The sequence below is a fragment of the Excalfactoria chinensis genome, chromosome Z, assembly GCF_039878825.1.
Source record: "Excalfactoria chinensis isolate bCotChi1 chromosome Z, bCotChi1.hap2, whole genome shotgun sequence".
In the NCBI taxonomy this organism is placed as follows: Eukaryota; Metazoa; Chordata; class Aves; order Galliformes; family Phasianidae; genus Excalfactoria; species Excalfactoria chinensis.
The window spans coordinates 27717344-27861522 of record NC_092857.1 but is presented as its reverse complement, the minus strand read 5'-3'; positions in this window follow the sequence as shown (position 1 = coordinate 27861522).

Sequence of the window (144179 nt, the reverse complement as noted above, 5' to 3'; positions counted from 1 at the left end):
ATTTACACTTTAAATAAGATGATTAATGTTTCTGTACTGTAAACCTCTCATAGCAGATCAATACCGTTTGCACTGTTCACTTCAGCAAGCAGTAGAAGCCTTTCACTTCAACAGTTTCCAGCCACTTAACATTGTTAAAAAGACAGTTAAAACATCAATTGGAGGCATTTTCTTCTCAACTAAAATGGATCAATTAGTTTTCATGACACTTACTGTGGAGATGCAGGATTAAGTAAGTGGTAATAAAAAAGAAAGAAGGGAAAGAAGTCGGTGAATCTCATTTTAAGTTAATGAAATAAGTTGCATATTTCTGCTCAGCAAGAGTAAATCTTCTTGAAGGAATTGACTTTGTTATAATGCTATGTTAATAACTTGTTCTTTACACATGTTGTATGGATTGGTTTATAAATTGATTCTGCTGTACATATGCAAAAGCAATACCTTTGAGAATCTAGTCTGAGATATTTGTCATGTTGAATCAGTTAAACAACAGTGTAAATTTGTGATCAATGTGTCTTCATTAGGAATAGGTATTCATTATTAGTAAACACTAAAAGGGCTGTTCCTGGTAATTAAACAGAAATGAATTGCTCTTTTTATATTTTGGAATAAAAATTAATGATTACTTAGTATGGCTAATGAATGCCATTTCATGATCCCAGATTAACAAAGAATCATTAGCAGAAAAACAAAAATGATATGTTAGCAGGATTTTAGCACTTACAGTGAAAAAGGAAAGAAGAAAGAAAATTCATAGGAAAAACAAAAAAAAAAAAAAAAGAGGCAGAAAGTTGCATTAAGTGTTTTGTATATTCACTTTCCTTCCTCTGACTTTTTTTTTTTTATCTGTCATCTTTAAAAAAAAAAAAAAAATACACCATTGTTTTCTTTAATGATTCAGGTGTAATTTAAGAAGAAAAAAATATATTGCTTCTTGTTCTTTAATTTATTATTGTTTTTCTTCTTATTATTATTATATTTATGTTTATGATTATGATTATTATGTTTGTTATTATGTTTATTATTATTATTTTTGTGTGAAAATCAGCAATGAAAGATGTATGGTTCATGGCAACAGAATACAAACCTGAAATCAGAAAAGAAATAAAGAGGAGAGTTGTTCAGAGGGAGTTTACAGAATCATGGGATGGCTTAGGTTGTAAGGGAAATTAAAAATCTTCTGATTGCAAACCTACTTTCATGGTCAGGAACACTTTTCACTAGGCCATTCCCATCCAAACTGGCCTTGAATATTTCCAGGGACAAGGCATCTGCAGCTTCTCTGAGTGACTTTTTTCTGTTCCTCACCATCCTATTATCTAATCTAAGTCTACCCTCCTTTAGCTTGAAACCATTATCCCATATATCAGTAGAGTTTCTAATAAATAGTCCTTCTACAGCTCTCTTGCAGGACCATTTAAGTACTAGAAGGGTGCTATAAGGTCTTCCCAGAGCCTTCTCTTCTCCAGGCTAAAAAACCCCAACTCTTTCTGCCTTCACAGAGGAAGTGCTCCTCATGGACTCCTTCACATCATTCTAATGGGTCCATATCCTTCTTATTTGTGCATCCCAGAGCTGAACATATAATACTTCTGGCTGGATCTCAAAAGTGCAGATAGGGAGAATCACCTCCTTCAACCTGCATCTCCCTTCAGCCATGCACCTGACAAAGTATTGTTGATCTTGCACTCCTACAGGGTTTCAGGCTATACTTGCTGTTGAGCAGAGTAGACAGACTACTAACACATGACATAGAGTGTGCTGGATTTACTCTGTGCCCTTTCACATGAAATACCAGGAAATGTAGATATCCAGAAAATGAATTATATTTTTTATTTCTTATGTTCTTTGTACTTTTTGGAAGATTTTCATGAAGAGTGATTGATGCTACCATTGACTACAACCACAAGGTTTCTTTCACCTATCTCTGTGCTGGAAAGCATTCAGATATCAAAATTACTGGTTGCATAGAAACATTTCTAAGTAAGTTCTCAAAGTACTCTCTCTTAATTCTTGGTGGTATAAGATGGAAACAGGCCTGCTATGAGGAAAACTGCATAAATTATTTTTATCTAATTTTAGTTTAAATAAGATGGAAATTTTATGGATTTGGGTCAATAGAGATCTTAAAAATGTTCACTGCTTCATTCTAATGAGTTTAAAGGAGAACTGCTGTATTTTTCCTTCAGGGTGGTTTTTGTTTTGTTTCATTGTTGTTGTTTTGTTTGTTTGTTTGTTTGTTTCTGTTTGGTACTGTTAGTATGTAAGTATGGTAAATTGCTGAGGAATGTTAAAAAAAAAGTCCTTAAAAATAACCCAAGTGCAGGATATGCCCCTGAAATTTTGTTCTGGACTGAAGTCTTCACCAAGGGTTAATATCCAAGAATTAAAAAAATGCTCTTCTGAAAGTAGTCTTCACATTTTAACAAACATGTACAATGTGTCCAAGATTTCTGCCAACAAACATGCCAAGTTTTTCTGAAGTTAGAGAGAGGTATGTCTCTGGAGAAGTGGAAGTTTTAATCTTGTCAGGCATTAGGGATAATTTTGCTTTCACCTTCCACACTGTGAGTTCCTGTTATAAAAGTCTGAAGAAAAGATACCAACACCCACTAAAAAGACCAAGATCATGTGTGTACTTCTCTGTGAAATTATTAGGGTTGATTTTCCTACCATATGCTTTTACTATTTGTTCACAAACAGAGTTAAACCTGCCTCCTGAATGATCCAGATCAATTACTGTGACCTTCTGTTAATTGGAAAATGAGAGCAGAGACTTCTGAGGAACGTCATCAGTATGTCTCACCCAAGTGCAGCAGTGGAGACTGAAGAGAAAGAGTGTTTACTTTGTCAAGTGATTTTCTTTCTTCAGAAGGATATAACACTAGTCTGAAAAGTGCCTTCATAATCAGGTGGTGATAGAGTCAAAAAGAGGCAGAATTCTATCCTTTCACACCCCTAAGTAATGCTCAGAGTAACAATTTAGATTGTGGTCTGCACTGCAATAGATACCTTAATGAACCTAATGGTTTGAATGTCCATTTTTCATTCCGGTTTACTGAAGAAATAGTTTTATGGGGCCAAGCTGTGACTTTGCCCTGTTCTGCTTCTGGTTTCTAAAGTGACACTGGAATCTGCTCATTGAACTCTTTTAAACATTGAGCCAAATAGAGATCTCAAAAGTCTTATGGACTGCAGTTTTCATAAGCATATAAAGTGACATGAGAGAGATCCCTTTAATGTCTCTAGAAAAGTTGTGGCATAAATCCTAAATTTCTTAGACACTAGGAAAATTACACAAGAGAATTTATGAACACTTTATATCCATGGGGAGTTTTCAAACTTTTAGACAGAAGAGAATCTGCATATGAGAAGCTATACACAAGCCAGTAGAAAATGAGATTTCAAGTTCTGCTTCTCAGAGAGGCTTTTACAGTCTCAGTTGTAGAACTGAGTGCACAGGCTGGCCATAGTTCAAAAGCATGAGTATTTAAATATTTTCTTGGCAGAGACAGGCAACTAAAATTTGAGTGAAAATATTCTTTATAGGTTTCATCTCCTAACTTTTCTTCTGAAGTTACAAGAAGCATGTCTTGTACTTCAGCTACAGTATGAATGTTTTCTTTTTTAAATCAGAAATAGATAGCCTACTGACATTTTCTGAAATTCAAATAATTTCAATAAAAACTCCCCAAAGAGAAAAATCACAAAAAATTTGCCTCTAAAACTCTTTACCTGGAATCAGTGCAGAGCAGCTGAATGTATCTGATGTTGCATCAAAAGAATAAAACTAATGAACAAATAAATAAATAAATAAATATCTACAAATACCATGTAAAGTAACATTAATCCAAACCTCAGAACTCTTGCATTATTATTGATTGGCAAGATTTATATTAACATGTAAGAGAGAAAAAACCTTTAAGAAAATATGTTATTAGCCATGTTCATACCATGCTTTTCATATTATTTTTTTGCATGAAGAATTTTCTTTATGTATGAAGTATCTACTTTCATATTCTTAAACTGGCCAGTACCTGCACTTTAAAAATATAATTTGGGCAAAAGGACATTTTTGCAGTTTTATTTCATATTCGGATTACTAAAAAGTGCCAGCTTACTGATCCCCAGAATGGCCTTTTATAATGCAGTCACATGTTTGTATGGAATTTCCTATGTTCAAGTTTTAGGCCATTGATCCTGGGGTGCTCCTGTAGGGGATCCTGCATAACTGCTCATGGAGGTGCACTTTACGCAGAGCCTATGAGCTGCAGGGGGAGAGCATGGGCCCCTCCTGGGCTGCAGAGAGTTTCTCTTCAGTGCCTGGAGCACCTCTTGTGCTCCTGCAGCAGTGACCTTGGGAGCTGCAGGGATGTTTCTGTTTCTCACTCCTCTCTCCCATCTGTTGTGCAGCATTTTTTTCCCTTTCTTAAATTTGCTCTCACAGAGGTACAACCAGAACCATTCACTGGCTCAGGTTTGTCATTTAGATCTGTCTGGAGTTGGCTCTGATTTGACATGTGAAAGCTTCTGGACTCCTCTTGTAGAAGTTGCCTCTGCAGCCTCTTTTTTACCTAAAGCTTGCCAGATAAATGCAGTGTAATGGCTCAGTGAGCAGATGACAATAGTGACAGGAAATTCTGAGTTCCCACTTCAAAAGAAAATTATTTAATGGCATCCTGTTCAAAAGAGACTGATTCATATTTTATGGTCTGATAGAAATAGCCACTTGTGCTGAGAAATAACATATACTTTAACAGGAGATTCAGAGGGTGTATATTTTTTATTAAGTATAAGCATTTACCAAACATCTGTGAGAAGATCCCACGATTAAATGTTTTCCAAAAACTTCACTCTCCTACAATGCCTTCTGTAGCGCAAAACATGTTAGTGCCCAGAACATTGCAGGGTCAGGGCTTTGCATGCCTGAATTTCACTGGGTATGAAATTGTAATAATAACACATAATTACCCATCTTGTAATGGCATTGTGAAGATCAGTTGGTTAATGTTTGCACAACACTTCTAATGTGTACTGCATTATAACTGTTATTGTACCAGCATCTTCTGTGGAGTTTCTTGTATCTTAATTTTATATAATACAGAGAGAATCTTTTTACATATCAGTCCACGTGGATATATGTGTATTCTGTGAAAGAAAGTGCAGTACAAAAAGCAGATCAAATATTTTCAAAATGGTCATGTCAGTGCTGTCACTGGCATACTCAGCCATACTAAATGGAGCTTCAAAGAATGATGGTAGCCCTGGAGATTTTGCAGCTAATCACAGATGATTAATGGGAGTTGAGGAAGTTGCTTTGAAAAAAGCTACTACCTCTCTTTTTTGATTGCTAATTATTCATGAAAGACTATGAACAAGAGTACACTGTAGCAGGACAACACATTTTTAAGCATTAAAATAAAAGAAAATTGATCACCTAGTTAGTATGCAAGCAGCAAAGTACAGCAGGGTCAGCTGTGCTAATTCAAGAGTCAGTTGGGAGCTTAGCAAAGCCTCTTAGTGCCAAGTGGCTTATTAAAGAGTTTCAGTTAAAGATGAACTGAACATAACCATGTATGTCTGAAATGGGATGGTTATTCACTGCAGTTGTTATGAAACTGAAAACAGTGCTGTTTTTTTCCAGCAACAACACCACCAAATTTTACTTATTTTTTAGGACATGGATGGATGCTTTCCAGCTTTGTGAAGAAGTTGTATTTCCTGATTGGCTTGTAGTTTAACTACTGTAGTGTAAAGAAGAAGCTTTTTCATGATTTGCCCTTTCCTATTTCACATTCTTTTAAGAACAGTCTATTTGATAAGGCAGAAAATCATCATAATCATAATAAAGATTAGGCAAGTATTTAACCAAGGGATGAAGTATGACTAATAAAATCTTCCCCAAACTTACCTCTTCAGAGTCTAATTTCTCAAGGCCTTCTATTCAAGTTTTCAAAGCTGATTACTTCATCTGGATTCCTTTTTTTTCTCAGTACATTAGATACACCAAGCCACCTTTTTTTTTTTTTTTTTTTTGGTTTTATCTGAAAGATTTAACTTATTACATATGTATTCCCTGGGCAGCCAAAGAAGAAGCAAAGAGATGAAGTGGCTTCCTCAGGGAGCTTATAGTCCTGTATTTATCACAATTCAAGCAAGGGTCATATCTGTAATTCGCAGAATCATAGAATCATAGAATGGCTTGGGTTGAAAATGACCTCAAAGATCACCTAGTTTCAACATCCCCACCATATGCAGGGTCACCAACTACCAGACCAGGCTGCTCAGAGCCACATCCAGCCTGGGCTTGAATGCCTTCAGGGAAGGGGCATCCACAACCTATCTGGTCAACCTGTTCCAATGTGCCACCACCCTCTGAGTGAAAAACTTTCTCCTAATCTCTAACCTAAACCACCCTGTCTTATTTTAAGACCATTTCCCCTTGTCCAATCACTATCCATCCTTGTAAACAGCTGTTTCCCCTCCTGTTTAAACATTCCCTTAAAGTACTGGAAGACAGCAGTGAGGTCTCCCAAAGCCTTCTCTTCTCTAAGCTAAACAAGCCTGGTGCCCTCAACTTTTCCTCCTAGGAGAGATACTCCAGCCCTCTGATCATCTTAGTGGCCCTCATCTGGACCTGTTCCAAGAGTTCCACATCCTTCCTGTATTGGGAGCCCCAAACATGGACACAGGACTCCAGATGGGGCCTCACAAGTGCCAAGTAGAGGAGAATGATCACCTCCCTCTCCCTGCTGGCCACCCCTTTTTTAATGCAGCCCAGAACACAGATGGCCTTCTGGGCTGCAAGCATGCACTGCTGGCTCATATCCAGCTTCTCGTCCACCAGGACCCCAGGTCCCTCTCCACAGGGCTGGTCTCAAGGACATCTTCCCCCAGTTTGTATAAATACCTGGGTTTGCTTCCACTTCCTGTACATTTCCCTCTTTTCCCTCAGTTTAATCTGCAGATCCTTGCACACCAACGACAGTCACCTGCATTCCCTGTTCAGCTTCTTTTGCCAGGGGATGGAGAGCCATTACACTCTCAAAAGGGAGTCCTGAAAGATTAGACAAAAGAAGTAAGAAAAATGTTGCACTGAAAAGGATGTATTCACATTTCTTCTACTTGGATAGGAAAAAAAGTTGATTTTATTGATATATACAGTAAATATCAACCATACTTTCTGTATCCTGTATACAATTCATGGCAAAATTATTTTATTCAATTGTTTAAAGAATGCCTACCTATTTTTCTAGAAAGCACCGGGTATTTATGAATATTCCTGGCATTTTTATTCAAGAACTGAAAAATGAGGAGTGATCTGACTTTACAGAGTTTTAGTTTAGTAGGAAGTGTTTTGTGAGGTATCTTTTTTTTTCATGTTCTTCTAGAGGTATGGAAATGGGAATGAGTTGACCAAAGAAGTTAAAATACATTTCCACTTTTCAAATGTCTCTCTGATGGAGAAGGTGGTGGAGCTGAGAAGAAATCCTTTAAGTGATTTTGATTTAGTCACTGCAAAAGCAGAATCTTAGTGGCATGCTTCTCCAGCAAAATAAAGAGCATTCAGCTTATTTTAACTCCCAGAGAAGACAGATGAAATCTCAAAAACAGCTGTTTTTAGACCTCACACAGCAGTACTATGTCCCATCTATCACATCACCACAAAGTATGGAGTCCAGATGAGACAAATGGGGTTACGCTTTGAAAACACTTATGAGATCACTGTCTGCCCATTTTCAGTCTCTCACTTTGTGAATGGAGATCACCAAGCCTGTAAACTAACACAAAATGGATTAGAGGAAAAAAATTCCGTAGTCCTTTGCTCCCAACTGCAGGTGAAGCACTCTGCCTCTTAGCTGAGCAAAAGGGCGTCAAAATTAGAGTTAACTGTGACAAAGATTTAGAGGGAAATAAAAGATGACTTAAGCAATTGAGCCCAGTAGAAATATGAACAGAGCCAATGCACATGTGTAAATAGTTCCACCTCTACAAGTGTTAATGTGAATGTAATGCAATGCAATTCTGTTAGGCCCTCTGGGAACTACAAGAAGATGCATGCAATGAAATTTAGCTATGGAATAGAACACTGCAGCTCATCTGACAATTTAGAGACATCAGAGCTTCTTCTGCATTAAGAAAATATCAAGACACTTCTAATGTAAAAACATAGCCGTAGTTCTGAATGATGTAAATCAGAAGCAATTGTTATTGTGCTGCTGTAAAACCACATCACTGGGAATTCAAGGAAACAAAAATCTGTGTTTTAATTTTTCCATTTGCAGTCTCCCTTTCTGCTGTAAGTGGTGAAATCTAATGATGTAAGAGCAATGGTCTAGATCATAAACAAACATCTCCCCCACCTGTGTCAGTCCCACTGTCACTGAATACTTAGGTGAAACTCATTAACTTGATTTGCCGCTATTTATGAGCAGACAACGACAAGAAGAGTGAGCATAATTGATGTCCATTCCTTTCATCATGTATTTAACATAGGTAAATTTGACAAAAATAAACAAACAAAAAGTCAACCTTAGCAACAACAGAATTCTTATTTTTCACTCTAAACTGATACATAAGGAACTCTAAATATTCATCTCACTAAATTGCTCACCTTGTACCAAAAAAACAGAGAGAGTCTGTTAAAGCCAATAAAACTGAAGAGCTGTTATGTGTTCTTAAAGCACAACAAATGTTGCCATTGTATTTATTTGGTTAAAGAATTTTTTTTTCTTGAAATATTTCAGAGCTTCAAGGAAGATCCACAGATGAGATATCTTTGTGCATTTAGGAGAGAACAAATGGAAAAATGAGTTGGATATGTTAGGATACAGCTATGGTTTTTGTTGTGTTTTGTTTAACTTTGTTCTTTATTTAGCTATCAAAACTACATAATTATGAAACTAAATGGGAAACACATATAAATTGAAGAAATTAAGTCAAATCCCAGCTTGAGGAAAATTACAAGAGTGCAATAGAAAGATGTGTAAGGAAATACAGATATCCAGTATCTCTGTACATTAATATATTTTAATGCCTTGGATTTCAAACAAATTCTGTTTTTGTTTTCATTTATTTCACTGTTATCTTCATATCATTAGTTTTCACTTGTGGTTACAAGGTTGAAAACTTCTCATACAAATAAAGGTATTAAACTTCCTTCATAGAGTCTTTTCTTCTGTACTTATTTGAATGAGTTGGCTTATGGGAGATGACTAGTCAGAAGTGACAAATATTATTATTCTTCCAATATACACTAGATCATAAAATCAGTGGTGAAAAGAACGCAAGTATTTTGTTTAGACTTAAAGAAATATGTTTTAATGGCAAAAAGCACATCTACCTTTATGTGCATTAAATATACTAATTAACCCTATTTTAAGATTACAGAGGGATCATAAAGGTGAAATCAACATGGACAAAAAAGATTCAGCACATCAAGATGGTCATTTCCATTATATTACTACGCTTCCTGTACTTCTTGATCCTTTGCTTGAGCATTGTAACTGACATAAATATGTGGAACCATAGAGAATTAGATACCCAGACAGTTTAAGTAATATATACCTTTTAAAATTTTTAAGTAGATGCCTCTCTGAGGGCTTTGCACAGCATGACAAGATAATGTAGACAGCGTGCTGGCTCTACATGACTCAGTGTAACTCATGATTACAAGGTGGTATCTGTTTTTTACCATTCATACCTGACCATATAGTAGTATAGTTTTGCTACTTAGTTAATATTAATATTAAAAGACTTGTAATTAAAATTATTATTTTCTTGTTATTCGCAGAAAAATTTCACTATTGCCCAACACTTTGCACCACACAGCACAAAATATATTTTGTAGTCCTCTCGATCTTACTCTTTCTTGAAGCCAAATAAACTACTTAATCTGCAGTGGAATATTGAAGCAGCTTCTCTTACCAGCCCACATCTCCATATATCTGCGGTTGTCTATTGTTTGTAGACATAGTAACTCTCTTCCAATCTATGAATTATAAATATACTTATCACACAACAGCTAAAGTATTCCCCTGCTCTTCCTCTTCTGCTCAAGAAACCAAAGTAACTTCTCAACCCTTCTTAAAAACAAAAAAACTCAAAAGAACCTCTTTCAAGGTTGAAACAAAATATTGGAGTCAAATGGGCAGCTGCATAGTGAATGAGTGTTGATTCTTTTTAACTTGTTTCCATCATGCCATGGTACTAAAACATTAACAAACAATTTAACTGCAGTCCGTGTGTAAATTATCATGGTGGTGATTCACTTAATACCACTTACTGGACATGGTCATGCTTCAGTGACTGCACAAAGGTGCACAAAACTTCAACAATGACAGCTGAAGTGTTTGCTTTCTTTTTATAAGCTAAGAGGATTATTTTTATTGCAAGAATTATCTTTGGTCAAATTAGAGTAAATTAGCCATGTGGAAGCATGGAATTAATTCACATTCATGCTAAATGTTCATGAATTCCAAACAGTTTGTAAAAACAATGTAAGGAAATGAAAACTATACAGCAGTTCTGAAAAACAAGTCATTATTATTTCAGACATTTTAATATAGACCCCAAAATTGATCTTTCTGCTGCCTTTGGACTGGACACTGAAAGCAACACTTGGATGAACAGTTACATGGATTAAAAATAAGACTGAGGACTTACACACAAACAAATAACAGTAGGTTTTGTAGAGCTGTACTGCATTCCTCCCACTTTTCATTTGAAAGTGAAGTTTACATTTATATTCATGCTTGCAAAACTCCAATTTGATCCTGACCAACTGGCTACATTTTTCATTTCCTGTTTCCCTGTGTCTGACTGTCAGATGGATGTGCTTGCTGAAGAAAAATAAGCCCTATATGTTCCAGCAACACTGAAGTATGTGATTTCAAACAGAAGTTATCTAGTCACTCGTGCTGTCTGCCAATGGAATAGCATTATGGTTGCTGATGTTCTTACATTTCTATGACAAGATGTGTGCTACTTTTTGAGTACCATTAATAAAGCATGTGAATTACATACAGTTCAGTCTCAGTACTGAATAAAGAGAAGGGAAGAGAAGGGAAGAGAAGGGAAGAGAAGGGAAGAGAAGAGAGGAGAGGAGAGGAGAGGAGAGGAGAGGAGAGGAGAGGAGAGGAGAGGAGAGGAGAGGAGAGGAGAGGAGAGGAGAGGAGAGGAGAGGAGAGGAGAGGAGAGGAGAGGAGAGGAGAGGAGAGGAGAGGAGAGGAGAGGAGAGGAGAGGAGAGGAGAGGAGAGGAGAGGAGAGGAGAGGAGAGGAGAGGAGAGGAGAGGAGAGGAGAGGAGAGGAGAGGAGAGGAGAGGAGAGGAGAGGAGAGGAGAGGAGAGGAGGGGAGAGGGAAAGGGAAAAAGGAAAGGGAAAGGGAAAGGGAAAGGGAAAGGGAAAGGGAAAGGGAAAGGGAAAGGGAAAAGGGAGGAGAAGGGAGAGGAAGAGGGAGATGGAAAGGGAGAGGGAGAGAGAGAGGGAGAGGGAGAGGGAGAGGGAGAGGGAGAGGGAGAGGGAGAGGGAGAGGGAGAGGGAGAGGGAGAGGGAGAGGGAGAGGGAGAGGGAGAGGGAGAGGGAGAGGGAGAGGGAAGATGTAAGTTGTGAAGTACTGCAACCAGAGCATTCTGCCAGGCTTCCCCTTTTATTTTCTTTTTCATGCCTCTGGACCCAAGATTTCTGAGTGAAACACAAAATACAGGCTACAGAAGCAGTGCAGCTGCTTCCCTTTTTGTTCTATTTAAGCTAGATCTCTTGAGATCTTTCTTGCTTTTAGTTTGTTAATAAAAGATGCTTTAATCACAGCCTCAGGAGCAAATCTCGTACCATGCAATTCATATGAATAATCTGTGTTGTGTTGGAACATGATGAATGTAGTAGCATGTTCCTCATGAGAATGGCTTTCATAATTTGACCTTAAGTATGTCTTTGATAAGGATGCTATACAATACAGAAAACAGATGCATAAAATAGATAATAGAAAAATTGCTAACTAATTTTATTTCACACCTCAGATTTAAATCAGTACTAAGTTCATGCAGTGATTTTTTACTCTTGAGCTGGAAAGATGCAATGTTAACAATACGCTAACAATGAGATAGTTAAAACTAATTGGAATTTCTTTAGCTAATATTAAATATAACAGTACAAGGGGAAATGGTTTTAAAATGGAAGAGAGTATATTTAGAGTAGATATTAGGAAGAAATTGCTTACTGTGACAGTGGTGAGACACTTAAACAGGCTACCCAGTGAGACTGTGGCCAGGCTGGATGGGACTTAAAACAGCCTGCTCTAGTGGGAGGTGTCCTTGCCTATAGCAGGGGATTGGAACTACCTGATCTTTAAGATCCTTACCAACCCAAACCATTATATGATTTCATGACATATGATTGAGAAGATCCATTGGTTCTGTGGATTAACCTGTGCCAAACCTCTGTTTGGACATAATACATCTTCACAGACATAAATACCCCATTTAAGATAATGACTGTAGATACAAGAACTGAACCTTTACATTTAAGCTGAATGAGTAAGATGTTTAGAGATATTTATGTTTGAGAGTGCTACAGAAAAGAACAATAATAGGTTGTTACTTGCTATTCAGTGCCCCAGAGAGTGATTTTACTAGTAAGAGTCTGCTTCTTTAATGTTGTTCACCACATAAGTTCATAGGGTAAGAATAACAAAGTCACAATGCAGAACAAATAAAAGAAGAGTTACATGCAGTCTCCCTTGCAAAACTAAAACGAACCAGCTCTATAACAGTACAATTGTACTATGGAACGTCACTCATGCACTGGAATCTGCTTCAAGCTTCCAGGCTTCTGATCTTCACATTCTCCCACAGATATTTATAGAATCATAGAATCATAGTATGGCATGGGTTGGAAAGGACCATAGACATCACCTAGTGTCAGGCCACCAACATGAATGGTGATACTTTCCTCTAGATCAATTTGACCAAAATCTCAGCCAACCTGGCCTGGAACACTTCTGGAGGTGGAGTAGCCATGCCTTAGTCTGTTACTACATCCCCTGATAAACAGCCCCTCCTCGGGTTTCTTGTAGGCTCATTTTAGGTACTGAAGGGCCATTACAAAATTGTCTTCTCCCATACATAGAACTTCTTTCATGTGTTCATTCTATGGGTATACTCCTAAGGCAACTATCCACTCTATACTGATCTTCATTTTGCCGTTTAAAACAGACATTTTCCTTCAGTTTCCACTCAGAACAAAAACTATTCCTTCTCTTTGTCTCCCTAATTTATATTTTTCTGTTCTTAACAGCTTCTGTAGTCTAAATATGTCTTTCTCAAGTTGAACAAAACCACATCCTACATAAGTTATCAGTAACAGCAAGCATGATTTCATTAATACCTTCCTATCTGTACAGGAAATCTCTCTTCTACCATATATTAGCATCATCTACACTGATTGCCTAAGGATCAGCTTTTTCATTTTGATTGCTTTCCTGTCCTCTGTTTCCAGCTAATGAATCTGTTTCCTTCCTTTGGAGCAGAAGCAAACTAAAGGCTAAATATGTGGTTTTGTTCATTGCACCACTGCATTTAGTCCCACTTCTGTCACTTATTTCTCAGGAGTATTTGGTTCCTTCCATTAAATATTCTGCCATTTCTCTATTTCTTTTTCTCTATTTCATTTCTCTATTGAAATGCCTGCTCATTTTGTGCCATCAGAAAACTCTAATAGCATACTCTCACTCTTTGATTATCCTGCTGAAATATTCGTCACTTTATTTATGAAGTGGAAGAAGAATCTAGGAATTACAGTATATTTAAGGAGAAGTTTTGGGGATGTGATGAGTTCTTATGGAACTCTCATCTGCAGAGTTGAAGCTTCACTGTAGCCAAACATTCCCCTTTTCATTTACAGAATGCTTGCCTAAGGACTGTATCAAAACGTGAGGAGTATTTTTATTTATTTCTCCACTTTGTTTATTGACCTTTTCAATGGCAGTTACTGCTAGTACTGGTAAAAATCAATACCCTCAAAATTTCAGCTTTTTATTTAATATTAACAGTGTTACATGCAGAGAACAGCAAAAAGAGATGGGTACCATATTTTTACACCATCAGTTGATGTACACTCAGTTATACTTTCTTAGGATTTGATTTTTCAGGTCTTGCTCATATTAACCTTTATTCCTATGGTCTGTTGATTCATTCTGTTGAGCTTTTACATACATGAGTAATTCTGTGGCAAAATGACTACACAGGCAAGCTCATGACATGATAAATAAAGTGTAGAAATTAAAGAACAAACAAACAAAATTAATCCTGAATTTGTTCTAGTGTTGGTACTTGATTATAATGGTTAAGAAGCATTTATGTGGGACAGAAGAGCTTCTGCCCTTGTATGATTTTCATTTTTTAAAACAGATATTATTTTTCCTTTAATATGTTGTGGACAAGTGAAAATATATTAACAGGCTTCATAAGACATCTATAATTTTCATAACATTAATTCAAATAATATTTAGATAATGTGTACTATTTAGAGCTTGGTGCAAAATCTGGGCAGTCTACCTTTTGTTTCTAATTGATCTCAGATAAGATCTTGATGAATGAATGATCTTATTAAATATTCAGTCACATTTATACCTTGTAAAGAACCATTTATTTCATAGTTTTTCAATGTGTCAGCAGTGATTAGGACACAAAAGTGCATCTGATAGTTAGCTTTCTTTTCTCTCTTTGGCTTCTCTTCAGAATTGTGTAGTTTTCTGTCATTATTTTCTATTATACTGAGAGTGATTAAATGAGCCAAAGAGATGTCACTATCATTTCTTCATGTGCTCTAATGCTGTGCCATAAGCAACAGGACTGGAGGAAAAGCATTTGTAAGTGGCTGTTCAAAAGAAAAGGTAAAGCTGAATGAATGTGCGAAGAGCCTTAAAAAAGAAAATCCCTGAAGTCCATTTCATTTAGATGGAAAAATTATGGGAATTTACATGCTATGGAGAAAGAAGAGGATTTCAATAAGATATGGAATAAAATTCCACCAAGTCAACTGAAAAAGCACTATGTCCATGGATCTAACCATGGCAGTACAAGAAGTCACTGCATGCTTCAGTTTTTCAAAAAATCCACTCTATGTTCATGCTGTAAATTTTTCTATCAATTTATTACAAATTCAAATACCTGAATTGTGCATTTCATTGAGTGGTTATCTTCAGGAATGCCCACTCACAGCTTGTGTAAATAAGGAACAAAGCAACGAGTATTTTCCCAGTGATGAAAAATTGACTGACTGCAAATGAAAACAAGACATATTGAATTTTCAGATTGTTTTATGAGTATTAACTCAATGGTCTTGCTGTCAATAACATCTGAAAGATAAGTCTGTTTTCATTCCTAGTCTTCATTCACTAAATAATGAGTCCTGCCTCTGGAAACCAAAACTCTAAATGATCACTTTAACTCTCTGAAGTGTATTTATGGACTTATCCATATTTCCTTGATAATTCAGTGCTAAACTTACTATAATGATAAATAACTGCATACCAAAATTCTGGGCTAGTTGGGAAATGTTCATGCTATACTGAGTTCATGAGAATCTCAAGTATTTCTGCAGGAATGGGTAAAGGATTTTAGAAACAGAAAGCTGCTTTTCTCCTTGCTAAGGCATGTTAGTTAGCAGTAAAAATCTTGAAGCTTCTTATCTGCTGCTTCTGCCTGAGGTTTCTTTGTCAGCAAGTCTTGTTTCTTCAGGCAGAGGTGTGGGAGAATTTCTCACTATGGGAGAGAAGTTTTCCTTTTGCATTTCGGAAATGTAAGGAAACAGTTGCAATCTTGGGAGTACTCTGTAATTGATAACCTTTTGAGTCAGGTACTGTTGGATTGCTAAACTCCACCCAAAAGACCTTTATATTTACTTTAAAACAGTAGTGATCAAGTTACCATATTGGAAATGCAGTTATTTGTTATCTAATGACACAGACTGTGGTATCAAGTCCAGCCTTAGCGAGACTGCAGATGACATTAAACTGAGTGGCATAGCTGACATGGTAGAAGGAAGGAATGCCATTCAGAATGATCTGGACAGGCTTAAAAAACAGGTCAATATTAACCTCATGAAGGTCAATATGTCCAAATGCAAGGTGCTTACATGGGTCATGTCAGTCCCAAACATCCATAGCAGAACAGGAAATTAATACATATTAATACATTAAGAGCAATTGACTGTGGGGTGACCTGGTGACCTCATTGCAGCCTTTCAGTACCTGAAGAGTACCTATAATCAGGAGGGGAGTAAACTCATTGAAAGGGCTGATAATAGTAGGACAAGGGGAAATGGTTTTAAGTTGAAAGAGGGAAGATTTAGGTTGGATGCTAGGGGGAAGTTCTTCACTAGGAGAGTGGTGAGGTCCTGGAACAGGCTTCCCAGGGAGGTTGTGGATGCCCTGTCCCTGGAGGTGTTCAAGGCCAGGTTGGATGGGGCCCTGGGCAACCTGGTCTAGTAAACGTGGAAGTTTGGTGGCCCTGCCAGGCAAGGGGGTTGGAGCTTCATGATCCTTGAAATCCCTTCCAACCCAGGCCATTCTATGATTCTGTGATTCTGTGAGCAGACTTGTGGAGAATTACCTGGGTGTAGCAGTGGATGAAATGCTGGGCATGTGATAGGGATACACTCCTGCAAGTGGTATCCTGAGCTATATAAAAAAATATGACCAGAAGGTCAAAGGACATTATTATCCCCTTATATTCTGCCCTCATGAACTACTATCTGGAGTATTATGTACAGATTTGGCACCCCAGCATAAGACACATGTGGGCCTGCTACTGTGGTTTGAGAGGAGGGCTACAGAAATAATCAGTGGGCCTTGCCTACAAAGAGAGGCTGAGAGTTGTGGTTTTCAGCTTGGAAAAGAGGAGGCTTCAGTAAGATCTTACTGGAGCCTTTCAAAGCTTAATGGAGGCTTATAAGAAAGATGGAGATTTTTTTACTAGGGTGTGAAGGGACAAGGCAAGATGTAACAATTTTAATTGAAATTGGATAGATTTAGATTTGATTTTAAGAGAAAACTGTTTACTCAGAGAATGGTGAGACACTGCAACAAGTTGCCCAGGAAAGTTGTGGGCACCCCTATTCTGGAAGTGCGCAAATTTGGGCAGAGAGATATTATGAGACATGTCCCTGCCATTCATGGTGGGGTTGTTCTAAATGATCTTTAAAAGTGTCATCCAACATAAATAACTTTTTGATTATATGATTCTGAGCTTCTTGCGTAACTCACCATGGCCTGACACACACCCACTTTGTCAGTGTAATACTTCTTAGATCCGTACCAAACAAGGTAAGAAGTGGTACCATGTTACTTGCAAGCATTGCTTACAGCAATCCATGTTTCTGAAAACCCTGTTAGAACACTTAGTAATCCTAATGAGATCAAAGTAGAATTTCTGAATAAAAGTTGCACATACATCTGCTCTGTTCTAGTCTTTGGGTACTCTGGAAAATGTATTTTGTTATGTTTTTCTTTTCTTAGAATGCATTTCTAAACATCTCGTGCTCAAATGTGTTGATTTTGTATGTGTTATTTTATAAATACATGTACTCTACTCAATTAATAAATTGCTTATTTTATGATACCTGCTTCTTAAGGTTTTTCAGGATCTAAATAAAATAGAAGATGAATAACGTAAACATAAACTTATACATTTTGCTTGGAACTGGAAAGTGTTTTAATGATCACTGAAGATTTTCTGTGTTTTGTAGGACAATTAATAGTGATATAGATGTATAAACAATGTGTCTTAGGACCAATAGTCTACCCTGCTGAAGAAGAAGGATTATTAGAAAGTAAAATAGAATGAGGATGGTGCTCTCTTCTTCAGGCTTTAAAATTCCAGAAAGAGCTGTGAAGTTTTTTACCTATCAAACTGTCAATTCAAGAATCCACTTCCTATTACAATTGCTACTCATGACTGTCCATTACAGAACCAGTACGGCTATTTATGGTGTATTGAATTACTCACTCTTTTTCATCCCACAGAGTGATTTTCGTTCATATTTTAAGTTTTACCTTTTTTCCAGGTTCAGTATTAGTATGCTAGGCAGGCTACCAGAGATAAGCTGGAGGCCATTTTTCATTTCCTCCGTTAGGTCAAGCATGTTGGAGTGAAAGTCATTTTAGCCTCAGTGTGTGGGATCATAAAATTTGGTTCTGTACTGGTCTCAATGCACATTTGAAAGAGCAGGAACAGTGTTATTTTGTGTGCTCTTGTGACAAGAAATATGACATTGCTATGATTTACCTCTTTCATCAAATGATGAAATAAGAATCTCTTAAGAAGAAATTCCAGTATGTTTAGAAAAAAAAAAAAAAAAAAAAAGAAAGAAAAGAAAAGAAAGGGGAGAAATTATTTTTATTACTTACTGTCAACAAAGAATTGAAACTTTCTGCCCCTTTGACTCTTCCTTTGTTTTCCACTTTTAGCTTTTTTCAGAATTTGATATTGAGCTAAATAAAACATTACTGGAGACTTACTTTGCATTCATGTATAAGTCTGCAAAATTTCTTGTTCCTCTATAATACAGTGAGAGAAGCACTTATACTAGTGCCTGTCAGTAAATATTTGTTGATTCTGCTAAGAATATGCTATTCCTCTACTTCCAAATTTTCGACATCCTGTCATTTATTCTTTCTCAGCATTCACTTGTTTGAATTCTTTATAGAATGAAACTGAATGTTGTTCATCAAAGGATTTGAAATTAGGAAAGCATTTTTGCCTCAGCTATGTAAAAGAATTTTATTTCCATTAATCCTTTCTACTATAGAACATAGTAATAAATATTATGAATGACTAAAGTTAATGTTAATTCTGTGTCGTGTCACAGGTACTGCAAGGTAGAAGATTCTTAAAAAGACATGATGCTTCAGTGAAACCAAAGAAGACTAATTTCTATGACATTTTTAAATATGTAGGACATTTTTGACCAACGTTGCACATTGAAGTTGACAATAAGTTGACAAAAACAATCAGAAGGACTAAGCAAGACCAAGAGGAGAAAGATAACTGAATTTATAAGAGAACAACAACAGCTACAACAACAACAAAATAAGAAAAAACAGGTCTTAGTACAGTGAGAACAAAATCATTTCAAATAATAATATTTCCTGTATTCTCTTTTGTTCTTTATAGTGTGCAACAAAAATTTTGAAACTCAACGTTCCTATGCCACTAGAAAAACACAAGTGAAATGAAATGAGAGAATGATATTAAATCACAAAAATTTGTTTTAGTTTCCCAGAATGATTTTAATATTTTTACACGTATAAGTGAACACAAAATAGTACATTTACATTTTGCTTTAAAATTTGGACTTAACATTTTCCTGAAAAATATATATATATTTTTATTTTTAATATTTTTATATTCAGCAGAAAGTAATTCTCTTCAAGTTTTTTCAGCAGGCACTGATGATTTTATAAAACACACCATTTTTTGCGTAGCAGAGCCCTCCATGTAGGTTTGGTGTGATATTCAAGGGGCAGTACAAGCATAAATTGATAATATTCTCTGCAGTACCTTTAGGAAATGACATTTTTAGTCCATTCTGTATCAAACACTCCCTAGTAATTTCTAAAACTGATAATGTAAAAACCTTAACAGGAAGAACTTCTGCAGAAAAAGATAATCTTTAATTTACTGAGATATTTTACACAGGACAAGAACTAGAATCTCTCAGATTGGTTAGTCGTAGGATGGGTGGTTGCAGGAAAATCCACAGTAAGGTTGTTTACAATAACATCTTCAGATGGGTAGGAAGAGATTCTCTGCCTACTTTTTGCTCAGACAATTACTGCTCAACTCAACTCTCATATTATGTGGACACATCAGTACATGTACAGTCTGTTTCTATCCATTACTTAAAATTATTTGCAAAGCATCTGTCATCTCAAGCATCTGTAGGAACAGTTTCCAGTACTTATTTAAAATGTTCTACATAACTTCTGCAGCAACACCTGTTTTCTGAGATGACCACATTCCTCTGTAGTAGTTACCAGCAAAATTCAAGCCCACAAGATGTGCTGATCATCTGGACTAGTGACAGCAATGAGTCCTTAAGTAAATGCCTGGGACAATCCAAAATGTTATTCCTGGGTTTATCTCACTCAGAAATTAAAATACGTTGACATAAAGTTTAGGAATTTAGTCATTCATAGGGTATCAAGCTGGTCCATTGATGTAAATCTGTCCTTTGCCTTTCTTATGCAAACTCTAACAGGGTAGCTGGTGATTAAGTGCACCAGATATGCACACAGACAGTGTCTGGATACCCAACAGCAGGACAGACTTGCATTGTTGATCTTACAGAACAACAATGTCGTAAAATCCACAGCACTTGCACTAGGCTCCAACAGAACTAGACAACACAATTTACATTGCAAGAAAGAGGTTAGACGCAGGTCAGAAATGTTACTGTGTCCTTACTGAGGGAAACTGTTCACTCACTTTATGGAGAATTTAGCAAGGCAAGATTCACCAGTCTTTGTGTTTCTCTGAGTTCAGACAGGATTTCCGATTGCAGTAGGAGATGTAGGAGAGAAGCAAGCAGTTATGTGGTGCCTGAACTCCTTCAAAGCCAAGTTAAACATTATTTTCAGAATAGCAGCTAAGTTTGATACCTTTGATTTTTGACTTGTGAATATACAGGGGGTGCAAGGGAGGGGTAAAAGAGAAAAAACATGGTGACTATTTCTCTTGAAACATTTTGTCTACGTTGTTCAGAAGGAATAAAAAATCCTTGAGGAAGAAACACAAATGTATAATTATTTTCTCTCTTTGCAAGGTCTGAAAGAAAGAATGATGTTTTGGAGGAACACAAATAAAGTATCACTTGGCATTGATTAATAGTCACAAAACATAGAAGAGAATGGGACAGTGGTTAACCTAATTATGTATGAAAACGTGCATTTAAACACTGTCATAAACTAGATTTTTATTTTAGTAAGAGATTTACTTTTTAATAATCAGTATTGATTGTTCTAGCAATGTACATAACATTTTAGTATTCTTTTTCCAGTGAAAAATGAAGTCCTTTGATTTTCCCCTCTATTCATCCACCCACAATTTAATTTTGTTTTTTAATGGATACTGCTACTTCCAAGTTTGAGGCAAGTGCCAATTGACCTGTCATTCCTCTCTGAGTTGACTAATGGAGATAGGGACATAGTACACAATAAATGCGTATAAACATGAAGAATAGTAGGAAAATTATTACAGAAAGTCAGTTGAAAAATACATGGAGAAGCTTACATGTACAGCCAAATACCAAGAAGAAATATTTCCTGCTCTATTTCAGAGAGGGAACTGACAGTCTTTGTTTAGTAGAGTATCAACAATGTCACTATCTGGAGTGAAAACAAAATCAGCACCTATGTGTATAAGCTTAAACTATGACAGGCTCTCTGGTGAGGGTGCAAGTTTGACATATCTGAAAGTAAAAAGCTGAGTTTAGGGACTTCATGACCTGCCTTTAGTACAATCCAAAAGATATCTGAGCAGTGAAAATATCAGCTGCAATCTGTCCTTCACAGGCATCTGCAGTAGTTCTGAGAATCATGTTGTGAGGGATATGAAATGAAAAAGTACACTGCACCAGACAGACTGCTTTACTGGAGTCATCCTATTTTACTATGGATAGGTAAAGAACAGCATTTTGTCTATTTTACCTGCATTCTGACAGCAATGAAGCCTTCTGACTTGTGTGCATGAGCAAAATTACACACTACACTGGGAAAGCTCTGCATAGCTACTTACAGGAACACAATGTTTTTGAACAGGAATACAATGTTTTTACCAGTCTGAATGCTCAAGAGTGACCTGTGCAGTTCACAAAAACAATTAAATCAATAACACTTCTTGTCCCTTTTGTTCCCCAGAGAAGTGTGGAAGCTAGGTCTGGTGAAGAGCCACCCTCTGCATCTGTGAGTGAGAGAGAGGAGACTCTGTTGCCATGGTGTGCAAGTGCTTTTTCATAAATGTTTCAGTAAGGTCATGCCCTGCTTGATTAATTCCAAGAGTTCACATACATCTACTGCCACACAGACAGCTTACAGCAGATGTTCACAGAAACCATTTCATGCTGACTTATAACCCTTCTCTTTCTTCAGTAGCTAATATATCAGGATGGTTGTGTTCTGGACACAGGAATAACTCCTTTTTGCCCACCTCTGTGCTTCCATCCCAGTAGCCTTGGTCCACAAATAAAATGTAGTTAATTTTGCCCACTGGGATTAACTGTGCACTGTCCCTGTTACAGATATGACAGAGTTCATGGACCAACTGCATTATTTTCTATGTAACTTTATACAATTCTTGGCAGCATGTGAACAAACAGCAATTGCATTGTTTTAGTGGAATCTTGTATGTACAGTCCAAAGACAGGAAATATCACCTCAAGGGCAACAGACAGCAGGAATTTTGTTACGTCCTACATCACAATCCCCTTTCCCTCTCTCAGGAAGAAAATATCAATAATAAAGAGAAGGGAAGGACAAGAAAGAGGTGGATTTTAGGTTTTGGTAGACAGTTATCTATAATGTAATGAGAGTAAGAAAAACCTGTAAAGCAAGAAATGCTGCTGCAGCACAGATGGAAGCAGAGGTGGTCATAAGTGGCAAAATTTACTTTCTGGCATCTCATAACTTGTGGAAGTCCGCACTTCTGCTTAAACTATGCAAATGATTGTCTCTGGGAGATACTTGCATAGTTTTTGATTTTTTCTACCAAAATTCAAGGACAGATTCTTGGGACATGAACTCACCTAAATTAAACTAAATCAGTGTACACTCTGTTCTCACTGAGGTGATGAAATAGTTTTAATGTAACTATATCTAGTAATTACAGCAGGTTAGTGCACTCTTGGGAATTTGGACTTGACTTTGAATATTGTGAGATAAAGTAACATCAGATAAAAAAATAAAATGATCATTCCAGTTCATTCTTACTCAAATAATTTTTCCAAATCTGCTATTTTTAATTGCTTCTACAAAACCGGATTTCTGACAATCATGTTATTTTAATTACAGATCATATTGTCTCTCAGTTGAATTTTCTCTCTACACACATGCTGACTTTACTTCTTTTTATTTATTTATTTATTTATTATTTTTATTGTTTTTCACTTTCAAGTCAGGGCTTGATTTCCATTTGCCTTTTGCCAGGTGTAGAGAATATCTAAGGAGCCAACTTTCCACTCTTGTTTCATTCCCATGTGAGTGAAGGGGTGCTTCGGACATGTTGGAAATGAGAGGAGAAAGAGGCCTGACGGCACCTCCTCTTTCAAGAGCAAGCAGTTTTTCTGTTCTTGTTTGTGTTTGCCACCAGTCAAAAACGCAAAGGAAAAGGTAGTAGTGTTGTGCTGTCATGCAGCAGTCCACAGGACAGTGTAGGAGGTTGGAGGAAGCCTCCCAGAACCATACTGGCTTCAGTTATAGGTATTACCTACCTCAAGCTATACTCAACACAGAATATGCTACATAGGGTGAAACAGAGGACTTGGAAATGCATTCCACTGACTGCACTGGAATCTTTGTCCCTTACTCTGTGTTCATCACTAACAGCTTTATTGCCTTCAGGAATATAAATCTAGAGGAAAGTCAAGAATGACTGTTACCTGAAGGTCATAAAATCTTTAAATAACTAATTGTTCTTTAAGAATCTTTCTGAAATTCCTTGTAATTTGAAGGAAGAGAATCAGACTACTCCATCACATGCTGAGCTTGTTTTTGTCAGCGTGTGCTCCTAATCACTTACCAATTACTTATGCAAATTGGAGGAGCAGATGCCTAAGGTTGTTTTCAAGGCTGCCTTGCAGGGGCCCCATACAGCCAACAGTTGTGGATATTCATGGGATTTGATTTTTTGTTTTGATTGGATACATTAGAGCTTTATAAAAAGATTCTTCATTTAATCTAAGCTCTCCCAGACAGCAGTGTCTTAGTACTTCTGTACAGGGTTTTCTTCAGCTCCCAGAAGACAGCTGCTGATGGTTACATATTAGATAATCACTAAATGAAAGTATTCCTTTTGGAAAAGAAAGGCAGAGAAAAGTTGGGAGAATATTGGTCCTAAAGGCCTTTTAATTGCAAATGAGGCTTTGCTAATACTCTAAAAATCTCATCCAGCAGTTCTTGCGTGTTTTGGATTATTTTTAGAGCTAAGAGCATCTCTTCTCTGTACTTCCATTTTGTGATCATATTTTCTGTGTGCAATCACATCATAGCTGTTATTTATCATACAAACAGTGTGAAGTGATGTGTTTAGCTGTAGAAAAGTAAAGAGTTGATTGAAGCACAATCTTTTAAGTGTGCTACTTAACTTAGATCATTACAATTAATTAAATCACACAGAACATAAGCTACATTTTTTATGTGTTGTGACCAGCAAAAAAGTAAAGGGGCCTTTGCAGATTCTCTGAGATCCTACAGGGAAATCAGTGACATTTTAGTCTGAATTAGACATAGTTCCTGCAGAGATAAATCTAAGCAAGCCTGAAATATGCTGATTCGTTAAGGAAATAAGGCATCTTCCTTCTTTGACATCCTAGTACTATGAAGATTTTCCAAAGAAAATTCTTGAACTAATTTTTTGTTATATAAGAGATCTGTGTATTTTTATAAATAAATAAAAAAATGTAAGTTTAAATTTGTGTCAGGTTAAATTCAAGCAATAGAAAGATGATGATGATGATTATTTTTTTTATATCTGATCTTTTGAGGATTAAAAGCAATCCATGCATAATCCCTTCCCACTAGCCAGAATGCATTTTTAAAAATATTCCTTTAATTATCTTAACACCAGGACTTGCACATTGTATAACATCACATGATCCAGGATATAATAGATTATTATGTTAAAAATAAAGGAAAATCTCTCTTTGTAATTTTTTCCTTCTTTTTACTTTCATTTCTCTTCAATGTATTTGACATCTCTCCTTGCTTGATGGTAGAAAAAAAATAACATGAAGGAATGCTTTGCCTGTTCAGCTCAAGCACATCAATTATCCTAATAGCCAAATTCTCACAAGTGGAACTTGTTTTAAAACTCTTTTTGAGGTGTATAGAAACTGTCTTATGGAAACTGAAATGCTTTCAGAGCAATATAATTTATTTTGAAAAATTTATCATTTTTATTACCTTTTTGCATTACTTTAGGTGATCTGCTAGGGTTAAGCTTCCAGGTCACTTGTATTAGCTTTGTCTCTGTGTCAAGAAACCCTGACTTTCATGTTCCCAAGTTCTGGACAACTATAGCAGGTATGTGCAGAAGTACTCTATACTGCTTTCTACCATCTCTGACTGCAGTCCTGCTGTGCATTCCTGAAAATCTTAGTGTTTTTGACACTCATTTTGGGGAGTTTTGCACCAACATGCAACCGGGGAACACTAAGGACACTAGAAAAGCCCCTCTGCGCCAATGGACTGTGGTTTGTTTCCCAGGCTGTCACCATGATTGTGCAAGGAATGGATATTAGCACAGAGCAGCACTGTTTGTTGTGTTTCAGTGGTGGCAACAGCATATGAAAGATAAGCCTTGTTCTAGACATCTGTGAAGATTTTCACAGGTGGAACATGCAGTCTCTTGTTCATCAGTGGTGAAAATGCATAGCTAATGGAGGTGACTATGCTGAAAAATAGTGTTTTGTAGCTAAGAAACTGTTCATTCAAATAGAGTCATTATGCTCACTGTATCGTTGCTTTTGGAATTACCTATGTACATACATTTATACAAACAAGTATTCCAGCAAAATCCTAATATATGAATGTATAAAATGATCACTTCTTTTTGGACAAATTTCATCAGTTTGTAAATTCTTTCAGTAAAAAATACATGGAAATCTAGCCCGTTCCTACCAGTGGCTGGTGACTTATTTTTTTCACATTCCAGCTTAATGAACTCATTGTAACACTTGAAGAAATCAAGCCCAATTTATCATGGGGACCAACCCCAATGTTTTAATTACTTTCCCATCAATAAGATATCTAAAATAATGCCACCAATATCACTGTTGTGTTTTATGCATATTTTCATGTGTACTTATTAAAATCCTTGGCTTTATCAATATTTCCTTGGCAAGATAAATGGGATTTTAAAACCTCCATGGGAAAATAAAGTTTTCAAATATGTTTTAAAAAGCAGATAGCAGATGAGGAGGCTGAGGGGAGACCTTATTGCCATCTTCCAGTACCTGAAAGGTTCTTAAAGAGAGAGTGGGGCAGGTCTCTTCTCACTAGTGACAAGTGACAGGACGAGGGGAAATGTCCTCAAGTTGCGCCAGGGCCAGTTCAGGTTGGATATTAGGAAGAACTTCTTTACAGAAAGGGTGGTTAGGTACTGGAATGGGCTCCCCAGGGAGGTGGTTGAATCGCCATCCCTGGATGTGTTTAAGAGCCGTTTGGATGTGGTACTCAGGGATATGATTTAGCAGAGGTTTTTTTAGAGATGGGGTACTGGTTAGGCTGCGGTTGGACTTGATGATCTTCAAGGTCTTTTCCAAGCTGGGTAATTCTATGATTCTATGATTCTATGCTATTTCAAGACTCACTCCACCTATTATGAGGCACATCCAATTTTCTACAGGTATATGCTCTTTTTTTTTTTTTTTTTTTTTTGGACATTCCTATTTTAAGTCATCCAACTTCTGTCTTGGTAGTGCAATTAACTGCATAGTATTTGTGCCAGTGAGTTAGGCTTTCTAACAATGTGTTACACTTTTTCAGGATGGAAGAACATTGAATGTAAACAGATATAATGTTTTATAAGGATTAGACTCAGAGATAAATGTTTACATGTTCTGTTTAGAAAGAGAGAGTAAACAGTATGATATGATTAACCTATTTAAACAAATCAAAGATTGGAATGCATTCAGTGTTAATATACGGTTTACAGTTGCATTGATAGGAGTGCCCGGACATGCCTTCTATACTGTTTGATTAGTGCTGTTATAAACAGAAAATCTCAGTCCCAAAGAGCATGCAATCTAATGTGAAACAAAAGGACTGTGTTTATTGCAAACTGCAGATATGAAGGAAATGTGAATCTGAATATATCTATACAATTTGAATCAGTTTCATGCAGATCACCTAAGTAAGATTAATGACTGATCCACCAGGATGCCCAGGTCCCTCTCAGCAGAGCTCCTCTCCAGCAGGTCCTCCCCCAGCCTACACTGGTGCATGCAATTATTTCTACCTAGGTGCAAGACTCTACACTTGCTTTTGTTAAACCTCATCCGGTTTCTTACTGCCCAGCTCTCCAGCCTGTCCAGGTCTCATTGAATGGCAGCACAGCCTTCAGGCATGTCAGCCAATCCTCCCAACTTCATGTCATCAGCAAACTTGCTGAGGGTGGTCACTATCCCCTCATCAAGGTCGTTGATGAAGATGTTGAACAAGACTGGACCCAGCACAGACCCCTGGGGGACACCACTAGTTACACGTCTCCAGCCAGACACTGCACCGCCAATGACAACCCTCTGCACTCTGCCAGTCAGCCAACTCTCGATCCACTTCACCGTCTACTCATCTATCCCATACTTCCTCAGCTTTGTTATAAGGATGTCATGGGGGACAGTATCAAAAGCCTTACTGAAATCAAGTTAGACTACATCTACCGCTCTCCCCCATCCACCCATCTCGTGACATCTTCATAAAAGGCCACCAGGTTGGTCAAGCACAACCTCCCCTTGGTGAACCCATGCTGAGTACTCCTGATAACCTCCTTTTCTCCCAGTTGTCTGGAGATGGCATCCAGCACAAGCTGCTCCATCACCTTCCCTGGGACAGAGGTGAGGCTGACTGGCCTAGAATTACCTGGGTCCTCCTTGCCCTTTTTGAAGACTGGAGTGATATTGGCTGTCCTCCAGTCTTCAGGCACCTCCCCACTTCTCCAAGACCTCTGAAAAATTACAGAGAGTGGCTTAGCAATAACCTCCGCCAGCTCTCTCAGCACCCATGGGTGCACCCCATCAGGTCCCATGGATTTATGGACCTTAATGTTTCCTAGGCACTCACAGATCACCTCTTTCCTGACTGAAGTGAAATCTCCCATTCCCCAGACTCTCTCATCAACCTCCAGGGTCTGGGATTCCTGAGGGAGAGCCTTTTCACTAAAGAGAGAAGCAAAGAAGGCGTTCAGTATTTCCACCTTCTCAGCATCCCCCATTACCAGAACACCCCCCTCACTTAGTATGGGGCCCACGTTCTCCCTAGCCTTCCTTTTGCTGTTAACGTACTTAAAAAACCCTTTTTTATTATCCTTTATCTCCTTAGCTAGATTCAGCTCCAGGTGGGCTTTAGCCTTCCTGGTCGCATCTCTGCAGTCCCTGACTACATTCTTATATTGTTCCCAAGTGGCCAGACCCTTTTTCCACATATCGTGTACTTTCTTCTTTCTGTGGAGCTTGCACATGAGTTCCTTACTCATCCACGCAGGTCTCCTGGCAATAATATATATATATATATGTATGTATGTATATATATTTATATATATAAAACAGAAAGGTTATAGTTGTGAAGGGCATTGAAGGTGGGCATAAGAAATTTGCATACGATGCTATGGAAAATGAGGAGATAATGAAGACATTCAGATAGGAATAATATAGAGTGACAAGCAAAGAGGATGCTTTTAGATGATGCATTTTGAAGGGATTGAAAAGTTCCCAACTTGCATAATGACGTGTTAGAGTTGAGCACTTTGAAGGTCAAAGCAATGTTTTTATCTGTGAACCTTCTGATACCCATGAATTATCCTTAAACCAACAAATTCACCAGGGTTAAAATAAATTCCCTCAAGGTCAGCCCACTCTACAAATAGAATAACATGCATGCTTCTTTGGCTAACATGATCTCAAATTAGCACAGTATCCAATCTATAAGTGACTGCATGTTTAGTGCACTGGAGGGAAAAAGAGATTACATGAGTAAAATAAAAATAAACTGCTTTAAACAGTAAATAAATGAGTCCTTACTTTGTGTACAATATTTGTCAAAGGGCCAGGGAGATAATGACTTGGATTTTCCTGCAAGGATCATCAGTGCTTTAGGCACCTATCATGTTCAGAGCTCGTCTTGAGTTGATGGTTACATACGATGGCTGTATATATGTGCAGTGGAGCCCTATGGGAGTGGATTTAAAAAATAAAGCAGCAGCTGTGAAGAGTTAAATTGCCATGCAATAAGTATATTAGGAGAGTTTCCTTCACATTCCTTTCAGATTCCAAGGTTCCATGGAGCCAGTGTGCACCAACAGCTTGTGGAAGCTGGATGTGGTTGTATTCCTAGAGAATATGTGTTCTGATTTAGCTCTGTCTGAAAGGAAATCAGTTCATGATCATTGTGATGCTCAGTGATGTAAAGAGTGATCCAGAGATCTGAGCCAAAAGTACACACATAACCTGAACCAAAATTATGAATGCAACACACTTGGTGACAGGGCATGTAGATTCACAGATGTGGATCTGGCCCTCACACTCTGATGAAAACTACTTTCTTCCTATAGTTCACTGAGCATGCAAAATCTGCAGAGCATTGCATATCCACTATCAAACTGCCTCAGGGCATAAACAGTAAGCAGATCTTCTTGTTCCTTTGGAACACCGCATTATAAATCCTAATTTCACTATTCGTGTATAAGCTTGATGAAACAATTAAATGAAATTTATAGACATTAGCTAGAAAACACTGATTGTGCTAATTGTATAGATTCTCTAGAGGTAAGCTGAAGCATGAGAGAGAGCATTATGTTACCAGAAACCTCAGGAAAGATTAAGGGTCAAATACTCAAACAAGGAGGGATAAATTAAGGGAAAAACAAGAAGAGAATTTTGGTTTCTGACATTCATAAAACCAACATTTCACTTGCAACACTTAAAAAAATAAATAACTGAGATGTGATAAATATTTGTTTTCTCTCTTCCGGATAGTATCACTGGTTAATAAAAAGTTAATAATCTGTAAAACAAAACAAAACAAAAACAAAAACAAGCAAACAAACAAACAAATAAAGAGGGGTGGCCAGCAGGGACAAGAAGGTGATCAACCCTCTCTACTTGTGAGGTCCCATCTGGAGTACTGTGTCCAGGTATGGAGCCCCCAGTACAAGAAAGACAGAGATCTGATGTCCAGATGGTCCAGTGGAGGGCCACAGAGATTATCAGTGGGCTGGAGTACCTCTCCTATGGGGACAGGCTGCGGAAGCTGGGCTTGTTCAGCTTAGAGAAAAGACTGTGGGGTGACCTCATTGCAGCCTTTCAGTACCTGAAGGAAGCCTACAAACAGGAGGGGAATCAGCTGTTTGGAAGGGTGGATAATAGCGGGACAAGGGGAAATGATTTTAAGTTGAGGGAGGGAAGATTTAGGTTGGATGTTTGGGGGAAGTTCTTTACTGTTTGAGTGGTGAGGTGCTGGAACAGTCTGTCCAGAGAGGTTGTGGATGCCCTGTCCCTGGAGGTTCTCAGGGCCAGGTTGGATGCTGTCCTGAGCAACCTGGTCTAGTATTAACTGTGGAGGTTGGTGGTCCTGCCTGGCAGGGGGTTGGAGATGCATGATCCTTGAGGTCCCTTCCAACCTGGGCCATTCTGTGATTCATTCTCCAATAGGATAAAGCTGTAGAAGTATTTCTCAATGCTCTCTTCTCCTTTTCCATACTCGACATTCTCAGTCAATCTTTCTTTACATGAAACTGGCACATTAAGTCTCAAAATTCTGATGATGAATACAGTGTTGTTCAAATTAAAGTTCGTAGCCCATTAGTCAGATGAATGGATGTCGGGAGAATTCGTGGGCAACGTGGAATTTGCTGCCATGCAGCTTAGTTGCAGCCATAGATATCCTGGTGGTAGAATCTGCCAAATTTTGAATGTGGAATATCAGTCTGTGGGGCCAGTTTTGGGCTTTATCTGTCCTGTTTCTGCTCATCATAGAATTCAAAGTCATCTCTGGTCAAATAGCCATTTTATTTTGTCCAATTTGAAATCAATGAAAATTCTATTTCTCAGATCATGTTAATTAAACTTTATATTTGTCATATACATTTTCATTTAAAGTCTTAGGTTAGTTTAATTTAATGAAAACTCTTTGTTGTTTTCCCTTGAAAGCCTTTAGTTTTCCCTAGACACGATATCATATAATTACTTTTCTTCACAACTTGTGATCAGCACTGAAAATTCAAATGAAAAACAGGACAGGCAGAAAGAGAAAGGAAAATACACTTTATTATTTCACTTTCCTACCCATTCTGCACTCTCCACCTTCCATTTTATCTTCTCTTCACTATTCACCCGTTTCTGATTCTGTTGTTCTTTCAACAGTATTAATGGTCTTAATTTAGACTGTCTCTCCTTTACACAGAGTTGCTTTTTATCTCCTTGGTATTGCCTGATTCCACCACTGTAATAAACCTCATATAGGCTGGTGAATTTAAGCATTAGCACATCTGACTGATGTTTACTCTGAAATAAAGTTATCTCTCCTTTTTGCCATTGCCACTGTACCCTCTGCTTTTCCTCTTAAATGATTATTAGCTTGGTCTGGTTCTGCCCTTTGCACATGTAAATTGATTATTTTAAGGATATTTATAGCCTCAGAGTTTTAAGAAAGTTTCAATTTAGCTTTTATTAGGTGCTGGGCAGGGTAGTACCAGACTGTGTACACAGTTAAACAACAAGAGCTCTCCCAGGGGTGTATATTGTTGCAAGCTTTGGCATCTATATGCAAATTAGTCTTTCTGTATTTGCTATCAGTTACAACAGAAATTTTCCACCCAGGCAAGATTTTTTTTTTTCTTTTCTCTCTCTCTCTCTCTCTCTTTTTTTTTTTTTTTTTTTTTTTTTTTTCAGTAGCTATGTAAAATGCTGACAAGCCATAAAGAAAACAGTCTGCTTTCAGTGGCTTTGCAAGTTAGAAAACCTGTATTGGTTTCAGGAATTTTTTGAAGAGGTAGGCTATCTTAAAGCATAGTTATAATAATGTTGCAAAATATACTAGAATAAATAAGAGTGAAAAATGAAGTCTACTCATGAAAAGAGAAATACAGTAATATCATGAGGTGTTCACTGTTTGACGTGGAGAGAAGGACTCACAAGGAGAACAAAGAATGTTTTCATGAAACTTCTTTCAGGGCTACTAAATTCTGAAATCTGTCTTGAGAAGACTTTCTGTTGAAGTTGTGGGTTTGTGAAGCTGAACCCCATAAAAAGAAATGTGAACAAAACAACACTTACTTGGTCTGTAGCCTTTGGAGGTTGAACAGGTAAGCTGCATTGCAGACCACGATGATGGAAGATGTGCACTCCCTAGCCCTTTGCCCCAGAAAAATTGTAGCTTCTGAATTCTGGAAGGATAAACACACTTCTATTTCCATGATATACAGACAGGTGCTCTAAGATGTAATGGGCATGAATGTGGCACAGAATCAATCTAGAGCTAGCTGATTTTTATTATTATTATTATTATTATATTTATTTATTTATTTATTTATTTATTGCCTCTATCCAATTTATGCAACAGAATAGACTCATCTGGCTATAAATACATTTGTTTTTTTCCTGTGAGGCACGGATGCAGAAAAATAATTTTATTGATAAACAAATATATAACGTGAGCATTGAGTCACCAATAGCCTGAGAAGAAAGTTACTCTAGTGCTTGAACCTGTAAAGAAACAGTGTCTTTAAATAACTGATACCTTGTAACTGCACTGACATTTGTCTTTTTATCTTACACAGCCTTAGCATTTTCCCTTTACCTGAGAAGGGACATATTTCTATCTTACTTACTTGCTCCTTTCCTTCATGTCTCTGCAGTTATTGCAATGACAGCAATGTGATTTTCAGAGCATACTCTGAGTAGAGTAGTATCCTAATGTCAGCTATGAAAAAAATAAGATACAGTAGAAGAAAGCAAACAGGGAGTGCCACCTGAAAGGTCTGAAGTGGTCATCTGCAGGCTGGGCCAAGGAATGAGTGCAAATGTGACTACTTCACCAAATCAGAAGCTCTGCACATGTAAGAGTCCAGTAGTTTAATAATGATGCCCATGCTAGCCAAGAACAGTCATGGCACTGGCTACCTATACAACAGCTTGTCTGGTTGACTTTGGCCACATAATGACACTGTAGAATAGACTCATGCAGATCACAGAAACATTTCCTCACAAGGATGTGATGTTCCCTGTTGGATCAGCCAGTCAGCACACAAAAGAGTTGCATTTGGCTTATACTCTGGGCTCAGACACACATTCAAAATTAAGTACAGACCCACCATGTTGTTTAAGAGAAGGTAACATGGAACTGCTCTGGCTCTCTTATAGAACGTTTTCATCCAGATTAGAAGATAAAGGAACTACAGTATTATTGAGGAGAAAGGAATAACTAGAATTTAGATATTGAGGGAAAGATTAATCTGAAGAAGCAGACTTCTCCTGAGCATCAGGACAAGAAGAACAGTTCACAAACAACAAAAGATGACTCATGAACAAGGAAAAGAAGGTCTTCTTTACCTGTAGAGGCAACCCTATCAGCTGTTTAAGCAGAGAATCATGCTTGGTAGTTTGTGTAAAAATCTTCATACCTGACTGACACAAAGAATAATAGGGTGCAATGAGCTGGAGGCAAGGAATGGTATGAATAATCACAAACTTTTTAGAATCCATGTATTTTGTGTCAATGCATGTATTACATGCTTCTGTTTGTGGAAATTTAGTAGAGGTTTTGCAAAGACATGAGACTATAGAAGTGCCCAGGACTCCTAAGTGCTCCTAAAGTAGATCAAAATTGTGTTATAGGGCATCTGTGACCAGGCAGTGTACTCAGTAAGTCAAAGAGAGAATGTTCTGCGCAAAATACATTTTACTTTTGCTCACACATGTAGAAGAGTGAAACATGTAGCAAAAATTTTTTGCTCAAACACCTTATCCAGTGTTGACAAGGGTTCTTTGAACTAGGCTGAGCAACCAAGATGCTCCAACCTCAGCTCTGCAAAAAAATGGAATGATGGACAATGTGAAAAGAAGCTGGAAGCTGCCAGAAAATCATGGATTACACAACTTCTATGATATTTATTCCAAGAGTAGCATCTGGAAAACAAGTGCCCATACAATATGGTAGGTAGAATGAGTGAATGTAATGCCTCATTTGGAGAATGCTGTTGCTGTTATACTGTTTAAATTTAAAAGCAAACTCAGAACTTAAATCCTAATGATAGAAACAAAAAAAGCATCTCCTTGACAGAGCTGGGATACTTTTATTCTTGTCTTCAGAGAAAGCAGGCAGACTTATTTCATTGTTTTTGTTGCTGTTTGTGTGTGTGTGTGTATTTTTATTTGTTTGTGGGGTTTTTTGTTTTGTTTTGTTTTGTTTTTCTGATCTCTGGGAGTTTCCTTTGATTTTTTCCTCTTGTAATAATAGGTATCAAGCATTTGAGCAGCTGGAGACCCTCTCCCCTGCATCACTTTTATGTTGATTCTAGCTGACTAAATAAATAAATAAATAAACAGGATAAACTTTCTGTGCATATGTTCAATGCAGAACTATCTTTTCCTTCAGTCTTTCAGGTAGGTAACTGCATCATGGTGGGATGTAATCTGGCAGAAAAGCAAATGCATGCTGTCTTCTGCTGAGGCAGATTGCTCACTGAGTGCACACAAGTGAGCACTGAAAGGGAAACAGAAGACTTTACATGGTGATTTTCTCCTTTAAGACAGTTGGGACTGATTCAAATGTTCTGCTATGCTTCTGAAGATGTCAATCCACAGCATGGAGATGGGGAAGGGGCACCCCAGGAAATCAAAGCAAACTCAATTATCTATCTGCTGACAATGACAAAACCATTTCATTCCTCAGCTCTTCACAGAATGTGAGGGAAGGGGGGGAAATTAAAAGCGTGAACATTTTTAATGAGTGCAATTATTGAATCATCAGTCACACAGTCCATCTGCTTCAGAGTGTTTCAGTGACTACAGAAAGACTAAAATATTGTTTTGCCTTTTTGCATTCATACAATCATATAAATTTTCTTTAAGGAAAAGCTAATGATATTCATATGTCATACCCACCATTTCCAATAACTTGCAGTTCCCTTTCACTTAGTTCACTTTATTAATCACTAATTTTGAATCTGATACAAGGTTGGTGAAAACATCTTGGCAGATGCATGGATAACAGCTAACCCCACAACATTAAGTACAGAATCATGTAATAGTAAATTGGAGAGAGAAATTAATGCAAAATCTATCTCAAAGGCCTCACTTAGCACAAATTTTAGTGAGAAAAATAAACTTTACACTGCAATAAAAAAGCAGTGAAGGCAGATGGGATTAAAAAATCCTTTCCTCTGTTGCTATCAATTCACTTGGTACACATATCTGAGTGTGACAGCATATCAGGAAAGAGCCACAACTTACTCAATAGAGTTTTAAAATCTTTACAAATATTCATGACAGATAGAGGAGGGGAGGTTCTGATAAGTGCCTGAACATAAGGAATTGTAGCAGAACTATAAATCTGTTTTGATTGTGGTATTCATCCCAGAAAGGCAGAGAAGGTAGAAATTTGGATCTCAAACTAGTAACAGGCTTTGCTATATGTTAACTTACTATGCTGGGATTTGTGTTACAAGCATGTAGCTGATTGAAAAGAAGAATCATTTTGTACAGGGAAGCTTTTCTGGAATGACTCCCAGCTGAGAGTCACTCTAATAGAGTAATCTGCACAACTCTGACATATATTAATTGAGAAATCTTAGACTTTTCTACTGGAATCTGCATCCAAAGATTCTAAACCCAGATTCAGGATTGCAAAAAATATTCAGTGTTTTCTTAGTAGGTAGAAGAACAAAACTATATAGCATCTTACACTCTTCTTGAATCAGAAAATTCTGTTGATTTAACTTTGTTTGGTTTGTTTATTTATTTATTTTGTAAATTAGTAGTCTTAAAACAAAGTTTCATATTAGAGCATGAAATTCAAACCAACTGTTTCCAATTAAAAGCCCCAAATAAATTAGAAATGTTGAGTTATGCAACATTAATCTTGGTACTTGAGTTAAATCCAGGAGAGACGCATGAATGGTGGTGAAATCTCTTTGCCCGTTGTGTGGGATAATAAGGTGAACTATTATTTTTACTGTTACATTATTCTATCCACTTTGTGAAAAAATTGTCACATTTTCAGACTATAAATTTTGTCAACGTAACAAAGATCAAATAAACAAACAACTAGTTGTAATGTTATCATGGCAGCCAGACTGTGTCTAATCAATATGCTACTAACTTTTTCCTTTTCTCCATGTTTATTTCTAGCTAGAGCTACAGAAACAATTTTTGCTATTGGGTAAAGAAGCATTAAATAAATAATTAAGGCCTGAATTGCCAATTTGTTCTCTTTGTAGGAATTAATTAGATACTGGATTAGTTTTCTTTTTAGTTTTAAATGTGGAAATGCACTGAACCAAATCTCTGTGAAGAAATACGGCCCTATTTTCACAGATCTATGCTTTAGTAATTTAAAAGTAATCACTAATCTCTTGCGTCTCTGAGAAAGTAATCAGTGACATGTAGGAGATTATTGTTAGAATCCAGTGACTGGTGCTAGATTGATTTTTTTTCTTCCCCTTCTCACTAGTTTTGACAGCTCTGCTTAATGACTGACAGTAAATGGGTTTTGTGCTGTGTCAGGTGTTCTGGAAAGGGCTCTGGCAGGAAAGATTTGGCTTATCACATTGCAAACTAAGGTCCTGATCCAGCAGACATTCAGAGCACTAAATAACATTCCATTAGGGACTTATCCCTTTCATTTCAATGAGAGAATTTACTCGTAAGCATTTTTAGTTTCTCTTACGCAGATCCCACTCCTGTATTTTCCTGTGAGCCTCCTGGGCAGACATGTTCTCAGTAATCAGAGGGAGATGGCATTTAATGCCTCTTTGGGTATTTCTAAATCCATCATTAGAACAATAATTATTATTTGATATTTGCACACTGCCCACAGATTATCTAAGTGCCTCACAATATGAATATACGGATTTTAGCTTCAGTAAGCTTAAAGTCTAGACACAACAAAAGTAGGGGAAAAAAATTATAGACAAGATATGTGACATAGCAATACATAATATTTTGTGGCAAGACAGAAAAAAATGGCAAAGCTTGACTTAACTGTTATGCTTTTTGTAGTCCTCAGGGCAGGCTACAGGATTAGACTTATCAGGATGAATTTGAATGAAAGTGGTGCCTTGGCAAATTGGTTTGGGGACACGATTCAGGGAAATTTTTAAAAAGAAGAAAAAAAGCAAAGGGAGAATTTGATGAGGGGTTGAGTTGTCCATGTGATTAAAGAGAGGAGCATTGCAGAAGAAAAAGTAGAAAGAGGGTTAGGCATTGCAGCACCTAACGGCATAGTCAAAAATTTGAAGTTAGGTTCTGCAGAAGTCATCTCTAAGTGAGAAAAGAAAAAATGTCTTTTTTGTTTGTTTGTTTTGTTTTGTTTTTGTTGTTGTTGTTTCTTTGTTGTTGTAGTTTATTTGTTTGTTTTTCATACAAAACAGACAGTTTTTATGCAAGGAGCCTACATCTGCAAAAAACATGTGGAGAACACAAATAGATTATTTCAGTTGTCGGGGCAAACCAAGAAAATTTACCCTGTGGAGAGACAAGCACCTGCATCACAGTGCAGGGAAGAACTGCAGCAGATCATTGTTGTGATTTATCACAAGGAGAGAGGACAGGCTCAGATGTGATTCATAGACTTCAAAACTGCACAGCAGAAGGGGGTTTACAGAGGATAACATTAGAATCTGAGTTTCAGCCATTCTGATTTTGAGATTTCGGAGAGACATAAAAAAAGTAGATCAATTGACACGAGAAGAACTGAAAGGCTGAATCACATTCGTGGGGTGGAGAAACAAATATGTGAATTACGTAATGGAAGCACAGGAACCCTGAAATCTGCTGTGCACTGAACTGAGACTTAGCTTTGGCAGCAAGGGGAGGGTGCTATTGCTAGCCATGTATTATAGGTATGAGTCAGTGTATCAAACTGCATTTAGAAATAGTGGTTGAGTTTTGTGCTGAAACAGTGATAACTGCTACCTGATATGTACTACCTGATATCTCACTCTTTTGCCACTTCAGGCCAAATATTGTTTGGAGTTTACAAAAACGTACTTACTGTAGACCTGGTCCAAAGAGCTTGAAGATTGTAAGGGCAGACATAATACATAACAGGTAACAGGATGAGGGGAAATGGCCTCAAGTTGCACCAGGGTAAATTTAGGTTGGATATCAGGAAAAACTTCTTTATAGAAAGGGTTCTTTAGCTCCCTAGGAATAGGCTCCCCAGGGAGGTGGTTGAGTCACCATCCCTGAACGTGTTTAAAAACTATTTGTAATGCTCAGGGACACTAGCAGGGACTGCTAGTTAGGGTACTATGGTTAGGTTGGGGTTGGACTTGATGATCTTAAGGTCTTTTCCAACCTGAGTAGCTCTAGAATTCTATGATACTGTGTATACAAGTAAAGCAATCTATCTTCAACTTGTACAGAAGGCCAATAAATTAACAAATATATCCCGTAAAGGATATATATTAGTAATCACATGAATGACAGCCAGTCTCCTGGCTCACCACAATCACAGACATATTTCTATGGGTCGTGTGGCAAATGCAGGCTGAAATAACCTGATATTACCCTGGTCTCTTTAATTTGACTTCCAGAATTGATCACATTTGGTTCTGACAGAAGAGCATGTCCCACTGATGCTGGATTCAGTACATCTGATTGTCTTCTTGTCAAAATGAGTTTTCATTAAAAAATAAATAAAAACTCATAAAAAACCTCTTGTTATTTGAAGTTAACTGCTAGGAACAGACTGTGGTAAAATATGTTCCTGAGTACAGTGGCAATGAACTCAGAGGGCTTACTGCTACAGTAAATTTTAATGTCAGCAATATTTCCCACAGATGTTAACTTCAGAAAAACATTTTGCATAGCCATCAGTGAAACTGTTGAAAGAACACATCTAAAATGTCTTAGGATCACACACATTTTTATGTGTTTTTAATTTGTGACTGTACATTTGATACCTTTGAATTACTTTTTGTTTGTTTGTTTCTTTTTGTTTCTTTTTGTTTGAGAATAAAGTCGTATTATGTAATCCATAGGTCATGTCTACAGTACCAGTGAATCTGATGACACAGTGACATTAATAGAAGTGGTGGAGAGGAAAAAGAGAGATGGGAAGAAAAGGAGGAAAAAAAAAAAAATATTGGGTCCTTTTTACTGTAAGGGAAGGAATAGAGAACGTAACAAAGAATGTAATTTAATACCTAATCAATTTACTGATTGGATTTTCCATGAGATTAACTCTGAGTCCAAAATGAATTGCAGTGATCCTGGAAAATGCTATGATGACCAGCAAGCAGTGATATGAGGCTGTAACAGTATGAAAATAATAATGTCAGAGACTTCAAACAGCTACAGTAGTTAATTAAATGTGTTCAGATAACATTATGGTTGGACATAAACCTACAAAAGCAGGGAAATTTTGAGGTAAGCTTGCCAGAGCACTGACAGACAATTTTCCTGCGCTAAAGTGATGCTAAACATACAGACTCTTCTCTGAGGTACTCGTGGGGGCAGATTCTGCCCTCCAACAAGCACATACACTTTTGTTCAATTTCCATGGTTGGTTTTGTTTTGTTTGTTTGTTTGTTTGTTTCATGAATATCTATTAAAGACTATCAGTATACATGCCTGGGAATTTTGAGCTTTTAAAAAAACATATTGTGGCTGTGGGCCACAACTGAACCATGCTTGGCTCAGGAAGGCGGCTGGCAAAACTGGCTCTTGGGATATGTCTGCACTTTGATCTGGGGCAACAAATCACACCACTGAAACAGGGCCAAGTACATGCAGCTGTGCTCTGGCCATTCCTCTTCGAGTGATGCCTGATGGTACTGTCACAGGGAGTTCAAGACCTGGCTCAAATTCCACAGCCATCACAATGGATTTGTTATGGCTGTACATGTACATGACTTTTTAACAGACTCCAGGATTTGTTCATTCTTCTCTCCTACTTAATCCTTTTATTTGCTGCACTTCAACTAAGGAAAGCACTTCATATTATATTTGGGGAAACATAACTTACCATAATTCCAGCAGGAAATCAGATGTTATTTTTATGCAGCAGAAGGAGAAAAGTTCCCAGGGGGTGCTTTTTTAATATCATTTTCAGAAAAAGATGCTGACTCCCAGAGGCTACCATAGCATTTCCTACAGGATGTGCTTGCACTGTTAGACTAGAAGGATGTTACGCCTAGGGAGGCCTTGGGACGCCACAGAGAAAAGATTCTCCCTGTTCCACCTCTGCACTTCTGAGCCTTCATCCACCTCACAAGCATGGGAAAATGTCCTCAGATTAGCTGTAGAAGAGTTACAAAATTAAGCACTATTCCACCTAGCACTTACTGCAAATTCTGAAGGCAGTACCTCTTGCTATCCTTATTTGCTCCTAAAAAGTGAAAGCACTGCATCTATTTACAGTCTAATGAATCAGTCTAAAAATACAGAGGTGAGACTAAGTTAACCTGAGTACATTTATTTCTGCTAGTCTAACACTGGTGAATGTGGGATAAGTCTTAGTCACAGTACTGAACAGCGAGAGAACCCATCTAAACCCTGAAGCTACCTTGTGGGGAAATGTCCCTTGAGGTATCCAATGGCCAATAAAAACAAGGTTAAATAAATAGTTTTCATAAGAAATCGCAAGAGGAGACCTAATAATAATGGGCCAAAGAAGGAGGAGACAAATTATCTTGCACTTAAATCCACATCTATAGAGACAGAAGGAGGACAGGATGACCTAAAGAGCATTGAATGCTTCCCTAGTGTGGCCTGAGATATTTTATGTGACTCTCATCATGTCATTAACTACCAGTGTAAAGCATCAGATGATTCAGCACACTGTGAAAGAAAGAAGGAAAGAAAGAAGGAAAGAAAGAAAGGAAAGAAAGAAAGGAAAGAAAGGAAGGAAAGGAAGGAAAGGAAGGAAAGAAAGGAAGGAAGGAAGGAAGGAAGGAAGGAAGGAAGGAAGGAAGGAAGGAAGGAAGGAAGGAAGGAAGGAAGGAAGGAAGGAAGGAAGGAAGGAAGGAAGGAAGGAAGGAAGGAAGGAAGGAAGGAAGGAAGGAAGGAAGGAAGGAAGGAAGGAAGGAAGGAAGGAAGGAAGGAAGGAAGGAAGGAAGGAAGGAAGGAAGGAAGGAAGGAAGGAAGGAAGGAAGGAAGGAAGGAAGGAAGGAAGGAAGGAAGGAAGGAAGGAAGGAAGGAAGGAAGGAAGGAAGGAAGGAAGGAAGGAAGGAAGGAAGGAAGGAAGGAAGGAAGGAAGGAAGGAAGGAAGGAAGGAAGGAAGGAAGGAAGGAACATTTTAGAGCTGATTTTTATATAGAACATAGCAGGGACCATAAAGACATGCACAGTTGTCAAGTTTAATGTGTGCATTAGCTAGGACCCTCAAGCTCATTGCAAGTCCCTAATAATGACTTCAGTGTCACAGAAAAGATGTGCTGCTGATTTCAGAAATAAATATATCCAGTGATATAGTATTTGTCTGGTAATTGAAAAGCAGGTTGTATCAATAGATGTTAGCTACTTAAAGCCGAATTCTCCAAGGAACATATTCAGAATATGTTATACTTAGTCACATTATTTGATTAATAAGTACTAGGGAGATGCACTCAAACCTAATGCATTTAAGCAGGATGGCAAGACCAACTTCCAAACATGAGGGCTGCTCTGAAAGCAGTGCCTTCTACTTTATTTTGCTTGCCCACGACCTTAGAAGTGGAGGTTGCTGATACGGCAGCAGAGGTTGAACCTTCCCAACAATATTCCATTACACTTTGTTGCTGTATGTCAGATGCCAGCAGAGGGGCAGTCTGACAGAATGGTGTATGACATGGAGGTGTGCATGAAGCAAAGGTGTGTCAGAGTTCCTCCAGGTGAAAAAAAATTGTACCCATTGACATTCATCAATGCTTGCTGAACATTTGTGGATACTAAAGTGATGTGAGCACAGTGAGCACAGTGAGGGGTGGGTGGTATGTTTCAGCAGTGGCAATTGCTACAGTGGGCCTTCTCTGCTGGTGGTGATTTTCACAAGAGCAGCATGCAGGCTACTGTTCATTGCCGACTAAAATGCACAGCTAAAGGTGGTGACTATGTTGTAGCTGAGAATCTGCTCTATCAAATAGTGTCACTGTGCTCTTTGTGTCTCTTTTAGCATCCATAAATAAGAGGGCATTACTTTCGTCATGACCTACATGTTTTATGCAAAAATGTGAATGCAAATTACACTGCAAGAATTACCTATCTCAAATACTATACCAATCAAAAATATCAACACCTTTTTGGTACCAGAGACAAATGAAGTTTTGCTAGTGATGTAATTCTAGGTAATCAATATTCAAATTTGACTTCAATTGACAATGAGAAATTTTACACTATTCTGCATTTTTTAATTTAAGATATGAATATTTTATAAATTTGACACTGGAAATTGCTGTATTTTCTCTGATACATATACTTTTGCATCTTTGCATGATCTCTACACTTTCTGAAGTACCTATTTTCCATCCCGAACTATGTCTTCTGGAGTGTTGCAGTTTAAAATCTTTGCTACCAGGGTAAGCATAATTGCAATAAATAGTCTATTTTTAAATTCTCACAAAGCTACCATATTTTCCAGAAGAGAGATTTTTTTGTTTGTTTGTTTGTTTTTCATTAGAATATTTTAACGTGTTCTTAATCTTGGCATTATAAAGAAAATAAATAGAAAAATACACATTTTTTCCCTCAGATATATACTGAAAAGACTCCTTTCGTATGATCTGGGAAAACATATCTGCATTTAATTGGAATTTATCCATCGTAGTGTTTTAGGAGCTCTTCCTTCTTCAGACCAGTTTCATGTAAGTTTTCTGTCATCTGTCTCATTTTCTTATCCCAGTGCTAGTACTGTTAATACCCTATTATTAATAGCTGACAGCTATTTGTCCTTACAGAACCTAATCCTAAGAAGTGATAAATATTTCATCTACCAGTGAACAACCAAAACCTCCAGAAAGGTCTCACAGTCAGCCTAGCTGTGTTTTTCAGTTCAGTCGTTGAAGAGGCTGACCTATTCGACCTAGTTAGTGTAATACTCTGATTCATTCGGCTTACTTACAGTATTATAGGCATGTTGCTTGAAATCAGCCTGTCTGTGCCTTCACAGCTGTAGAGTTTGCTGTGTTTTATTGATTCTCTCTCTGGACATTCAGCACCTTGTTGGATTAAATCCTATACTGCTACAGATTATCAAAGTTCATGGGAGTATGGGGAGGTCACTGCTGACTGGAAACCAGACAATGTTGTATGAATCTACAAAAAAAAGCATGAGAGAAAACCCAAGATGCTGCAGACCTGTTAGTTTAAACTCAAGTCCTTGGAAAACCTATGGAGAAGATTAGCCTGGGGGATACTGAAAGGCTCCTAAAAAACAAAGCAACTACTAGGCACAGCCAACAACATGGATTCAGCAATGGAGTTGGACACAGTGATCTCTGGAGGTCCCTTGCAACCCTATGATTCAGTGATTCTGTGAGCAAGGGAAACTTCTGTCATGATACTGTACAATTTGACGAATCATAGCATGGTTTGGGTTGGAAGAGATGTTAGAGATCACCTTGTTCCAATCCCCCTAGACCAGGTTGACCAAAGCCCTATCCAGCCTGGCCTTGAATACTCCCAGGCCAGAGATATCCACAAGTTCTCTGGGCAACCTGTTGTAAGAGGCCATGCTTTTTACATTACTGTCTCAAAGTCTGCTGAAATGGACAAGTTCAGGGAAGCCTGGCCAAGGTTCTAGAACTCCCTTTGTCTGAGCCACACAGAAGGACAAGTCCAGGCAAGTCTGAACCACGGTTCCAGACCCCCTTTGTTTAAGGGTGACATGACAGATAAGATACAGATGAATGGCCCTTAAGTGGTCTTTTGTGTGGGCCTATCTCAAGGAAGAGGGCCATCTCCGAGGTATTCACAGGACTCTGACCCAAGCCTTCCAGAAATGTCCCGAAGGCTGGGAAGAAGTAGGATAAAAAGAGCATGGACAAACCATGGATTTTAGGTTTTCCGACATCAGATGCCTCACTTCATGAACAAGGAGGTTGTCTGACATCAGATGCCTCACTATGTGAATGCCTGCATGCTGAAGAAGTTGCATGCATGAAGAACTTCTTGGTATCTGGACTCAGATTCCTCCAATGTCGTCCTACGGCTGACAACGGATTCACCTGGGCTTGCTGCTCGAGACTCTGCCTGTGAGACCTCACTGTCCCCCAAGAACCTGCTGCCCTTTCTACCTCCTGCTCTGCACTGCACCGATCTGCTGCTTGTGGCCTGACACTCTGCTGCGGCTCTCCCCTATGCTTGTTTTCCCTGGACCGACGAAACGATGTGCAACGGGACGCTGTTGCATCCAGGAGGTGACTTTCCCTGCTTTTCCGCAATTCTTGCCTTTTTCCACTTTTCCTATCGCCCACTTTCCCTTCCCCATCACCCTAATTTCGATATTCGCCGCTCTCCCTTCCCCATCCCCTCAGCTGTCTACTATTCCTAATAAACTGGTTGGATCAACATTTGAATGTTACTCTTCTTAATCTCACGCCGAGCATAATTTAACAAAAGAACTTTGCCTCTCTCCTTAATTGGAGCGAGACACCTGTTCCAGTGTCTCACCATCCCTACATTCTTCCTTATGCTTAATCCAAATCTACCCTCTTCCTGTTTATAGCCACTACCCCTCATTCTATCTCTACATGCCCTTGAAAAACTCCCTCCACAGCTTTCCTGTAGGCCCCCTTTGGATACTGGAAGGACGCTATAACTTCCTCCCAGTGCCATCTCTTCTCCAGGCTGAACAACTCCAAATCTCTCAGCCTGTCCTCATAGGGAACTTCTCCTTGGAAAAGCTGTTGATGCCCCATGCCTGTCTGAGTTCAAGAGGTATCTGGACAGTACCTTCAACATTGTTTTAATGTTTAATTAACTCTGAAGGGGTCAAGTAGTTAGGCTTGATGACTTTGAAGGTCCATCCCAACTGATTTTTTTATATTTCTTTCCAAAATTTCTGAAGAGGATACATTTCTTTTGTAGTCTGTGCAGACAGTTCTCCATCCTGCCTTTCAGAATTTTATCTGGAGAAGAAGATGAACGTAATGATAGGCTGCACAAACAGAAGTGAAAAAAGCAAACCTTTCTAGGCTATATTCAGAGATGCAGACATTATGAATTACATGTAAGTATTATAGTCTTATACATGACCTCACTGGATGAAAGAATGGTAGAGAACCAAACAAGATGAAAGTTAGATTCAGTTATTATTGGAAGACAGAATGGAGGACAGTCCATATAAACACCACTGCTCAGTAGTAACAAAAATAATAAGGTGTATTTTAATTTTTAAATACATGCTGTATGGAAAGTGTGTTAATCATTGGTATTCATGGTGCAGTAATAGTAAGGTCTTAGCTTGTTTTAGTAACCCCAGAATAGATAAGAATCAATAAAATCAGAGTCACTGGTTTACCATGATGCAAAAACAATGAATTCTTACAATCAGCATATTCCAGGCATGTTAGCGGGTGTCTTGCTTGACACTGATGTTTCCCAGTTGCTATTGTGAATCTTACTTAGCTGACTTCATTGGTGTACAAATGAAGGTACAAGCTGATTCTGGTAAATTTGGTGGCTGACCACAGCTCAGCAGTGCACCTGCTTTTTCTACATAAATACGTATCCATGTATTATGTTTCTGTGTTATTTGCTCCAGTGGAGCCATGGGCTGTGACAAGCTCCTACACAAAGCGATAATACAGGGACACCTATCAGCGTCTCTGCCTTCGTGAGTGTGACTAGACAAAGGCAGCTCTTCTCTTTGAACTCACCAATTTTTTTTCCAGACATCAAAACGAGAAAAGTAACTCTGTGCAGGCTACCAGCCAGCTAGGGGATGTGAAAGCAGCTGTGGGAGAGCAACTTGCAGTGATATTTTTTAACCAAGCTTCCAGCCTCTATGAACTATGCCAGCAACAGCACTACATAAAGGAAAGCCAGCCACACTCCCAACTGCTGAGATGGAAGAGAAGAGGGTGGCAAGAAGTGCACCCACATTCTTGTCCCTGGGGTTATGCAACAGACCTCTTCATAGCCAGAGATGAGAGGCATGAGTTAAATCAAGAACAGTACCTTGGGCCTTGAGGAAGGCTTGTTTATCTTGTTTTGCCTTATGATCCTTTTGTGAAAGGGAGCAAAACCCATCAAACTCATCTGGGGAAGTAGACTGGACAAACTTCCCACTTGCATGCACATGCACCCTATTGGCATGATCCTCAATCCATCAAGATACAAGAATGGTTTAACTCCTGTTCTGACTTGGGAGCTTTTCCTTAATACTTTCAATATACCTTTTAAAAAGGAAAAGCACTTTGCACTGTTTTCTTCATGTCTTGCATCTACCCACTACAGGTAACTGTTCCATACATAAGGGAGGATAAAAATTGTTCCCACGGGGAAGAATAGAAAAAATCCTGAATTTTTTCCAGATTCTGAAAACCATCCTTTGCATCATAACTCTCCTACCTCTTTTTTTTTTTTTTTTTTTTAAATCCCATTTTTTTATTCTGATGTACTTGAAACAGGTATTGAAATATTACGCCATCCGACATTTGTTGTTTCTGTACCTCAGATTTCAAGAAAATTACAACGGCCCTATTCTTGAGTAATGTTCAGCATCTTATTTCACATGGACTAAAGGGAACATTCATCTTTCTTTCTGTCTTTACTTTCTTCCTGTGCTTCCTATCCTCCTGATGGTAGAACTGACTAGTAAAAAAATAACTAATCTTCAGATTTCATAGCAAATTCATCAATTTGGCTCTCACACAAAATTCAGTCACGTGATATAAGCAAACAGAGCTATGTTCTTATACATCTGTTTCTTGATTAGGAAAACTGAATTTAGATAAGTTTCTACTCCCTTGTTCTGTTCTTTTGTGTTTGATTTTGATAATAAGAGGAAACGTAATCTAACTCACCTAGAGTCTGTAGATCCAAATTCTTACATTTTCCTTGATGAAATTATAAATATGTTGATATTCTGTATTTCTCTCCTTCATTTCTTCACTTTTTTTCCAATGGAAAATTATATTTTACTACTTCTTACTACTTTTGGAATGTAATGATAGCAAGTGGTTTCAAACAGAAAAATAAGTGATATGAATTTAAAACACAATTAAGGATGTGGAACATTGCTTCAAGTGTTACTTAAGGAAACCAGATGTTTCCCATCATCTTTCATTACAACAGTACAACAGACATTCTACTAAAACAAAAATGTATAGCTTAAAAAGTATTTCTCCTGTTCAGCAGATGGACAAATGGTAGGACATATACCAGAAGGATTGCAGATGACAACAAGTTGGGAGGTGGTGTTGATCTGCCTGAAGGTAGGGAGGCCCTTCAGAGGGATCTGGATAAGCTGGATCACTGGGCTGAGGTGAATGGGATGAGGTTCCACAAAGCCAAGTGCTGGGTCCTGCACTTTGGCCACAATAACCCCATGCAGCGCTGTAGGCTTGGGGTTGAGTGGCTGGATGAACATGAAGAGGAAAGGGACCTGGGGGTGTTGGTTGATGCTCACCTGAACATGAGCTGACATTGTGCCCAGGTGGCCAAGAGGGCCAATGGCATCCTGGCCTGCATTAGAAATAGCATCACCAGCAAGAGCAGAGAGGTAATCCTCCCTCTGTACTCAGCACTGGTGAGGTTTCACCTGGAGTGTTGCATTCAGTTTTGGGCTCCTCACTACAAGAAAGACATTGAGGCCCTGAAACTGGTGAGGGGCCTGGAGCTCAAGACTTACGAGGAGCAGCCTAGGAAGCTGAGATTGTTCAGTCTGGTGGAGATGAGGCTCAGGGGAGACCTCATTGCATTCTACAACTTCCTGAAGGGAGGTTGTGATGAGAAGAGGTTTGGCCTCTTCTTCCAGGCTACAAACAGGACCCGAGGAAATGGCCGTAAGTTGACCAGAGGAGGTTTAGATTAGACATAAGGAAAAACTTTTTCTCTCAGAGAGTGGTCAGGCACTGGAATGGCTGCCCAGAGAGGTGGTGGAGTCGCTGTCCCTGGCAGCGCTCAAGAGGCACATGGATGAGGAGCTATGAGATATGGTTTAGTGGCTTGTGGTAACAATGGTAATGGGAGGATGGTTGGACTAGATGATCTTGTAGATGATTCAATGATTCTGTGATTAAGTTCACTCTTTGACTCCTAACACTAGCAAATTGCACTAGATATTAAATGTTTCTGCATAGTACATAATAGCTCACTATTGATCAATCGTTAAGGAAATAAAAATTAAATTAAAAAACAAAACACAACCAAGCAAACAACTTTTGATTTCAAAATCCAATGAAGTATTGAAAATAAATTAAGTTTAAATTAAGGTATGTTATGGTTATTAATATTATGTATACAATCAATTGATAATAAACATCTCACCACTATCAATCTTAAAATTTCTACTGTTCAGGATGATTGCTATAACCAGACACATTGGCTATTTAAAACAGTTGTTCAAATGCCTACTAATGATATCTATCTTGTTTTATGTTTAATAGCCATTGGAGTTGAATAATGTTCTCAAGTTGTATTAGGGGAGGTTCAGGCTGGATATGACTAAAAAATTCTTCCCTGAAAGAGTGGAATGGAACAGGTTGTCCAGGGGGATGCTGGAGTTACCATCTCTGGAGGTGTTCAAGAAATATGTAGATGTGGTACATAGGGACATGCTTTAGTCGGAAATATTGGTGGTAGGGGAATAGTTGAACCAGGTCATCATAGAGGTCTTTTCCAGCATTAGTAATTATATGATTCTAATGATTGTATGATTCCAATGAGACATCCAAATAAGTGTAACTACACATTTTTCACCTTTGTAATTTTAAACAATAAAATAACAAATTTTACCTTATGTCTTTATTTTTCTACATAAAAAAAAAAAGACTGCTGTAATAATCAATATTTAATTAACTTATAATTACTCACAGTATCTGTCTCTTACATGTGAGCTGTGTCAAGTTCTAGAGCCCCCAATACAAGAAGGCCACGGAGCTGCTGGAGCAGGTCCAGAGAAGAACCATGAAGATGATCAGAGGGCTGAAACACCTCCCCGTGAGGACAGACCAAGAGAGTTGGAGTTGTTCAGCTTAGAGAAGCAAAGGCCACTTAAAACAGCCTTCCAGTTCCTGAAGAGGGCCTGCAGAAAAGCTGGGAAAGGACCTTTTTAAGGGCATGTAATGACAGGATGAGGATAAATGGTTTTAAATTGGAAGAGAGTAGATTTAGACTAGCTATTTACTAATAGCAGTTCTTTACTGTGAAGGGTGATGAGACACTGGAACAGGTTGCCCAGTGAGGTTGTGGATGCCCTGCCCCTGAAAGCATTCAAGGCCAGGTTGGATAGGGCTTAGACCAACCTGGTCTAAAGGGAACTGTCCCTGCCTAAAGCACAGAGGTTGGAACTACATGATCTTAAAGGTCCTTTTCAACACAAACCATTTTATGATTCTATTATTCTATGATTCTATGAACTGAAGACAGCTTTGAAAAATTTTAAGCATTACTAATGCCTATGGTTACGACAGTTTTTAATTTACAAACAAGATTTTATCCTTAAATGCTGGGAGTTGGTTGAGAGAGAAGGGAGGACATGATAACTTCAAGGACATTATGACCTTGTGAGAAGGCTAGATGATCAAGAGGTGCAGAGGGGCGGGGACTAGGTGGGGTGGGTCCCGAGTTTTCATGGTGTCAGAGTATTGTTAAACTGTTTAATTGGGTGGAAGGCAGTCAATCATTTGTTGTGCCATGTCTGGGTTATCCAATCGTATTATGCTACAGCTGCAGTTGGGGTATAAAAGGTTGTTTGTGCAGTAATGAAGTTGTACTCAGTTGTTAACTAGTATTAAGTTGTCTCCGAGTTCCACAGTCCCACTCCCACACTTAAAGGTGTTGAAAGTAGTTGGTGCCCCTGAAAAGATTAGTCATAAGAAGAAGAAAGCATATTTTAAGGTTACAGTGGTGGTAGATGGAGGGATAGTTAAGAAGAAATTGTAAGTAGTATAATAGTGTCCCGTGAATGCTGTAACCTAACCAATAGAAAAGATTTGCAAAAGCTCATAGCTTTTCAGACTAAATGTAAGGGTTTGGTACTGCACAAAACTGGAGTCTTAACCTCCAGTTTTCATGACATTTTTTAACTGATTTGTTTGCATGTCCTTATTCCTGTAATCTTCCATATCTTCCTTCGACCCAAGGCAAACTCATATATGAGGACTGTCTTCCATATTTACATATCATTAGTAGCTAATAGTTCTTGATCTACAGAATCTGAAAACCTAGAATTTGAGGAACAATATGATAATACAACAGAAACTCCATTAAATGTCTTTGAAATAAATTTGTTTTTATTTATTTATTTTTATTGTTGTGGTTGCTGATTTGGAGTTTTATGTTTAGTATTCTTAACATGTATTTGCAGTGTTGTCCAGGACACATCAAGCTTTGAGTCTATCCATCAGTAGAAAACGGGAGCTTTTTTATCTTTTCCACAAAATCTACAGCAAACCTGAGTAAAGATTGCAGGCATACGAGTATGAAAGTTCTAATAAGGAATGTGGTGCCAAATGGCTCAAAATCTTTGATAGCAACAAAGAAAAGTTGAAAACAGATAAATGAGGACACAGTCCTACATTTAGCAAGAACATTTTTGCAGATGGAGACAAAGATGGTGATGAGTCAGAGCAAACCCTATTTCCAAACTGTTAGGGGAAATGCTCTGAGAAGACATGTGTGATGGCACCAGAAACCAGGTAATTTAATGCTGGCTTATAATGTATAGAACTTTAGGACTTAAAAAAATAAAATTAAAACTTAAAAATAAATAAATAAATAAATAAATAAATAAATAAATTGTCCCTAATACCGCAGTGTTGTTGTCTTGTAGAAAAATAAGGAAGGAGTTATTAAGTGACCTTCATGGGGAATAAAAAGGTGATAGTAATGGTTTACATGAAGTAAGGATAAGAATGATTGGTGGTTTTAAAATGGGTTCCGATAAGCAGAAGAAGCCAATGTAAAACCACAGGTGAAAATAATGTGCTTTGCTTCCCAATATTTCAGATCATCCTAGACTCAAGATTTAGAGGGAGGATTTAGGAAAACCATAAAAATAAAATTGCTGTCATTGAAAGGAGAAAATATTTATGCAATTAAGCTCCAGTAAACCAGGGGAAAATATTGTACCAGCATCTGGAAAAAAAAATAATAATAATAATAAAATAAAAATAAAATTTAAAAAAAAAAAATCTGCCTTGTAACTGGTTTTAGGAAAAACTGAATAAATAACAAGTTTAAGCTGTTACAGTCAGGTACCTAATATTAGAAAAGTGTTGCTATATTCCATATGGTGAAAACTTCTCCAACTATGTAACTGGAAAATATATAAGCACTGAGACTACATATGCCCATTTGTGGCTACTATTGAAATCAGTTGTGATAATTTTTTTGACTGATGAAGGAAGAGCCAGATGCCATTTAATCACCTAATATGGTGCACAGGAATACTTTTCTACATGTATACCTATTTTTTTACACTGGACAACATAGCTTTGGCTGTAAGAGCAGAACTTAAATAAATATTTCCTAAGATTATAACTAACCCTTGAACTGCACACAAGGAAACAACAGAGGTATCCATGTGAATACAAGCCCAAATGGCTTAATAACAGGTGATACTCTTCTAAGAGTCTCCAGGGCTCACACTGAAGAATGTAAAATAATCATAAACCATGCTTAAAATTCTTAGCATGGTTTAAGCATAAGGATTTTTTGAAACGTTCATTCAAAATCTATAAAAAATCTGTTCACAGGCCTCATAGAGAGGCAGTGATAGAGAGCTAATGGAGAATAATGAACAAGCAGAAAGACAAATAAATAAATAAATAAAATCAAAGCAACTGAGAGAGATTATGAACACGAAGTAACTGAATAATAAAGATTAAGTCATTAATTTCTAGCAGGGAAAATCCAATTAATTTCAAATATATGCCTTCATTCTAAATTTCCAAAATACTTAGAAAACAGAAACAGAACCCTGAGAATATTAAACTAAAAGAGACATGATAATTTTTCCTGACACTCTTATCCCATGCAGCAGTGGCAGAATTAGCACACCTGGCAGTTATGCATTAAAGGAAGCACATGAATGCCATTCACAATAAATGATTTACTGAAAAGCATGTTTCCTGCTGGGTCAGAAGGGTTTGTTTTGCTCTGCTGACTATAGTGTTTAAAAACTGTGACTACTGAAATATACCCATGGCCTATTCAGAATTAGCAATCAAGGAAAAAAAAAAAAAAAAAAAAAAAAGGTGTGGGGGGGAGGGGGAGGGGAGAGAATGATGAGAAGGATAAAAGGCAAAAGGGGGGGAGAGATTAGAAGGGAAAGTAAGGTGGAAAAGATGAGAGAAATAAAAGGACAAGGATTAAAATAAAAGGGAGAGAAACAGAAAGAAGGGAAGATCTGAGCTCTGGAGGCTTTATTCTTGTAGTAAGCAAAGTATGAAGGACTTCCTGAGAAGTATAGTTAAGAGTTTTAATAAAGGAAACTGGTCTATTAGCTGTTTGAAAACAAAAAATGTTAGCGACAGATGAAAGATAGATAGGCCACCTCTTTCCTTGGGTAGTGTGTTACAGAGGTCTGTGTGAACTAGAATTCAAAAATCAATTAACTGCATCTTTCATAAGATTGTCCAAGTTAATTATGTTAAAAGCACATAAAGCATGCTATAAGAAAAAAAAAAAAAAGGGGGGGGGGGGAAGAAAAAAAAAAGAGAGAGAGAAGAAAGACTCAGTCTCAAGATTATCATGCCTACTTAAAGCAGAGACCACAAAATCCCAGGGGAAATACAACCTTCAAATGAATATTTCCCCTCCCTCTTCCCCCACTCATCTGCTGCTGCACTGGAAAATTTTAATATCTCATCAAGTATATAGCAGTCATAAAGTACTGTCCCCTTTTATGTAGTTTCAGATGCAAGAAGAAACACATTCTTTATAATGACCAAAGCCTATCAAATGAAATAACACTTTGGGTTGATGAACTCTAAATTATGAGCGATTATTTCTAAATTCATTACAACTAAGTCTGGCATTTTTATTACCTTCTTAATTTCTTCCAGCCAAGCCACAGAAATTATTACTCATGATATAAACAGCACACCAATTAGGATAAAGAGCTTTCCAGGTTTGCACTCTTGCTGTTTGGCTTCCAAAGTTAGATGTCAGAGCCAGTTATGGGGATGTCATTGAAGCAAACATCAGCATCAAAAGCATAAAAATAAAATAAATTTTGTCATATGCCTTGCACTCCAGAAAGTAAATGTATTTTTCAGGCATTAAGCAATTAAAATGCACAACAAGCTGTTGATGGAGGTATTATTAGCTCCATTTTACAGATGGAGGCAGAATGTCAGGAACTGAGTCATGTCACAGAACAGACAGCCCTTTCATATATCAGCAAGGAATCAGTTTGTAATGATAGCAATCTAGAATGTTAAGATTTAACCCAGCTGGCAGTTAAGAAACACACAGGCACTCACTCATTTTCCTCCAGTGGAATGGGGTAAAAAGTTGGGAAAAAGGTAAATGTCATTGAGATATTATAATATTTCAGAAAAGAAAGATAATTGCAGTGGCTTCTTCTGCCAACTCCCTTGTATTATTGTTCTGCAAGATGCTATATGGCATGGAATATCCTTGGAGGGCTAGTTGTCCTCAGTCTGTTCCCTCATAGCCTCTTGTGCACCCCCAGCAACAAAGGGCAGTGTGAGAAGCTGAAAAAACCCTGACTCTGTGTAAGAACTCCTTAGAAACTTTTATTACATTGCTGTGTTGTCAACATTACTCTTTTCTTAAATTCAAAACATGGTGTAATACTAGTGATTAGGAAGAAAATTAACTCTATGTCATTCAGAATAATGACATACAGGTATTCGATAATGATCAGATTTGGAAAGACAGATGTGAAGTATGGTATGCTGTAGTTTGTGCAAATGTGTACAATTATGCAAAAATAAATAATGATTTAGGTGAGAAGCTGAAGGGAAGAGAGTGTTGGTGCTGTCTCACCTTGACTGAGGGCATAGTTGCAACAGCAGACTGATCTCCATGCCTCGGTGGAGTTTTTCTTGGCTCAGTAATGATGGCAGAGCACATCTGTCTTCATTTGCTGAAAGAGAAATCCTGCTCTTCTGAGCTTCTGCTCTGACATTTGGATCAGGTCCTAAGGTAGGATGAAGTCTGAGCTTCACACTTTCCACTTATCTACACAGAAATGGATGACATGAGAGTGCAGGAGTGTGATAACATTTGTAGTACTTAGAGTTAGGTTCAAAGCATCAGTCTATTGGGATCTCCTACATGACTGACTAAATATGTTTTCAGGCTTTTGGGCCTTCCACTGACAAATCAAGTATTGACCATTCTGTGAAGCAGGACATTCATCACGTATGGCAAAACCTGTGTTTCTCTGATCTCTCTCTCTCTAGAGGGATCTGCAATTCAGAAGCTACAAACTGCAGTCTGAAGCCAAGAAAAAAGGCAAGAATATGTTGAGTGCTGAAAGAGACAAGAGACCAATTTTGCTGAGAAAAGGAATACTGTAAATATAATCAGAGCAGCTAGAAAAGCTGGTAAAACACAAGTGACTAGTATACATGCACTGTCAAATACGTCCTTTTCATCCAGTATATGCAACAAAGCAAGAGCAAGTATTAGTTTCTTTATCAGAAAAGAGAATATTGGTGTTGAACTCACATCATCATTAACTGGAGACCTTTTTCTTTAAAAGCAGCACTGGTCTTTCATGGGATTTGTGGCAATACTAATACTGAATAGTGTAGGTTCAACAGCGGAAGTCTGACCAAGGTCTCCTGCTTGTCTGGCTAACAGACTTTTTCACAGGAGCATAGCATCCCACCCTTGCTATGAAGTACAGAAAGGGAAGCCTTGGATACACCAGGCATGCATTTATACACCCATTCTTGTAGGGGCAGATGGTGCATGACCAACATATCTGAGTCACTGTGACCCTTCCAAGGTTTGTTGGGGTTTTTTTTGTGTTTTGTTTTTGTTTTTGTTTTTGTTTTTGTTTTTTTTCAAGTGAAAGCATCTCTAATAGCTTTGCCTGGGCACTCTGCCTGGAAAGTTTGAGCCACAGCCTGACAGCCTCACACAATTACATACCTCATCTCATGTGCCAGGATGTGCCTGAGAGAAAATAGGTAAAAAACTTTCCCAAAGTACCCTCCAAGACCTGACTACCAGTCCCATATCACTCACCCAGAAACCCAAAATCTTGACAAGAATAAGTGAGTGGCTGCATAGCAAAAAGGTGAAATTTTGTCTAGCAGCTCTTTAGCAACTCAACATTATCCAACACCACAACAATAAGTAATGCCCAGCAGAGAGCTACTCATACATTAAAAATCTAATGCATCCCATAGAAATTGTAGATTTCTGCAGTGAAACACTCTCCTGTTTATGCTATTTCTGCTGATATTATTTTCTGAAAACATGAGCACCATGAGTCATTCTCTTTCTGTCCTCTCCTTTCCTAACCTGGGTTTCCTCACAGTTATGACTGTTCTGCATAATCACAAGGCAAAGTTTTACCTTAGGAAAGAAAAGAATGTCTCCATCAGATGACCTATACTTGGCCCTGGAAGTAGTGAGGCAGTCAGAAATATATTCTGATATCTAAACACTGATCTAAAAAAAATCAAACATCTGGCAGTTATATTCCTGTTAAACACCTATTCTCTATCATTATTTTAGCTTTAATTTTGTTTTGGTTTTTAGTGTGGTTTTGTTTTTGTCCAACATTAAGCAAAAACTTTTTGTATTCAAATTTTATACTTTTCCTGGACACTGTACTTGTGGTGGGAATTTGCTGTTATTAATATTGTATTACCAGTTTCCTTAATCAAATGTTGTTTTATTTATTCCCTGCACTGGATAAGATTAACTGTAATGAAGTATTGACCGCAAATAAGTTCCAATGGCCTTTGAGACTTTCAGGAAAAGGAAAAAAGTCATTCATAAGGCTATAAATATCTAGACATGGAGTACTAGGAAATTCTTAGAATCTATTAAATCTCTTTTACTTGAAGTGGACATTGCTTGATGTGATACACCGCTGATAGACTTGTTCCCTCTTTAATGCTAAGCAGCTGTGTAAAGCTTTGCATGATCCTGCTGCAAAAGCCACAGCCAGATCTCTATCTGACAAATGTACAATGACCCCTCCTGTAGAACCTGGCCCAGCAAAGTGCTTGTAAGCCCAGGAACAGCAGCACCATTATCAGGGAGCTTTCTACCTGTCTTTCTCTGCAGGGCAATTTTTCAATATGGTGGCATAGAAACATGCAGCAGGCAGGTAGTATATGGTCTCTTGGAGAGCCAAAGCTTTGACCTACTTACAGATCTCCAAACATTACCAGTTCTAATGGTGACAAACTGTTCATAACTTTTGGGATCATCTCAGCATAAATATTCTGTAATAAGATTTCAGAAAACAAAACAGACCAAGAACTTCCCAGGACTTTTCTGGTAATAAAAATCCACCCCATACCACCAGATAGGACTGGCTCTGAGTTCATAAAGCATAAACACTGGATTTAAATGTACTGGGAAAAATAATCAGTTCTAAAAGCACTTGGATCTAAAGTACAAAACCTGCAGAGCCATTTAAGTATAGCTTACATAACTTCCTGATGTAATCACTGTAATAATGAGTACAAAAACTGTAATTATATTCCTGGTCTTACAATGTTTCAGAAGAATTGATATCAGAATTTTATTATGATATCGTTAGATCATTAACAACTCTAATTAAATTTCAAAACTCACTGACAAACATTGAACTTTGCTTTTGTGATGAATCAAATATTTGAGCAAGTATTAAAAAGCTAAGGGAGAAACAGTCCTTTATTTTTTAACCTTTCTTCCTTTACTTAGCAATTTACAGACTCGAATCTAGAAATCTTTACTAAGGTGTTATAAGTTTGCAGCTACTCTCAGAGAAAAATATCTTCAAGACAGAAGCAGTTTGTATTTTAATATTTGGTGCAGAAACTGTTCATTTGCTACATGTGTTTCATCCATAAATATGAATTAGCAAGTTCTCAGGTTTTCAAACCAAATATAAACATGTGTACTTTGCATCCACATAGAACTGATGGTGATGGAATACACCTAAACAAATTGAATGTACGCAAGTATGTGCAATCATCTTTACATTAATGCTTTAAAAACTCTGTCCTTTTGATGCAGAAAATAAGAACCAGGCTGCTTAATGTTTGAGGAAGACTAGAAAGAGGGTTTTGTTTTTCTTGTTCTTGTTGCTTGTCCTTCACTTCACAAGCACAATATAATTTCTTCTATATTTTTAGCTTTTGTATTTCATATGCTGACTATTGTACGTGACATCAAACACGTATGTTTTCCTTGCAAGGGAAATCTCAGCTTGTGGTATGTGAAAATTTCTAAACCACTATACACAATGAATACAATTTACATGACATTCAATTTACTTTTGGGTTGAAAATAATCCAAAGTAAAAGGCAGTAGAAGAAAACAGGATTGGAGATGGGAATTCCCTAGACAAATTCTTCCTAACTTGCATGAAACTGTTATTTTATTAAATTAAAATTATTTCACCTTGGCTGCATTGCTTATAAAAGGTAAATAGCCAGCCGCGTTTCCTCCCCTCTTTGCATTCTTCAGTAAGGATTCAGCTCTAGCAGTAGTGATTAGGCAGCACCATCGCCCAGGCATTCTATGGCTGACAACAGCATGTATCAGTGCAAAAGCAGAAGTAAAAACCACATCATTTCACTGAGGAAGGAAGGCTGGTGTTGGCAGATAAGTGACAGAAAGCTTTACTTTTTGCTTAAATGCTTTGAATGAAAAGACCAAAGAAAGAGCAAGGCTGCAAATATGGAGTTTTAAGACAGTATTAGTGAAATAGAAATATGTAACTCATATGTACTAATGTATTGCTTCTCACAGTTGGTGAGAAGAGAGCCCACAAATCCTTTCTATTCAAGCTGCAATAAATAAGCCAGCGTCCAGAGACATATCTACAATGAGAGTTTATGAAACTTTTACATACTTTTTCCTGTGGTCTCCATAGGCTGGGAGAAGATCAGTGGGACTGAGCAATACATCATTTGTTACACAAGCTATGCAGGATATCTTTGCTATGGCCAGAGCTCTGAGAACTACTGCATGTAATAAGAATTGCTTGATCTTCTGCTTCACAGCTTTAAGATATTGACACACAGATAAAACATAGGTGGACAGTTTTCTCTTTGGAGGACATACTGAGGTTGCAAAATAGTTTGTTAAGAAAGGGAAAATGTCGCAAAACTGTCATAATAATTTCATATCCACCTGGTATTCACAGAATGGATGGCTATACTTTCTGCTGTTCTGCAGAACAATGAAAACAGCAAAAAGAACCTGTTCATATCTACACTGTAACAGAAAATGGGACAAATCCAGGTCTCCAATACAAAGAGTTTATTTGTCCATACTTTAGAAGCTGTTATTTGTCTTTTGCTATTTCATTTCACATCTTTGCTTTCAGTAATCAAACAATCCCCTAGAATATTTATCTGCTGCTCAGAGTCTGTTGAGTCATCATCCCAGGAGGTGTTCAAGGAATGCTTAAATGTGATATTAAGGGAATTAGAGGGAAATATCAGTAGTGGGTGGATGGCTGGAGAAGGTATCTTGGAAGTCTTTTCCAACCTTAGTGATTCTGTGAATCTTTGATCTTTTGAAGGAGGAAAAAGAAAAGAAAGAATGGAACTCAGAATGGGGGGAAAAAGCTGTAATCTTTACTGAATATATTGTTCCAAACCATGCTTGTTAATGCAATATCTTACACAAGATAGTATATAAAAGCTAAAATTAGGTACACACTATTTACATTGTACAGAAGTTCTCTGTATGCTTATGTTACTCAAAATGCTGTTTATTCATTTATTTTTTCCTAATAAATTCTTCTATTTTCTAATATTTTCTAATACATTTGGCTGTACACTGGTTTCATCCCTTCCTACACACACCCACCATTTCTCATGCCCTATCTATCTATCTATCTATGTATCTATCTATCTATGTATCTATCTATCTATCTATCTATCTATCTATCTATCTATCTATCTCTGTACATAAAACAAAATATACATCATTTACATACATAATATTAATGAAGAGTTTTGATTTTTAATTCACATGGAAAATTGAATGCTTTCCATTTGTTAGGTTTATTTGCAAGTGTGAATATTATTACAGTGCTGTCTGTAATTATAAGCAACAACAAAAAATGCTCACTTTCTCCAGTTAAAAGAAGAGAGGGAAGGAGGGAGGGAAGGAGGGAAGGAGGGAAGGAGGGAAGGAGGGAAGGAAGGAAGGAAGGAAGGAAGGAAGGAAGGAAGGAAGGAAGGAAGGAAGGAAGGAAGGAAGGAAGGAAGGAAGGAAGGAAGGAAGGAAGGAAGGAAGGAAGGAAGGAAGGAAGGAAGGAAGGAAGGAAGGAAGGAAGGAAGGAAGGAAGGAAGGAAGGAAGGAAGGAAGGAAGGAAGGAAGGAAGGAAGGAAGGAAGGAAGGAAATTCACTTTTTCCACGTGTTTTATTTGTTCCTGAGGAAAGAATAAAGGTGACCAAGTCAGGTTGAGCCTAAATAAACTTTTCATGAGTTCTGGATTGCTGTGAGTGTCTAAGAGTGGAAGGTGTGAGCATGGAGTAAAAACATAATATTTGGGCTTTTATCTTACAGACAGAATAGTTTGAAGTTTAAGTGTAAGACTTTCAAGAAATTCTGCACAGGTTTCAGACTTTGCATTAGTCATGACTGTGAATGCTACTGTAATATCTGTTAGAAGTCAGAAAGAAAGGACTCATAATCCATACACTATAGTTAACATCTACCTTAACTTAGCTTATCTTGAAGGTGCTGCAGTCTTGCTCATCTTTGTGCCTCAGATGCCTCATACACGGAAGTACATAGCAAAGGCAATTACAGTTACCAGTCTGGGTCCATACGTTGTGCGTTCCTATCAGTAAAGCTGTCTCTTTTGAAATATTCTAAGGTAACTAAGCCTAATTCAGTTAGTCAGCAAACTGCAGCATCTGTCAGTGCAGGAATATGTCACTGACCTAAAGACACATGCACCCACCACCTTCCTTTCAGTTTTGATGCCAGGTGAATATAAAAGAAACAAAAGCCTAAAGGAGGAAAAGTGGGGGAGTGGCACCATGCACATTTTGATTAATGCTGGTTTTCATTTGGTGTTCAGAGACATTTTGAAAGCACCAGATCACATTGGCCCCATCTTTATTATTTATGAGGTATCTGGTGGAAAATAGAAACATCTGCATCTGCAATGGGAAAATTACGATTTCTACCTTAAGTGAGGCAAAAATCAGGTTATGATTAAGAAACATCAAGTATGCCCTCAGAGCAGCCAAAAGCACAATTACTGTACTCTATATTAGGAAAGAATGTTGTGAACAATCGTTCACCAAGCTGGAAAACAACCTAGTGATAAGCACTGCTTTTTAAAAATTCATTGATGGAGTAAAAGCCACAGCTCTGGAAGTTACATGTCACCAGGAGAGTCATAGCGAAAAGTGAGTGAAACAGGAAATGATCTGTGCAAGCCTGAATGCATCCAAACTCAGGATCAGAAAGAATACATCTGCATCTGCATTATATATAATCCTTTGGCTATTATGATCTTAAGCACATAGAACACTATAATGCAGGATTTGTTGGCAAAGGCTCTTCCCTTAAGTTGTGGCGTGATTCCAACACATGCAGAAACCCCTTATAACAAGGATGGTTACGAGCTGCATTGTCCAGACTAGCATGATTCTTGGAATTTGTTCTCTCTAACAAGATCCTTTTAGCTACCAATTTTTGTGAAGATGTCTTTGCATAAATGAAGAATGTATGCTTCATTTTATCCATACAAAAACGTGCAAACAATGTTTCAAATAGGCAAATACCAAAAATACAAGGCAGTAGTAGGTAAATTACCACCCTTCTCAATTCCTGGTATCTCTGGGAGACTTCTCTCAGAAGCAGCCTATCTCGAATCTCCACTTAAGGATCCCTAATATATGTCATGTATCCCCTCCCATTGCTCAGAAAAAAAATTACTGAGCAGTCAGTGGGTCCTTTGCTATGCCCAGATATAAATATCAGCATGGTCATCCCTGTAGGAATGGGTCTGTCATTCCCAGAACTTCTGAGGTGGTTGCCTTATTCCTCCTTAACTCCACTTGTAGTTACTCACACTTGTAAGCAGTTTGCCTTCAGAAACTGAGTTAGGGGGTGGTTCAGTTAAGTTTTCCAGCTCCTCTGAATGCTTTAAGACAAAAGAATTGTAGGGAAAAACCCATTGCAACACTGTCAATAATAAGGTTCTTTTTATTATTCTTCATTACTTCATCAAAAACTGCAGAAACTCATGAATTTTGCTTTAAGACAGCTATACTTCCATATCCAGTTTTTTCTGGGTCTGGAGACAAGGTGCTGTTTGTGTACCTGTTGTGTATAAACAAGTTGATTGTTTTTTGAAGACTTCTGAACCCTTTTAACCCTTTCTGAGCTTTTTAAGGCACAAAACTAATATTAATAAGAATGGTAATAAGCATGACCATGAATGTCACTCATGTTTCCTCTTTCTCATAACTTCTTTTTATTTAATTAATGCACATTTTTCTGCACCCTGGTCTAAATGTATATATGTAGTGAGAAAAACTATACATACCTCAGCTGAAGACAGAGTGCAACTCTCATGGATTTTTGTTAGTTACCCATTTCAGTTGCTGTTCATTCAGTCCAGGCTCCCCTAGACTGTACACGTGAAAAAGAACTAAATGTGGAAAGCTGTTAGAGTAAGGCCAATCTGAATGTAGAAGTCTTTCTGCTGTTAATCAGACTGTGGGGTTGGTAACATTCCCATGGCCTGCCCGCTCTTAACTCCCTTCTATGTTCCTTGCAGAGACACATATATCTTCAGTATAACTCCTGATGCTGTGGTAAAACACCCTTCAGGTTAATTTCTCTAATCCATTTAAGTAGCAGGAGGCTTAGCAGCTGGGGCTCATCATGTCCTCCTTTTATGCTGATTCAGTGGTCAGCAGAAAATATGATGATTCCCAGATGTTCACACTTGATAGACACAACAGGCTCAAGAGGAATACAAAAGAAATTGGAGACAGGTGTTTTTCTGCCTGCCATCATAAGGGACGCAGAGGAAAAGGACAACATAATTTTTAAAGAAACTGGTGTTTTGGATGTTTCCAAATATTAACAGACCCTTTGTTATCTAAAGCTGAAGTCCAGAATAGGGAAACGTGACATAGCACATAGCTCCTCACATTTATATGCATGTATTAGAGTATTTTTATTTGTACTCATTAATAAAATCCAACACCCCTTTTCAATAATACTGGCATCACAATATTCTGGTCACAGCAGGCAGTAAGTTTATTCAAATTGTAGTCTGAATAATGCTATTGTAAACTGGCAGCTCTCACAAAACTGTATGCTGAAGATGGATGACAACCAAATGAATCAGAGGACACAGAAAGTAAACAGATTGTCTGAATACAGAGGTAGTGTTATACTTGGTTGGGTCACTAGACTTGTTAAATATTAAAGGATGCAGCACTTGTGTGGCTAAGAACATGCTTATATATTCATGGTGTTTCCATGCTCTGTGCTTAATTCATTAAGGAAGAAATCAAGGATTTCATATTCTAAAGTTAGCAAATTGTTTTCATATTGTCATGGTTTTGTAATTTTACTGTTGGTATTCCACATCATAACATCATGTGGAGCACAGAGAAGAACTACACGTCCCAGAGGACCTCATGGTTGAAGAGGGAAATACATCATGGAAGTGACACTGGCTCTCTCTCTCTCTCATTGCCTGGCAGCTGGTGTGGGTGTGCTTCCAAGCCGCATGCCTTCAGTTTCAAAGTAGAATTCTCAGTCTCTGGAAACTTTCTCTCTTATGTTACTTGATTTATTAGCCTCAATTTCAATTAGATTGTATTATATTGTGTTATCTCATATTCTAATATAAGGTTAGTAAAATAAATTTTCCTCCTTAGACTGTTGCTGCTGCTCCATTTGTTTCTTTGAGTCCATCTCCCCTCTGCCTACCCCTTTTCCTTTTTCCCTTCCCATTTTTTGGGGGCCAGGGGGCCCCCAGGCCTTCTGCCTCCCTGTCACAGACATAGATTGATCTAGGTAACTCCATGACACATATGAAGAACAGCTGAAGCAAGAAAAATTCCATGATCCTGGTAACATCACCCATCTAATAGGTGTTTGACAGAGACAGTGAGGAGTGCTCTGAGAACCAGACATAAGTGAGGACATACATCTGAGCCAAGTATTTTAATTGCAGGGAAAGAGGCTGTTTATCAGCGTATCCTCCTTTTTGAAAACACTTATTTTACATTGGCTCTCTCTTGGCTAATCAGATAGTATGTTTGGCTGTTATATTCTTAGTAAAATACTAGTCTTTTACTTAATTACTGCCTAGATAATCATGGACTGAATTTTGCTGAATAATGCTGTGTATCAAAAATGGTGGATCCCAGAGAAAGGTTCTGTGTCCCACTCATGCCTCACAAGCCTGCTGGTTTGCTCATCCTTTGCAAGATATCTGATTAAGCAAAGTGCTTGAAAAAGCCCTAGTTGCTCCTCTGTGCACTTGATGTGTCCCAACACCTTGTCAATGAACAGCTTTTAGTACACAATAAATGAGTAAGAGCACAAAAAGGCAACTTGTGATTTAAATATATACTTGATAAAAGTTGGGATAATGAATCAAGCTATGATTAGCAATCCAGTTCCAAGAAAAATAATTAAGTCCATAATGTTCCATCAAATAATCTGAACTGGAATCATTTGTATATCCTCTTGTGAGTGTTTTTTCTATGAACAGAGAAATGCCAGTCCTGCAATACTCATCATATCATAGCCATTGAACTACAAGGGTGGTCTTCTGTCTCCCTTGCAAAGCATTAGTCACAGAAAGTTGTTGGTGTGGTGAGTCCTTCACAGCAGAAGGTGGTGTCATTGTGTGGGTGGATGAGTCAAGCTTGGTGGGTAAGCAGATGACTGTTAATTCACAAAGATTAGGAACTCTCTTCACAGGGAGAGTAATAAAAACACGCTATCTTACAACAGAATGGAGGCTAAGTTTCACAGCATTGCTTTTTCTACTTTCATGAACATACTTAAAGCCCATCTTCTCCACTATTCTGGAACATGCCATGTGCCTTTCATCCTCAATCCTTTCTGCTCCCTTGCTTGGAATTTACAATTTTCTCCTTGTGCAGAGTAGGAAGAGGGAAACCGTTTAGCCAGTATTTGGGGGACACACCTGCAAGAGCTGTTTCCTTTGGTTCAAGCTAAATACTGGGCTCCTGGGATTCAGTTCCTACTAAAAATAATACTTACACATGCATAACAAACTAGTCAGGCATTGTGAATAGCTGCAATATCCTAATAAGTGATAACTGGAAAAACAGAGTCCCTTTCAACTTCAGTACTGAAAGTTGCTTTCAAGTAGATTATATATTTACAGTCCATTGCCCCTAATCAAAACAAAGGCCACAAAGATGATCAGAGGGCTGGAGTACATCTCCTACGAGGATAGGCAGAAGGAATGGGGCTTGTTTGGAAGTTTGCTGGCCCTGCCAGGCAAGGGGGTTGGAACTTCATAATCCTTGAGGTCCCCTCCAACCCGGGTCATTCTGTGATTCTGTGATTGTTCAGCCTGGGAAAGAGAAGGCTGTGGGGAGATCACATTGCAGCCTTCCAGTATTTAAAGGGAGTTTATAAGCAGTAGGAAAATCTATTTTTTATGTGGGTTGATAGTGATAGGATAAGGGAGAATGGTTTTAAAATAAAGGAAGGGAGATTTAGATTGGATGTCAGAGGGAAGTTTTTACTGAGTTGTGAGGTGCTGGAACAGGTTGCCCAGAGAGAGTGAGTGTGGATGATGCATCCCTGGTGGTATTTAAGGCAAGGTTGGATGGGGTCCTTTGTATTTTGATCTAGTGGCTGACAACACTCCCCCTGTGGCAGGGAGAATGGAACTCGAGGATCACTGAGGTCCCTTCCAACCCAAGCTGTTCTATGATTCCATCCTATCATAAAACTTTGCTTCAGTTTCCAAGATCTGGTATGGAACAGTCAGGATTACATACATTGAGTTTCCTTTAAGATCAAGGAAATGCCCTCTCTGAAATGCTTTTCTTTAGCAACAGAAGCAATAAGTTGTATAATTTCAAATGAAGAAACCCTATTAACAAAAGATAACACAGGCAGGCTATGTATTAGAGAGTGGCCATCAAAAGCAAACTGACAAAATTTCATAATGCAGCGTGACCTACTGCATTCACAGTTTCTGGCAGGAAAGGATGGTCCTTTTCATCTTGCTACTCTGAAGGGCAGCATCTGTGGTTCAAAATGACCTAGACTTACCCTTGAGATTCTAGCCTTTCCCTTTCTAGCTTGTACCTTTTTTTCTCTTTTCTGTCTTAATAAATAAATAAATAAATAAATAAATTTTAAAAAAATCCCTGGGGCTAGGCATACACTAATCTCTTCAAACAATTTGACCTTGTTTTTATTGAAATGTTTTTAGGAGAGGTAATCTTCATTTCAAACTAGGATTGTTTTCAAAGCTTGTGTTTCAAATGCGTTTCATTTGTCTTGTTTTTTATATTTGTATGAATGTTTTACAATCGGTAGTGATAACTCTTAAACAAAGTGTTTCTGCTCTGTATTTTGCCTTTTCAAGAGAATTACTTATGTAGCTATTATACATTGCTTGGCATCTATTCATTTGAACTCTGCTATGCTGTACATCCTTTTGTGCAGCTGTCACTATGACACTACCTCTCTGGGCTGTTTTCAGCAACTGGTTAGCACTACCTTTTTCCTTTCAAGAGCTAAGTGGGTATGCTGTATTTTGCTCTGACAGCTGGGCCATTTTATTTGAGCCTTATTGGTCTTGATAGTTACCCTTAGGGAATGTCTTTTTCAATTGTTTATTTCCAAAATCTTCTGTCAGTTCAGACTGTGAAACACAAAGGAGAATGCTGAAATTGTTGGTAGTAATGCATCCACGTAGGATAACAAATGGTTGGGGCATAGCTGTTCATTGGACATCACAGAAGATTATTAGTAGCCTATTAGTTTTCCAAAGAAGAGAGAGAAAATCTTGTTTTATGCTTTCTTATAGCTACACATCTTTTAAAAATATTTTATTTTTATTTATATTATTATGACCTTATTAGCATTCTTCTTTGGTGTTATTTGATTGTTTGGGACTTTACCAGACACAATGGAAGTAATGGCACTGTTTTAAATGGATTTTTGTCCCAGTAATGGCATAAGAATCATACAATCATTATGGTTAGAAAGACCACCAAGATCATCTAGTTCAATCATCAGCCTAGGCCTGGGATCGTTATAAATCATGGCACTCAGTGTGACATCTACACATCTCTTGAAAACATCCAGGAACAGTGACTCCATCTCCTCCCTGGGCAGCCTGTTCCAGTATATTACCACTTCTTTCGGAGTTGATATATATCCTAATATCCAACCTGAATGTACCCTGGAACAATTTAAGATCATTACCTTTAGTCCTATCACTAGTTACTCAAGAGAAGAGGCCCAAACCCACCTCTCTGCAACCTCCTTTCATATAGCTGTGAAGAACAGTAAGGTATCCCTGAGCCTCCTCCTCTAGAGGCTGAATAATCCTATCTCTCTCAGTCGCTCCTCTTAAGACTTGTGCTCCAGACCCCTCACCAGTTTTGTTGCCCTTCTCTGGACACACTCCAGGGCCTCAATGTCTTTCTTGCAGAGAAGGGCCCAAAATTGGACACAGTATTTGAAGCGCAGCCTTGAATTTGAGGTACAGAGTGACAATCACTTCCCTGCTCCTTCTGACTACACCATTTCTGATACAAGCCAGTATGTCATTGTCTTTCTTGGCCAACTGGGAACACTGCTGCCTCATGTTCAGCCAGCTGAAAAATAATACCCTTAAATTCTTTTCTTTTGTGTGACTTGCCAGCTACTCTTATCCAAGCCTGCAGTATTGCATGGAACAGTTTTGACTGAAAAGCAAGACTTGACATGGTCTTTCCAAAGGCCTTACAACTGGGCTCAGCCCATCAATACAGATTGTTCATATCCCTCTGTCGAGCCTTCCTACCCTCAGGCAGATCAACGCTTCCTCCCAGCTTCATGTCATCTGTAAACTTACTGTTGACACACTTAATCCCTTTGTCCAAATAGTCAATAAAGATATTAAACAAGATGGGCCCCAATACTGATCTCTAGGGAGCACCATTTGTGACCAGACATCAGATAGATGTAACTCCATTCACTACCACTCTCTGGGTGTGGCCATCCAGCCAGTTCTTTACCCAGTGAGAAGTGTTTCTGTCCAAAACACAGGCTGTGAGCTTCTCTAGGAGAATACCATGAGAGACAGAGTTAAAATCTTTATTAAAGTCTAGGTTGACTATGCCAACATCCCTTTCCTCATCCACTGAGTGGGTCACCTGGTTGTGGGAGGACATTAGGTTGGTCAAGCAGGACCTATATTTTATGATCTCATACTGGCTGTGTCTGCTTACTTCTCATGCTGCGTGATTGCTGGAATGGTGAGACACTCCCCTGTACAAGAAAAGTTGCACAGATGTGTGAAAGACAGAACTGGCTTTCTTTTGTTGTCTCAAAGCTTGTTTCGTGAGGTTTTTCTGATGATAAGACTCTGACTGGCGACTGCTAACTATCTAGGAGGGTGAATGGTGGTTGCTATTGTGCCATCTCTGCTTATGATTGCAAAGATAAGCAGAGACAGGACAAGCAGTCTTTTTCAGGGGTGCTGCTTGAAGGAGCTGACCACTGCAGAAGGCGATAATGATTGTGTCTGGCAAACAGAGGCACCACCAACCCCTGCTGGCTTATCTGTGGGCCAGGAATGTCACAAAAGCTGGTTTTAAACCATTTTGCCTTCAGAAGATGCTTGTTTAGACATTCAGTGTTTGTTCGAGATATCCTCAAACTTCAAAGAAGAAAGAAAAACAACCCCACCGAAATGGGGGATAAAAGGCCCTCGCTAAACTGGGGATTTTGGAGACGATCTCTGGAGACGAACTTTGGAGACAAACTCCCAAAAACACCTTTGACGGAGAATTCCCTGAGGGAAAAACCTCTTCAGAAGGCCGGCTTGCTGCAGTGCTTCCTGATTTTCTCCCATCCCCCGCAGTGATCAGGTGAGTTTCTGAAATCAGCAGACCTACTGTGTACCTCGCTGGACCCACGGTGGTGACTATCTCTCTTGCTCTCTACAGACTCCTTGCTTATTTTTCCTACTTTTCCTATCGCCCACCTTCCCTTCCCCATCTCCCTAAAACGGCTAGGACTTTAATAAACTGGTTGGACCAACATTTGAACCGTTGCTTCTTAATCTCACGCCGGGTATACACATATCAAAGAACCTTGCCTCCCTCCTACAAATTGGAGAGAGACAAGATGCTATGTTCTGTTATGTTGTGTAGATACTACATATCTGCTATGTTGCAAATGTGGCAATTACTAGCACAGCAAATTCTTGAGTCAGCCAGTCATACCCTATGCCATTTACCAGTTATCACCTCTTTTGTACATCCTTCGGGATGGTGTGCATCTCAAGAAACATGTTATATATCCAAGTCCTTAAGAAAGCTTCACAAAGGAGTAGTGGCTTTAATAAGCCCATATGTGAAAAATGCTTTTCATGGGAAGATATCCAATCACAAACACATCCAGTCTTATTTAAAATATTTTGGACATTCCTATACTTGACACACATAACAAACCTGTATAAAACTTTAAGATAGTTCTATAAATACAAAAAACTGGTTGGTAACTCTATCCTCAGTTAAACTGCTGTGAATTAACCTAGATGTCTTAGTTTGGGTTTGTATGAGAGTATTTTTTAAAAGCTTTCAATGTCACTACCTAGTGAGGGCTTGAAATAGTCATTTCATTTTCAGGGCAATTCCTGTAATATTTACTCAAGGCAGGCAGTAAAAATGCATCTCTAACGGTAGACAAAAATGGCTTCTGTTTTTAAAACTGGCAAATGGAGAAAACTGTTTTCAAATTAATAACAAAATAAATTGATTTATCACATGGATTTTCCAAAGGCTATTTATAAGTAATGCACACAGTACATTCCAGACAAAGAAGAGGCTTAAAAAAACAAGATTTTTATTCTATGACTTTATTGTTTGCTTGTGTTATTTCCTAGGAAGGCAAAGAAGAATTATTTATTTATTTATTACCTTCAGGACTAAAATGTTTTAATGCAATGTATTAAAAGAAAATGAATGTATAATTATTTTAATAATGAGTCCAACCAAAAATATTGTTAAGAAAATTCTTACTCTTCCTTCTTTCCCATTCTCCAGGAGTTATATGGTTCTCACAGAAGTGATATTTCTATCCTGTGATTTATTGAAAATTTTGTGCCTAACTGAGGCAACCTAACTGAGTGTAAGGAGAGCCACTGTTATTTTCTGTCAAAGCATTATCATGGAACCAGATAAGACATCTTTTATTTCTAAACAAACTGATAAAATAGATGTAAAAATGATGCAAAGTAATTTGAAGCAGTATTCTTGCCAGTCTGACAGGTAAACAAGAAGGTTTCTCAGTAACTCCGTCATTATTCAGTACTATTGCTGCAAGTCTTTGGATTAATGTAAACTTAACTTAACTTAAACTTTGCTTATATGCATTATTTTTCTCCATTTTTTAAACTTCTCACTCTTAAATAAATAGTATTGAGAATATTCAAATTCTTAACTGTATCATCAAAACGTTTTCATTCAAATGAAGGATGAGTATATCAAGGATTAGTCAGTGTGGACTGACCAAGGGAAGTAACACTTGAACAACTTGATAACTACCTACAATGAAATAAATGTCCTTGTAGATGAGTGGAGTGGATACTGTCTACCTAGACGTCAGTAAGGCTTTTAATAATATCTGCCTTAAAATATTTGTACACAAACAGTTGGTGCATGGTTTGGATGCACAAATATTGAAGTAATTACTGTTATGATGCCAGGTTGGAGGCTAGTCACTAGTGGTGTGCCCTATGGGTCACTGCTGAATCCAGTCCTGTCTTATATCTTCATTAGCAAGCTGGATGATGTGGCAGACTATACCTTCTGCAAGCTAGGAGACAATGCAGGACTGGGAGGAATGGTGGATACACCAGAGGGTCATGCTGCCACCCGAAGGGACCTAGACAGACTGGATAAATGAGCTGATGTGAACATCATGAATTTTAAAAAGGAGATGTGTAAAGTCCTGTGTGTGAAGGAGAACATCCACAGGCACCAGTGCGTTCTGGGGGCCACACAGTTATAGCACAGCCTGGCAGAAAAGGGCCTCTGTGTTCTGGTGTATACCCAAATAAGCAGAAGTGTGCTTTTCCCAGTAGAAAGGTTAATGTTATTCTTGAGTATATTAGGCAAAGTATTGCCAGCAGGTTAAGGGGGTAGTCCTTCTGCTCTACTGAGCACTGACAAATGTACACTTAGAGTTTCCTTTGCAGTTCTTAGCTCCTCAGAGTAAGAGAGTCAGATTTGAAAAAGCCCAACAAAAGGCTACCAAGATAACAAAGCGAGTGGAGCATCTCTTCAATAAGGAAGGACTGAGAAAGTTGTGACTGTTCAGTCCAGTATAGACTCAGCATCAATCTTACCAAATTAATGTCTGAAGAGAAGGTGCAAAGAGGACACTGTCAGGCTCTTTTCAGTGGTTTACAATGGCAGGCAGTGGACACAAACTGAAACACAGAATGTCACATCAATACCAGGACGTGCTTCTTTATTGTATGGTGATTGAGCATTGGCACAGGTATTGCAGGGAGATTTTGGAGCCCATATATTTGGAGATCTTCAAAAACTGGTCATAGTCTTATGCAACACATTCTAGGTGTGCATTCATGAGAGTAGGGCGAATGAATCAGGTGCCTACCAGAGACCCCTTTCAATCTCAGCTATTCTGTTATTCTCCTTGTCTGTGATATCGTTTGACCACCATTATATGGGCCCTGAGCATGCTTATTGGCTCTCTAACCTATCTATACAGACAATCCAAAGTGACCCCAAGTACACCCACAACCACTTGCCCCTGTGTCCACTGAACTTATGTTCTATAAACATCCAAACATTGTCCTGGTTATGCTATAGATAATTTGTCTGCAGACTGCAGACCTTTATCCAGGACAGCACCTCTTGCCATGCTCTAACTTTGTCTCTGGCACTATGACCTTCAGTTCTCTTTTGTTGGCTCCTGGACCTCTTTCTTCCTTTACTCTGGATTATCAAGAGTCCCACCATCCCTACCACCTCACTTGTTTTGTCCAAACCAATGCATTGCAGGGCTGTGTCCCACACAGGGTGGGTTCTGCCACTAGGAAGATCCTCAGTCCCGAAGGGCCTGATGAACTTCAAAAGAGTTAGTCCCATTATGACAATTCTGAAGTCTTTAAAGGGATAATAATCTTCATCTAAGATATTTTGTGGAATTTAGATTCAGTCTTAAATGGACACTGTAGCTCTTTAGGAATCAAAATCATTACCCTAAACAGTGAGGGCAACTTAATATGTATCACTAATATTAAATAATTTAAATGTTTATTATTATTAATTAAAGATATTCTTTATCAGAAGAAAAAGTCTTTCTTCATATTGTGCTTCCACAGTTATAGTAGAGGAGAGCTTTCAAGTCCTTCTGAAAGATACAATAGAAAGAATTTACCTCCCAGGATGAAATAGCATTGATTTATGAATCAAAAGGCAAAACAACAATGTGTGACAATCTGTTGCAGTGACTGAGGTTTTATGTAAGTGTATTTAAGTGTAGACAAGAGGTTTCATGTCTAGAAATTGGCCTAATTTTTTACTATTTAATTTAATGAAAAATTTAATAATCTTTTTTTCCTTCCTTCCTTGCCTCCTTCCCTGCCTCCTTCACACCTTCCTTTTCTCCCTTCCTCCTTCCTTCCACCTTTCCATCTTTTCTCCCCACAGTCACAGCCTGTATGAAGAACTACATAGGCATATATATAGGCATAAGTATACTTCAATATTTACTTCCAACTTTCTTCGTGTCTAAATGAATTTATAATCCACTAGAGTAACCCCAACAGCAAAGTTGTATTAAACAAAACAAGTTGTGGAAAACAAGTGAACATTTACAGTGTAGTTCAGTCATATATAACTCATTACAGTAATGTTTAATAAAGTGGAGATTATGAAACAAAAGGGCAAAACTGGGCAGTCAACAGATGGAGGGAGCAGCAGGAGAGGCAACATTAGCATTCTGCAAGTCAACTTGGCAACACTAAGTTAATATCAGTAAGTCAATGGATCAACACTCAGGCTTTCAACAGTACCTGACCGTACATTCCATTATTGCAATTTAGAACTTTATTTCTTCCTTTTCATATCTGCATTAGTAATTAGAATTTAATTTAATTTTTTTTTAATATTTTTTTTTTTTTTTTTTAGGAATAATGATATTTCTCCCAGGCTAGCAGCCTATGGATGAGTGTTTCAGTAACTACCACCATGTCAATACATCCCAATCATGATTGCAAGTGCATAAAAACATGACAGTCAAATCATTTGTAGAATTACAGGGGGGGGCTAAAATATTCTGTGGTGCAGCTGTATAGCAACGTATCCCAAACAAACCTAAAAAGGCCCCAATTCTGTTGTAATTCTCTTAATCTACTTCACATGTCTGAATATATTAGCCAGGTGTTCAGGAAATTTATTGTTCAGCTGTTGTGTTTAAACACTGATAGATGACTAATTTGCACTGAGGCACTCTCTCATTTCTCCTCCTCAGCAGGACAGGGAGAGTAGAAAATAATGAAAAATACTTGTGGGTTTAAAATAGGAGTAAATTGATGAAGGAGAAAGACATGGTCACATGAAGGCAAAAGGGGAAATAATAATAATAATAATAATAAATAAATAAATAAATAAAAGTTCTCTATTTCCAGCAAAAATATTCAGACATTTTGTGAGAAGCAGAACCTCAACATATGGAGAGGTTGTCTGGGAAGAAAAATGCTTTCATAATGCAAGTCTATTCTTTTTTCTTCCCCTCTGAACTTTTGTCACTGAGCATGACATTATACAACATGCATTATTGCTTTAATCATCTGGGATTGGCTGCTCCCCACTTCTTGCACATCTCTGCCAGCTGGCCTTTGAGAAGACTGGATAGATGGTCTGGATGCTGCGTCAGCACTGCTCAGCAACAGTCAAAACATAGAGTGATATCAGCATCAGTAGTGACAGTGCAAAGCACAATACTATATAGACTGCTGTGAGGAAAGTCACCTCCATCCCAACCCTACTACATACATCAGCTTTTTCAATATCGATCCAGACAAAAAAATATATATGAAATATGATAGAATGATTTGTGTTGAAAAAGACTTTAGAGATCATCTAGTTCCAGCTCCTCTGCTGTGGGCACTATTTGCCATCTACTAAATCAGGTTGTCTCCAGGGATGCAACATCCATAGCATCTCTGTTCAAACTGTTCCAGTGCCTAGCCACACTCCTGAGTAAACATGTCATTCTAACATCTATCATTAATCTCTTCCCTTTTAGATTAAGCCCATTCTGCCCATGCAAAAGAGTCAGTATCCCTCTTGTTAACAAGCTTCTGTTCAGTTTAGAAAGGCCACGATGAGGTCTCCATGGAGTCCTCAGTTCTCCAAGCTGAATCAGCCCAACTCCCTCAGTCTTCCTTCATAGGGAAGTACTCCAGCTGATCACCTCCACTGATTCCACGTTTTTCCTGTGTTGTGGGCTCCAGACCTGGATGCAGTACTACAGGTGGGGCCACACAGAGCAGAGCAGAGAGAGATAATTACCTCCCCCACTGTGCTGTCTGTCCCTCTTTTGATGCAGCCCAGATTACAGTTGGCCCTCTGGGCCACAAGTGCACATTGTTAGTTTGCATTAATCAATCACCAAGATCCCCAAGTTCTTCTTCACAGGGCTACTCTCAATGAGTTCTCCCAGCCTGCACTCACATCTGAAATTGCCCCAAATCAACTGCAACACTTTGTACTTGTCCTTTTTTAATTTCATTAGGTTCATGCAGGCTCAATTTTTAGTCTTGTCCAGGTTCATGTAAGGCAATGTAAGGCAATGGGATTGTGAGTGAGGGCTGCAAGAGCAAAAAGCACTCCAATAAATCTGAAGATTAACAGAAAAATTTTACTGTGCAGTCTTTTGATGCAAAATGTGTAAATAATCTCTCAGAGACAATTGGTAACAATCTGGTGGGGAGGACAGAAGTAGGATCAAAGTCAAACACATCTACTAAGTCACATCTGGGATCAGAAAACTGTGAAGAAACATGAAAATTACTGATCTGTGCCAATGATGTAAAAGAAATGCTAGGGTTCACTTTTAAATCCTTTGAACCTTACTTTTTAATGATAATGAGAGGAGGTCTGTGCACACACTCCAAACTGAAATAATTATATTGTAGAACTACAAAAGAAAAATTGTAAACAGAAAAGGAAGAGCTTCTCTGTCATGTGAACTTTGCCATGCTTTTTAACAGTGTACTGGTTTCCTTCACTACAAATAATAATAAACTACTGATTTTTCTTCTCATCTATGTACTTACTAATAAACAATTCTATTCTGTGTATATGAATACATATAGCATAAAGTAATGGAATCACAGAATGGCTTGGATTGGAAAGGACCTTAAAGATCATCTACTTCTGCTATGGGCAGAGATATTTTCCACTATATCACACTGCCCAAAGCCCAGATCTCCAGGGACATTTCCAAGGAGGGGGAAATCCAAAGAACATCTAGAGCTTTTCTGAGCAATGTCTTCCATTGTTTTAGTATCCTCTGGGTAAGGAATTTTTTCTTAATATCTTATCTAAATCTGTCTTCGTATAGTTTAAAACCATTACTCTCATCCTATCACTACAGTAACTGATAGCCAGTCATTCTCCATCTTTCCTGTAGGCCTCCTTTTAATACTGGAAGGATGCTACAACATATCCCTGGTGCTTTCTCTTCCTCAGGCTGAACAATCCCAACTCTGTCAGCTTGTCTTCAAAGGGAGAAATGCTCCAGCCATCTGATTACTTTCATGGCCTATTTCTGGACTTGCTCCAACAGCACCATGTTTTTCTTTTGCTGGAAGACAAAGACCTAGATGCTAGTACTCTCATTAGAGCATAATGAGAATGGAGTAGAGTGGAAGAATCAACTTCCCTCAATCTGCTAGAGACACCTCTTTTGATACTGTCTAGGATATGACAAGCTTTCTGGATCCAAACACACATTGGTGACTCATGTTATGCTCTTCATCAACACCTCCAAGTCCTCGTTTATCTACTCATCACCCAGAATGTGGTCATGTTTGGGTTTGCCCCAGTCCAAGTGCAGAACCTCACATTTGATCCTGTGGAATTTCACAAGGTTTGCATGGTCCCACCTCTCAAACCTTACAAGATCCCTCTGGATAGCATCACTTCCCTTCAGCAAGTGAACTGTACTACTCAGCTTGTCATCAGTACACTTGCTGAGGGTTTGCTCAGTCCATATCACTGACAAACATGTTTAACAGTACTAGTCCCTATACAGGTCCCTGAAGGATATCACTCATCAATGGTCTCTACTTGAACATCAATCCCTTGACCACAGCTTTTTGAGTGTGATCATTCACAATTCCTTATCCACTAAGTGATCCATCTGACAAAACACGCCTCTCCTTTTAAGAAAAAATTATCTCCATTTTAGAGACACATATATATATATGCATGTATACATATTCTTATCTACAAACATGCATAAACATAACCACAGCATGGCAGAACTGTGTTTATATATAGATGTAGATGTATGTGAAAAAGTATGAAGAAGTGTACTGAAATATTTCCTTTCTTATCAACTAGCACATCAAAATGTTGTGATACAGTCTGAAACCTTTCTCATGGTTACTTTAGCAAATAGTGTCATAGTGAGAAGAAACAATGCAGAGAAAATAAATATTTTGTTGATATAACACTTTTTCACTTATTTAAATAGGAAAGAAGAAGGTGTTATCATGAAACGTTAAAGCCATTGAATCATAGAATCATAGAAGCATAGAATTGCTCAGGTTGGAAAAGACCTTAAAGATGATCAAGTCCAACCACAACCTAACCATACTACCCTAGCTCTAACAACCCTCTGCTAAATCATGACCCTGAGCACAACATCCAAATGTTTTTTAATCATTTTCAGGGGTGGTGACCCACCCTCCTCCCTGGGGATCCTATTCCAGTGCTTAACCACCCTTTTGGTAAGTTCTTCCTGACATCCAACTTAAACATTCCAGGCATAACTTGAGGACATTTCCCCTCATCATGTCACCTGTCACCAGTGAGAAGAGACCTACTCTCACTGCCATCACCTTTCAGGTATTTGAAGAGAGCAATACAGTCTCCCGTCAGCCTCCTTTTCTCCAGGCTAAACAGTCCCAGTTCCTCTAGTGGCTCCTCATAAGGTATATTCTCAAAGACCTTCACCAGTCTTGTTGCCCTTCTTTGGACCTGTTCCAGCACTTCAATGTCCTTTTTGTATTGACGTACCCAAAACTGAACACAGTACTCAAGGTGGGACCTCACTAGTGCCAAGTACGGGCGTAGGATTACTTTCCTAGACCTGTTTACCATACCATTCCCGATACAAGGCAGGATGCCATTGTGGAAGTAATTGGAAAAGTAGGATGTGACTGTGTGGCCAGGAGGGGTCATGAATAAATATGTTAATGTCTTTCAGTCTCCTTCAAGTCACTTGTGTCACTCAATATACCTAAATGTCCATTTTTTTCCCAGTTTTTGTTTCAGTTAATTTCAGTGCATAGTTGTCTTATTACAAGGTACAGCAGCATTTTAAGTTAGATGCAGTGTATGGAATAGCATAAAAATCTTAAAAAGAAATACCATATTAAATAGTACAATGCAAACGAAACAGACATGAAAAACACATTCTGTAAGTGGGGAAATATGATAATTTCATCCTTTTCACAGCATATGGTATCTATGTATATGCACATTAAGTGCCATACACAGTAAAATATACTACAAAACTATGGTCCAGAATTTACACACACTTTTATTTCTGTGCTACACTCTTAAGGCATTCACGATTTCCTAGGTACAAATTACTTGTGTAACACTTAATAGCATGCAATTTTTACTATAATAGCAGAAAAAATGTATATATTTTTTGTTGAAACTCAAGAATTGGATGTACTTCACTTTGTCCATATGATACACATTTTAATTAAATTTTAGTAAATTCAGTTGAGTAAAGCAAAGTTATATTTTAGATGAAAACATAAAGTCAATTTGACTGATTTCAACTCTATTCTTAAGTGATATTGGTATAAAAAGAAAAATGAAACTGTTTTTTATAACTGCATGTAAGTGATATAATATCGTAAAACGTGCATAAGTTTGCTAGGGAAGTAAATGTATATTTCATTTATTGAGTAAAGGAAATAGCACATTTTCTTGAGACTCAAAATTGGTGCTTTACAATGCTGTGAAATATGAATGTTAAATGACAGTCAAAATTATGAAAAGGATGGGAAAATTTTAAGAAAGGGTGGTGTCCACAGCAGCCACATCTGAGCTTCAGTATCTTTTGCAGCAAGATACCATTAAAGGTTTTCACACAAAATAGATTCACATTATAACATGATATCAACTGGATAGCTTTCAAATACATTCTCTATTCACTGTTACAGGTTATACACTTCTGCTATTATCCTAATCTCGTATGCACACCAAAACTTAATCATGTATCATGGCTTGCTTGGGACTTTGCAAATTCCAATTGGGAATAGCTCTTGCTTTTAACTGTGTGGGCTGACAGATACTGTGAGACTACCCTTGCTAGATTTGTGAGGATTTTTATACTACACATTCATAAACTATTTCTATAAGGAAATATTAGTTTTAAAAATAGCAAGTAGAAGGTATCAGAGAGAAGGGAGAATCTAGAACTTGAACCTTGCCATGAGGTTACACAATGCATCTGTCTTGCCAGCAAAATTGGCCAAAAAATGTCTTCCCTTTTTCAACCATGGGTGAAAACTTTTAGTCTATCAGCCATATCAGTGCATTTGTTTATTAGACTATGATATTACTCGGAACAATAAAATGATTCTGGTTAACAATAATAACTTCCATTTTGGCAGGTACATCTGAATGAGTTTTCCTACGAATTCTGATGCATCATATAACTACACGTGTAGAAGAACAAATCAGATATACCCCTTTGGAATATTTTTTGAATTTTGCAAACCACAGTGAGGCATTCAATTAACATTTAGGCATGCTGAAAGTTATTCTGTAGTCTTTTTCCCTGTTTAAAAGTTGGGAAATATGGCAATTCATTTCTTTCATGCACTTGTTTGTCTTGTAGATTTGGATACACTGGCCATTAGGTTTGACATGTTCTGATGTTTTTCAAAGGTACCTAAATATTCTGTGTCTGTAGGCCAGAGTGGAAGGATCACACTGTGCTATAATCAGGTCATTATACTGGTCCTTTTGATATGATGAGCATGTTCTTTCTTACTCAGCATTTAGCATTACAATTCTTTTTTGGTTTCGTTTTTTTTTTTTTTTTTTGGGGGGGGGGTGGGGTTGTTTTTTTTTGTTTTTTTTTTTGGGGGGGGGGGGTTCAGTGTCTGAGGTTTTTGTACTGTTTTGCTTTCTTGTTTTGCTTGCCACTTGCAGATGGTGACAAGAAGATGAGAGAAAATGGAAAGAGTTTGGAAAGCGTGTTTTTGTAATTCCAGGTGCGTTGTCACTTGCTGCTCAGCTCCTTTCACTGCTGTTCCTGTTTCTCATTGGTCCTTTATCAAGAACATGTAACTGAAAAAATACATTAAAAAAAATTAATAATTACTTGGGAGAGAAAATAATGGAAAGTTTTATTTTATGATGGCTTTGGATCTGGCAGCTTAAAACACCAGCTGCCAGTTTGTTTTATTATTATTTGGTTTAAATTTATACATGGATGGATGGGAGGGAAGACAATTTATAATATTTGCTTCTGTTTTGCTCATTATTTTATAACCTTGAGCTTGGTCCAAGTAGAGTTGTTAGTGGAAAAGAAAAGAATCACCGTTCCCCATGTCACAAGAAGGAGAAGGCTGCTCTGTGTCTGTTTCTATCTCTTCTCTGGTAGCTGTAAAACTTTTCCTTCAGTGGTGAAAAGTTCAGCCTCTTACAGAAAGATTTTTATTTCTGGTACTGTTTGGCAGATTTCATTTGCTCTCAAGAACTGCCAAAAACCCACACTTCATTCTCCTAGTCATTGTTCCCCAGGTAACATCTTTGTTTTTAGGTTCTTCTGTCAAGCTTATTTAGTTTTGAGTCCTGGGTCTCAATAATGTCAAAACCAGACCAAAACTTTTAAAGAATAATCTAATCAAGGAAAAAAAAGAAATTTAAGATAGAAACATGTTTCATACAACTAGCCCAAGTAGGATTACTCCGATTTCCTACTATCTTTACACAAATGCAGAAAGCTAGGGAAATTCTCATTCTCCAGTATCAATGTCAGTACCTCTGCTGCACAATCACACTAAGGAAAAACTCATAAATCCTCTGCAAATTCTGAATTCCAGAGAATATAGCATACAAAAATCTAACATTCTGTGCTGCTCTCCTACCTCAGTTCTGGATATAAAAAGTAATACTGAATGCAATCTGAAAAAAAAAAAAATTAAAAAATGGAGATGTGGATCTCTCAGAGACTGACAGAGTTGTCTATAGAAGCTGCTTTACAAACTCAGATATTATGCATTTTATTAGGTCATTTCAGGGTATGACATTATCACATGTCTCCATGTGTAAATTTGAGCCTAGTGACTTAAAAATGAAAGAAAGGAAAAAACTGTATTCTGATATCCCTTTGAATTCTAGACATTATTCTTTAATTACATTTTTAAATGGCAAGAAGTACAAAGAAAACTGGAGTCGTTATGCTCAAATAAATGTTTTAAATACAGTCGGGTATCTTTTTTACACACCTTTACAAGGTAGTGTATTACATTCCTCAGAAGCAGCTGGAAAACTAAGATTAAGTCTAAATCACTTTAGGATTAGAAAATACCTTACTGGGATTGATAATACTAGTCTTTGAAAGGAGAGCAATCTGGTTGTCATTTCCAATGGAAGGAAAATGACTTCCAAATGTCTAACTGTATCCTGTATTTTGGCTGCTTTTTGACAACACGCACCATAAATCCAGCTCAGGAAGTGATTCCTTGGATTTATGCCAAATTACCAGGACATTTAAATGGAAGTTTTACGTGGTTTCACACTTTAAATTATTTAAGCTACTTTTATAATAATTTCTTCAATCTGTTCTCTAACACTAACAGAGTAGATAATCATTTACTCTAACATATCAGCATATATTGTTTATTTCCTTTTGTGGAGAAAATATTATCAGGCATCAGTGTAACTGCAGTGAGGTTTCAGAGGATGTTTCATTTACAATGCAAGCAGCTTGATTTCTTTTGTTGTGAACATTTGTTTGTTCCCGTTAATTCCATTGCCTTTCATTTTTCTCTTTTGAGTTCTACCCATGCAGCTCTGTAAGTTGCTTTCCAAGCTTCTGAGGCCTGAGTACTTAGTAGCTCGCATCTGGGAGCTGTGAATGGTCAGTTTTGGTGGTTGGAGTACATAATGTTTATAGCAATACTGACAATTATGACTGATCAAAATTTACAGGTTCACAAGCCTCAGAAAATGTCAATTAGAATTGCTTTGGTCACTTTAATATCAGTTAAGACTGTAGACAAATAAATGGAAATAATTTTATACTCATTAGTTTTGCATGGGAGATGCAAGGGGAATGGCTTGAGGAAGTAGCCTGAGAGGTTAAATGTGGAATCTATCTGCTTTTACTTTGCTGCCTAATTGCCTAGTTTCATGCCATCTGTTCCTTTTCCTCCCTCCAGGCAAAAGGGCATTATAGCAGAACCAGAAGTAGGAAAAGGAAGAAATGGAATTCTATACAATCAGTAAATAGCAAGAAAAACAATTTCAAATGTCAGCAATTGAACAAAAATCTGTTTGGCTCTGTAAATAGAGATCTGCTTTTCTCAGCCTCACATATTTTTTCTTCTAGGTGAAATGCACAAGGGTGATATTGCAGCCACAGTTTCAGACTATAGCAGCTTTAAGGAAGTTTTGATACCTGAAAGTCAGTGGTAAATCTTATAATGACTTCAAAAGTATCCAGAATCTACTCCTCAAGTTCATTTTTGTCTCTGCTCAAGAGTTCTCATGGGACCTTGAAGTGATCGTTCAAGTTCTCTGAAACTCCTCATCATCTCATCATTAAAGAAAAAGGATATGCTTGAGAGCTTGTAGAGATTTCTTAGCCTGAGTGTTTATTGGCAGTCCTGTTTGGTAAGTGTTTGGCAGTGCCTGAGGCCTTTACATGGAGTGTGCATAGTATCCTTTCTGAATAGCCTCTTTCCCAGATGCTTCAGTCATGTCAGCTTCTCATTTATCCCTTTTTGCCTTCTCTGCTTCTGCCCCCATCCTCAGTCTTCCAGAGACCATGAAGAAATGACCGCATTAGTAAATGTCTTTTCTCTCGGGTTAGCCTTCAAGGAAAAAACATGCTTTAAATATGTGAAGTTACCACTTGCTTTCACGGTCAAAGAGGGATATATATATATATACACACTGATTTATCCACAAATATGTATGTTCTAATTTATATTTCTTTTTATGCACAACATGAAAAACCAGTCAACGCACAGAGACAAAAAAGTAATGACTGGGAGGATATATTTTTATAAGCTGTGTAATTCACATAATGGTAAAGAAATCTTATGTTCAGACAAATTGATAGGCCCTGGAGACTCAGATTATATGGCTAAATCTCATCTTTAAATTAACCAAAAATCGTAAAACCATGACAATTAAAATCCTTGTATTTTCTCTTTCTCATCAAGTTTACTAGTTTTGCATGGGTTATTTGGTTCCTCTCATAGCCCCAAATCATAACATCATAGAAATATAGTATGGCTTGGGTTGGAAGGGGCCCCAAGTACTGTCAAGTTCCAATACCTCTGACACAGGCAAGGCCACCAACCTCTAGACTGGTACTAGACCAGGTTGCGCGGGGGCTCCATACAAACTGCTCTTGATCACCTCCAGGTATGGGGCATCCACAGCCTCTCTGGGCAGCCTGTTCCAGCACCTCACCACTTTCTTTGTGAAGAACTTCTCCCTGACATCTAAAGTTCCCTCCTTGATTTTAAAACCATTTCCCCTCATCCTATCACTATCTACCCTTGTACATAGTTTATTCCCCTCCTGTTTTAAACAATGGAAACAAATCCCCTTTTAAACAATGGAAGGCTGCAATGAGGTCTTCTCGCAGCCTTCTCTTCTCCTGGCTGAACAAGCTCCCTCAGCCTGTCTTAAATGGGGGAGGTGCTCCAGGCCTCTGATCATCTTTGTTGTCCTCCTCTGGACCCTCTCCAACAGCTTCACATATTTCCTGTACTGGGGACCCCAGACTTGGATGCAGTAGTCCAATCCTCTCAAGGGCAGAGTAGAGAGGGACAATCACCTCCCCACCTCTGCTGGTGATCCCTCTCCTAATGCAATCCAGGATATCACTGGCTTTTCAAGCTGTAAAAGCACACTGCTGGCTCATGCTCAGTTTTTCATACACAAGGACCCCCAGGTCCTCCTCAGTTGGACTACTTTCTAGGAGTTCTTCTCCCAGTCTGTACATGTATCTGTGGTTACCCTTGCACTTTGCTTTAGAACTTCATTAGGTTCACAGAATCCTCCAGAGTTCTCCCTATTCCACCACTGCATCTGGGAAGCTGGTAGTATGTCACTATATCCTTGTACATTCACAGAAGACTCAGAGTTGGATTGTTTCAGTGCCCTCAGTGTCAGTGGAATAATCTGCTTAGTTTTGCCACCCTATTTTTCTTCTGTGATTTCCAGTAAGTGTACAAAACTGTGAGGAATAAAAGCACTACATGGCTGATGTAAATACCATAGGATGAACTCTTACGGTGGTGCTGACACTTCAGCTATGAGACTATCTGGATCTAAACAGGTTACTAATTTCCTCTGACTCTTGACAAAGAGAAAACAAAATGAAGAATATTGGGAATTATCTTGTGTTGGTCTAATCCAATGATATAAAAGCAGTCAACACAATCAATTCTGGGGGGGCACTGCATATTCTTGTAGTCCTCTAGTGTCACAGAATGGTTGATGTGACCTCTGGAGGTCATCTGGTTCAATTCCTGTCCAAGCATGACAGCCTAGCACAGCTTTCGAATGTCTCTGAGGACAAAGGTTCTCTATCTCTCTAGGCAACTTCTGACACTCATTTGGAACCTTCTGTGCTCCAGTTTGTGTTCATACCTCTACTATTTGGGCTAGCTTTGAAGTATCTTCACTAAGGCAGACTATGGGCACATTATAACACCCAAAGCTTATGTATGCCTTCCGAAAGTCTTTGAAATCTTTATAAGCGTATGACTTTGTTCATCCTCCTTCATTTGGAGGTGGGTAACAGCCTTAGTTTACCCATCAGTTCTCCTTAGCTCATTGACTTTTTTTCTTTTCTGCTTCATTACGCTACCTGTGTAAAATTTACACAGAATTTCAAGCCTCCTTTTAACCCTTGAGTCTTTTGAGCTATGAACTAAATAGTTTTTCAATTCAGACTGCTGGCAAGCAAATGTTCATTGAAGTTAATGGACTGCCTCATAATCCTTCCCTCCATCCCTCCTCCCCTTCTGCTCACTCCACGGCATGGCCTTTCTATGCAGCAAGAACCTAATCTTCACAGACACATATACAGTATGAGGAAATCTGAAGAGCCATCTTAGTTGCTTCATCCTATTGCTACTTCACAATAAGTATCTGAGAATGACTACATCTATTCTAGGAACCTTGACAGAGCAACTTCTTAAATATACCAAACTGGAATGACATTAGCTATAAAATTAATGATGCAGTTTCAAAACTGCTGTGTCAGAGAACACAAGTGGGGATTTTTCCTTGCTTCTCACATTTAAAAAAGGAATAGTTTGGTCCTTCATTCTGGTCCTTCATTCTGACTCAGTGATCCACAGATTAAACAGAAAATTACTTCTGAGTATGAGTTAAAGTGTCCAAGGGTAGGCGTCATCTCATCTAGCTGGATATGTCCACAACATAGACGTATGTGTCTGAGCTACTCTGCTGATCTCTCTTTTCAATTAGCAAAGTTCTCTTTACTCTGAAGTGCATTCATAGGCAGTTTTCAAGCTTGATTGATCTGGCCTATTTCAGAGTTCTACTTTCGAGTGAGATTAATCATGTCCTGGACACCACCAGCTATTTTGATTAGGTTGTCATAGATCAGACAGGAAATCCACAGTGACTAACTCAGTTTAGATATCTCCATCTAGTAAGACGATTCACATTCCAAGAGATGGAGATCTTATTCCTCTATAAATAAGCTATTTGGAAGTTTTTGTCTATTTCTTGTTTGTACATAAGATCTCTGTTGCAAATACCTTAATACCTTTTCTCCTTTGTATCTATTCCATGTTAGATTTTATTTGCTACATATGTTTGATGAAGCTGATCATTTAAACCATGGAAGTTTTTTCCTTTCTGACTTATTCAGATAATGGTTAGATTGTATTGTCCAAGTGAATGTTTATTTCAGTATATTTTCTGTGTCTCTTTTGGCAAATTCTCTGAAATTGACAATGAGTCTAATGTACTTGTCCATATATATTTTTTACAATGTTATGCAAGTAACTTCTCAAAAGCTGACAAAATAGATTCCACTTTTAAGAAAATGAAGAAAATTTGTTTTTAGAGAAATTGCTAAGATAAATCCTAGAAATATTTGAGAAAATCTGATAGTAGTTCATCTGTTTTTACTATTATATATTATCTATTAACTAAGGTGTGGATTTCCTGTATAGCTATATGAAAACATGAGCTTAATATTAGGTATAAGGCAAAAGTCTGTCAAATGGCAAATCAGCACATATCTAGAATTCAGGCAAATACTTCTGATACAGAGAGAACTGGAAAAGATGAAGAAACAGACAGACAGGAATCTCATGAAGTTCATCAAAAGCAAGTGCAAAACCTGTCCCATGGGTCAGGCACAGCTCTGCTGCAGAACTGTCAGAGGCTGACTGGTCAGGAACAGCTTTTCAGAGCATGTTTCAGGGCCTTGAGGACACCACGCTGATCGTGAGTCAGCAGTGTCTCTGTACAGCTAGGAAATACCCTCTCCATCCTGGGCTGCACAAGGCTTTGTGCAGCCAGCAGATTTGTGGTATTATGCCCTGCAATCCAGGAACCTTGTAATGCATTTGGAGTGTGACTGCTCATTCTAGGAAGAAACAAAGTCAGGAAGAAGGGCCTACTGATAATTGATGCTCCACATAGCAGACAACAGAGAGTCAATGGGCACATGTTTCATCCCAGGAAATTCTGAAAAGATATTGTAGAGTTTTGTTTTGGATTCTGTTTTGGTTTGAGTTGGGTTTTGTTTTCTTTTGTTTTCATCTGGTATGTTTTGTTTTTATCTGCTTTTGTTTGGTTTAGTTTGCCTTGAGGGTGGCCATATACTGGAACAAGTACCCACCATATCTGTGAGGTGTCGATTCTTGCAGCTACTCATGAACTTACTGGAGCAATTTGATCAGATTTAGACCTATTTGGGGCAGGAAGTTGAATGATCTCTACCTGTTCCTCTCAATCTATATTATTACCTGAAATAGTGATTTTACAATTCCTTTTTTTCCTGCTTTTTTTAGTAATGCTTGAGTGAATTTTCATCTTTTTGCAGAGCAAATAAATAAATAAATAAAAGATCCACATATTTGACATACTGACTCTGCCTTGGAAAGGGGACATGGTTTTTATTCAATATGCAGATTTAAAGATTTGTGAGGAGTCCATTATCTTTTTTTTTTTCCCTTATAACACATCCAATATGAACTATATTAAGTGCTTCAAGCAAAGCACAAGCTGAGCAAGTGCAAAAAGATAAAATAAAAAAAAACCTTTAATATATTGTCAATAATTGGCAAAAGAATAATTTAAGAATGTCTACATTATTACGCTGGAAGTCTGGAATGTATTTATGTACATGTATACACTGGTTTTGTAGAGAGAAAAAAGAAGAGTAAGGACATGATCAGGAGCTATCATCCAGCTTATACCACTGCTTCAATTCTATGAAGATGTGATTCTAATTGAATTTTCCCAGTTTTCCAAATGATGCTCTGCCTAAAATAGTAATTTTTAGGCAGAAGTCCAAATGCACTGATGAGATCTAACAACACTACTCTGAAAGTCTGGTGTAAAACTGACAGTAATAAAGGTTTAGATCATTATATTTATTTATCTACAATACATTACTCATTGGATTTTTGAGACAATTTATTTTACTTCTCAGCTAGACTTTTAATTAAGTGGTGTAAATATCTGTTACTAATTTCTGCTAGAAAATTTGCTCTGATTTCTTGCATGATCATGGTATATTTAAGTCTTAAAAAAGCACAGAATTGTAGAAATTTGGTCTATCATAACTGGAAGCAATCTAGTGCTTGCTCCTGCTCCAGTTGCAGCCCATGGGAATCCAAACTTCAGTTTATTTGCAACCAGCATATAAAAGCTTATCTCGATGTTTTAAATAGGTAGGTGGGATCAGGTTCTCCACATTGTTTCAGCCTGCTGGTTTAATACTATAGCAGTAACTAAACATGGTAACTGCAGATTTGTATATTGCTGAGCCAAATCCTGATGGTGGAAATTAATGTAAATTGGGCTGAATGATGATTGGACTAGGCAGAGCAGGTGGCTAAACTAATTGTTCAAGAGTTTAGAGTTTTTGTTTGGTTGTTGTTTCCACATATATTGAATATATATATATGCATTAACACACTGCTTTTATGTATATGCTGTTTGTTGCTATGCTGTTATGAAGGTTGATGTCACATAAAAACCCCTTGCCCTTCCAGAGTCAAAATAGCTAACTACTTATCATGAGTTAAACAAGCAATAGCTCTTTAAAGTACTCAGGTTGTTTCTCAGTTTTAAATATGTGAGGGGAAACCACAGCAGAATATATCTTCTCTCCTCCTCATCACACAGACTTTTCTTTCAATTAACATGGGTTATTCCTCAGAAAGATATTAGAGTATATTTGAAATTATTCCATTAGTGTCAGAATGAATTACTATGCAATGTTCAGATTCCTATCATCTGGAACTTATGCACAAAATTGTGGAAATAAATAACATTACTATTATATTCCTTTTTCCCCAAACCCTTTATTTTCATTATCATTTAGGTTCAGTTCTTTTTTGGTCATCCTATTTCTTTGGAGTTTCTCACATGGATTGTCTCTTCTTATTTTGCACCTGATAAGAGGGACCATTTGAGAAGTTGCCACCACTGCAAATCTTAGGCAAACCTCCTCATGTTGTCTCTGTACACTGAACATAATGAAAAAAGAGGGGTCACTAAATAATCAGAAAATGTCTGCAAAGGAAATGTTAAGTCCAACTTGAAACAGTGATTGAGCACCTGGTGGGAAGGCAGGGCCAATCCATGGGAGCTCAGGCACGTGCAGAACAACTGACTACTAGCGGTTGAGCCAGGATCAAACCCCTTCCCAGGCCTCAGTTAAAGACTAGCAGTGGAGGGAAGGGTTTCTCTCTAAAGATCCTTGCATACCTGAGGTTTTCTGAAGGTAAACAGATTCCCTTATTTCTGTGCTCACAGCTGTTGCAGCTGAATGAATCTTCAATTACAGCAGCTTGTGATCTTGCTGCTCTTCTACCATTGTTGTTACAACATCTTCTTATCACCAGTAAGTATGTGAAAAGCAAGCATGAAACATATGAGGTGTGTTGAGGAGTGAGGCATCAGCGTTTTATCATTTTTCTTCTGCTTTACCACTTTGGAATATGCCTGAAAACTGATGGTAACCTAAGGATATAAAACAATATCCTGATTTCAACTTCAGTAGAGTTAACATTCTTCACAGCTGCAGGCATGGTGCCATGTTGGATTTAAGAGAAGAATAATGGTGATTTAAACAAACAAACAAACAAACAAACAAAACAAAACAAAACAAAACAAAACAAAAACAAACAAACAAAAAAAAAAAACAGTGTATTTGTCTGCTGCAGAATCCTACTTAGACAGAGTCAAGAACATTTCTGTTTCCTTTGCTGCTGTGCCAGCAATAAGCCAGGAGTGCACAAGGAAAAGGGAAAGGATGCAGGCAGAGCAGCTTGCCCAAACTGAACAAAGTGACGCTCTACATCATATGATGTCAAGCTCAAAAATAAAACTGAGGAGAGTTGTCTTGGTGGAAGGGAATGCCACTGCTCATTGGCAGTCTGGCTACTGATCGACTGGTGGTAAGCAGTTGCCTCGTGCATAACTTCGTTTTTATGTTATGTTGTTTTTCTGGATATTGCTGCTGCTGCTATTATGAACAGCTTCATGGCACTGGGCTGCCTGCCAAGTTAAACCACAACATCCAGAAAGAATTTAATTTTATTCAAACTGTTTGATACCTCTACATCAAATGGAGCCTAATATCAGCCCTTCAGATTTCTGAATATCCAAACTATTTGTGAAGCTGTGAGGAGAATGGGACTGCCATTCACCAGAGAAAAAATGAGTGTCCAGGGAATACACTTTACTTACACTTCCACAAAAAGAAACATGATACAGTTGTAGCTCTTGTATCATCTCTTAGTTTGAGCAGAGACTTTCTTGATGAAGCCACATACTCAATGAAATTAATGGCACTAACTAAATGGGGATGAAATTTTTTCCTTTTCCATCTCTCAACACACCTGTGCAAGGCCAGGCAGTGTTTATCACTGAGAACTTAATTTCTGAGAAGTGACAAAAATTCAGACTGAAAAGAAACCTGTAATGGATATTCACATATTCATTTTATAGGCTAGTTTTTCTATAGGTTTCTTTAGCTTATATTTCCTTTTTTTTTTTTTTCTTTTTTCTTTTTTTAATTTATTTTTGTCTTTTTATGAAAGTATGAGTAGAAACCTGTGCAATTTTAAGCATGATACAAACATGCTCTTATAGTAAACTCCTATTACAGAGTGGATCATATCAACATAAGCAGCAGCTATCAGGATCTTATGGAAGTTTCTTTTTCTTGAGCATTTGTAAAATGGTACTCAATAACAGAAAAAAAAAAAAAAAACTGTTACATTTCTAAAATTGAGATATAAGAGTTTGCAAGATAGTTTGATCTAAAAAGCAAGATTTTATCCCAATTTTCAATTAACTGTTTTCTACTATTAATTTTAGATTTGCGCTACTCAGATCCCCCTACCTTTTCTCATACTAGTTTTAAAGCTCCTTTATTTATCCCATCTCCTACTCTCCCCTAATTTAGGTAAGAGAGGCTCTGAAACATGTTTCATTATCAGTTTCCACTCCTACATTTTAGTTTTATTTTTATATTCCTCCTACCTTTGCATCAAGTCTTATTACCATTATCCCACTATACAAATATATCCTGCCTCTTATCCTTAGGCACACACACCATCTTTCTAAACCCTGTCTCTTAGTTTCCTTGAGCAAATATGCTAATAATAGTTTACATGGATTCTTCTAATGCACTGTTTTTACAAACTTTTTTTTTTTTTTTAATAGTCTGCACACCATGCGCTAGCCTGTACAGTCTTTCTAAGAACATTTGTCTGTTTGTTTACATTTTCTCCAAAACTTCACAGTGCCAAATAAAATAAAATTTTCTGTCAGAAACCCCTGCTACCCCAGCAGAAACCTCATTAAAAAAAAAAAAAAAAAAAAAAAAAAAAAAAAAAAAAAAAAAGCCATCTCATCTAATTGCACTTCTCACACAGAGAAATCTAGAGCAGGCTGCCTAGAACTATATCTAGATGTCTTTTGAAGGTCTCCAGTAAGGAAATGATTCCTGATATTTGGACAGAACCTCCCGTGTTTCAATATTTGCTCACTTCCTCTTAGTCTTACTGGAACTCAGAAACAGGTTAGTCATTTACCAAGCACTACCAACAGATTTTTTTTTAATGAAAATGTAAGACGATTTGTGTAGAGTTCTACTCACAGCGTGAGCAAACCTTTTTGAACAGAGTAAAAGACAAAAACGTTCCTGAATTCAAGGGAAGAGCTCTTGCACACCTCTGCCCTGATTTTTGCAAAGACCTAGCACGAGACTGATGCAATTATTAGATCCCACTGTACCCTCTAAGAATGACTATTATTCCTAGTTGGAAGGCAGAGCATTATAATTACAGATTTGGATGGGGATTCAAAGGCAGGAAGCTATTCACAGATGTTCCTTTGGCTCCTTCATGAACAATGAAATGATCAGTTTTTTTCTGTGCTTCACTTTCTTTGCCTGTAAAATGGACTGAATATTTCCATGGTAAGGCTTATGTAATTATGGCTTCAGTACAGAAACTTGCAGTAAGATTTAATCAGTCAACAACCATTATGCCCATTCTGGGAATAAATAAATAAATAAATAAACAAATAAATAAATGCTTTCTTCTGTGGGCTATATATTTTATTCAAGGCATAAGTACACTCCATTTCACTAGTTATTTTGTAATATCAGTTTATCAGTGCATTGGGTTAATGTGGCCAAGTTTTGTATCACATGGTCCTGTAGGGGTGGCCTGTAGGATCAGAGTGCAGCGACTGCCTCACATTAATTCCAACAGTCCAAAAGTGACACAACCAGCAAGCAGAACTGTGCCATAAGCAACATTAGTTGTGCCTTTGGGACAACAGGTTTGAGAAACAGTACAGCAACAACTATGATACAAAGGAGTCAACCCTGCAGACACAACGTGTCTCTCTCCAATTTATAGGAGGGAGGCAAGGTTCTTTGATATATGTATACAGCACATGAGATTAAGAAGCAATGGTTCAAATGTTGTTCCAACCAGATTATTACAAGTCCTAGCTGTTTAGGAAGAAGGGGAAGGTAGTCGATAGGAAAGGTAGAAAGCATAAGCAAGGAGTCTCTGTAGAGAGCAAAAGAGATAGTCATCACCGTGGGTCCAGCGAGGTACACAGTAGGTCTGTTGATCTCAGGAACTCGTCTAATTACTGTGAGGGATGGGAGAAAGCCAGGAAGCTCCACAGCAAGCCAGCCTCGGGGGTTCTTCCAAAGAGGCTTTCCCCTCCGGGAATTCTCCATCAAAGGTGTCTTTGGGAGTTTGTCTCCAAAGTCCCCAGTTTAGTGAGGGCCTTTTATCCCCCATTTCGGTGTTGTTTTGTTTTTGGTTTTGTTTTGTTTTTGGTTTTGTTTTGTTTGTTTTTTTTTTACTTCTTCTTTTCTCTCAGTTTAGTGTGACATACCTGACTCAACAGACAAGCAAGGGAGTGGTGCCTTCGCTACCATGCACAAGCATTATTACCTTTTGCAGTGGTCTGCTCCTTCAAGCAGCACCCCTGGAAAAAAGACTGCTTGTCCTGCTTCTGCTTATCTTTGCAATCATAAGCAGAGCTACTGTGGCATGGTGACACCCACTATTCACCCTCCTAGATGATGAGCAGTTGTCAGTCAGAGTCTTACCATCAGAAAGGCCTCATGAAGCAAGCTTTGATACAAAAAAGAAACAGTTTTGTCTTTCACACAAAAGTAGGAGCAGAAAAAAAGCAGTAGGTGCTTCAGGCATGGTTAAAAAGTAACCCTTAGCCCAGGAAAAGACAATGGTGGAGCAGACTGTCCCCTATACCCACCATGCAGCGCCATGGAGGAGCTCATGGTGCATCAGTGGGTATGCCTGAAGGAGGTACAGCCCATGGAGAGCCCTTGCAGGAGTGATCTTGGACAGAGCTACAGTCTATGGGTAGCAGCCTGCACTGGGGCAGGAGGGCTGGGGGAGCTACCACCTGTGAGAACCTGTATGGATTAGTGCATGAAGGGCATGCCCCATGATTTTGAAGCTCTCCAGGGAGGAAGGCTTCACAATCTCCCTGGGCAATGCTCTATTACTTCACCATTAAGTGCTTCCTAATGTTGGAACATTTTATTTTCCAATTTGCACCCATTACCTCTTATCCTGGTACTTGGCACCACTAAAAGGGATCACCAAATTACCAAGGTTGGAAAAGACCTCCAGTGTCATCCAGTCCAACTGTTCACATGTCACCAGTATTTCCTCACTAGACTATATCCCTTAGTACCATATCTAGATGGTGCTTGAATAACTCCAGGGAAGGCAACTCAGTAGCCTTTCTGTGCAACACTTTCCAGCACCTGTCCACCCTTTTAGAGAAGAAAAGTTTCATAATACCCAACCTGAATCTCCCTTGGCCATTCTCTCAAGTCCTATTGCTATGTACGTGGAAGAAGAGGTCAAACCTTAACAGCAAATGTACATTACTAACTTATTTTCAACTTGATGTCCACCAGGACTCCTACATCTTTCAGAGCAAAAGCCTCTTTCCAGCTGGGCTTTTTCTCCCCAGCTGCAGAACAAATTTCCATAGTGTGCCTCTGCCCTCACTTTAATTGATACAAGTTGCACAAGAGGAAAATTTTATTAGGTATAAGATTAAAAAAAATAAATAAATACAAAACAAAACTTTGAGAACAGTCAGTTACTGGAAAAACTTTTTTATAATGTGGTAGATTCTTCAACACTTTGGACTTTTAAAGTCTGGACAGACAGGATGTTAGCTATTTTTGTCTAGGCCCTGCTTTTAGCATGGTAGATTGGAACATGTGATTTCTAATGTTCTTGTCAACATGGGGTATTCTGTGATCTGTACAATAATAGTATGTGTGAGCATGCAGGTATAACAAGAAAATTAGATGGCACGTGCTCCAGCATGTGCTAGCAGACAGAATTAGTAATCCGGCTCCATGAAGCATTTGAAGCTACCTGGGACTAGTCCTAGAGTTCATGCTTATATGCTCCCACCTCTACTGCAAAACAAAATACTCTGCATGGATGTCTTCAATGACTGTGAAAATCTGCCTGTCCAAAGAGCAAAATGCAGACCTAAACTGATACAGAACAAACATGGGAACACAAGGTGAGTTTAGCACTCTGCTATGCAATCAAAGTAAAGTGAGGTTCAGATAAAAGTTTCTGATGCTGGGATTCCTTTTTCCTTCAATCTGAGGTGTGTTACCACAGACTGGGGTGCAGGCACCATATTGAGGCATAGCGCATACTGACAGGTTTACTGCACTATGTTCTCAGCTGAACTCAAAGACTCAGTTCAACTCAAAGAATTCACCCAAATCATTTGCCTGGGTCTTGTAATGCATATGTAGGCATGACCTTTAGCACATAAACTCAAAGTAAAGTGGAGTTCATTGAACTGGCAATGACTGGATAATTTAATATGCTTTTATTCACCAGTAAAGTTTAAAATTTCTCACAAATGCTTCATTAAATGATTTTCCCATGTGGTTTGTTACATCTGTGCTTAGATTTGACTAAGTGAATACAGTGAAATAGATTATTCTTATAGAGGTTTTGTCCTGAATGATTCCAGAGATCACTGGCAAGATTATAAGGTCATTCATGTGAATTTTAAAACAAAGACTTCATATGAAAGAAACAATCCTGCTTTGAAAAGCTGTTTAATTCAAACAAAAAAAAGCTCAAGGGAGATTCCATCATCATGAGTGAGAATATTTACATAACTGCTATAGAAGTCAAGAAAGACATGCACACTTTCTTTAAGGAAAATTTTGCTCTATTAAACCATGTTAAGGACACATTTGTGTATTTGTTGCTAAATGCTTACTCTGGAGTTCTAGGAAGCTCAGTCTTCTGGGATTTGCCTCGGTCTGAAATGAATTTATATGGAGAAAAAGTTTACTGATAAAAAAGAAACTTTGATTTTAATAAGAGTTCCAGAAAGTTAGCATTTAATAAGCATGTTCTTGACAGGAAAGGCTGTGGAAGAAACTAAATGTAGCTTTTAAAACTTCTAACACAATTTTGGAAACCATAAGCACTGCAGAAAATTGAGGAGAGGCCACATTAACAGCATTTTCCAGAAATGCCTTGACTTCAAGAGGACACAAGCAGCCAAAACTGCTTCAGGTAAGTGTATGTGGGGTACAAGATCCAGTACATAATACAGCCCTCAATGTTGGCTGGTCACTCAGTACAACTGTAGTTTCTCAGTTTACCTGATACACCCTGTATTCTACACTTTATTTCCACTACAAAATCTCCAAGTCCCCTTCCAGTTTTTTTTTTCCGCTCATGCTCCTGCCAAACATTAGTCTTTTGCAAAGGATTCTTGCCTCTCTTTATTTATCTCATTGTCCTCTTTGATATATAGGAACAACAACAATAGCAACAAGAGGCATTTAATTCTTTTCATGTGTTTATTACTTATAATGCTGCATAAGAAATTAAAGTGATTTTGGAGAATAACAAATTTTTCTCTTTTAAATGAGAGAAAAGGCAGAAAATACTATTTCTGATACTACATGATGGAAATGGTGCATGTGTTGACTGCCTCACTCTTGCTCCCTAGACTTTGTCTGTGTTAGCAGAACAATCTGCATAATAAAACAACCACCGGTAACCAATTTTGATGCACAATTTTAACAACAATCAAAGAATAAAATAAACTCTGTTCAGTATGACCTCACAAGAATTTGCTGTGTGTATGGAAGCAAGCAGAGTAATAGACTTGTGGCTCAGTTTAGGGCCCAGTTTTGATCTTGACCACATTAGGTTAAGCTTTTGGTTGTTGTTCAAGGTAGTATACAAACTTAATTATCTGTCTCCTGTTACAGCAAAAAGGAAGCTACAGAACTGTCTGATTACTTCAGAAACATTCCAGTCTGATGATCTGCACTTTTATGAAATTGAACTTCATTAAATCAAATGTCCTTTTCTGTGCTACATCATTAGATAGCCACTGCCTTGCCTGTAGGCACATTCATTTGATGTTGTTTTCATTCCATTTTAAAGCACTGTGATTGTCAAGAGTCAACCTGCCACCTGATATTATTTTTTATAAAGTTCAGTTTTATCGGTTACAAATTCCTGACAAGCTAAAAACTGCAGTTGATTAAGTGTCCATAGGGAATAAGGCTGGTAAAAGTGAAGAGGGTAAGAAGGCTAAGTATGGAAATCCTGACACTCATGTTTATTTCACAGATTAATTGCTGAAATTATTTTCATTTCCAAGCCTTTACGATTTCAGCTGTATTTGCTGAATTTTGTTTATAGCATAGCTTCCAGACTTCAAGCACATACTAGCCATGCCTTACATTTTACTTCCAACATACCTATTTCATATGGTAAATATTTTTACTCAAAATCCTGCAGTTTATTTATAGAGATAATTATGTAGTTTAAGAGTTTTCCTCCAAGTACAGGCAAAGAAATCTTACTCAGCCTGCTGGCATTCCTGTGTTTAATGCTGCCATGATACACTCAGTCCTTTTGTCCACAAAAAATTTATTGCTGAGTCATGATCAGCTTGGTATCCACAAACACCACAGCCCCTCATTAAGTTTGACATTATTATGTCCCATGCTTTCCTAAGGTTTTGCATTTGTCTTTGGTTGTGCTATATGAGTTTGTTGTTGGCACATTTCTACAGTTTGTCTAGGTCCCTCTGAGTGACAGCAGGATCTTCTAGTCTGTCAGTCACTCTTGTCAAATTTGAATCATCCACAGACTTGCTGATGGAACTCTCTAATGGCTCTAAGTCATTAATAAGATGTCAAAAAGTATTCATCCCAGTATTGATTCCTGGGGTGTGTCACTAGTAACTAGTGCCTAGCTGAATTTTGTATCACTGATATACACTGTGAAACTGGCTGTTCACCTTTTACCTCATTGACCAAGTATCTAACTCACATTTCATCAGTCTGTCAGTGAGAATTGAACAGGATACAGACAGAGTCCTGCTAAGTACAAGATGAACAGCATCCAGTACTCTACCCTCTTTCACCATGAGTCATCTTGTAGAAGGCTATGAAGTTGACTTTGTATGAGTTCCACTTCTCAAATCCCTGATGAGTATTCCCAGTCAAATTTTTGTCCTTTGTGTTTCAAGAAATATTTTCAAAGAGGAATTACTATGTCACTTTCCATGAGATCTAAGGATGGGCTTACAGGCCTGTGGTTGTGTAACAGACTATCTTGAGTGGGATCACGCAAAACGTACAAGAAGGCCAGGGGATCAAGTTTGTCACCTTCGGACTTAGATTGGTTCAGTAGGTGTTACCCTGTTCTCCCATGGTTCAACAATCCCCTGCCCTCAAACTGGCACTGTCACCTCGCCAGGGCCATCAGCTACACTGACATCAATGTGATGAATAGCAAAATGGCATCTATTGTGGCTCAGTTAGCACCTTAAATACCTATTAGTTTCATCTATGCTCCTTAAGTGCGCATCAAAAATGCACGCCAAATTTACATCACAAAGCAGGGGACAGAGGGGAGGGGGTTCTGCTGCATCACAACCCGTGCCCTTCGCTAAAGCCTATTACAACAAGTAAGTCCTTACAGACTTGCATATGGTGTTCTTTCTGTTCCCATGTGGGCACTCATGAAACCCACCTGGTGCAAATTTTGTGACAGTTCAGTGTTGCCACCACCATTTTGAATGCTCCGAAGCCAGTATTCAGCTCTATGTACAGTTCTCTAGTCATAATCTGTCTATTCACATGGTTCAGTGGATCAAGATGTTCTTTATTTTGTGGTGTGACATCTGAATCTAACTACACACCTTGTATCATCAAGATTAAGTTATGAACAGAACTGATGTTATTCTATCTATTCCTATGTATATCTTACATTTGATTTTTTTATTTTTTTATTTTTTTTTAATTAAGATAGTGGACTAGCATTTGAAAATGAAATGGGAGAAATCAAGAAATTAAGACACATAAAAAACTAGAAAGTCGTGTTTTCAAATAAATTTTATAATTCCACTTCCAATGAATACTCTGTAAACCTCAGAAAAACATTTCTGCCACCTTGCTGGAAAGGACATAGGGTTGCTGATGGACAACAGGGTGAACATTACTTTCTCTCAGAGAAATTTAGGAGGTCTTCCTCAAATGGTAACATGAATAATAGCCCAGCTGAAGTGTTTCTACATCAGTGCATAAAGGATGAGAACTAAACAGGAGGACATGGAAACTATCCTGCAATAGTGAATTAATTGATGTTACAAAACATGATGGAATGAATTGCAGAGATGGAATACTATGATCAAGAGCAATAGGCTTTTTAGAAGGGATAAATGTATAGACTGCAAAGAGCTGCCCCTGAGAAACAACCAAGATGAGGTTGATAGCCTATGAGTTAAAATTAAGGACAAGACCAGCAAAAGTTCTTGCTTTAGCTGCAAGAAGCATCAAATTTGCAGGCTATCATTCTGATGGGGAATTTTAACCACCCAAATCTCTGCTGGGAAATAAACACAGTGATCTGCAAGTAATCCAAGAGTCTCCTGGAGTCTGTTGAGGATAAATTCCTGGTCGAGGTATTGGACAGACCTAACAGAGATGAAGCTTTACTGGAAATGGTAGGCACCAATGCATAAGAGTTTATTAAAGAGGTTAAGACTGGAGACAGACTGGGCTGTAGTGATCATGCCCTGGTTGAGTTTGTAATGTTGAGGAATATGGGCCCGGCAAAGAGACGAGTCAGGACTTGGAACTCAGATGAGCAAACTTTAGACTTTATAAGGAATTACTGTATCTCTGATAGCTGAGGTATTCAAGATGTTTTTTGCTTCTGTCATTTCTGGTAGTCAGGCTTCCCACATTTCTCATGTCACTGAACATCTAGGAAAAGATTGTGGAAGCAAAATCTCTCTTCTGGAAAAGCAGAGCAAGTCAGAGACTACCTCATAAGACTGAAAACTGTGTGGGACTGGACTGTCTACATTCAATTTTCCTGAAGAAGTTGGCTGATGTAGTTGCCAGCAGTGTGCACTTGCAGCCCAGCAGTCCAACAGTATTGTGGGTTGCATCAGAAGTGTGGTCAGCAGTGTGAGGGTGGTCTTTGTCCTTCTCTATTCTGCCCTCATGAGGCCCTGTCTGGGGTACTGTGACCTGCACTGAGGCCTCCAACACAAAAAAGACACAGAGCTGTAGGAACAAATCCAGAGGAGGGCTACAAAGATGATCATAGTGCTGAAACACCTCTTCTACAAAAATAGGGTGAGTGAACTGGGCTTGCTCACTCTGAAGAAAAGAAAGGTCTGGGAAGACCTCATTGTGGTTTTTCAGTATTTAAGGGGAGCTTATGAACAGGATAGATACCTTTTGAAAGAGCACTTAGTGATAAGTCAAGGGGGAATGGTTTTAGATTAAAAGAGGTGATATTTAGGTTAGATGTTCAGAGGTGGTGAGGCACTGGAACCAACTGCCCAGGTAAGTTGTGGATGCCCTGTCCCTGGAAGTATTGAAGGCCAGGTTGGATTAGGCTCTGCGAAACTCGATCTAGTGGCTGGCATCCCTGCCCACGGCAGAGGGGTTGAAATTAGGTGATCTTTAAGGTCCTTTACAACTCAAGACATTCTTTGATTCTGTGATTCTGTGAGAAGACAGTGCACTGCTGCAGCAGTGAAGGTAAAACAGATCCTGGGGTGCATTCATGGAGTCATTACTAGGTATATATGTGATTATACCACTCTAATCACTACTTGTCAGGCTGTATCCAGTATACTGGATACACCAGTACTTGCAGTACTGGTCCAAAAGAGGGTCAAGAAGATGATCAGATGTTCTTTGTGATGAAAGAACTAAGGAGTTAGGAATTCGTATTCTAGTTTAGAGAGCTTCATCCCAGTATTTGAATATGTAAAGGATGTCTACAAAGATAGCTACAGTTAAAAGGAGTCGTACAGAGAAGACAATAGCTCAGGACTAAAAGTTACCCTAGGAGAGGTTTCATCTTGATTAAAGAAAGATATTTTTTGCAGTGAAAATAATCACTATAAAAATATCCCCAGAGATGTGATGAAGTACCCATCACTGAAAGTTTTCAAGATGTGATTGGACAGGGAGCTAGATAATGTTGTCAAAATTCTCTTTTCCCTTAAAAGGTTGGAAAAAAACTATCTGTTTTATTATTCTATGCCCCTAATGACTCCATGATGGTACAATCTTTTGTCTAAGGGAATGCGTTCACAGACTAGTATAGGATCTTCCTAGAAAAGTCACAGACTCCTTTCATCAGCCCTGGCTTCAAACACATCCAGATTATTAAGGGCATTGAGGAGAAAAATAGAAAATGAGATGCATTATATCTAGCATATCTCTACTGCTTCCTTTACCCATACTAGTTCTTGTGTTTAGATGGCATGGAAGTTACATGTATAAACCAAATGCTGCATTTGAATGTGAGTCCATAAACAGAAAGAAGTAAGGTCAGATAGGGTTGTTTTCCAAAGCCCTGGGGATCTATTCATGTTCACAATTTCTAGGGAAGAAGGGGGGTAGAGGAGGAGGGCAGCAGATTAAGCACGTTGCCCCTGCAGCAGTTCATCACAGAGCAGAGAGCCTTTTCAGCCCTTAGCAGAAAAGCAGAAAGAAGGAAATAAAAATCTCGAGTTTGAATGAGAAGATGAGGGCAAAGAAAGCAGCTGCAAGAATTGAGCCCAAAGGCAGAAGGTCTGCTAGGGACAGAAGGTAGTGACCAAAACACTGCTGGAAGGAGAGAGCATATGCAATATTTATTGTATATGCTTTAGGCTTAAGAGTTCCTGTGTGTTCTCTTAACAAATTGCTTATGACCAAGGTTCCGTTGGCTGTGATTTTAATGCTGCTTACCCAACTACACGGTTTCAGTAGTATGTGAAGAGTTCAGTAAATGGAAATCATTCTTAGTTAAAGCTTTTGAACGTTATCTTATGTCCACTTAGGTGGAGGCAAAATCACTGATCATTTTTTTTCTGTGAAACAAAAATGCTCTGAACTCTAATTCTTTGGCAAAGGGTCAGCTTATTAGACAGTAATGTGAATGTGGCTTCTTTTCAGAGTACTGATTAAATTGCACCCCTGTCATTGTAGAGGATCATGCTTTTCTTGGTCTGTTTATAACACATTATATGTTCTTTGCTATTTAACTCCATATAAAGTTTTCCTGGCTTGTAGCTCCCTGATAAGACATAAGATATAATGCCTAGTAGGGCAGCAAGGTTGGACAGTTGGAATGGGGCATGATGAATGTTACTGAATCCTTGATTCCAATTTGTACCCTGCAGCAGGTACAGCTGTCATGTAAAGACCTACTATAATACATGATTTCAGCATGACTGCATATGTTGGTTTCATAACTTTAACTCATTAAATAAAAGAAAACGTTTAAAAAATGAAATTTCTTATGTGATAGCTACTCTTCTCCTAAGAGCAAGCATTTCAAGTGCCAGCATGCCATGCCTAACATTCAGACCATTTTCTGGCTTAGTTTTATACTGATTTCTCGCTTTTCTAATCTGTCTTTCATTTACCTCCCTTTCTGCGAGGAATCTGAAATGAGCATTACTAAGAACAAGAAAAAAGTAATTGGTCATTTGGTAGAGTTTGAGTAAATAATATTGCTACTACAGGAAGCAGTAAAAGTATTTCATCTTTAATTTATTTATTCTCCTTGAATGCACACTGGAGACAGATTTGCTTACAGGTCTTACTCCAGAAATGCTCCATCTAAGTGGTGGACATAGCAACCATTTAAAGCCTGCAACACTCAACAGGAGTTCTCAGAGGGAATTCAGAATTGCTTTGCAATTCAAATGACAGGTATATTTCACATTGACAGAATGTAATTTCACTGTCTGGAATTTGGCCAAGATATCAGGGTCATGTTCTTATCCTTTCAAAAAAGAGTCTTGGGATTTTTAATCATCTCAAGCAGTTGGGAGCTTGGTTTTATTCCTGAATTAAATTTAAACATTTCCCTCAGGATGCTGAGACAATGCTGAAGCACCTGTTCAGTAAAGGCTCAGACGAACAAGCATGTCATCTGATTCTAAATACTACCCCCACTTGCTGAATTTTCACGCATGATGCTGTTTCCTACACAAGTTATTAGCAAGTATGGCCATACTCTATATATGAGATCTGATGACAGCAGCCAGCAAATCTGTATGCAGAAATGCATACGAGTGATTTCACTGCCTTTTGCAACTATCTAAATCTTCCTTTCAGACTAGGAAAACATGATTTGCAAAAGAAGCTCTAGACTTCCAATTTGGCTAATCAGTAGTAGCATAAACAAAGCAGCAGTGCAGTCAGGCAGAGCAGAACCAAGAAAGCATGTGCAGTTTAATGCTGACAAATAGCACACTGTATATTAGGGCAAAGAATAAGAAGAGGAAATATTTGTCAAATTGAGAGAATCTCCAGCGTACTGAACAAGAGTCCTTTTGCAGTAATATGAGGAAAGACCCCCAAGGCATTGGCACAGTGTGCATCTGTAAGATGAAGGGAAACAGAAGGGTGGGTTGTACTGCTGGAGGAAGACATTATCAATCAAAGCAAGGGCAAATTCAGGACACCTTCTGGGGAAATGCAAGTAGAGAGAAAACTCTCCACCCTTTTCCTCAAGCTACCCACCTCCTTCTCTCTCAAATTCCATTATTAAAATCTTCATTTCTAGTCTGTCTTTCTGGTAAGCTTGGAGATCAGCCCATAGCTAACACCCAACTTCACGTCTGTTGTTATCCATAGAGACAGATCTTGGGGTGTCCATTGCTAAGCCTCCTATTGAGGGAATGGTGGGAAGCATTTTCATCTGTTTTTAAAATATGTCAAACTAAGTCAATTTGAAAATCAGCCTAGTTCCATACCCTTCAGAAAACCTTTGAGAAAGAAGACTGGGGAGGTGGAAATAAAAGTGATTGTTAGCAATTCTTAGTTATATTGCTGCATGAGTGATTGAAGAGGTGTCCTGCCTTCATCTGCTGTGTGAGGGAGGAAACTTTGATCATAACTTGAAGGAAATAGGAATGCAGGGAGAATGGTTAAACAGATTTTTCTCAGGTGACAGGAGATAGCAACTCCACTGTGTAAAGATGGGCAAGATGGAAAGAATTACTGTTATTTAGTAAATAAATTCTTTCTGATCTATCAAAAAAAGAACCTCACACCTAGAGCACATTATATCTGTTAAGATTGGTACGTAGACCTGCAGCTCCCTGGCATCAATTTTGCTTCCCAAAAGCAAAGAGAATGAGATTTATTGTTGAAGTTACATTATAAAGAGAAAATGAGGAGTAAATATGTGCACACTGATCAACTGAGTCACTGCAGGCAGTATCACAAGGGAAGCAAAATGGTTAAACTAGGGAAAAAAAAAAAAAATCATCAATTAGGAAAAAAGTACACTGCACAGCATATTTAGATCAATGGTCTAAATCTTGGGAACTAATGCACCACAGCTACTTAGTATCTGATTTGCTTCAGGCTCAGAGACTACTCAACAAACTATGGAGTTAATAAGAGTCTGATAGGGGCAAATCATATTTAATAATGACTAGCAGAGTCTTACAGGAGTTATTTTGCACTGCAGTGGTATATCAAAATAAACATTTACACAGTGATCTACACGTACTATGTATATGACTTGGCATTGTATGTGTGAACTCAACAGGATCAAAGCCAGGGAAGCACATCATCATCTCTGGATTTCTTGTTTTCTAGAAGTACTTTTTTTTTAAATGGGAAAAATTTTCATAGTTGCACTGACAGATGATCCCAATATAGTGGCACCGAAGACCTCTTCCAGGGCAAAACAGTTTTCCATATGATTCTATGCTTTCATGATTCTTTGATTCTACAGTTCTATGATTCTATGAATAATTCTACCCAATGGCTAATAAGGGCACACTGGGAAGCTAGTCCAGCTGTAAGATAGTATGTATTTCCTATTATAATAACTGACCAAATGAAGTACCTAAAGTACTTAGGAGAATCATAGCATTCAGATAATTAACTGTTGAGAATAAACTATTGAGATCCACTTTGCAGTATTGACTATTCTTACTGTTTTGGTTTCTACCAACAATTTTGTTAAAGTACCGTAGGCTTGGATGATCTAAGTCCTGTCTATGAATGAACATAGAAATATGAACATTTCTGGGTCACCTAATTTGCTCTAGGTGAGCAATGAGGACAAATTCCAATAAGGACAAAAAATCTTATTTTTTAGGAAGCCCAGGAAAATGGATAAAGGAATACAGTTCAAGTTTGGTGCCTGGATCTCTTGCAGAAAATACTGTGTTTCTGTTGAGGCAGGTCTTATGGGTCTGCAGTGAACTGACAATTGTCTGGCTCCAGCATTCCAGTAGATGAAACCACCATTTTCCATCCTTCCTAGATCATTAAGCAGCTCTGTCTCTGGTGAAAAGAGAGCAGATGTGATGGCAGGTGATGCGGTCCTGTCCCCACACAAGAGCGTAGGAACCCACATTTAAAGCATTATCCCATTTAGTTTTTCAGCATTTTTAGGTAGATATGTCAGTCAGTATGACCTTATACAACAACTGGACCTGCAGCAAAATTACCATGAGCAAAGCTTCTCTCTGAGCTGACTTCTCATGGTAAACATTTTGGTGGAGCTTCTCTACAAGTCTTGGTGGGATATAAGGAAAGTTACATGTGTTATAATGGAGGAAAACAGACTTATTAGGAAAGAGGCTGGGAAGATAAGGAGGAGGATTTTCCACATGGAGCACTGCCTGGGCATGGATTAGAAGTCAAATGATTGCTTATGAATTAAAATTAAGGGGTAGGCAGGGCTAGATGACTTTTTATTGAGGATCTGCTACTGGCAACCTGAACAGGAAAAAGCAGTGCATGCAGCCCTCTATGGATATATAGGAGCAGCCTCTGATCCATATGTCCAGGTTTTCATTTAGGAGCTATCTCTCATTGATATTTGTTGTGTTTTTTTTAATTATTATTATTTTTATAGTTGTTTTTAATAAATGACCTAGATGTAGGACACAAATGCATAGTATGTAAGTTTGCAGGTGAAATTAAATTATGAGGAGGTTTGATTCCCTTGAGGATGGAGATACCTTGCAGAGATATCTTGACAAACTAGTAGGTTTCTATAAACAGATAGGGACAGCTTCATATTCAGAAGCTCTGGTCCTCATGAGGAACTTCAACCACTCTGATTTCTGTTAGAAAACAAAGCAAAATATGTGAACAATAAAGTCATTACCCAAGTGATAGAGAAGCCAATGACTAAAGGTGTTATGCTGAACATCATTCTTATCAACAAGGAGGAGCGTCTGAGTAGCGTGAAGAACAAAGCAGTCTTGGCTGCAGTGACTATATAATTGTGGAGTCCAAGATTCCTAGGGCAGAAAGAAGGTCACAGAGCAAATCCTGGAGGAAACTGGAGCCCAAGAAAGCTGGTTAGTATTCAAGGATCACGTCCTCCAAGCTTGAGGGCAGTGCAGCCCAACAAAGAAGTCTGGCAGAAATGTCAGGAGGCATGCATGGATGAACAAGGAGCTCCTGGCCAAAGTCAAACACAAAAAGGAAACTAGAGGATGTAGAAAGGGTAGGTAACCTGGAAGGATTACAGAGACATCATCTGAGCAGACAGGGATTGAGAAAGGAAAGCAAAAGCTCAGACGAAAATGTGTTTTACCAAGGGAAACAAGAAGGGCTTTTACAACTACAGAAGTGACAAAAGGAAAATCTTCTGAAGATCTCCTGAAGTATACAGGAGATCTGGTAGCCTGGAGCAGTAAGAAGGTACTGAATGCCTTCTTTGCTACAGTCTTTAGCATGGGCCCTAATTGATGATTCACTCATCAGTGCTGAGAGAACTGACAGATGTGGTTGCAAGACTGCTCTCTATAATCTTTGTTCAACTGTGGCAACTGGATGAATAGTCTGAAGACTGGAAGACATAAAATTTCACTCCTATCTTCAAGAAGGGCAAGGAGGAAAACTCAGGAAACTTCAGGTCAGAAAGCCTCACATCAGTCCCTGAGAAGATGAACAACAGAAGAATATTTCCATGACTGTCAAGAAAATCATCAGGAACAATCATCATCATCATAGATTCACTAAGGAGAATTCATTCTTGAACAAACTTATAAACTCCAAACCTGAGGGATGAAGGTACAGAATTGTTTATCTGAACTTCACTGAGGCCGTTGAGTACATCTTCCATGATGAGTACAGCTTCATAGAGAAGCTGTTTGGACTGGATAAGTATACAGTGAAATAGACTGAAAACTGATTGAATGGCCAGGCAAAGAGGGTGGTGATCAGAGGTCACTGGTGCAAACCCTACTGGATGCCACTAAAATGAAAAGTACTTTATGAGTTGTCTCCAAGTCATCTCTTGTTTAACCATCATAGTCCGTCATCTGGAAAATGGGGCAGAATGTATCTTCTACCAGCTGACTGAAAAAACAATACTGAGAGGAATGGTGGGTACACCAGAGGGTTGTGTTTCCATCCTGAAGGACCTTAAAATGAAATGGACTGACAAATCAGTTTTCAAAAAGATCGAATTTCATCAAGAAGTGTGAAGTGCAGCACATGGCTGAGGACAATCCCACACACCAGTACGTGCTGGGGGCACTCAGCTGAAAAGCAGCTTAGTATAAAATTATCTGATGGTTCTGGTGGACATGCAGTTGAGCAGGAACCAGAATCAGCAGAATATCTTTGCCACTATGAAGGCTGCATTCTTGGCTACATCCAGCAAAGCAGGTCAGAGGAAATGATCCTTTGCCACTTTAGTCAGCGCTAGTGAGGATACACCTGGAGTTCTGTGTCACATTATGGGCCTCACTGGACAAGAGAGATACGGATAGACTGGAAAGAGTCCAGTGGAGAGCCACAAGATGATCAAGGGTTTGGAGAACTTCTTCCAGTAGGAAAGCCTGAGAGATCTGGAACTGCTCAGCCTGGACAAGAAGAGGCTCAGGGAGGATCTCATCAGTGTTTATAAATACCTGAAGAGAAAGCACAAAGACGATGGAGCTGGGCTATTTTTAGTGGTGCCCAGTTCCAGGACAAGAGACGTGGTCACAAACAAAAACACAAGATTTCCTGTCTAAACATCTAGAAATCCTTCTTTACTGTGCACTCAGTCTTCTTGACTGAGTATTAGAACACATTGCCCAGAGGTGTTATAGAGTCTCACTCCTTGGAGATGGCTCAAAGGCCACCTGGACTTGATATGGGTGCCAGCTCTAGGTGTCCATACTTGAACAGGGGAGTTGGGCCAGTTATTTTCCAATATACCCTTCCAACAGAATCAGTTCTGTGATTCTGTGATTCATTTCTTCATTTTGACTAGCTTTCTGCAAAGCTGTCACAACAGTTGTATACCAGGCCATAACATGGCTCAGTATTTCAGTATATGCTGTCAATCATTATAGTGCTAATCAAGAAAAACTCACTGGGTATTAGCATATATAACTTCGTGTGCAATTCCATGTGTTATGCATTTTTCTTCCTGATTGACATCTTTGAAATTCTTTTTAGCTGCTTTTTTCAAAGTTTGATAGGTCTGGAGGCAAGTAGACTTCTCTGCTACAAACACATACATGCACACATGCACACACATCCCAAAACAAAACAAAACAAAAAAAAAGCACACAGGAAAGGAGGAAAATAAAAGGAAGGGTGGCATTGCTTATTTTCTGTTTGTATAAATTATTATTTTGTGTTTTCAGACTCAATAATAGTCTGCAAGCTGCTGCCCACTTCCCAACATTTCATTCATGAATCAAAGGAAGGAAGCATACAAGTACAAAAACACCATAATTTTTTTGGCAGATTTTGCTATTTAAGAGCTTTATTTTCAGAGTGAAAACAGCTCTATGAAAGAAAGCACTGAAAGAAAGGAGAGCATTGCCTAGGAATGGAATGATATTTTTCTCTTTGAATATCTTTACAGGGTCTTCTTTTTGTAGTATCAAGGCCCTGCCTTCACGTTCAGTAATTCCCACAGTCTCATACTACCTTAAATATGAGATAAATATATCAGTAGATCATTTCTCACCCAGGCTTGTTCATGAGTCACATTCACTTCACAGTTGCTAACTTTGGGGATAAACATATTCTTGTTTTGGATTATTTTTCAAGCTGCTCATCACATACAGGATCACCCTTTCCATAAATACCTACAGTGCTGTCTCTTCATCATCTATCAGCTACCTTCAGTCAGATGCCCTTGAAACTTTTTTGTCTTTTCCTATCAGAAACAAAACTCTTTTCACTGCAGATGTACTGTGTCCATTGCCATTTGTCTTGATTGTTTTACTACTTCCTTATATTCTCTTATCTGTGTATACTCATCCTGAGTATTATAAATCCCTTGAAGCAAGAATTGTAAATTTGGTTTTTGTTTGTATAATTTCTGAAATAATTGGTCTTCATTGTTGACTGTAGGACAGTACAAAGAAGAAAATAAATAACAATTTAAGAGATGTGAAAACTCCTTTATCACATTGGTGTATCTATGAGTAAGACAAGATTAAAGAGTGTAAAAGAAGATTAAAATGTTAGCAAGATAGTATTGCTTATCCATGAAAAAAAAAAAAATAATAATAATAATTAAAAAAAGATAAAATAAAAAGAGTACAATATCTGTTTTCTTGTTTGTTTGTTTGTTTTATGATGGATACTGTGTGCTTTATGGCTCTTATTTTCTGATGTTTTCTATGCAGCCCCAGGAATAGAAGGTGGTATGGTAAGGGGACTTAGAATACATAGGAAACAATGATTTCCTCAATAGGAATCCACTTCTTAGAACAGAACTGAACTAGACTGAAAACACTATTCCTGTATTTTGACCCCTTTATCTCCTTCAGGACATCACAGATATTCAAATACTCATGGAAGCTAAATGTACAAAAGTGTATTATTATAAAGTGATTTGGGAATGCATTTCCTTCCACAAATTTTAAATAAACAGTTAATTAACTATATATGTAATTTTACTTTCTTAACCATTGTCAATATTTGGAAACATCTTTTATAAATTTGTCATTAACTTCTAATTATAAATTAATTACATCTTTCATTATAATAGAGGATCTTGTGTGTTGATAGAGAATCTATAAATGATGCCCAGGAGACAAAGTAGCTAAAAAATACAAGGGGTGCTCTAAAAATAATGCCATCTATTTTATTATTTTGTCCCACAACATCAGAGGCAGATGGTGAAGGTAAGGCAGTAGAGGCTGAAACTTACTGTCAGTGTTTCACTGCGTTTTGCTGCTGTGCAACAGACGGCAGCAGAGGGGCAGTCCGACAAAACATGATCTGGAATGGAAGTATGTATGAAGCAAATGTGTGTATCAATAGCTTATTGGCTGGTTTGGCCCAGTTCTGTGACTGAAACCGATGGAACCACACTCTGGGAAAGGAAAAAGGGAAAAAAGGGGAAGCAACAACAGTCTGAGGAGGAAAGTTAATTTAGTAAAAAAGATATCAGAATGCAAGGTATCACAATATAATTGGAATTGAAGTTAATAAATAAAATGACAGAGAGAAGTGTCTGAAAAATGAGAGGCCTTACTCTAGTGCTAAATGCAAGATGTCTAGCTAGGGCAGACAGAGAAAGAGAGGCATCTCATGATCTATGAACAGTTTTATCTTTCCCTTTGAGTAGAAAACAGAAACACAAGTCCAGGTCCTCTGGGGTATGCAGTATGTAGTTCTTCTCTTCTGAGAACCGGGTACCCAGAACTGTTGATGTCCCACAGACCTGGAGGGTTAACTCCAACTTCCAGTGCACTACATGATATGATGTGGAATACTGATAACAAAAAAAAGTCATGAAACCAAGCCAGTGTGTCGCTGATTTCCTTTGTGTGGAAAATATGGCATCCACTGACATTCATAGATGCTTGCTGAATATTTCTTAAGACCAAACACTGGATGTGAGCACAGTGAGGTGGCGGTACATTTCAGCAGTGGCAGCAGTGACATGGAAATCAAAGTACAAAATGAAAAGCATCTTAATCTGTTCACCCCAATGAACTGCCCTATGATGATCAGGGTATTGCATATGGAGCTAAATATTGGCGTCAGTGTAATTGAAACAACAGTGGCAAAATTGGAACATCACCAAGTTTGCACCAGGTGGGTCCCACGAAGGCTCAGAAATATGCTAGTTTGTTGGGATCTGTTGAACAAATATGAGGCTGAAGGTGATAGTTTCTTGGATTGCAACATTAACAATGATGAGCCAGAGTCAAAATAGCAGTCCACAGAATAGTGATGTGAGCTCTCCATCAAAGAATTTCAAGATGCACCCCTCAGCAGGTAAAGTGATGTGCACTATTTTCTGGGATAGAGAACAGGTGACAGTGGACAATCAGTCAACTCTGTCCTCTACATCATGACAGTGACTAAGTTAAAGGCACAAATTTCCAGTGCCAGGTCAGAGAGCAAGACAGTCTTCCTCCTGCAACACAATAACACCAGTTCCAAAGCATGTTTGAGGACTGCAAAGCATATTGCCCATCTTGGCTGGACTCTCCTACCACATCCACTATATCCGGATTTGGTGACTTCTGACTTCCATCTGTTCAGGCTGATGAAAGATGATCACTGAGTAATATTTCCTAGCAGCAACGCTGTCACAGCAGCTGTGAAACAGTGGGTCACCTCCTCTGCTGCAGATTTTACAAGCTTTCCACAGAGGCTCTTGTACATCACTGGCAAAAATTCATAGCTAATGGTGATGACTGTGTTGAAAAAAAAAAAAAAAAAAAAAGTATTTTGTAGCTGAGAATTTGCTCTATCAAATAATGTCATTGTGCTCTCTGTATCTATTGTGGTTTCCACTGAAATAAATAGGAGGCTTTACTTTTGAGGAAACCAACATGCATTCCAGTCTTGCCATATCTGTTTACTAACAAAGATAGACTCAGGACCACTCACACTGTATCTTGGGAGCTATTCTTATCACCATTAAGAAACCATTAAGCATTTTAGCTGCCAGCAGAAAACATAGGTGAAATTTCTGGTTTCTTCAAGTATAAGCAAGGTGATAAGAAAGAAAAAAAGTGGAATACCATGTAAAATAGCAGTAACACAGATGAGTTACTACTTTATATGGATAGAGTAGACTCAGTGTGTCATTGCTCCCCTGACAATTTCCTAAGAAAATAAAGCTCAAAGTTCAGAAGAACTGGGGATGATGTAATCTATAAAAATGATATAATTCAATCATATTTTGTGTATTCTTTTCTATTTCCTTCTTTGTTCTTTCACTCTTTTTATTTGCTGAAAATTTAAATTGATTACATTTTATTCTGCAAATATTGCCATCCACTGCTTCTTACTCAGTTTCTCTAGAAAATTACACTATCTCTAAACTGTACATTTTACTTCATGTTTCAATTAGATTAATTATAAACACTGCAGTATATTGTTGCTCTCAGTGGACCAGAATACAAAATCATTGACTGTAGGAGTGTACAAGCAGTTTGACATTTTAGACTATGCAACTGTTTCAGCTTTCATGTTGCAAAGTTCTGGTATAATTACAGTCCTCCTCAGACTGAAATGAAGATGGTCGAAGGGCAGAGTCAGCAAAGGACACTGTGGGCAATCATATCAAAGATATCTGGTATGCTCCTGAAGCACTCTGAAGAATCTCCTGCTTCTGTTAGGTAACAGCTGTGAACCAGCTGGAATAACAGCTTTCATGCATGCACATATACTGGGAGACTGAGAGGAAATACATGGAAATTAGAAAGTTGGAAATTGTTTGCCAGGAGCCCCAGGAAAAAGGGTCTCTAAGACGGCTAAGATAATAATGTAAAAAAAATGGAGAATTCCTGTTCCTCATAGCCTGATTCCCACATGATGTACTCTACTAATATGTAGTGATAAAGTTAGGATTGGTGCACACTGGAAGTAAATCAAAAGCACAAATGGGAAGTGAAGGGGCAGTTAAAGTAGCCACCTATCAATACTCCTCCTTAGCCAGCACAAGGCCCCAAGAAAGATGAGCCTTGACTCAGATCATCCTGTATACCCAAGCAAGGCCAGCAGCCTGGTTCTGCACATCTTCATTCTTTTGGTCAGCCTTCTTCACAGAGTACGGGACCCACATTTTTTTTTTTTTATGAAGACATCTCTCAATTACTTTCTCTTTCTTGCTGGTCTGCGTGAGTCACTGGTGGACTTTTCGGCCACATCATCCCAAAACTTTCCACGAACAAGCAAACAAGTTTCCAAGTGAACAAGTGATGGTTATCTTCATGACTAATTGTTCTAAGGATGTTACTTGCAATATTATCAATCTGTTAATTTTCAACTGTACTTCTCTGTTTCTGCCTAGGTAGTACCTGACCATTACAAGATGGCAAGAGTAGTCCAGAGCTTCTAGGTGAGCTTTCTGTATGACAATGTTCTGCACTTTTCCACGCCTTCCTGAACATACAAGAATCATGTCGTGTTAGAACTGTACAGACATTATCAAAGTCTCATTTACCTGAGCAGGTGTTCTGGGTAAGCCTTAAATAAAAATACATACACACAGCCTTTTAAAAACTATTTTCACAGCCTTCTACAGATAACTCACATTCATACTTTCTGGTACAGCATCCTCTGTGATAATTTTGCTATCCCAGTAGTAATGAAAATTACTCATTAGTTAGAGGGGTGATGAACTGGTAGTTGGAATCCAACCATAGAGTCAGTTTGCCAGGACTGAGAAAGACAAGACGGGATCTGATTCAAAATGAAGACACTCAATCAAGATTGAGTGCTGCACCTGTGACATGAAAGAATGTGTGAAGGTAAGCAGTTAAAACATAAATCCATTTTAAAAGTGTCTCCAGAGCTAGATAGACTGCTAGTCTGATATAACAAAGTACTGAAGAACACAAGCAGCAGATGGAATAGCGCATGTTTGCAATGCAAACATCATTTCAACACTCTTAATTCTTGCTCTTACAAAGTGTGAAAAATTTCTATACCGCTTCTAATAAAATATGTGGAACACAAATTTATTACCTATCTATACCTTCTAAAGCAGCAGAATTTCAGCCCAGTATTAAATCTAAGGAAATGTATTTGTCTATGTTTCCTTGGGGACCAACTCCCTCGTTCCTATGAAATCTGGCATTTAGAATCATCCATCATTTGTAAATTGCACTCTTCATAGATTGGGAAACAGCTTCAGAAATCCAGAAAGTATACCTTTTCCCCATGGCATTTTGCTGACCTGATACCTTTCTTTAACAGTTTATTCTTGTAAATCTTATCTGCCTAGGAGCCATCACTGCAATGTTTAAACATAGATTTCATTGACAAATATGTGGGAGCTTTTTCCCAAATGGATCACAATGTAACTGTCAACACAAAACCATTGTGAAAAAAAGGGAAGTTCTGTTTTTGAATATTTGGTGTGGGATCTATTCTTGTCAAAGATGTTCTAAAGCTTCAGATGTGCTAGACAGATGTGTTTCTGATATATTACAATCAGGAATAAATAGACTAAAGTGACTAAAATGGTGGGCTGGTGAAGGGTCAGGGGGGAAGGCGTGGAACAGCTCATAGAGTCATTTTTCATCTCTAACCACAAACATATTCTTTTTTTATTTTTCCTTTGAATATTCTCATAAACCTGGAGATGTCTGAGGAAGAAACTACAGAATCTGATCAACAATAATCCACTTGCTTATAATGGGATATTGCATTTGTTGACATTAGAATCAGCAATAATAAATGAACTGTGAACTGGTGGGACAAAAATACTATGTTAATGAAGTGCATAAGTGATATTCTGAATTTTTTATAGCTAATATTAAAGGAAAGTGCTATAAGGCATTAGCTAAGAAAAACTCCATTCAGTGCACAATGAAAACCTAGTCAAAAGCTAATCAGCTATGCTGAATTGAGAAAATTTGTATACTGTAGAAGATCAAATGAGTACCAAATTTCACAGGTTCCACAGCTGAAGAACGTGCTTCAGACAAGAGACGTGACCATAACATGTATTCTGCTTTTCAGACTGGGCAATATCAGGTGCTTTTAGTCAATTCAGACAACAAATTGAATGTACAGAGACAGTGCCACAGTAATACAATTCACTGAACTGTAGTGTATATCATAGAGAAATTTAAGAAGAAATATTGTGGTGCTTCGCTTTTTCATCCATTAATTTGACTAAGTGCTTTCTGATCCTATAGATACCTAAACAACCTAAACCCCCTGTGAGGTGTTTCAGTGGCTGTCTCCTGTCTGAGAGGGTGATAATCTATCACCTAAAAGATTTGCTTTTTCTTTATGATAAAGAAAATAAAAGAGGACAGTCAGGTAGGAGGTGGTGTTGCCACAGAACTGACTGCCAAGGGACAGGTTAAACAACCTCTGAAATCACATGCTTTGGGTGAATGTGATTTATAAGATGAAAACCCATACTTTCCTCTTAGCTTACATATTAGTTTGATCTTGGAAAGAAAGTTTGAGAACAAGAATGGAGAAATTTTATATGAATGATCAGGAACATTGTGAAACTTTTTCTAGCTGTCTGTTCAAGACAATCCTCAAATCGGGTTCATTTTGACAGAGAATATCAGACCGAGAAACAGGCTTTTCAGGAAATTACTAAGAAAGAATGACAAAGTAGACTGCAAAGGGTGATTAGCCCCTGTTGTCCTGAAATATTAATAGACAGAAAGGCTAGATCCAATTTATTGGAATAGAATTAAAAATAAAAACTATATAAAAATTAAGATTATTTTTCTACAGGGATATTCACCGTGTGCCCAGAAGTGTCTGGGTACCTAGCATTTGCTATATTTCAGCACTGATGTGAACAGCATTTGATATAACACTGTATAAATATTTGTTACTATGATAAAGAAGCTCAGTAGCTTGAGGTTCTGTGATGGGTAAAATCAATGTATCTTCTTTGGTTGTCAGTGGTGAAAATATGGTGTTGAAATGCACAAATGTATAGGGTGAATATCTCAAAACGTTGATAAAAAATGTTTGTTTGGGTTTTTTTGTGAACCATAATATAGGAATGAAGTGAGAATAAAGCAACAATGGGAAATTACAGTGTAAAAATAAACACTTGGGAGTTATAGTGCCAAGAGTTACTAGTTTTGTCAGTCACATACTTGCACTGGTTAATGACAGTTGCTGAAACACAGTTTAATAAACAATAAAGATACTGCTTGGTTTGATTCAATTTTTGTTTTCATCAAGCATAAATAAATCTATGCTTTAATTTCAACCATGTGGCTGTAAACTAGTTTTTTGTTTTTCTGTGATGAAGGTATTTGCCAGTGAGTTAGCAAATGTTATTAAACAGTTTTCAGCATTAGGGGTTATTCTAATAGGTAATAAATCCATTTAGAGCACAAAACAGGAAGGATGTTGGAAGTTCATACTGAAGTATACTTATGCCTATATATATGTATATGCATATGTTGTTCTTTGTAGAGCTGTGATAGGAGGAGGGAAGGTGGGAAGATAGGAGGTATGAAGGAAGGAAGGGAGGAAGGGAGGAAGAGAGGAAGGGAGGGAGGGAGAAAAAGGGACATGAATCCTATTTTTCAAACAGAATAAAAGGAGGAAAGACAATTACAGATTCGACATTCCTACTTCAGAACCCAGAAAATATGCAGGGAAAAGAATGAAGTGATCATGCGGAAAACATTTGAAAGAGAAGGTGATGATCCGTGACCTATACAGATCTGGCATAAAATTGAGATGCCAATATCAGTCACTTCTCAAAAAAAAAAAGTAGCAGCATATTTCATATGCAAATAGGAGAAACTGCTGGTAACAAATCTCTCTACTTTAATAAGACTATTAGACAATTTATTTCTCAGTATTTTCTGAATATAGGAAAATTTGATCCATTTAATTATATTGTTCTATGTTTGACAGTGAATGTAGAAAATCATATCAATGTCAAAATGAAAAAATACATTGGGTGAACTAAGGGAAGCTTGTCTTGATCTGGACTTACTCAATATTTTATGAATACCTTGTGTGGTGTAATATTAACAATAACATTATTTATTTTGTAGACATCAGTACAACAATTCTGAAATTAATTATAAAGTAACCCAGAGCCCGGTTGAAAAGTACTTGGAGGTTCTGGTGGAAGGTAAGCTAGACATGAGCCAGCAATGTGCCTCCTCAAGCCAGAATGCAAAACATATCCTGGGCTGCATCAAACAAAGCATGGCCAGCAGGACTAAGGAGGTTATCCTGCCCATATGTGCTGCACTGTTGAAATTTCAGTTGTGGAGTCCTCAGTACAGGACAGATATGGAACTGCAGGAGAGTATCCAGAGGAGGGCCTCAAAAATGATCAGAGGGATGGAAAACCTCACCTACAAGGACAAGCTGAGAAAGCTGGGACTGTTCAGCCTGGAGAAGAGGAAGCTCTGTTAACCGTCTTTCTTTATATAAAGGTGGATTATAAGAAAGAAGGGAATAGATACTTTAGCAGGATCCGTTGTGATAGGACAAGGATAAATGGTTTCAAACTAGAAGAAGGGAGATTTAGATTGGATATAAGGAAAAAGCTTTTTAAAATAAAGGTAGTGACGCACGGAAACCTGTTGCCCAGGAAGGTGGTGGATGCCACATACATGGGGAAATTTGAGCCAGACAGGGCTCTGAACAACCTCGTATAGTTTTAATGTCCGTGTTCATTGTAGGGTAGTTGGACTAGGTCACCTTTAAAGGTCCCTTCCAACTCAAAAAATTCAATGATTCTCTGACACTAAATAAATAAATAAATAATGAGAACTACGTATTTTGGAAAACAGGATCCAGTTAGCGAAACTATCCTTAATGAATTAATTGAGAGAAACTTTCTGAATAGTAGTCTTATCAATTTATTACTCTAAGTACATTATGCAGTCCTATCCAGGGTCTGGAGTAGCAGTAACAGATAGTATGGAAAAAAGTATGTCAGCACCTACAGAGGATCATAAGTTGTATGGGAGTAAGCTATGTCAAAGTTACTCAGAAAAAATATATGTTGTTCTGGGATGATTTAGCAAGAAAATAGGCAGCAGGTATAAAACTACCTTAACTGCACTCCACATTAGCACTGGATATGTACTTTGTTATTCTATCCTTTGAAGATATTGAGAACCAGATGATGAAAATGCAGGGCAAAGGATCTAGATGTAGAAGAGGCACAGAAAGCATGCAAGGGAAAAAAAAAAAAAAAAAAAAAAAAAAAAAAAAAAAAAAAAAAAAAACTGACAGAATTGTTTAGCTCCAGATAAAGCAAGAATTATGAATTATTAGGATACACTGTCATGGATGTTTGTGAAGTCTCTGATTTTAGGAATCCTAAAGCAGCTGGATGATAGTGTAATGAGTGGCTTTGATCTAAGTTTTATCTTGGTAGGGCAAATGCTGTTCCTGAGACTATTTCCCATAGCTGATTCTTAAATAAGAATACTGCCTTCTAAGAGTAGGAGCAAAGCTTTTCTGAAAAGACTATGAAAGGACAAAAGCTGAAAATTCCTAAAATTTCTATGTCACTGTGTATTCAGCTTTGTAAATTACAAAAACATCCACTTTTAAAACATTTTATAGTGCTATTAAAAAATAATAATAAAAAAAAATGTGATTTTAGTGGTAATTGATAATTCCTACCTTATTTTATTTTTTGACAGTATTCCATCCTTTGTGCATATTGTAGAGGTTTGTTCCTCAGTTGGGATCAGCAACAGGCAAGTTGTGTAATTTCACTGAGGTCTTTTCACGCATATAATACCCAACCAAAGTTAAAAGCTCAAGCGCCATTTAAAATGAACATCCTAAATTCTGAGAACTGTAATGTATTCATAGGCAAATTACAAAATGAATTTTTAAGAGACTGAAAATTCATGGGTCAGAATTTGGTTTCAAATGAGAAGTCTATTTTCTTAAGGCTCATTTGCAAGCAGGGTACTCATCATGAAACATAACCTTTGATTGTAGTAATGAGAAATAGCTGAGAGCCAGATCTCTTCAGTAGTCAATAGAGCATGTGACTGAATTTATTTTGCAGAGGGTACAAAATAATTACAAATTTTTAAGGAGCAACAGAATCAACTACCATACATAAATTTACGAAAGAACAGAGAAAAGACCTGGAAATTCACCAGTTAAAGAAGAGTTTACATTCCTACTTCTCCTAGAATTTTCATTGGATATTCTGAGAATGTGAGCCAAGTACCAAAAATTTATTACAGTCAGAACTTGTTCAGATTGTCCAATCAAACTATAGTTGTATTGAAATTCAATGTGCTTAACACTTGCACAAGCACAGTTATTAGAAGATAATATTAAAAATGGTCTATTTAAGTGAAGAGAACTATAAAATCATTGGCAGCAGTTGCTAGTGTTGTTAAGTTTATGACTGCAATCAAGCACTTCAAAGTACATCAAAGATTAATAGCAAACAAGAAGTGTTGATCCAGCCAGGAATATCATAGCTAGATAATGGTAATAAGTAGTAACCATATAAGGAATCAGGTCTACTAGCAGTGATGAGGCAGCATGTTTTATGAACAGTTATTCCTTAGCTATTTTTCTTGGGAAACTGAAGAGATCACTGAACATGCTCAAGGCCATGTAAAGAAATCTAATTGTACCAAAATCACACAATGTAATCTGCAGTTTCTGTTCAAATGCATTTTGGTTGTGACATTTTCTCACAAAATATGCAGAACAAATGCAAGTGGAATGTGTATCCTCATAGTTCAGTATACACTGCTGTACAAATGTACTTTTTTTGACTAAACTGAACTATCCAGTGGTTTAGAAAGAGCTGCAGTAGACCTGGTATTGTACATCAGTCACTTAATTTCACACTTAATGAGGAAGTGCATGAACTACTGTGATATTTTTAAGGATAGCGCTGCTGTTATTTCTTTTAGCATTGGGGAAAAAAACAAACAAACAAAAAAATCACCTAGCTTTTTTTCCTTTTGGGAATTTTAAAATGGAGCGAATAAGCAATTGTTTACTCTTACTTAGTATATGAAAAGTCTTTGTCATAATTTATGGTAGATGAGTAATTTACAACAAATTGTAGTGAACTTAAGTGTCTTTAATCCAGTTAGAAAGCCACGCAATAGAAACACGTAATCAGCATATCCTGTCCCTTACCAATAAGTCCTTGAGATTTTCACCCTGATGATGTCTACACATACACACAGACGTGTATCATCCACCCCAAAAAGTGGTTATTAAATGTGTGGCAAAGTTCTGCTTCCTGACATAAACACTCTTAAGGCAGTTAGCTCCATTTATTTAGGACACTTTGCTCATAAAATTGAAAGGGCTGAAGTTTCCACTACATAAGCTGAGCTTCACTTTTCAAACAATATCCCTGCCTACAGGTACTTGGTGGAGGTCATTCTTTTCACCTCTTTATTACTTTTGAAAATAAGTTTTTAAAATGCTGTGATTTTCCCAATTTTCCCATAACAAAACAAACAAATAAACCAAAAACAAAACCAAGAAAAGTCTATTTTGAACTGAAATTTCTCTTATTTGTTTCAAAGAAAAGATAATACTGGATCTAGTGGCTAAAACAGGCGTATCATGCCATTTTTGATGTTCCAGAACACATTATGTGGATCCTACCTGCTTCTCTGGAAGGACACAAATTTCCTGTAGGCCACGTAATACTCCTGCAGGCAACTGCAGTCTGTTTTTAAAAGTTCCAACCTATTCTGGTATTAATTCTCAGTGAGGAGAGGAGCAGTTAATATGCTGAAAATACTCTCTTTATAGTTATAGTTTGTATTCCCATAAAAAATTAAACATATTGGTGAGTTCTCTGTAATTGTTGGGGGGAATAAAGAATCAGAGGAGCTCATTATTTCTGGGTAGCATATTTAAATCTCTTCAACCTCACTGTGATAGCTGAGACACTATCTTTCTACACACCATATGAATCACTGTCAAGTTGTATCTACACTCCAAACAATATGGCTTCTCTCTGAATATGTTGTTCCTAAACATGAATGCAGTTAAGGTCTCTGTTTATCCGGAAATGTTCGTATGACTCTTTTAAAACTTTACAGCAATTCCCCACTAGTGAATGTCTAATATTATACTTATCCCATGAGGTAATCAGGAAGATGATCTATATAGTATGACATTTGATTCCATTTTTTTAGAAAAGATATTTGTTTCCTTTCCTAATATTTAGTTCAGTAGTCTGCAATATCATTAGTAAGAATATATTATGCTATTTTCACACTTTTGTGAAATAACCAAAGCACTCTTCTGAAACCTTGTCAGTTAAATAGCAGTGTAGCAACTTTAAGTAAATATCACATATTATTTTCATTTATTTTCATTACTTTCATTATTCACAAATACATAAATAATTAATCTACAACAATGTATAATTCCATTAACATGTAATCCATACATTTGGAAGAGTTGAATTGACACTGCAACCATTATCAACCAGCTCCAGTTTTTACTACTTTCTTCAACGATAATAGAGCTTCATGTTGAAATATTTTGAGGCCAAAAACTAAAGTGTCTGTTCAGATAAGGATATGAGTATTCATGTACTAAAAACCTGTTTCCTTCAAGCTTTTGAAGCCTTTTATTAAACACATTTCAAATAAAAATAAGCTAAATTTGCAAAGTAAAGAAAGCTCTTACCAAACTGCTCAAAGAGAATAAAAGAGAATAAAAGTGTTCAAAAATTTTGCTTCTTTATGCCATTATCTGGCTTTCTATTTTAATTTCTGTCACCAGCTCTTTCTTCCCTTGCTTCCTAGATTTCTTTTTCCTTTTTCCTCAAAGCAAGGTACCCAAGTTTTCACAGGTAGATAAATATCCTTCTTACAGTCAAGAAAGTCATTATTGAGGATAAATGTCTACACTTAGGCATGTCTGTGGTTCTCAGAACACAAGATTTACCATTATACAGGAATGACTGGAAAAGCTGAGGGAATAATATTATGGGATGTATTAACGTTCATTTATTGTATTTATTTTAAAATAGTTAACTTTTTCTATTATTTCATGCCTTTATCTGATCTTCTGCTTGGCACCTTCTGCCTTTTATGTTTATCCATATTTTTTTCTATTTCTGTCAAAGAAATAAAAAAGAGAGAGGAACAGAGACCACATGTTTGTTGCTGGCAAACACTTCTGTCACATACACCTCAAGCGTAAGAGTCAGCTGGGCCAGATGGCACAGTTTTTAAAGGTGCTGAGTTTGGAATTATTTTCCATTGACTTCAAGGAGACCTCCAGATATTTAGTATACTTCATACATTTAGGTCAAGAGCTACACTAACAGCTTGAGTGTGGAGATTTGCATATTTACAGCAAAGAAATTTTTCAGCAAATATAACAAGTCCCTCTTTTCCAGATAGCTAACAATGATTTTGAGACAATCATTGTACATGGATTTTCATGTTGTAATGTAGTTAATAAACTTCGAATTTATATAATGTTGAGAGAACAAGGAAGTACATACTGTGGGAAAAAATGTGCAGTTATGCATCATTATGCTAACTGTAACAGCAATCTGGAGAAGACAGTTTCATTTTAATATAGCATCCAGTGAGCATTCAGTTTCATCATAGCCTATAAAATATCTTTTTCCACCTCAAATTATATGAATTTTGGCAGGAAAAGAGGCATTAACTTCCACCTCAAGCTGTCAGAATCTGTTTTTTAAAAAATCAAATCATTTCCTTCTATAGTAAGTCAGAAGGGACAACTCTGGAAACATACAGATCCAAGTCTGTTTTAACTTACACCCTTTTAAACCCCATTAACTTCAATGGTATTGGCCAGGGTTGTGAGTTAACTTGGAATTTGGCCCATGGAAAAAAATCTCTTTTCAACATTTTTTTTTTTTTTGGCTGTTTGGTTGGTTGTTTTTTCTTTCTGGTTTTGTTGTTGGTTTTTTTGTTTGTTTGTTTGCTTGTTTGTTGTTTTTTTTTTTTTTTGTTTTGTTTTGTTTTGTTTTGTTCAGCCCTGGTTCAGCCCGGTTCCATGACTAGAGGGCAAGAGGGATTTCTGTAAATCTGTGCCTCCAAAAAAAGGGAAACAGGGGACCCCAAAATAACTTTAGAAAGTGGCAACAATCTGAGGAGAAACAAACTAATCTACTAAATATGGTATTGGAAGGCAAGATAACACACTATAGTACAATACAATTAGAATTGAAGATAATAAATCAAATATAATGAAAGACTGAAAGCTGAAGGCCTTAGGCTGACACTGAAGAAGATGGAATGGGCAGCAGCAAGGAGAGGCAAAGGAGAAGAGAGAAGAGCAATCAGGTGATCTTGCCAGGAGTTATATCTATCTCCTCTCTGACTGCAAAGAGCCCTGGGGAATGTAGTTCTTCTCCTCTTCCAGACAGGTACCCAGAACTGGAGCATCAACACTTTAACTCCCAGTGCACTACATGATGTTATGATGTGGAATACTAGTAACCAAAAATCATAAAACCATGACAGTGTGATTTTTTAATTTTCATCTATGCATATTACATCATTTTTTATGCATGAAAAGTATAAAATATGCAGTTTGATTAAAGATATAAACTGATACCATCCCTATCACTCAGAACCTGATATTCAGTAGAATACGCATGTTTCTAAATACGAGGCAGCATTCTCTTTTTAAAATGTCTCTATCCAATTGTGCAACATTAAAAACAAGCACTCACATGCAGGACTATTCTCAATTTCATAAACACTCTCAGATACCTGTCTTTGTGACATTATCAAATACTCATCTCTGGGTATAAATGGTGGTGAATCCAGCTCTTAAACTTTCCCAAGAAGTTTAGTGGAAAGCTTATGCTCAAATTTTCCCCATACAGAAGTCTAGGTGCTAGCTGAACCTGTCCGCTCATGCTGTTCATGGCTGTTGTTTCCCAAAGGTTTCCCAGGAACCACTGTCATTTAACACAATTACTTATTTTTCGCATTTCAGTATATTGGCTATACCCACAACTAAAGAAGAAACAGCAACATTATGAAACAGAAAGATCAATTAGACATCTGACAAGTTGTACTGCAGTCTGGTTTTGGCCACTACTTGTAATCTTACTATGTAGAATACAAGAACTACCTAGGGGAAATTCATGATCATCGTTTCAGTCTCAGAAACCCACTAATGCAGGGATTATTCTACAAGGTGACCCTAGATCAACCTTTCATGATAGTTTACCTGAGCTGAAATTCCAAGATTCAGCATTGTTTTCCATTTTTCCTCACTATAATTTAACTGAGCTTCAGACATAAATTGATAAAATAACCATTCACAAACTGCAGAGAACAAGGTCTAATGGGGTTTGTGCAGTGATTTTCTGTTCCTCAGAGACGAACCCATCATAAATAGAGTAAATACAATCCCTTTACCACTCTCTGAAAATGTATCTGAGTTTACAGTCCTATTATGCTCTTTACTCATCGCTTTTGTCTGGCTTAAACAATATTTTTACTGTCTTCAGTGCTCTGAAAGTTGTGAAAATTTCACCAATAATATATCTTCATAACAAATACAACAAATAACTTTGTGTTACCAATCTAATAGTCTGAAGGCTAGTAGTATAAGTAATGAAACCTGAAACTAACAAAAAAAAAAAAAAAGATTTGAGACCTACATTTTAGGACTCTTTTAGTGACCTCATTACTCAGGACCCAGGTTCTTCAGAGTAAATTTCTCTGTAATACAATTGCAGACAGCAAGTATTTCCTATGGAAGCTACTCAAATACCCCAAATTCTTGCTCATAATTTTATCAGCTTTTCTACATTTCATAGAATCATAGAATAAAGAATTATAGAATGGCCTGGGTTGGAAGGGACTTAAAAGAGCACTTAGTTCCAAAAGCTCTGCCGTGGGCAATGTTACCAGCCACTAAGTCAAGCACCAGATCATGTTTCCCAGGACCCCATGCAAACTTAAATTTAATATCTTAATTGATGGGGCATACACAGCTTCTCTGGGTGGCCTCTTCCAGTGCCTCACCAGCATCTGAATAAAAAAAGTCCTTCTAACATCTAATCTAATTCTCATCTCTTTTAGTTCAAAACTATTCCGCCCACTCCACCATCATCATACTATGTAAAAGTCACTCACTCTTTTTAGCAGCTCTCTGTAAATAATGGAAGCCTGGGGATGCAGAAGCCTTCCCAGAGCTTTCTGGCTTCCTTCTCTTCTCCACACAGCTGAGCTCCCTCAGCCTTTCTTCACAGGGGTTATATCACAGCCCTCTCATCATTTTCATGGCCTCTTCTGGTCCTGCTCCAGCAGCTCCATATCTTTTTTCTGCTGGAGGCCTCAGATTTAGATACAGTATTCCAGATGGGGCCTCACAAGGACAAAGTAGAGAAAGATTAAGAGAATCATGCTTTCTCAAACTTCTGATCTGTAACTGCATCCTGTAGGAATATTTATACTAAACAGATTATGTGATTTTAAGGAACATATATTCAATTCTGCCTCTGGAAATTATCAGGGAAAAAATCTGTTGATAAACAAAAATAGCACAAGTCTTGTGTTATATAGCTACATACTATAAAGAAGGCTTCTTGCTGAATGCTTACATCTCTTTGGTAAAAAGTGTTGAAGTGTCTGAACATTTTTTTAAGAATACAGAAATTAAAATAAAGTCTAGTCTCTCCTCCTTTATTAACCTGAGATGTATGTCTTCTAAAATTAGAAAATCCTGAGGTAGCTGAACTTCTGTTTTGAACAGCAGGTTAATAACAAATATTGTTGAAGTATTATTTGTTACTGTTATGGCTTAGGCCAAGAGACGAAGAGAAATCCTGCCTAAAATGTTGCCTGAGAAAGAGAGCATTTTTTTATATATATATGATATGCATTTTGTTTTAAAGTGTAGCGTCAGTAAGAGAAAGCTGAATCTATACCTTGTCATGAGAAATGTTCAAATAAAAAAAATGGAATTGAAACAGAAAGTTCCGGTAATTTTGCTACCGCTCAATACTGTGGAAGGCAATCAATCATATCTCACATTGGACAGCTTTGTTGGATTTCCCAGTGGTCTTCAATTTGTACTCCATCAGGAGTCATTTGTCAGCAAGTCTTTTATGGCAATGAATCAAAGAAACATCCTCATGCCAATAAAATACATATTAGGTTTGAGATCCAAAAACTTGTCTAAGCTGAGAAAAGCAATTCAGATAAACCATTTATAACAAAAAACTTGGTCTGGTGCAACAAGTTCACAAGAAGTCCCACAGTGTATTTAAACCTCACTCGAATGAAACTTTAGTACTTGTGATCAATGCAGCTGGCATAGGATCATCTCAGCTATGGTCAAAGGCAAAATTCAGAGAAACTGAAAATTTGTAGAAAACAGAAGAAAATGAGTCAAAAGAAAATCAGACTCTGTTAGTCAAAGAAAAGTTTTCTTTGCTTTTCCAGATTTTCTCCATAGCCATTTCTATGTAGCCATGTTCATTAAGGAATCTGGCTCAGGATGACAATGCTTTATACACAGTTCTTTGTAGCCATATAATCATGCGGTAAGAGAGCTAAAGTGTACAGAATAGCTACTGTGTGGCGTATTTGTCTTCTGCTATTTTATAAAAGATAGTGCCAAGGAAAAAAAAAAAAAAAAAAAAAAAAAAAAAAAAGGGTAAAAATAAGTATGGCTTTTCAAAAATCACATTATGGACAGTATGTATTATGTTGAAGAAACATTAGTGGGGATTTGGGCTGTGATGTGGCAGGAATCCCCACCCCCCCACCCCCGTTACTGTCAGCAGCAACACTTTGTTTAACACACTGAAGATCCAGAAATAAGTTTCAAAAAGATTTGTTGTATTAGGCATCAGCGAGATCTCGTGCTGTAACGCGATAGGTCTTCCCATGCTCAGTAATGCATATGTATTAGATGAAATAGGAGCCCTATATAAGGGACTCACGAGGTTAATTAAAAGCCATTTTACCACCCACCACATTGGTGTAAGCAGTGCGTAACTTGGCCACGGGGCCGTCGGAAGCACATTACAAAGGACGTGATTCTTTAAGGTTACTTGATTAAGGTAACATTTGGTGCCCTCTCTGAGGCACGTCCTGGGGGTAGTGTGCGACGGCTAACTGCGTGGCGGACGCAAGTCCTACGGTTAGATCCCGTAGAAGCGCCTCGGTGGGCGGAAATTGAAGCAGCTGATGTTCGACCTGCGGTTCGGTCGTAAGAAAACGAGGACCGTGGAAGACTGCGGGACTACAGGTCTCGAGTATATACAAAGGGTGCAAGGACGTACGGTGTCGCGCACCAGAAAAAACAATGGATTCCGTCATTAAGGTAGTATCACGAGTTTGTAAAACTCACTGCGTTAGAAATGTTCCTTCTAAGAAGGATATAGCTGCCGTCATCTCCTGTTTGGAGGTGGCGCAGATTTTACCCTCCCCTAGTAATCTGCTCGATTCGGAGCGGTGGGATTCTTTCACCGCTGCCATGCTCCATAGAGCAATGCACGAGTATAAAGCGGAGGAGTTAAAAACCTGGGGTTTGGTCCTGGGTGCTCTTAAAGCCGCTAAGGAGGAGAAACAAGTCCAGGCCATCGCGACTGGGGTTTTTGGTCTGGATACTGGGACGTCCGGGGTCCCGGGGGGTGCGGAGGAATCGCTTTCTGGCGGCGACTCTGCACCCAAAATGGCGCCGGCCACGCCGGCCGTTTCACAATGGCCATGGCCGCGCTCGAAACAACTCCGGAAGAGAAGGCGGAAGTTGTGTCATCTGGGGAGGCGCCACCATATTATCCCCGCCTATACCCCTCTTTGCAAAGCTTTTACTCACCTGAGGGGGATGGAATTTGTCCGAGGGAAGGAGAGTCGTGTGGGGAGGCGCGCCGTGGAGGCGTTGAGCCACCCCCAGACCCACCTCCGGAGGAGGGATCTCGTCCCGAGAAGGGTGAGAAAAAAGCGGAGGAAAGAAAATTGCCTATCCCCACCCCGTTTGTCTTATCTCCCGAGGAGGGGGAGGAGAGAGGGGTGGAGAGAAAGGAATTGCCTGCCCCCACCCTGCCGGTCCCGTTTCCCCAGAAGGGGGAGGAGAGAGGGACGGAAAGAAAGGAAATGCCTACCCCTGCCCTGTCGGTCCCGCCTCCCCAGAAGGGGGAGGAAAAAGAGGAGGAACGAAAGGTTCCGCCTACCCCCACCCAATTGGTCGCGTCTCCCCGGAGGAGGGAGGAGCGAGAGGATTCTCGCAAGCCCACCGATTGGTCGGATATCCGTGAATCAATGAGAGGGTTGGGGCTTAAGGAACGGGACTGGGCGGTGTTTTGATGGGAACCCGCCAGCCGCAACCGCGAAGTGACTCTTCAGGAAAGAAGAAAGGAACAGATAAAGAACCACTGCTTGTACCTACGAGAAGGACATTTGTTGTATCGCTTGTTGTGTGTTTTTATGTATTTGTGTTTGTTACAGGGGGAGAGGGTGCTCATCTCATGTCACAACCAGAAAATATTTGGGTCACATGGTCTAATCGAACTGGGCAGAAAGATTTCTGCCTGAGTTTACAGTCAGCCTCATCACCGTTTAGTACATGCCTTATTGGTGTACCCAGGTGGGACCCAGAGGAGTTTAACGGATTCGGGTTTTAAGACACCGGGTCAATTGTCTAATCATAAGGTATGGCAGGGCCTGCTTGGGAATAGGACACCATTACAGAGAAGAATTGGATCCGAAACTTTCACTTTAGTTAACCCCATTCGATATGACACATATAGGTTGTCAGGGGCATATTGTGGTTTTTCTGCTGAAAGGGTGGAGGGATTCTCTCGTCCTTGTTCCGGGGATGGCTCCGAGAATGCATTTGCAGACCATTGCATAAAGGAGGGTGGGAATTGGCTCTCTTACAATCAGAAGCATGTGGTACGACATCCTAACGGGTCCAACTATAATATCTCATGCTATTGGGGTCCTGACAATCTAGCATGCTCTGGTTGTTGTGCTCGGAAGGAACCTTTGACTGGGGAAGGATTATGGAGCAATGGTACAGCCAAAGCTCTTCCTAAGGGTATATTCTTGATATGTGGGGATAGAGCTTGGCAAGGGATACCAAAGAATCCAGTTGGGGGTCCGTGTTATTTGGGAAAATTGACACTGTTGGCTCCCAATCATTCTGCGGTGATTAATGTTATGAAAAGCATGGTTCGAGTGCAACGCCAGAAACGATCAATAAAAAATCTGGATCGGGATTGTGGGGATGAGGTTCAGTTGTGGGGTCCCACAGCCAGAATCTTTGCGTCAATCTTAGCCCCAGGAGTAGCTGCAGCCCAGGCGCTGAGAGAAATTGAGAGATTGGCTTGTTGGTCTGCGAAAGAAGCTAATGTCACCACAATGGTCTTGTCGGAACTCCTGATGGACATTAATAACATCAGACATGCTGTTCTCCAGAACAGAGCTGCGATAGACTTTCTGCTACTGGCCCAAGGGCACGGATGCAAGGACTTTGAAGGGATGTGCTGCTTCAATCTGAGCGACCACAGTGATTCAATTCATAAGAAGTTGGAGTGGATGCAAGAGCATACCAAGAAAATTGCAATTGATGATGCATTCGGCAGCTGGCTGGATGGACTATTTGGTAACATTGGCCCATGGCTTAAACAGTTTCTTAAAGTATTAATTATAGGGATTTTAGTTTTCTTAGCTTTAATGATTTGCCTACCTTGTGTGTTTCAATGTATCCAGGGTTGTTTACAGCGTATGATAGAAAGAATATTTAATGACAAAACGGAGTGCCAACGGATATATGATAAGCTTTAAGAAGAAGAAGGAACTGTATAAACCCAAGATGCCTTGGATATAATAATTAGAAAACCACTAATATTATTAGACATTGCACTACCTACCTCTGCATGAATTGTAGCTTGTCTACCTCACTTTTTAGATAACTTATATATTTTAGATTTATATGGAGACTAACATTTTTATATATTAGGTTTAGGACTAGCGTTCGCGTTGTAACGGGACATGACTTTATTGAGCATGGGGAGGGGGAAATGTTGTATTAGGCATCAGCGAGATCTCGTGCTGTAACGCGATAGGTCTTCCCATGCTCAGTAATGCATATGTATTAGATGAAATAGGAGCCCTATATAAGGGACTCACGAGGTTAATTAAACGCCATTTTACCACCCACCACATTGGTGTAAGCAGTGCGTAACTTGGCCACGGGGCCGTCGGAAGCACATTACAAAGGACGTGATTCTTTAAGGTTACTTGATTAAGGTAACAAAGATTTTGAGTACTTTTTACAGAAAATTATGAATACAAAACCAAGAGCAGAGAAAGAACAGGATGCTATAATAATATATTACTATCTTAATGACAAAATATAAACTACCTTAAATCAGAGAAAGTAACTATATCTGACCTGCAAAGAAGTCCAGATAAACTGTGGAATTTGCTTGGAGATATTTTATTCCAGAAAACCCTGATAAACCCAGACATATCTTCAAGTAGATATAACTTGTTCGTAGGTAAGGCTATATAAACTTTAGAAGTTTCTTTTGACTGCAAATATTCCATCATCTTGATCTAAATAGTTTAAAAATTGCATTTATTGACTCTTCTGTTTTCAAGCTTTTACTTCACTCTGTTTGCCTGTGAAATATATGGATTCATCTCAGCCTCTCACCTTCAGCGTTTTCTGATGCAATAAATCCCATTTACTCTAAAGAAAACAAAATTAACTTGAGCAACAGTACTACTAGAGTTCTTATCTTATTCTGTCTCCAGAGGTTATCAAATAATACTCCCTGTATTATGTAACACAAAACGCAATACTGCAACCTACCTGAAATATGCTGATATCAGCTGATGGCCTTACATTTGGCAGAAGGGAGAATCATGCTTGTCCCTGGTAATGCATTTTAAACTGTCAGGGATATGTGCAAGATATATTCAGAACAACCTCTACAATACATCTCTTCATTTGTCTGCAAAGAACAGGTGTATCCTGCTTGGCCAGGTGTGAATCTGGGCTCCTGCTAGCTCTGCTGAGGAACCTACTTAGATACAAATATTACCTGGCAAGGTATCATGAAGTCAGGACTGGAGATGGATTCTACCAGTTCCTTTCTTTATCCCCACAGAGCAGCTTCCCAATTGTAAGGCAAAGCTGCTCTTTTGGTGGGTTGAAATAGAAGCCTTGTGCGTGGAGTTTTATAAGGAAATTAACAGCTTAGCTTCTGACAGCTCAACTTCCCCTCTTTTCTCTGTAATGCACTTGCCTGGCAGGGACATATTTTATGTTGGTTCCCTGGTTCCCAGGGACACACTTGAACGTTTGCTGAAACACACAAGACAAATACAACCTGATATTAACTCCTGAGCGTTGGGATGCATATCTGTTTTCACAGACAGATAAATAAAACGTGCATTTCAGAATGCAATTACCCAGCACTTCCACTGTAGAGGGCTTACCTGGGGATGCAGAAGCCACTTTGGACTCAACTTATAAGAAACTCCTAACATTCTTCAAATTCTGTTCAATCTCTTGTTCTTCTTTGCAACATCATCAGTTCAACATCAGGATTAGCAGTGTTGCTTGCTTAGTGTAATCCATAAACTTTATCAGGAAAGTGAAGTTTTGTAAGTGACTATTTTCTTAAATCAAATAAGCACAGAATCCAGAGATCCTAATTCCTGGAGACCTCATTAAGAACGCTGCAAACATCTTAAAACCAACTGTATGGTCAGTAATACTGATCATACCTTAAGCTACTATTTACACATATGTTAGTACCAATATGTGAGGTTTAAGCAGTTTTTTATAGAACATGTTTTTTACACCTGCATTACAAACAACACCTTGGCAAAATACTTTTTAAGAAATATTGCATTATGAATAAGTGTATACATTTCACAGACTGATAAAGAGACTGCTATTCTGTGCTGTGCATAACAAAGCTTAAGTCTTCTGTGTTTGTAGAGTCCATGAAATATTCCAAAATAACTAAACTACCAAAAAAACAAACCAAAACAAAACAAAAATGAAAAACAACAACAACAACAAAAAAATACCGAAAGTCAGAACTCAGAGCATCATGTGAACTCTTCAGAAAAGGCTATAGCAGTTCAGAATTGACTTTTATTTTTAATTGAGTTCAAAAAGCAAAGATTGAATTTTCCACACATTTATTAAAAAACAAAACAAACAAAATAAAAAACCCTAATATAATTACAAAACCTAAAAACTTAATTTAAATCACCTGAATCATACACTAGAGCCACATTAAGTAACATAAACAGCTACAAAAAAAAAAAAAAAAAAAAAAATTTCAACATCATACAGCCTGTTGATGTTACCAATAATGTTACTGTGTACACAAGACAGCACCATTTACAGAATTTCAGTGCTTCCTTTCTCTTTCAATTAGAATATCTGAAATAACTCTTTTTCAGCCAAATTCTATGTCAATATCCACAGTGATGAATATTAAACATGGACCTCACATTACTAGCAGAATCTAGCTCCATCATACAACACGCAGAGTGTCCTCATCATCTAGTTGCAATTTATAATCAAATTAGTGTAAATGTAATTAAAGTATAACTGACTGTATACAATTTGAGCACTTTTAATTACAGTGCAAGTTATAAAAAAATTCACAGTATGAGTAAAACTTAACACCCACACAGAAAGAATATTATAATTTTCCTTAAACATGCAATACTCTAGGAAATGTTACCATCAGAGAAATAAAGATCACACTAGGAAAGAATGATATAAATATTTCATATGTGGGAAGCAAGGTCACTTCATTATTTGAATCAAAAATTTATTTAAGTATAAACACTAGTACATCATCCTTGGTTATTACAGCCTTCCATGATGGCTTAAATGACAAAAAACATATCTACCGCTATGTCTTTAACTTAGAATATCAAGTTAAAAATGAAACAAACATTGTTAAAATGGGTTTTATTTCAATCCAACAAAGAACTTCAAGAATGATCTTCAAAATTATTATTTGATGCCCCTAAACTGGAAGGTCATTCCACTTAATCATTGTGTTTCCAAGAAAACCTCTTTCTTGATCCTGGACAGTGATGCCAGGACTTTCCAGGGCCTTGGTAGTGAATGTGTAGTTTATTTGCTGCCCTAATTCCCATAGCAATTAGCTCTGCCTTTAATAAGATGAGCTGGAGCTGCTCTTGAATGTGTTTTTCTCACTCTTTCTCACAGATGACCCTGTTCTACAAAGGCCTGTGAGATTTCCACTGAGGAAATCTGAGATGAAAGCAGAAGTGAAAGATCTGTGCAGGGCACATCCAGGGAATGCAGTCTGCCTGAATATGCTGTACTTACCCAGATGAATATATGTGAGACAGGTTAGTTTTACCCTACTGATGATGTGTGTTGCTTTGCTGAAGCTGTTATGAGGAGGCCTACCCCTCCATCCAGCCCACCTACACTGGATGCATAGCACTGATTTTGCAGGCAAGGCACTGACAGCATCTGTCTTCACATTATTACAGATGCTTCCTCAGTCTTCCTGAATTTATGACACCCAGTTAGAACTTTTGTTTACACTAAGCTGAAATACAAAAATTCTGGAGCATTTCTTCCTTTTTCTTTCTTTTCTTTTTTTCCTTTTTTTTTTCTTTTTTCTTTGTTTTTTTTTTTTTTTTCCTTTTTCTTTATTTTTCTTTTTTTCTTTTTTTTCTTTTTTTTTGTGGAGAAAAAACTTCAATTGACTCTTAAAAGCATTTGCTTGCTACATGCTCAGTACACATAGGGTGTTTTTACTGTAAGAATAATATCTCATCAATCTTCGTAAGCATCTTTTCATCTATTTCTACTCTCTCTGATCTTACCCTAATGAAAATAAATGAGGTATAACATTTGCCTTCTCTTTGTATTGCTCTGTGTCTTCCCCAAAGCAAAACCTGAGCACCAAAGTTTTCCTAATTCAAAATGAACTTTCATATTTCTAGTGTCTGAATGTCCCTGAATTGAATTCATGCAGCCCCACACATCATGAATATGTACAAACACTTGTGTATACTCAGTGAAATCTTCTTTCTGAGCTAGAGGCTATTCAGTGAAATTAATTACAAGTCTTCTTTACTGAACATAGGCTAAATAATATTTGGAACTGATGCACATATGCTCAAACAACATAGGTATTCTCATGAAGTAATATATGGAAACTTGTCCACATAATATGCTCTTTCTCTGCATATAATAGAATTTCATTTCTCAAGACTGCATTTAAGTCTTTTTTTTAAACCACAATGCCATTTCAGGTACTGCAGTTGCCAAAATAACTGTGGTAACTGTAAAGGGCTGCAATAGAATTTCAAGTGTATATTGCCAAATGGAAGGAATTTGGTGGTATCTTTACATACAGCACTCAGATGATATTTGAAAGTCCTCTTCCTTCTTAGCAGCATCCCATAAAATGTTTATAACAAACTCATAACAGATGTGAAAAACTCCTGTGGGTTTTTAAGGCCTTAGCTAGATTTCCAAAACTAGTTCTGGATCCTCTGTGCCAGTAAATAAACAAATAAATGATGTATATTTGCTTTGGATACATGTACATATATATAATCAATATTTGTATGCTTATATACAAACGCATACATATGGGTATGATAATTCAAATTTAAATAAATAGGCGAATAACAGAAAAGGTTACTATTTCTCTCATCAAGGTGATGAAAATCAAGAATAACACCAGGAAGTAAGAGAAAATTTCAAGTAATAGACATTCTATAGTGCTGAAATATACTGCATATGATGGTTGTGCAATCTCCAGTATAGGCTATCTCCTGGATTCACTGTACAAAAAAATACATAGAATGGAATGTAGCATGCTGGTTTCCTTTGGAGCAGGAGAATGGATCAGATCCCTATCTTTAAAATGATTTTATGACAACATTTTTAAAGACAAATCTTCAACCAGTAAGATGGAAGACCTTCTTTTAATTATTCTGTCGTAGCTCTTAAGGCATTATGTATTTTGTTTACCCATTTCTTGGCCAAAGAAAGCAATGTGGTCTCATCCTCTGGAGTCCACTGAATATGTAAGTGTGAACTGCATGATTATACTAGCTGCTGCTCTTTTTCTTTCAAGGGTATGTCTGCAATACAAGAAGTGGAATAACTCCAAGCTTCTTCTTCAGAATGCTTTTATGTTAGCTCCAGTACAATCACATAGTATTAGTCTCAGCAGAAATCATTTTTTTCGCACCAGTGTAACCAGCAAGCCCTTGGTTAAAATTAAAAGAAAAAAGAAAAAATATCCCATGGGGGGTAAAAAAGAATTAAAAAAAAAAGGGGGGGAGGGGAAACAAACAAACAAACAAACAAAAACAAAAACAAAAAAAACAAAAAAAAAAAACAAAAAAAAAACAAAAAACAAAAAAAAACAAACAGAGACTCTGTAACATATGGTAAATTTATCATTTGCAGAAAGGTCTGACTTATTGCCAAGATGCTATACTAACAAAAATACAAGAGCAACCTTAAGAGACCAAAGGGACTGTTTTGTTTTAAATTTGAGATCTAAATTATTGTAATGAGTATTTATGATTTTGTGTTCAGTGAAATGTTCCAGAATCTTTCTGCTTATTTCCTTCTTCTAAATAATCTTTTTTTAGATAGAAAAAAATTACATGACCTCACTTATTATAATCAGTCCTCCAAAGGTTGTCTTGTCCTTTTCTTTACATTTTGAAAGCTGAAAGTCTGTAATCATAGAGCTCAAATTATTGCAGATGTAGAAGACATCAAGATTTTTTTTTATTATTTTTTTCTTTTTTTTCTTTTTTTTGTCAAAAAAATGTATTTACCAGTTTGCCATCAGAACAGGGGACTGTGCTGAATACAAAGAAGACTCTCAAACTACTAGAAATAAACACCTATTCCACAAGTATTCTTATTAATCTTTTCTAGTCTTACTGTTCTCTTGCTAGTTTATTTCCCTCCAGATGTTTCAAATTTCAAGACAGCAGGCATGAATTACTTCAGAAAAGTAGTTTTTTAGAGTGAAACTATCTCATGACTGGTTTCATTTCCAATCAAACTTACTAAATCTGAAGCTAAATCTGAAGGTAGTATCTGGTCCAAGTACTCAAAGATATTCTGTGTTCATTTTGCTTATAGAACAGTTAATCTTAATCTTGCTTGTCTGTTTTATGTGGCTTCCATAAAGTCTCACATAGATTTTGTTTTTTCTGTCTCAATAGCTTTTCCCAAATTCTCTTATTCTTTATTTAAATTCCAGATCTTTAACTGGCATTAATCAAACAAAAATATGATGTATCTTTCAATTCATTTGTTCGTACATCAGAGATTCTTTGGTTTCTCACAGCAGCTTTATTTATTAAAATTCCACCCCAGAATGCTATAGTACTTCTAGTGAACGCTTGCCATTCAGACAAACATTCCCTGTCTTTCAAGATCTCCACACAAGAATGCAGCACCCTCTTTTAGTCTTCTTGGAGAAAGAAGGAAAACTAAGGATAGCAATGTGGAACTGAGGATATGGCAGGGACAAGCTTATGAAACTGCACTAAAAGCACTATGAGTAAACAGCTTCTATTCTGAAGGTATTTTTACATTGGATTCCACAGTGTCATAGAAAATACGTCAGTCAGTTGCTCTTGGTTTTTTTTATGTTCTGTACTCCATATAGTGACTAATTTCAGGGCCTTTGCAATGCAGATCAATTCCTGCGATAATGAACAGTGTTTTAATAACAGTCATTTCATAGAGTCATAAAATCATAGAATCACAGAATCATAGAATCATAGAATGGCCTCAGTTGAAAAGGACCTCAAAGACCATCTGGTTTCAACCCCCCTGATATGTACAGGGCCGCCAATCACCAGACCAGGCTGCCCAGAGCCACATCCAACCTGGCCTTGAATGGTCTCCAGAGATGGGGGCATCCACAACCTCCCTAGGCAACCTGTTCCAGTGCATCACTACCTTCTGATTGAAAAGCTTCCCCCTAATATCTAACATACATCTCCTCAGTCTTAGTTTGAAACCATTCCCACTTGTACTATTACTATCAATGCATGTAAACAGTTGTTCCCTTTCCTGATCATATGTTCCCTTCAAGTATTGGAAGGCCACAGTGAGGTCTCCCTGGCACCTTCTCCTTTCCAAGCTAAACAAGCCCAGATTCCTCAAACTTTCTTCATAGGAGCAGTGTTCCAGCTCTCTGATATCTTAGTGGTCCTTCTCTGAACAGCCCATGCTGTTTTCTTCTTGCAGGGTAGCTCTTTAATTCCTCTTAGGGATTTCCCTTGAGTTTCTTCATTCCCTTCTCCTGTTGTCTCTGTGGTCCTTGGCTCATTGCTGCAATGTTTTAAATGAGCTGCAGTTTTGCCTGCATATCTCCTGTGGCCATGTGCCATGTGAAGGCCACAGCCCATGGAGACCCCACTCAGGATTTAGTTTTCTGGTATGAGCTGCATTCAGTCCATGGGAGACCCACGCTGGACCAGTCTGCTTCTGAGTGGTAGAGACTCACTTTGAAGCAGTTCTTGAAGAACTGCAGCCTGTTGGAAGCTCAAATTGAATTCATTCATTACAAACAGTGTTTAGTAGGGGGAACCACACAGAGGAGCAGGCGAGGAGAGAGAATAAATGAGTGGCAGGTACAAAGCATTACTGCAACTGACTGCAACTTTCCATTTCCCATTCTTATGCACTGCTTGGAAGGAGGAGAAGCTGGATGGGAGAAGTTGGTTTTAGTTTGCATTTGCCTCTCTCTATTCTGCTTTGTTATCAAATGGAAATAAATTACATTAATCTCTCTTAGGCTGAGCCTATTTTGTCTGTCGCCATCACTGGTGAGTAATCACCCTTTGTTTACCTCAACTTGTGAGTTTTTTCATCATATTTTATCCTCCTGTCTCCTTGAGAATGGAGAGTGATAGAGTAGCTCTGTGGTTTTAGGCTACTAGCGTTAAATCACAGGATAAAATCACTCTGCTTTTAACCACCTTCTGGTAGAGTATGAACTATTAAGCCCTACAATTCAATACTGTTAGTTTAGCTGTGTTTTCAACTAAGTATTAGGCCAAGAACGGTGGTCTATGACATCCCATCTTGTACAAGTATTCTACAGGATAGTAGGTCAAAATACTTCCTAAATTTGAGATAGACATTGAAGGAGAGCTGCTTCAAAAGTAATGCCTCCTATTTTATTATTATGCTGGCCCATGACATTAGTGGCAAATGCTGGTGGTATGGTAATAGAAGTTGAACTTTCCCACCAGTGTTGCATTACGTTTTGTTGTCACATAACAGACGGCAGCAGGAGCACAAAATCTGACAAACTGATGTCTGATGTGGATGTATGAATGAAGCAAAAGTATGTCAGTGAATTCTTCTATGCAGAAAACTTGGCACCCACTGATGTACACTGGTGCTTGCTCAAATTCTTTTGAGACCAAATAGTGAATGTGAGCATAGTGGTGTGTTTCAGCAGTGGTGACAGTGACAGTGGTCACCTCTGCTGGTGCAGAGTTTGATGAGCAAGGGATGCAGACTCTTGATTTTTGCTGGGAAAAAAAAAAAAAAAAAAAAAAAAAAAAAAGAAAGAAAAAAAAAAGGCATGGCTAATGGTAGTGACTATGTTGAGAAACAATGTTTTATAGCTGAGAATTTGCTCTATTAGAGTGTTTTTCGTTGTAGTTTCCATAGGAAAAAAGGAAACTTAAAAAAAAAAAAAAATAGGAGGAAATATTTTCAGAGCAACATACGTAGAACGTAGAAAACTATCTACTCTCATCCACAAAGCAAAACATTGAAGTCAAACAGGCTGGCTGAGACTTATATTACTTATTCCTTCTGAATCCTAAGTGATTATTTTCATAAACCTACTTTTGCTTCAAGTATAGAGAACTGGTTTCCAAGCAGACTTGTTCTATGATTTTCCCATATGAAAGCACTAAATTTTAGTTCTTCCAAGTTTTAAAGATGAGAGCCACATCCTTTTATCCAGTCATCAGGGATTTTTACCACATTTACAGATGATCAATGCAACCTCACAACAACATCTTCACATGCATTCCACAAAGAGCAGATCATTGTTTTTTGGGTATTGTTTATCAAGAAAGAGACAACTCACTTCTTTTCCAGTTTCTTGATTTCTTGAACACTGTTTTTAGGCAAAAAGGCCTTTGAGAATTTGTTGGTGATGTATGAGGGTTAAAAAAACCCAAAACATTATATGCCTCCTTTTTCACTGATTCCCAGTGAGCAGCAGGACTACATTTTCATTTTTGGTTATTTAACTACGAGTTTTGGGGGTAAAATCATTCTTGTTGTATTTCAGATTTCTTGAAAATTTCAGCTGTGCATGAAGTTTTGTGTTCCTAACAATTTCCATGTGTTGCAGGTTAAAGTTTCTCTTAACTTCCTTTGTCATCTGTTCTCACTTCCAAACCCTGTACATAATATTTTGCATTAAGGTCCAGTCATGAGTTCCCTGTTATGGCCCACTTGCCTCCTGATACATCAGTGTGTTGTTCTTAGCATTCGCACGGATTCATTTTGAATGCTGACCTAAATAATTATGCTTCTTTGCCCTTTAGAGCTCCATTCTAGTTTCCTAATGTAAACTACAATTTGTCTAATGAATATCTTGCTGTTTACTTTAGTGATTACATAGTTTGAAAATTCTACTGTTCATCGCTTTCTTACTGAAAAAAAATAAACAGTTTGTTTAAAGGTTTTCCTTCAATATGCTCAGTGGTGTCATGTACTTCTCATTCATAACACACCCCATTTAATTAGAAACTGTTCGTACCTGTACACACTCACTTCAAATGATATTTTTATTTCTACTTTCCAATTTACTAACTGTTAATGCATTCACCCATTCCTGATACATACTCCAGACCTTAGATTTTAAGTGACATTAAATTAAATCTAATGACATTTTTCATGGACAAATCTAGTCACTATGCTTTAAAAAAATCTTTTTCTTCTTTTTACCTGCTACATACCTGAGCAAAACTAATTATCTTGCCTCTGCAGTATTTGTCCCTGACAGACTTACACACAAAAATCTACCAGATTAGCACTTATAGGACTGAAAACTTATACCACGCTAAGGTTTGTAGTTGACTGACTCCCAAGCATGCAAGATCCAATACAGAAACCATTAATGGATCTGCCAAATGTTTAAACAATTATCTGATCAAAGTCGTCACTTGAATTTGAGGTGTGAATATGGTGGAGATACTGATAGTCAGGCTCTAAATTAACTGCAGTGACCTATTCAAGGAACAGAATAACAAGACAGTCTTTTATATGAAAGTCTGTAAATTTTGTTGCCACATCAGTAACAACACTCCATTTTTTTGTGAACAGTTTGGGACTGTCTGGAGAACGTAGAGATTTAAAAAAAAAAAAAAAAAAAAAAAAAAAAAAAAAAAAAAAAAAGTTTTTTTTTAAAAGTTTAAAAAAAAAAAAAAAAAAAAAACAGAAATTTCAGGTTTCTAATGATGAGATTCAGATCTTGATAATCAGCAGATCCTTCCATCTTTGCACTAACTCAGAGGTCTCCATACCTATCTTTTGTGTCATTGAAGTCAAGTTAAAATTAGAGAATGATCAACAACTGTTTGATATATAGCATTTGATATATAGCTGCTTAGATTTTCTTTCTGCTTGAACCCCTCAATACTAAGGTGAGAAATCAACTCCTGGGAGATTTGGGTTTCTGATCATGTATCTATAATACTATATTATACTATATCAGACACTATCCAGCTCTCTTCAGTGTCTGATTTCAATCATAGATTCCGGTCTTTCACATTCAGTGAACAGACTTCAGTGCCTTGCTAAAACAACACATAGACTTCTTTAATCCCCTCCCTATGGAGCCTTCATTTGAGCCTGTGCCTACCTTGTACCTCACAAATTACAAATGAATGAGTATCTGTCCTTATTGCATATAAAAACATACTTTTGTAGAGTGTAAACATATTTTACATTAAAAAGGAAAGCAAGCAAGGCTGGGACAGTAGAATTACAGTTCCTAAAGATGTTGACAGCTTAGAGAAACTGTGTAAAACTGTTTCAGTGGAAGTTTATTGTAGTCCCTTTAAGAGGAGAAACCTCTCTGAGAGGCAGTCCTTCAGAAAAGAAACAGCTTATATACGACTGTGAGGTGAACTCCTGCTGTCAAATACCTACTCTCTGATAATGTAAACATAAAGTTAGAATCTCAGAATTGGTAGCACTTATACTCCAGATTTAAAGCTTTCTGATTTTGAAGGGAAAAAAACTTCCCTATGGTACCTTGATAAAGTGGACCAACATTATGATTCACTTTGCTTGTAAGGCAAACATACAAAATATGAGCTCACCACTATGGATTAAATATTCAAACAACTCTTTCCAGAAATCAACTGTTATGAAAATGCAATTTTTTTAAATTGTCTTTAATGTCCACTGTCTGAGACTCTTTAAAAATAATAAATTCTGTAATATAGGATATATACTTTTGCCCCTGGAATATTTATAAGGCACTGAAAAGTATTATTCAGCTGCTAGTATCAGTGGAAATAAGAAAAATAAATCCAGTTGCATCTTTTACCTTACTTTGGCACAGCTATCCCATCCTAATCTAAAACATAAACAGCTTCTGATTACATACCGATGCATGCACTCCAGAAGGATTTACCAAAAGAGCAGAGGAAAAGACCAGTGTGAGAAAAGTATTGCATTATGTTGTTGCAGTGATCTAAGACTTCTTTTCACTCCTATGTTGATATGATATAAACTTATCTCTTGTCCATTCTTCAAATTTCTTATAAGAAAAGCGATTGAAAAAAAATATATATATAAGCTTTGTATTTGTATTTTTTCAGAAATTATTGAAGTATTGATCTTTCATACTATCCATGTCTTCCTGCAGTGACCACTAAAAAAATGTGAAGCTAAAATGTGAAGTTGTTAAAGATGAATAGGAGAAAGAATGAGTAAAAAAAAAAAAAAAAAAAAAAAAAAAAAAAAAAAAAAAGGAGCAGACAGCAGACAAGTGTTAAGCTGAAGAATATGAAAATTAGAGCCTTCTGTTCCCTCACACTGTACACACTGCTGTCCAGTGATGAGCCAAATCCAATCTTGATGAGACAATTTTATCCTGATAAAATAAAACTCCTATGTTCTACAGCCAAATTCAATTCTTGCTGGAGAGTCAGGTACAAAGTCAAACATAAATGGTAATTCCTTCAAAGAGATGGACTTGCCAGTAGTGCCTTGCTTTTCTGTCATAAATTTTTTAAAATATGTATTTCTGATGTCCCAAACATTGTAAATTTGCTACACATTCTGACATTTTCTAATTAAATACTGTAATTTATTGAAATGATGTAGAATCTCTGTAAAGAGTAACATAAATGTAAAACTGAGTAGCATAGCTTAGTCTTGCTGGCAAGTAAAGATGAGACTGCTTTCACTCACTTTCTTCCCTGAAAACTTACTTGTGGAAACCCAAAATTCACTGATGCACTCTCAGCAGATATTAGATATGTTTGATGGGTCTTTACTGGGGCTCTGTAGTGCAATCAGCAGCAAGGATGTAGAATAAAGCAGATATGGCTTTTAGTTATTTTGCTCAGCAATCATACTTAACATCTGTAACAGAGGAAAAAAAGCACAGGCACCATTTGTTTTCCGACAGCACTACTGTTCATTTGATTCTCTCCTCTCTCTGAAACAACTCCGAGTCTTTCATGGTAAAATGGGGGTAGGGCATTTTCCATTCTGATGCTTCTACACTTAGCTTCTTTTTTCTATTTCACAAAAGTGGAGAAAACATCAATCTTTCATTTTCTTTTTCCTGATAGCAATGGGAAATGGACGGTTTTGTAATATTCAATCAGTTTGTGTGCTTTTCTAAGTCACACAGAGAGCTGTTTTGAATCCCAGAGGCACAGTTCTATCTTCAAGTTAAAATGAGTTAACAAAAAATAAAGGAACATTGTGATATTTTTAATATAAAAATCCTGTCTACAGCTAAACAAACTGGAAACAAATGATCCGTAAACAATAATAGGGAATTTTTACTTGAGAAAGATTCCTGAAGAGCTTTTTAGTAAAGACACTAATCATTCCAAGTGATAAAAAGAGCCATCTGAGATAAAGCACTGGAAAGGCTGTCCGTGCAATGGTTCTGAATGCTAATGAGCATTGCTTTACACAGAGGACAGCACTGAACTTCAGAAATGAACTAAATGATTCCTCTCCATTGCTGCTGACAAATATTTCAGCCATAAGACCTGATTAAACACTAATTGCTGCCCAGCAGTGAATGCATTTTGTGGCATCTTTAAATGAAAATGAGGATGTGTAACCAACCAAGAAATTCACTAGCTTGGAAATGACCTGTTCGGAGAATCTGATGGACATTTAGTGATATTTTTTACCATTTTCATGCTGAAGTATTTTTAAAATTGTCATCATCTTAATGAAAAGGTCGTGTAATAGAAAAACCTTTCCCTGATTGATCTGCATAGAATTTCCATGGAGTAAATGTCATTCCAATTTAGTTGTTTTGAAGACTATTTTGACATATGTATCATTATATGAATCAGTATGACTTGAAGGAAAAACATTAATGAACCACTTCTATCATTATGTATTTATTAAAAAATTCCGTCACACAAGTTGACCCTAATAACATTTAAACTCAAAATACAGGACCTTTAATGGGCTAGGTTAAATTTCCCACTGTAGATAATTCATCTGACAAATGCAGTTTTTCTTCTTTGTTCATAAATCATTCATGAATCCACCCCAATTATATATACATAAAACAGAAAATATTTGTGAGTGATTATAAATAGATGTTAACTATCTGTAGGCATATTCTGAGCAGATTACTCAAACAAATTTTGACTTTCTAAGTCATTCACATAACAGTGCCTCCATCTGCTCCAGTCATTTCATTGGATACGCAGAACATGGGGCTATTATTTTTGCTCCCCTGTAAGAGGCCAGGAAAAAGATAAAAGCTTTTATAAGAAGAGATAATAACTAATGACAAATAGCAGAATAATTTGAAGGAAAAGAAAAATTCATAGATTTTATTATAAGAAACCGTACTTCTCTTGGCACTTCAGTGTTCATTTCTCAGATCAGCAGCTAATCACTTGTATTTAAATGTAGAAGCATGATGATGGTTAAAAAGAAAAAAGAAAAGAAAAAAAGGGGCATTTTATAGCACAAATAGATAAATATGTTCAAAACAACAGACTACAATGCAGCTCATTTACAGTATGTGAATTTCATCCTTGGAAACAGATCCAGATTTTCCCTACTTACCTATCAAATACTGACAGCGTACATTGTAGTTTTTATCTAACACAAACTAAAGAGATTGTAAAGAAAGATGACATTGGATTTAAGGCAAGTAAGCAAACACAGATAACCAGAATACTAGTCCTAGATATTTTTCATTAATTAACATTGGAATTAACATTTCTCGAACTCATTGACATGTAATGATAGATAAGCATGTCCAAAATTCAAAAGATACCACATACTCTTGTAGAATCTTCTTCCTTGAAAGTATTGCAACCATGGCAAGTTATGTTTGCAGCTGTTGTGATCATGAATGGAATTCCACTGTACAAGCAGAGGGAGGCTGGAAGAAAGGGCTTCTATAGGTCCCTCCCAGTCAACTACTCCAAAGTGTTGTTAGGTGGACTGCAATGTGCTACAATTAATACTCTCAGGTAATCTGTAACCATGTCTTCAGCTGAGAGATAATTAATCAGTGTGGAAATGTATTTCAGCACAAAATAAAACAGATGTGAAAAGTACTGATAAAAGGAGTATAAGCAAACCTGCTACACTTCATTCTGAAATGGTCTGAAAATGTTTATGTCATCAGTTATCAGTCCCCATAGTTCCAATAATTTCAAACAACTGAAGGGTATTAATGAATAGCCATCGGGTAATGACATCTTAAATTGCTACATCTATTTCAGAAATGAGTGTATGACTGTGCCCTAAGGTTCTCAACTTCAAAAGGATAGATTATGAGAAATTAAGAGTATTGGTTCATAAAGACAGCTGCACTGACAAAAGTACAAAAAAAAAAAAAAAAAAAAGGAAATATGGAAAAGCCAAAGGGAAAAACTTCCAGAAAAAGACTTCTAGAAAAGGATTTCAGGATTTCAGATGCAATTAGCTAAGTAATCACCTCAAACATGGATACTAAACGCAAGCAGAAAAACAATAAATGTTGATATAAAAGATAGTTCAACAAAGAAATGCTACATTTAGTCATCAGAAAGAACAGGAAATACCTAAAGAGGTAAAAGAGGTTAAAACATGAGAAGATCATTCGGAGAGAAAATACTGTACCTTCTATGTACAAAAAAAATTAAGGATAATTTTTCAAAAACTAAGCAAAGAGTTTTCATTAGTTTCAGCTAGGATAAGTAAGCAATAGAAAGAAAGGAAAGGAAGTGGAAAAGTATTTCAGATGAAATACAGTGCTGTCAAACAGATAGCATGAATGGCAATTAAGAATAACTCCTGCTTACTTCTGGTAATGGTAACTACTAAGATATGCCCATCTGTAATGATGGCAGGGATTCAGTAATGAATTTCAAAAAGCAGAAATATTCCCAAACTTATTTATTTCTTAAAAGAATACTTCAGACTGTTTCTTCTGTTTCATGGATATTTTTCAAAATTTATATTGGTAAAACTACAACTATACAGTAAAAA